Raw genomic sequence first — 111,154 nt, 5'->3', positions numbered from 1 at the left:
GAACCCAGGAGGCAGAGGTTGCAGTGAGCTGAGATCGCGCTACTGCACTCCAGCCTGGGGGACAAGAGCGAGACTTCATCTCAGAAACAAAAAGGAAACCTGTCAGGTACGTTCACTGCCCAAAGCTGTTCAGTGTCTCTCCAACAAAAGCCAAAGCACCTACAGGGATCCTGAGAGGCTGCAGCCTTCCACCCAGATTACCTCTCTGGCCTCCATCTCTTACGGTTTTGCTTTCTCTGGCCCCAGGACTTTTTGCCTAGCTGTTCACTATTCCTGCACTATCCCCCAGATACTGGCTTGACTAACTCCTGTGCCCCTCGAGTCTGCTCACACCTCATCTAGACCCACCTGTTTGCCCTCTCTCACATTTCCACCACTGCTAATCCCAGTGGGGGTCTACTTGCCTATATTTACCATATTCTAATACATCATTTACTTATGTAGTAGATTACAGAGTGTTTCCCCTACTAGTGTAAACTAAAAATCCTAAGCCCCTACCACTGGACAGCCCTCCCACTCCCCACCTCGGCCAAGGGAACCCAAAAAAATCTTAAAAACTTAGTTTCCAGCCATGACGGTATAAAAAGTAAAGTAGAGGTTCCTCTTCAAAGACTTTCCTCCCCATTTAATTAGGAATAAATAGTAACTTCTCTTAGAAACAAACTTTATTCAAAGACCTGTGCTAACATTCTTAAATATCTGCTAGCTATGATAAAGAAATCAATGTACTTCATGTTCTTAGCTCTCACAATTTAGCCTAAATACTTGCCCTGGCATGCTTATAGTGGTCCAAGCAAGCATTAGGTCATAGCCTGTTCCTCTTCCTTATTTGAAGGTGTTTTTACCTTTCTCAGCATTCCACAAGTTACTTCCTCCTTCCTTTGTTCTCCTTTACCTTTGCCTCTTTTAAAAACTTCTAAGTTGCTAGCCAATCGGGACAAATACAGAACGTGAGGCACCGTTCCAGCCAATGGAAACTAGACACAAGCAGTGGGTGGACGAGTCAGGTTATAAATGACCCTGTCTCCTTTGTTTGGTATACTCCCATGGCAAATCTGCTGGCGAGTGTACCCTTTCTGCAGGAAGTAAAAATGGCCTTGCTTAGTAAATTAATGTTCAAGCGCCTTTTTTTTTTTTTTTTTTTGAGACAGAATTTCACTCTTGTTGCCAGGCTGGAGTGCAGTGGCACAGTCTCGGCTCACTGCAACCTCTGCCTTCTGGGTTCAAGCGCTTCTCCTGCCTCAGCCTCCCGAGTAGCTGGGATTACAGGCGCCCAACCACCACGCCTGGGTAATTTTTCGATTTTTAGTAGAGACAGGGTCTCACCATGTTGGCCAGACTGGTCTCGAACTCCTGACCTCATGATCCACCCGCCTCGGCCTCCCAAAGTGCTAGGATTACAGGCAAGCCACTGCGCCCAGCCTTCGAGTGCTATTTCTTCTTCATTTTTTTTTTTTTTAAATGGACTCTCACTCTGTCGTGAGGCTGGAGTGCAGTGGCGCGATCTTGGCTCACTGCAACCTCTGGCTCCCAGGTTCAAGTGAGTCTCCTGCCTTAGCCTCCCAAGTAGCTGGGACTACAGGCATGTACCACCACGGCCAGCTAATTTTTGTATTTTTAGTAGAGACAGGGTTTCACCATGTTGGTTAGGATGGTCTCAATCTCTTGACCTCGAGATCCGCCCGCCTCAGCCTCCCCAGGTACTGGGATTACAGGCGTGAGCCACAGCGCCCGGCCTACAAGTGCTATTTCTTTATGGCACCAGGGAACAAGCATTTCAAATAATGGGACAGGAGATCAGATAGCCCTCATTGTACCCCCTTCCTTTTGGAGTTCATACACAACTGACCGGCATTAACATTAAAACAGAGATCATAAGACTAACGGAACAGACTCTGCGGCAGTAAGATACCCAATTATAAACAGGACCTAAGGCTGTGCAGGCAATGGTGAAGTCAGGCACACCTACACTTAAAGAATCAACTAAGCTCTAACTGCCACAGGGTTCTTCTTTTTCTCCAGCAGCTAAACGCTGGCCTTCAGATAAGCAACAGGAAAACACTTGCAGCTCCACCAGACAGTGACTAATTGAACCCCTGTTCCACCAGCCATAACTACAGCTTTGACTGGTCAAGAGACTGATTTCAGTAACTTTCTCCTGATAAGACCACCGACCGTGGACTGGTCTGGCCGGTTTACAGGGACTGTACACTCAAGGCGCCTTCCTGTCCTAAAAAGACCTTTTGACATATAGGGCGTAATTGTAATGCATTCACATGTTGAGTCTCTATCCCAAAGTGAATATGGGTCATATATTACATACATGTTTCTTCAATGTGTCAGGTCCGCCATCATAAATATTCGTAGCTCCTCTTGTAACCTGTTAAATATGTACGTTTAGCCAACCCAGTCAGCATAAAGCTCCTACCTCAAACGCCTTTTCCTTCAAAGTGCCCGTCTTTGGTCTAAGCTGGAAGCATGCTGTAACCCTTTAGAAGAAATAGTCTCTCCTCCCTTTCTAAATTGATAAATCATATTTTTTAAGTCAACACTAGAAATCTAAGCTCAATGACGACACACCTTTGTTTTGCTCACTAATGTCCCCTCAAGCATCTGGAATAGTGCCCAGCACATACTGGCTCAATGAATATTTATTGGGTGCTCAATGAGTATTTATTGAATTGAGCTGCGTGTAGGACACGATGGTGCCTAAACAATGCAAAGTTAGTTAACGTGCCCATTCTTTAAATCTCTCTTCCATTAAATCTGCTTCTCCTGTGGATAGCATTAACAGCCTCTCAGTTTTGTAATCACAAAATCCAGGTGTCATTGATAACGCCCTTTCTCTCCTTATATTCACTCCTTCAAAATCATTCATCAAGTCCTGTGGAGTCCAAGAAAACAAATATCTTTCATTTTAATCTCTCCTCCCTGCTCCATCTTGGTTTAAGCCACATCTTCTTTCCCAAACCATGTTGAAGTTGACTTCCCCTGTCCTTTCCCATATGGCAAGTAGAGTTATTCGTCTAAAACACACACTGGGCTGGGTGCAGTGGCTCACACCTGTAATCCCAGCACTTTGGAAGACCGATGCAGGGAGATCACTTGAGGTCAGGAGTTTGAGACCACCCTGGCCAACATGGTGAAACCCTGTCTCTACCAAAAATACAAAAATTAGCTGAGCATGGTGGTGGGTGCCTGTAATCCCAGTTACTCTGGAGGCTGAGGCTGGAGAATCGCTTGAACCCAGGAGCTGAGATCACGACACCACACTGCAGCCTGGGCAACAAAGTGAGACTCCGTCTCAAAAAAATAAAAAATAAAAACAAAAATAAAAACACACACTTGATTATAATCCTTCCATTTTAAATTCCTCCAATGAAATGTCTTTTTTTTTTTTTTTTTTTTTTTGAGACCGAGTCTCGCTCTGTTGCCCAGGCTGGAGTGCAGTGGCGCGATCTCAGCTCACTGCAAGCTCCGCCTTCCGGGTTCACGCCATTCTCCTGCCTCAGCCTCCCGAGTAGCTGGGACTACAGGCGCCCGCCACTGCGCCGAGCTAATTTTTTGTATTTTTAGTAGAGACGGGGTTTCACCGTGGTCTCGATCTCCTGACCTCGTGATCCGCCCGCCTCTGCCTCCCAACGTGCTGGGATTACAGGCGTGAGCCACCGCGCCCGGCCTTGAAATGTCTTCGAATCAATGGATTGATTTAAAGGAAATCAAGCTTTCTGGCATAGAATAAAAACGTCCTTGCCATTTGGCATCTACATCCTTTGTTGGGATTTCAGCCTCCTGTCCACCCATTCTTGTACTACTTTCACACCCTGATCCAGTCCTAGCAGCACTTATTGTCCCCCAAACAGGCTACAGTACTTCACATCCGGCCTTGGCCCAAGCAATTCACCTGCCTTCAATACCCTTCCTGCTCCTTGCCTAGCCACCTGCCACGCCTCCTTTACAGCTCAGGTGGAATCTGCTTCAGGAATCCTTTTCTGGTGTTTCCTGGCCTCTCCTTTATCTGTTCCCCTCCCCCACCGTTTTGTTTGTTTGTTTGTTTGTTTTTGAGTGTGTGTGAGAGACAGACAGGGTCTTATGTTGTCCAGGCTGGCTCAAACTCCTAGGATCAAGGATCTTCCCATCTCAGCTTCCCTAGTAGCTGTGATTTATCTGTTCTTTAAATGCAACAAACATTGGCTGAACATCTACAATGTGGCAGCAGACATGGGAAAAAACAAAGATGAGTAAGATAAGGTTCCACACCCAAAGAGCTTACAATGCAGAGGAAGAGACAGACATGTTATGTGATGGTCCTATTTGTTAGAGACACAGTTGAAGCCCCTAATCCAGCTCCCTCAGTCTGACTTAGGTGCCCACTTGGAAGCTGAACATACGAATGGATAACAACCAGACCCTATATAACAGAACTATGGCTTAAACAACCGCTGCTGCAAGCAGTCCAAGGAACTCAAAATGAGATAGGAGGCGAGATTCAACTCCAGAGGTGGGGTTCAGACAGCCGACCAAATTGAGGACTAGCTAAAACAGGGAGGGGCCGAAGCAGCCTTCCGTAAGACACGCGCACCAGTGTGCCGTATCAGTTTACCATTGCCGTGGCAACACCCAGGATTTACCACCCCTTTCCATGGCAATGACCCAACAACCCAGAAGTTACTACCCTTTTCCTACAAATATCTTCAGAAACTGTCCTTTAATCTGCGTGCAATTAAAAGTAGGTATAGATCTGACTGCAGAACTGCCCTGAGCTGCTTTCAGCACACTGCCTGCGGAGCAGCCCTACTCTGCAGGAAAAGTCACGGAGCTGTCACACTGCCTCTTTAACGAAGTTGTTTTCTTCCACCTTACCACTGGCTCACCCTTGAATTCTTTCCTGGGGAAAGCCAAGAACCCTCATAGGCCTTTAAGGCCCAATTTGGGGCTGCCTGTCCTACAAGAAAACCACAACCTCAGCAGCAATCAGCCCCAAATGGTCAGGACTCTTGCAACTCAGAATCAACCACAGAAAAACAAATACGCTCCTCAAACCAATCACTGAAGATACCTACCTCTATCAGCTGCTTCCAACTTCCCCAGGCCAGAAGCCTCCAGTCAGAGCACTGCTGTAGCCTTCCCCTTTTCCACCGTAAAGCTTCCCACTCCCCTGCCTGCCTCGGAGTGTCCACTAAGTACAAAACTCCCTTACTACAGCAAGCTCCGAATCAAGAGCCTCATTTGTTTGTGTTCATTGGGCTGATCTTTACTTTCACAGACCTCAGTACTTCTACCATGTTCAGTGGTTCCTCCCAACCTGAACTTTCTGTATTCTAATCATCTCTTGTCTGTTTCGCCACCTCACTGTGGCCCCCTCAAGCGCATGGGCTGGGCCTACACAGTATCTGGCCGAGTGTTTACAGCGTAATCAGATCTGTTCTAGAACGCTCAGAACACAAACAGTCCAGTCACTTAACCCCCATCCTCACACAGCACTTTTTCCATTAACAGAAACACTTTACATACTCCCGTTACAGTAAGATTTGGCTTTGTGTTTTGTTTAGCCTTGTATTCCCAAATCCTAGCATTTAGGAGGCATTTAAGAAATATTTATGAAATGTCTAAAGCCACTGTGAAAATCTACGTTAAATCCCCCGTTTTTCACAATGTCAGTTATCACAAAACCCCAACTCATGAACTAAACCAATCTTTCACCTTAGAGTCTGTCTAGTCCAAGTGTGTCCGGAATTGGTGGGTTCTTGGTCTCACTGACTTCAGGAATGAAGCCGCCCACCCTCGCGGTGAGTGTTACAGTTCTTAAAGGCGGCGTGTCCGGAGTCTGTTCCTTCTGATGTTCGGATGCGTTCGGAGTTTCTTCCTTTTGGTGGGTTCGTGGTCTCGCTGGCTCAGGAGTGAAGCTGCAGACCGTCACAGCGAGTATTATAGCTCTTAAGTCGGCGCGTCTGGAGTTGTTTGTTCCTCCTGGTGGGTTCGTTGTCTTACTGGCTTCAGGAGTGAAGCTGCAAACCTACCCGGTGTTACAGCTCATAAAGGCAGTGCAGACCGAAACAGAGAAGTATTAAAATTTATTGCAAACAACAAAGCTTCCCGGGCGTTGCAAAGGGACCCCAGCATGTTGCCACCGTTTTTTTTTTTGTTTTTTTTTTTTTTTTTAAAGGCAGCTCGCTTTTATTGTCTTATCTGGCCCCACCCACACCCTGCTGATTGGTCCATTTTACAGAAAGCCGATTGGTCTGTTTTACAGAGAGCTGATTTGTCCGTTTTGACAGGGTGCTGATTGGTGCGGTTACAATCCCTAAGCTAGACATAAAAGGTCTCCACCTCCCCACTAGATTAGCTAGATACAGAGTGTCCATTGGTGTATTTACAAACTCTGAGCTAGACACAGGGTGCTGATTGGTGTGTTTACAAACCTTGAGCTAGATACAGACTGCTGATTGGTGTATTTACAATCCCTTAGCTAGACATAAATAGTCTCCAAGTCCCCACCAGACTCAGTAGCCCAGCTGGCTTCACGCAGTGGATCCCGCGCAGGGCCGCAGGTGGAGCTGCCTGCCACTCCCGTGCCATCCGCCCGCACTCCTCAGCTCTTGGGCGGTCGATGGGACTGGGCGCCGTGGAACAGGGGGTGGCGCTCGTCGGGGAGGCTTGAGCCGCGCAGGAGCCCACGGCGGCGGCGGAGGGGAGGCTCAGGCATGGCGGGCTGCAGGTCCCGAGCCCTGCCCCGCAGGGAGGCAGCTAAGGCCTGTCGAGAAATCAAGCACAGCGGCTGCTGGCCCAGGTGCTAAGCCCCTCACTGCCCCGGCCGGCGGGGCCGGCCGCCCGCTCCAAGTGCGGGCCCGCCGAGCCCACGCCCACCCGGAACTTGCGCTGACCGGCAAGCGCCGCGCGCAGCCCCGGTTCCCGCCAGTGCCTCTCACTCCACACCTCCCCGCAAGCTGAGGGAGCCGGCTCCGGACTAGGCCAGCCCAGAGAAAGGCTCCCACGGTGCAGCGGTGGGCTGAAGGGCTCCTCAAGCGCGGCCAGAATGGGCGCCGAGGCCGAGGAGGCACCGAGAGCGAGCAAGGGCTGCAGGGCTGCCAGCATGCTGCCGCCTCTCACACGTATCCCGCCTCTCCTTACTATGATGGAAGCCTAGATTCACCCCCGACCCCCCATGTTTCCATGCCCTCCTTCACAGTCCTGTCAAGCAAAAACCTCTCCTCCTTCCAGGCAACAGGCACAGGCACAAAAGGCATAACTGCCACTGGTCACACTCCACCCTGCTGTCTCTGTACCATCTCATCTCTTTCAGTCCACTTACAACATATCGTGCCTACCTCCTTTTATGTATTTATTTAAAATTTTTATTTTTTTATTTTTGAGACAAGGTCTTACTCTGTCACCCAGACTGGAGTACAGTGACAGCATCTCGGCTCACTGCAGTCTTAACCTCCTGGGCTCAAGTGATCCTTCCACCTCAACCTCCCCAGTAGCTGGGACTACAGGTATGCATCACCATGCCTGGCTAATTTTTGTATTTTTTGTAGAGATGGGGTCTCGCTATGTTGCCCAGGCTGATCTCGAACTCCTGGGATCAAGCAATCCTCCTGCCTCAGCCTCCCAAAGTGCTGGGATTACAGGCGTGAGCCACTGCACCAGGCCCTACCTCCTTTTGGAGCCAACCTGAAACCCACCGAGAACCTACTGCCAGGGTGAATTAGATCTCACTCACTGGGAGAGAAGCATGGGAGTGTGGGTTGTTACCTGCCCGCATTCCCCCTTCCCCACCTCTTCCATGAGGAACATGTTCCATGGAGTTCCAACGGCACCAACCACAACACTTAGTCTCAACTGTTACGTACTAGTATTTTCCCAATTATTAGTTTTTTCCGTAAGTCACTGCAGTCAGAGACACTATTAGCAAAGCTGCTCCAGAGATCCTCCTAAGGCAAGGATGAAGGTCATTCTTTCATGTTTCACTCTATAAACTTTGTATTGTGTGACTCTTGACGTCTGTAATTAAAAAAAAAAAAATGTTTCTCCTTGTCCCTTTGGTCTCCCACCATCCTTACCCTGACAAACGTCCATGTCCATTGTGGGGTAATCCAACATCCAATGTCTCCATTTTTGATCCTAAGCCACTGGATGCTGTCAGGGAAAGTCAGGAAATGCACAGGTGTCCTGGGCTTGCCATGTGGCTCTACAGCCCTTCCCTCTAACCCGAAGTGATCACGTTTCCCTTACAGCCGTTACAAACCTACCCACTCTTCTGTACCCCAAAGGCCTCACTTTTAGCAAATTTTCTAGGGACCTGTTATTCTTTCTCTTCCCACCCTAGTCCAGTCATCTTTAAGCGACAGCTCTGGTGTGAGCTTTCTCTCTCTCTGTCCTGGTTTTCTCCCCTGAACTAACTATACATAAATTTTCACGTTATATTCATCCTTTGCTCTCCTCCCTAGCCTTCTTTTTTTTTTTCACATTTCTTACTTTTATTTCAACATTTAAAATATTCATAGATGGAGTATTATATTCAGACATCTCCAAGGAAGATGTATGAAAACAAAACATACAGGCATTTCACAATTACAGAATTGCATATTTGTGATTATGTGAGTGTTTACCCTAGAGTTGATCTGGAAAAACACCATTTAAAAAAAAAAACTTTTGCGTGATTCACTGGATTAATTTCCATAAAAAATGAACTGCAAATAATTTCAGGATACCTAAAGATTAGTACTTTTAAAAAATCTCAAACTTTTATAGTATTCTACTAACATATCTCCTACAAGGAACACTTAATACTTAGTTCTTTCTTTGTACCCTTAATAGCCAAGTCAGCATATACTTATTTCATTTTTCACCCAAGTCTTTGTTTCTAAACACATTATCTAGAATAGATTTGATCATCACAGCATCTTGAGTAGCTAATGAGGTAGGAGTATTGTTAAGTTCTTAGACATTAATAAAGCAAAGCAAAAGACAATCAAATTACGAAGTTTTTCTTTTTTAGTGGTTGTTCTTTAAGTAAAATGCTAAGAGCACTGGAAATTGGTCAAAAGCTGCTCACATTTTAAAAACAAAGAGGAAAAACCCATTAGAAAGCCCTGATACACATAGAGTCTGTTAAAGGGAAAAACCTGAGTACTGGAATTAAATTCATTTTGACATTATAAGGTAAGGAATCTATGCCTAAAAATGCCAAGCTTTCTGCCTTGGAAAAAAAGTCTTACCAAGGAGATAAAATTTAAACAGAAAACAAAATTAATCTATACTTTCTTTTCAGAACAAGTTAATTTGCTTCTTTTAACCCACTTCTCTTTTCCTATACACAAAAAAGATCAATAATTTCAGTATACTGCATATCCAGTAACACATTTAAATGAAGTTAGCAGTCAACTTACCAACTGTGCCAGAGAAACACTCCTTATATGGAGGCTTCATTAACATAATGCTAAAGAGCTAGAAAACATGTAGGCAATAGATTTCAGCACCATCTGTTAATAGCGTTTCAAAATGCATACACCCCCTAAATTCATATAAACCTAGGAAATTTACCCATCATTCTCTCCGTATCTACACCAAAAATCAAAGTTCTGTATTCTAACCATCCTGTGTGCCAAAAATAAGAAATACTTAAAAATCTATCCAATTAAGTTAATAGGACACAAACATGTTCCCCAAAAAAGGAGGGAAGTTACCAATCAAGCATGACGTGTCTAAAATACAAATTTTGGGAGTTTCTCTGAACCTACTCTGGTTCAAGGGGCTGCAAAAAAAAAAAAAAACATATTTTTAATACATTGGTACCTATTATTTGATGAAGGCTAAATTACAAGAAGAGATTTATTTTACTAATTTGCACCTCTTAAGGTTACTGTTAAATAGACTTTTAAAAGTCATCTAAAAAATGTTTAAAAAATACAACACAATAGCTGCTAGAAAGAAAATTGATAACTATGTGGCCTGGCAAATGATTTTCAAATTAAGTCCTTGACAATCAACTACAAAATGTTTTAGATGTACGAATCAAACTTGGTAGCAAAATAGTGCAAAACTCTGATATGGCAGCCCTTAATAGCAGGTAATCATTTGAGATTTGCTACCAAAAATAAATTGTCAACAAGAATCTTTTATATGTCTTTAAACCTTTCCTTTTTCTACTCTACCCAGAATTGTGTTCCACTGCTGTTATAAAAATCTCAAAATATCATATGTCTATCATTTAGATAGAAGATAATTATTTCCTCTTCACTGCCGCCTCCTTTAATTTCAGTTATAGTTCCCTTTATAAACATTCTTTTCCTAAGGAACACCATGCCCTATTTATTGCCACAAAGCCACTAAAATCTGTGCCTCAGTCTGTCTGCTTCATGGGTGTGGTTAAATACAAACCACTTGCTAGTGTCTGCTAAAACTTAGTAACATCAAGACTAGAATGTCATTGTCTATTCTACTGGGGCAAAGGCCGAAATACACAAGCATGTGCTCATATGCTCTTTTCCCTACAAACTAACCATATTACCTACTGACAGTAAGCCTTATTGACATCTCTGGCTACATATAATTCATACTCAATATTATAAAATAAAATGTTAGGCCAGTAAGCTTTCACAATTTTTATTAAATCCTAGTCTAGTTTAACAATATCTGACGTTACAGACATCATCCCATGGTGAACATGTTTAATAAGTGAAAGCAAGTCAGACATCTCATCTAGGTCATTATTTTCTGCAGACTAAGCAATAACTACACAGAACACTATGGGTAATGACAAACACCTGCTCGGTTTTCACACAAGCCATTTGTTTATCAAACTAGATCTGCTAATACTGAAGACAGTCGATTTGGTGATTGTAGTTCTCATATAATTATAAATATCTTATTGAGATAACATTTTGACAGTTTCACTGACTTTCCAAATAAACATTTGATTGGAAGAAAACAGATCAAATATGGATTTCACAAACCAAAACTTTATAAACTCAATGCAATACAAATCCTTTTTATTATAAAAGCTGAGTTGAAACTAAAAGATTTATAAAAACTATTACTTTTGGCCTTAAACAGTACCAACTCTTATGATCAAAAAAGGCCACAACAGTTAAGACTGTATTGCTCGATTTTATTTTACTCTAGGTGGTGGGCACAAAGCAATCCTCCTTAATAAAGTTGACAATTGCTTCACTCAACATTTTTAATAATGCACATTAAAAAAAAGTTCATCTTACAAATTATTCTGCAATCCAAACATACAATTGCTTGGAGAACAACATTTAGAAAACAAAAGCCAATGTAAAAAGACAGACTAAAACAACTAGAACAGTACAGGTTTTGTTTATGTCACTCGGATTTTACAGTTTTCTTACTGCATCATCAATGACAGAAATCTGTTCCTTCAGCGGGCTCCATTGTTCTGGATTTAAAGAAATACCTTTTCTTCCTGGTTTCATTTCACCTTCAGGATCCATCCAATATTCTCTAGTATCAATTAGCACTTTCCCTTTAAAATCTCCAACGCTAACGTACCTCATTTTCCCAACCTGAAACTTGTTATCATCTCTGCTGCTGCCGCTCTGTTTAGAAGATGACAGAGCTCTCGAAGTTTCACCTGTCTTTTGCTTCTTTACAGGTTTTTCTGGAGCAACTTGCTTTTTCCTCTTTAACTTTTTGTCAACCTCACTGTCAGAAGAGCTTGAAGAAACAAGTTCCTTTGATTTAGGCATCGCTTAGCTCGGCTCTAGCAGTCGAACACCCTCCTGCTTGTTCGCTCGCGACTCCTCCCTGCCCTTCATTTTCATCCCCTCCAAGGCCAAACTTCCTGCAGGGGAGACCACCCTCACATTCCACGTCCTCCCTCCCACCCGGTCCCTTCCCACTGCTGGCACTCTGCACACAGTGCTCTCCTGAAGGTCATCGTGACCTCGAATTTGATCACCTGCCAAGCCCAAGGGGCCACTGCTCCATCGTCCCGCCTTCATCTCTGCATGATTCACGATAGCGACAGCCCGCTTCTCCTTGGACGTTCCTTTCTCCACTTACATTTGACCCATCTCACTGACTGGTTGCTCCTTCCTGTCTTGCTCCTTAAACACAAGACTTTCTCTAGGATTCCCTGCACCTTTCCTCATGCTCCATGACACCCTGTGAGCCTCTCTAGCTCATCATGACTCCTACTAGGAAAGCTGTCCCATCGGTGCCTCTAAGGCCAGCCTGTCCCTGTGGCAGGGGGAGGCCAGGCCTGCTTCCCAATTACATTGTCTCCATCTCCACAGCACAGGTGGTCACAGGCTCGAGCTCAGCACGCCTCAGGGGGTGATACACAGTGCCCGCTCACCCACTCTGCCTTTCCCCATCTGCCAGGCGGTGGCCTCTGCCACTGCTCAGCTCAGTGCCGGCTGAGCCGCTCCAGTGTTTCCTCCTTGCCCCGGTGCCCACACTGTTGGTCAGCTGACACCAACAGAGCCCACTGCCGCCGTGGCCCGCGCCTCTCACCCTCTCCACTCCTACAGCTGCAGCCACCCCATTGCTTCCTTGTCAACAACTTCCTTTTCGGCGCCACAACTGCCTTTTCCTTTCTACCAATCCCAGTTGGAGCAGACCACACGCAGGCCATGGTATTCAGTCCCCACCACGTCTGGGGAGCCCCTGGACCCACTGTCCTATAGACACCCACTCATAGGAAATGGTCTCAGCCTCATTTGCAGCAGCTCATGCCTGGAGTCCTAGTCTTGTCCTAACCATATGGGTTAGAAAGGTGCATTTCAGTACACACACACACACACACACACTTTTTTTTTTGAGATAGAGTCTCACTCTGTGGCCCAGGCTGGACTGCAGTGGCGTGATCTGGGCTCACTGCAACCTCTTCCTCCCCGGTTATCTTGCCTCAGCCTCCCAAGTAACCGGGATTACAGGCGCCCACCACCATGCCAGGTTGAATTTTGTATTTTTAGTAGAGACAGGGTTTCACCATGTTGGCCAGGCTGGTCTCGAACTCCTGACCTCAGGTTATCCACCTGCCTTGCCTCCCAAAGTGCTGGGATTACAGGCATAAGCTACCACGCCTGGCCCACATTCTTTGATGTTACATATTTTATATATGTGCATATATACACACAAGTGCGTGAGTATGCTCTTCTACCCTTCTAAATACAAATAAATCCATTATTCAATATTTTCCCATCGTCTATTCTGGAATTGAGGTTTTATTCATTTTTTCTCAAATCCAGGCCTTCATGAAGGGAAAGTGAGGTTTTTATAAGCTATTGTATGTTTTTTCAAGAGTGGGAGGAGATGACCTTTGAGAAGTTGAGGATTTTCTCCCAAATTCCTTTGTAGCCTGTAACAGACTGAATTGTGTTCCCTTAAAATTCACATATAAAGCCCTAATGCCCAGTGTGATCTAGCAGAGGAACTGAGTCAGGCAGCCCTTGATCTTGGACTTCCCAGGCTCCAGAACTATGAGAAATAAGTCTGCTGTTTGAGTCACCTCCCCTAGGGCACATTTCGGCAGCCAGAGCTGACTCCGGTGTGGCTCTGGCCCTTGTTAACTGCGTGAGCTTAGGCGACGTCCTCAGCCTCTCTAGACTCTTTCGTTTTCTCATCTATAACTTAAGGACAACAAGGGTGAGGACCTATCTTCATGTGTTGTTTTGTAGATCATGTGCAAGAAGTAAGCGAAGTGCTGAGGACCGGGTGGGGGAGACACAGCCCTGGACACAGGGAGAGCACCCCGTGCGGGAGGAGCCTTCAGTACAAGAGACTTGGTCTGCCACCAAGTGGCTCTCCGCACTGTTGACAATTGTCAGTCATTTCAGACAGAGGAGGCCGGGCATGGTGACTCATGCCTGTTATCCCAGCACTTTGGGAGGCCGAAGCAAGTGGATCACTTCAGGCCTGCCGTTCGAGACCACCTGGGACAACATGGTGAGTCTCCCTCTATACAAAAATACAAAAATTAGCCAGGCATAGTGGTGCACACCTGTAGTCCCAGCTACTAGGGTGGCTGAGGTGGAAGGATCACCTGAGCCCGGGAGGTCAAGGCTGCAGTGAGCCATGGTCCCACCACTGTACTCCAGCCTGGGCAACAGAGTGAGACCCTGTCTCAAAAAAATAAAATAAAATAAAGAGAAGAATAAAGGAAAGCCAGAAATATCAGCCAGTGTTTTCAGCTTCACTCTCACAAATCTCTGTGCAGACATCGTGGTGACAGAGGTCAAGTCCATCTCTGTTCACCTGGGGCAGAGGAGCAGGTGTGCGCTCACCTCCTCTCACTGCTACTTTTATGTAGATTCCTCAGCTAACCCAGTAAGCCCTGGAGGCCATCTCCATGAATAGTTGGGTATTTAAAGACCTTTTACTACCAAATAAAGACGACAACAGTAAGTAACAGTGAGCTTTATTTTCATGTCACCGCTCTAGGTTCATTCACCTGTTGCCAACAACCTGAGGGAGTTTCTCCACAGCCCTTGATTCCTGAATTGTTCAACATATCAACAGTCACCAATACATTGACTTAAGGAGTAAACAAGCAGCTTTTCTCTACACGCCACCGGGCACCCCAGGAAGGCGCAGCTCCCTGCTCCACCCCCGCCTCTTGGTGCCTGTATCCAGCAGGAAGGACCCAGCAGGAGGCTGAATCCAAGCCCTGCTCTCAGGCCACTCTATCCTCATCCCTGGATCCTCCAGGGGAACAAGATAAAAAAAAAAAAAATCCTGTTTTCCTGCTTTCCAAAATGGAGGGCCTTAACATCAACCAAAGTTACAAAGCAAAAACAAAACACAGGAGCTACCTGGGCGCGGTGGCTCACACCCGTGGTCCCAACATTTTGGGAGGCCAAGGTGGGAGGAATGCTTGAGTTGTAGGAGTTCAAGACCAGCCTGGCCAATATGGCAAGACCCCATCGCTCTAAAAAGTAAACAAAAATCAGCTGGGCATCATATCACATGCCTGTAGTCCCAGCTACTCTGGAGGCTGAGATGAAGACTGCTTGAGCCTGGGAGGGCAAGGCTGCCGTGAGCCAAGATCACACCACTACACCCTAGCCTGGGAGACAGAGCAAGACTCTCTCTCAAAACAAAAACCAAAAAAAAAAGAACCCCACATCATCTGCAAAGCCATGTTGGGAGCACAGCCATTTCCCATAGGCTTTCTTTTTCCTTGCCCCATTGCCTTCCGGGAAGTTTTCCCCTTACCCATTATCACGATTTTTCCCATCTTTCACGACGGTGCAATGCAGTAGGATGAATTAGCTGAACTAGAAAAGGATAAAAAAAATCTAACCCTATGAAAACTCTGCCTTCAACATAACTCCAGGGAGATGAATATTATACTACTGGCACCTCTGGCCCACACTATCCTCTGTACCCCGTCCCTGCCCACATCCTTCTTTCTGGACACTTAGACGTCAGGTTCCCCAAGCGGCAAGGTTCCATGAGGAGCACCACCAGCTCCTTCGGAGAACTGGCACTGCTCTGGCTCCTCTGACAACTGGGGCTGGCACTGCGGGCACCACCAGGTGAGCCTCTGTAACCCATCTTCGGGCCCAAACGCCTCCTTCATGACCTGGTGGCCAGCAGGGCACTGTTCTTTCTGGTAGACCTGTGTGTGCTGCGGTCTGCCTTGGAACTTGCCCTGCAGCCAGGCTGTACTGAACTCCACCACGTGATCCACCAGGACCTCCCGACGCGAGGCACTCAGGACTGAGCCGAGAGAAAGGGGATGGATCCCAGCTCTGTACAAGGCTTCATTCTTAATGATGTTCCCTGAAATGAAGCGGGGGAAGGTAAGGGAAGGACAAAGGACACACGGCATGATGAAACCACCCACAGAGTTAACAAGGCAGAAATCAGCTCTTCCATGTCCTGTGGGACCCTGGACGGGTCTGCGATCTCTGACTCCACTTCGCTGTCTGTAAAATGGAGTTGACAATTCCTACCTTTAAGGTTGCTGTGAAGATGAAATGAAACTCATGCATGGCCCGTCATGGCAAACAGGCTATCAAAAACGGATCGGGCATCTGACTGCCTGCACGTGAATCGCGGCTCAAGCTGATCCTACCCACGTGACCCTGGCAAGCTCCTCAGCCTCAATTAGCTGCAGTTTCCTTATCTGTAAGGCAGGGATGGCTTACCTGGTTTTTGTGAGCAGTAAATGAGAATTCACCAAAAGATGCTGAGCACAGTGGCTGGTATGTAGAGTACTCAATAAGTATTAACTGTTGTTATTATTTAAAATGTTGGCCTGGCGCATTCCTGTAATCCCAGCATTTTAGGAGGCAGAGGCGGGTGAATCACTTGAGGCCAGGAGTTCAAGATCAGCCTGGACAACATGGTGAAACCCTATCTCTACCAAAAATACAAAAATTAGCCAGGCATGGTGGCACCTGCCTGTAATCGCAGCTACTCAGGTGGCTGAGGTAGGAGAATAGCTTAAACCTGGGAGGTGGGGCTTGCAGTAATCTGAGATTGTGCCACTGCACTACAGCCTGGGCAACATGGCAAGACCCTGTCTCAAAAATTTTTTTTTTAAATTAAAAACAAAATGTCAAGCATAGCTAGGCACAGTGGCTCACGCCTGTAATCCCAGCACTTTGGGAGGCAGAGGCAGGAGGATCATTTAAGCCCACAAGTTCAAGACCAGCCTGGGCAACATAGTGAAAGCTTGTCTCTACAAAAATTTTAAAAATTAGTGAGGCGTGACGTCATGCACCTGTAGTCTCAGCTACTCAGGAGGCTGAGGTGGGAGGATCGCTTGAGCCACAGAGGTTGAGGCTGCAGTGGGTTGTGATTGTGCCACTGCACTCCGGCCTGGGTGACAGAGAGAGACCCTGTGTCAAAAAATAAAATAAATGAAATACCAAGCATAATGCTTGTTATGTAGAAAGTGTTTGGGGAGCTGTTATCTTATTATTTTTCTACTCCTGCCTCATTCTCTGTGAAGCCAGCCTCGATCCCTCCTTCCAGAATCAGTAACTCTCTTGGGAATGTTCCAACCGTACTCTTTCAGCTCCACCAGGCATTCATTGCAATCTTTAGTAACCCACAGTGGACTGAGTCCATGCTTGCTGGGCCATTATACAATGATCTCCTTAAGGAGAGGTGGTGAGCGTGACAGAGCTCAAGTGAGTGTCTGTGTGTTTGGAGTGAGTGGGTGAAGGAAATTCCTGCTGTTTCCAAGAGCCTCATAGTCACACTCCTCATTACACACATCAGTCTCTCCAGAATTCATTGATAGAATACCTGGATTCACATCTCAGCTGCACCATTTACTAGCGATGTGTTCTCTGCTTCAGTTTCCTCATCTGAAGGAAGGGAAAAGCACTATAATCATCCTATAGGACAGCAGTAAGGACAAGAACGTGTGCCTGGCACATCAGAGCTGCTTGGAAAACACTGGCCGTTATTAATTACTACTGTTACTGTTAGCTCTTGCCATATATACCCAAAAAGCCACTTCCGACGGCTCTTCGCTCCTGAGTGCACAGGGACTCCCATGGTCCTAACATGAAAATGCAAGGCGAGTGCCTGCTGTACCACCTGGCCTCCTCCGACCCTCGTGAGGGGTGGTGAGCAGGCAGCAAGGCCACATGTTGGATATGGAGATGACTCTGTCACCACCAACCTGCCTGATTGCTTCAGCAACCAATTTTGGGCACAATTATTCCCCTACTGTGAGTAATAAGAACGCCACACTGTCATAGTCCCGCTAATTAGCTGTTATATGTATTTTTGAAATTGTTCAGCACTTCTCCCTATCCTGAAATGCTCACAGTTTCACTGCTCACACCACTGCAATAGAGAGAGAGAAAGAGCTTCTTCACTCGCGTCGCATAAGAACCCAGTGTAGACTGAGTCATCTCTGTGCCCTGGCCAGGGCAGGAAGCTCCATCCACCCAAGAGCAGCATCCCTTAGAACATGCACTCACTGCTCTGTTAGCAGCCTGCACGACTTCAGTCCCTACAGACACAGGTCAGGCACCTCCTACGTGCAGGCGCTGCACTGTGCAGTGGAGGGTACAGAGGTGCCAGAGACATGACCCCACCCTTTAGGAGGTGATGCTCCAACGCTGCTGGCAGAGGGCTCACAACAGATAACACAATTAGGGTGTGGATTCTGAAGCAGAGAGACAAGTTAAAAACTGCCTGATCTAATGCCCTCAGTCTAAAAACAAGGGAAGTAAAAGAAAGGAGATTAAGCAAGTGGCACCTCAAAACCAACAGCACTGGCACAACTAGGGTGGGTCTCAGGTCTTCTGACTCCCACAGGACCGAATTTTCCATGAAGCAACTCTGTGGACTCACCCCTTTCCCATGAGTCATACCTAGCCCTGAGAAGTATCTCTGGTCCAGCAGTGTATAGCAGACAGGCTGAGCCTGGCCTAGAGCTTCTAAGGCTTGTCCTCGATGGAACTTCTCAGACAGGATGTCACAGGTGGGTGTGACCACTGGGGAAGAGCTCCAAGACAACTGACAATTATAAAATGCCAGGAAGCCACCACCACTAAAGTGCAGGACCAACCTGGGAAGAAAGAACAGGTCATATGTACACATCGTTACCACAGTATAGTCAGAGCACACTCTGTGGCTGGGTCATACACACATACACACATCCCCACATCGTTACCACAGTATAGTCAGAGCACACTCTGTGGCTGGATCATACACACATACACACATCCCCACATCGTTACCACAACATAGAGCACACTCTGTGGCTGGATCATGCACACATACAGACATCCCCACATCGTTACCACAGTATAGTCAGAGCACACTCTGTGGCTGGATCATGCACACATACACACATCCCCACATCATTACCACAACATAGTCAGAGCACACTCTGTGGCTGGATCATACACACATACACACATCCCCACATCGTTACAATATAGTCCAAGCACACTCTGTGGCTGGATCATACACACATACACACATCCCCACATCGTTACCACAATATAGTCAGAGCACACTCTGTGGCTGGATCATACACACATACAGACATCCCTGACTTAACAATGGTTCACTTTTAATTTTTGATTTTATAATCGTACAAAATCAATGCACACTCAGTAAAAGCCATACTTTGAGTACGTATAAAACCTTCATTTTCAGTACAGCATTCAATAAATTACGTGAGATATTCAACATTTTATAAAACAAGCTTTGTGTTAGATGATTTTGCCCAACTGTAGGCTAATGTAATTGTTCTGAGCACATATAAGGTAGGTTAGGCTAAGCCCAGATGTTTGGTAGGCTAGGCATATTAAATGCTTTTTTGACTTATAATTTGTTTTTTTTTGAGATGGAGTTTCATTCTTGTCGCCCAAGCGGGAGTGCAGTGGCACTATCTTGGCTCACTGCAATCTCTTCCTCCCAGGTTCAAGCGATTCTCCTGCCTCAGCCTCCCGAGTAGCTGGGATTACAGGTGCATACCACCACACCTGGCTAATTTTTTGTACTTTTAGTAGAGATGGGGTTTCATCATGTTGGTCAGGCTGGTCTCGAACTCCTGATGTCAGGTGATCCACCTGCCTCGGCCTCGTAAAGTGCTGGGATTACAGGTGTGAGCCACCACACCCAACCTAATATTTTCAATACTCCATATACCCTTTCCATATAGAAAGGATATATAAAGCTAATTTTATTTATTTATTTATTTATTTATTTATTTATTTATGTATTTATTTGGAAATAGGGTCTTGCTCTGTTGCCCAGGCTGGAGTATAGTGGCACAATCACAGCTCACTGCAGTCTCAACCTCCCTGGCTCAAACTACCCTACCACTTCAGCCTCCCAAGTAACTGGGACTACAGGTATGCACCACCACACCCGGTTAATTTTATTTTATTTTTTTTTACAAACAGGGTCTTCACTATGTTGCCCAGGCTAGTCTCTTACTCCTGGGCTCAAGTGATCCTCCTGTCTCAGCCTCCCAAAGTGCTGGGATTACAGACAGGAGTCACTATACCTGGCAAGCTAATAGTATTTATTTCAAAGACCAACAAAGTAGATAAAACTCAGGCCAGCCTATTAAAGAAAATAGAGACAAAGCAAAATAAACATAAAACATGTACACGAGAAAAGAGACCTAACCAGGTAAAAAGAGATTTAAAAATAATGGCATGATACACATTCACTCTACGGCACTATATCTGAAAACCTAGGGGTGAGCCCCCTTCAGGGAGCACATTTTAGTGCCTCCAGCTGCTGACTAATCCAGGACTCAGCAAAGGGCAGGCTCCTGATGATGACAGGTTTGCTGGGGGTTCTAAGAAAAGTTTCCTCATCTGAACTTCTAAAAATGATCTTCTCTTCTTCTGGATTTTTTGGTGTGAATAAAATCCTGGAGCTGCAGTAGCCTCTTGCTGCTGGTCTAAGGACAAAACCAATGCGTGGAAAGTGCAAAGCCAGGAGAATCACAAAAACAGGAAGCAAGAACCTTGGAACGGCAGCCCCAAAGCCCACCCTCCTTCTGAACTTCCAGTCATGTGAGCCCAAAATCTCCAGACCACAGAAGCTACTCCGAGTTATTTTTACAGCCCATAGCATCCTATGGTACCTACGTCAGGCCACAAATAAAGACTACACTTCTAAACATTTTTACAAGTTATAAAACTTCAGAAAATAGAAGGCATGTGACTTTCTCTGGGGGCAGAAGGGGCCTTTTTTTAGCAAAAGGGGAAACCTACAAGCAACCAAGAAAAATACCCACCATTGATGATATAAAAATTTAAAATCCCAAATGCCAAGAGGCATCATAAGCACAATCAAAGGACAGAGGACAGACTTGAAACAATACTGGCAACACATGTCACAAAAACAAACAGACTTCCTGTGCAAAAGCTTCATTACATTGATAAGAAGTACACAAACGACCTAACATTCATGAGATTTCAGCTCAGCTAGCACTTTCCTAAGGCCAGAAAAATGTACAGCCCTAAGAATGTGCATTCCCTCTGACCAGCAATTACTCCTCTGGGAATTGACACTGAGGACATATCCTAAACCTAGATAGAGTCTTATGCACAAAATATTGATCTCAACATTCATAGATTACAAAAACTGGGGCCAAGCATGGTGGCTCACGCCTGTAATCCCAGCACTTTGGGAGGCGGAGGTAGGCGGATCGCTTGAGGCCAGGAGTTCCAGACCAGCCAGCCTGTCCAACATGGTGAAACCCTGTCTCTATTAAAAATACAAAAGTTAGCCGGTGTGGTGGCACGCACCTGTAGTCCCAGCTCCTCGGAGGCTGAGGCAGGAGAATTGCTTGAACCTGGGAGGCAGACGTTACAGTGAGGCGAGATCGTGCCACTGCACTCCAGCCTGGGCCAACAGAGCAAGACTCCGTCTCAAAACAGCAAAAAAACTCATCAAGCTGAATACTTAAGATCTGCATTCTATTGAATGTTAATTAAATCTCAATAAAAAATAAACACACAAACAATATACTTAAAATAAAACTGGGAAAATCTTGTCCCTAAATTCAAAGCACACTAGTCAGGAGTCAGACAATAAAATGTTCTTTAGGGACAGTCCCCCCTCAAGTGCCACATTTGCTGGGAAAATTCTCCCCTTCTCCCAGCCACCTCTTGGTGCACAACCCTCTCCTGCATGCAGACCACAGTCTACTTCCTATCACAGGTAGATACAGAGGTGGCCTCTCTCCCCAAGACAGCAGGGCCCTGGGGGGCAGACTGGACGTCCTCAGTGTGTCCCCACTGCTGCAGTCCCAAACCCCACCAAGCAGGGCCCTATGACTATCAGAGCCCATGAGAATCAGATGGCCACACCATTACCTCGGGGAAGGGTCCCTCCAGTCCCCCCTCTTGTTGGCTTTCTTGGCTCTGGAGAAATCGTTCACCCAAATGCTGCCAAACAAACCAAAGCTGACACGCAGCCACCTCCCAGCATCTCCTGCAGGAGCGTCTCTCTCCAAATACTCAGAATCATCCTCGCCCTGGGGGACGAGCTCTGCAGACTGTGAGGATCCATCAAGGGTCTTCTGCCCGCTGGGCTCCCCGACCTGCTTTGGGTCCGCAGCCCTTTCCTTCTGCACTTCTTTTTGTGGAGGCTCTGGTGTTGGGCTGCTGCCAGGGGGCCCCATTTCTTCATCTAGATCAAATCTAAGGAATAATTTCTTTCCATGGACCTAGAAAAAATGGACAGAGATCCAAGCCTTACAGACCCAGAGAGGGCAACTGGGGAATGCAGATATTTATCCTATTGCAAAGGTCTTCCTTCTCACCCCTCCTGGGGGGCCTTCCCAAATGAAGTCTTTGGGCTCTGCCTTTTGCTCTTTTGCTCCAGTGGTGTGAGCAGTTCGCATGTGGTTTTCAAAGTGACTGGGAGCAAGTAGACTTAGTTGGCAGTGAAACACACCCATGCTAGATGGCAAGGCCACCCTGGAATACCTGAAGGGAATCGCTCCCAATTTTTTCATGCAGTAGCTAAGAAATGAACATAAGTTGTCATTCCTTCATTCCATTCGTAATACATTTTCTATGCCAGAAATAAGCGGTGCGTGGGAATGCACACATACAGAGCAGCCAAAGACAACACCCTGTAAAACTGGGTACCCCTCGCTACCCCCTCCACCAGCATATTGGACTTGATAAGAAAACTGTAATCAATAAAAATTAGATACTGAAACAAAAATTGATCAGTGAATCAGATCACCACTGTAAAAAGTACAAGGCAAAGGACCCACCTCATCTCACTGAAAATGATTTCAGTAGAAGAAAATAAATATAGAAAATGTGTGTTAAAGGATGTTCTGCTGCCTTTTTTCTTTTTCAGATGGAGTCTCGCCTAGACTGGAGTGTAGTGGCACCATCTTGGCTCACTGCAGCCTCCATCTCCTGGGTTCAAGCGATTCTCTTGCCTCAGCTTCCCAAGTAGCTGGGACTATAGGTGCACACCACCACCCCCAGCTAATTTTTGTATATTTAGCAGAGACCAGGTCTCACCATGTTAGCAAGGCTGGTCTCGAACTCCTGACCTCAAGCGATCTGCCCGTCTTGGCCTCCCAAAGTGTTGGGATTCCAGCATGAGCCACCATGCCCGGGCCCTTGCTTTATTTTCATATTGCACCTCCTGATATGCAATATGTGGGCCTAGATTCCAGGATGAGTCAGTTCTTCACAGCCTGAAATTCAGGCAGTCTTTCAAGGAGTATAAACCAAAATATCTGGCATTAATACTGGAAATGCCTGTGTTACTTTTTTGACCACTACAGGTCCGTGCTTAAAAATCACTGTTCTGGTATGATCTTTAACTTGTTAATTAGTATACAAATTAATCTTGAAGTCCTCTACCCAAAAGAGCATTACCTTTCGAAATAATCCCAGAATAGCTTATCTGTAAATCTGAGCACAGATTGTTATCTGCCACATATTAGAAATGGTTTAACTGACCTACATAAAAAAAAAAAAAAAAAACTGAGCAAGGATTTAAGTGGGCATAATAGAATTTGCTGCAGAAAATATTTCTTGGTATAAACTCACCAATGTTGATATAATTCTGATGAAAATAATTGTCAAATGCCCATCATGAACAAAACATTTACTAGGTCAAAAATGTCTAGGTCAGGATGTCCTCATACCAACTATGGCAATTTCTGCTGTCCCTCTTTTGGGTTCCTGTGACACTGCGGCCAGTTCAATTCACTAATCATTAATTAAGCTTATTCAATGTGCCTGGCAGTGTGCTAGGCTCCAAGGGCAAACAGATGAATAAGGCTCTGCAATGGTTTGAATGTGTTCCTCAAAAAGTATGTGTTGGAAACTTAATCCCCAACGGAACAGTGGTAAGAGATGGCAACTTTGAGATTAGGCCATAGAGCTCTGGCCTCCTGAATGGAATAATGCCAATTGCAAATGACACGGCAAGATGCCAATGCCATGCCCTTGGACTTTCCAGGCTCCAGAACTGTGAGCTAAATAGACTTACATTACTTATAAATTATGCAGTCTCAAATATTCTGTAATAGCAGCAAAATTAGATTACAACAATCTCCAATCTTCCCTTATCTATAACATGGGTGAACTTTGAGGACTTTATACTAAGTGAAATAAGCCAGTCAAAAAAACTCCAAATACTGTATAATTCCACTGATATGAGGTATCTGGGGAAGTAAAATTCATTGAGACAGAAAGTAGAAAGGTGATTGCCAGGGGCTGCAGGGAGGGAGGAAAGGGGGAGTTAGCGTTCAACAGGTATGGAGTTTCAGCTTGGGGAGATAAAAAAGTTCAGGGAAACTGTTAGACAACGTGAATATACTTAACATGACTGAACTATATACTTTAAAATGGTTAAGACAGTAAATTTTGTTATGTGTTTTTCATCACAATTTTTAAAAATTTTAAAAGGCGGTGGGGGTGGGAGGGGGACAACTATGAAAACAGATACTACAAGAGCACAGAGAAAAGTGTGGGTAGGCCAGGCACAGTGGCTCATGCCTGTAATCCCTGCACTTTGGGAGGCTGAGACGAGAGGATTGCTTGAGCCCAGGAGATCGAGACCAGCCTGGGTAACAAAGTGAAACGCCCATCTGTACAAAAAAAAAAAGAAAAGAAAAGTGTGGGTAGAAGCAGAGGTAGCACACGGAAGAAGAGTCTACGTGATGAGGGGAAGCTGGCCGTTACCTGGGCTGGGCTTCACAAGAAGAGTGGAGGGCAGAGGAGACAGGGTGTCCCCAGCTGAGGGGACATACCTGAAGGCAGAGGTGGAAACCCCACACTGGGACAGGGGCTCCTGGTCAGACACAGCAGCTAGGGCGTGCGCTGTTAGCACTACTCCCAACAAACCTGCCATAGGAACCAAAGAGCTCTGAACTCTCAGAACCAAGAGGAGGAGCAGACAGGAGATACAAACTCCCCCCAGAAGATGAGGAACAGGCACAGGAACGGTAACTGATGAGGGACAGCAGAGACCCCTGCTGCAGCAGAGGGGCGCCCCAAGGAAGAGAGAACCCAGGGAACCTACCCATCGTGACCCCAGGTGACCTGGAGATGGGGAGGCCCCAGGTGCTGTGGCAAGAGGTTAAAAATGGAAGGATTGGTCCTCATACACTGCTGGTGGGATGATAAAATGGTGCAGCTGCCTTGGAAAACACTACAGAAGACACTAAAAAAGTTCAACATACTATATGGTCCAGCAATTCCACTCCTAGGAATAGTCTCAAGAGAAATGGAAACATACGTCTACACCAATACTTGCATATGAATGCCCACAGCAGCATTATCCATAGAAGTCAAAGAGTTGAAACAATCCAAATGTCCAACAACTGATGACTGGACATCACTGACCATAAAATGTGTGATATGGTTTGGCTGTGTCTCCACCCAAATCTCATCTTGAATTTTAGCTCCCATAATTCCCACGTGTTGTGGGGGGGAACCCGGTGGGAGATAACTGAATCATGGGGATGCGTTTTTTCCCATGCTGTTCCCACAACAGTAAGTCTCACAAGATCTGATGGTTTTATAAAGGGCAGTTCCCCTGCACATGCTCTTTCTTGCCTGCTGCCATGTAAGACATGCCTTTGCTTCTCCTTTGCCTTCCACCATGATTATGAGGACTCCCCAGACATGTGGAATTGTGAGTCCACTAAACCTCTTCCCTTTATAAATTACCAAGTCTTGGTTATGTCTTTATCAGCAGCATGAGAACAGACTACTACTGTAAACTGGTACTGGGAGGGGGGCATTGCTGTAAAGACATCTAAAAATGCGGAAGCAACTTTGGAACTGGGTAACAGGCAGAGGTTGAAACAGTCTGGAGGGCTCAGAAGAAGATAGGAAAATGTGGGAAAATTTGGAACTTCCTAGATACTTGTTGAATGGCTTTGATCAAAATGCTGATAGTGATATGGACAATAAGGTACAGGCTGAGGTGGTCTCAGATGGAGATGAGGAACTTGCTGGGAACTAGAGTAAAGGTGATTCTTGCTATGCTAAGAGACTGGCGGCATTTTGCCCCTGCCCTAGAGATCTATGGAAATTTGAACTTGAGAGACATGATTATGGTATCTGGTGAAAGAAATTTCTAAGTGGCAAAGCATTCAAGAGGAAGCAGAGCGCAAAAGTTTGAAAAATTTGCAGCCTGATGATGCAGTAGAAAAGAAAAACTCATTTTCTGGGGAGAAATTCAAGCTGGCTGCAGAAATTTGCATAAGTAACTAGGAGTCAAATGCTAACCACCAAGCCAATAAGGAAAATGTCTCCAGAGCATGTCAGAGACCTTCACAGCAGCCCCTCCTATCACAGGTCCAGACACCTAGAAGGAAAAAATGGTTTCCTGGGCCAGATCCAGGGCCCCCTCTGCTGTGTGCAGCCTAGGGACTTGGTGCCCTGTGTCCTAGCCCCTCCAGCCATGGCTAAAAAGCACCAATGTACAACCCAGGCTGCTGCTTCAGAGGGTACAAGCCCCAAGCCTTGGCGGTTCACATGTGGTGTTGAGCCTGCGGGTGCACAGAAGTTAAGAATGGAGGTTTGGAAACCTCCACCTAGATTTCTGAGGATGTATAGAAACAACGGGATGTCCAGGCAGAGGTGTGCTGCAGGGGCAGAGCCCTCATTGAGAACCTCTGCTAGGGCAGTGCAGAAGGAAAAGACGGGGTTAGAGCCCCAAGGCAGAGTTCCTACTGGGGCACTGCCTAGTAGAGCTGTGAGAAGAGGGCCACTGTCCTCCAGACCCCAGAATGGTAGATCCACTGACAGCTTGCACCCTGCCCTGGAAAACACACAGACACTCAATGCCAGCCTGTGAAAGCAGCCAGGATGACGGACTGTACCCTACCAAAGCCACAGAGGCAGAGCTGCCCAAGGCCGTGGGAGTCTACCTCTTGCATCAGCGTGCCCTGGATGAGAGACATGGAGTCAAAGATCATTTTGGAGCTTTAAGATTTGACTGCCTCACTGGATTTCAGACTTGCATGGGGCCTGTAGCCCCTTCGTTTTGGCCAATTTCTCCCATTTGAAATAGGTGTATTTACCCAATGCCTGTACCCCCATTGTATCTAGGAAGTAACTAACTTGCTTTTGATTTTACAGGCTCATAGGTGGAAGGAACCTGCCTTGTCTCAGATGAGACTTTGGACTGTGGCCTATTAAATTAATGCTGAAATGAATTAAGACTTTTGGGGACTGTTGGGAAGGCATGATTGGTTTTGAAATGTGAGGACTTGTGCTTTGGAAGGGCCTGGGGGTGGAATAATATAATAACTCCCATGATTCCCATGTGTTATGGGACGGACCCGGTGGGAGGTACCCAGTGGGAGGTAATTGAATCATGGGGGCTGTTCTCGTGATAGTAAATAAGTCTCAAGAGATCTGACAGGTTTTTTGTTGTTGTTGTTGCTGTTGTTGTTGTTTTTCAGATGGAGTCTCACTCTGTTGCTGAGGCTGGAGCGCAGGTGCGATCTCAGCTCACTGCAACCTCTGTCTCCTGGGTTCAAGCAATTCTCCTGCCTCAGCCTCCCAAGTAGCTGGGATTACAGGCGCCCACCACCATGCCCAGCTAATTTGTGCATCTTTAGTAGAGATGGGGTTTAACATGTTGGCCAGGCTGGTCTCAAACTCCTGACCTCAGGCGACCTGCCCACCTCTGCCTCCCAAAGTGCTGGGATTACAGGCATGAGCCACTGCACCTGGCCTGACGGTTTTATAAATGGTAATTTCCCTGCACAAGCTCTCTTGCCTTCCACCATGTAGGATGTGCCTTTGTTTCCCCTTCGCCTACTGCCATAATTGCGAGGCCTCCCCAGCCATGCAGAACTGTGAGTCCATTAAACCTCTTTCCTTCATAAAGTACCCAGTCTTGGAAGGGGAGAGTAGAAGGAGCTTGGTTTCCAATGTTGCTCCTATACCACCCTGGACTGTTCCATTACTGGAGGAGGAGAAAACCATGAGCTAGAGTAGGCATTTTTCTGAGTCTGTTATGAGTAATCCAACACAACTCCTACATAGAAAATGGAGAGCTGACAAGGAAAGGATGTGCCAGACAAACAGATGGCACAGAGTGCAGCCAAGCTCCCTCCTGCCTCATCAACTCACCCTGCTCACTCCACCTCCATCGGCCCGCCTGTAACTGCTTCTCAAGCCTGAAATGCCCTTTCCTCCCTCTTCAGTCCACTGAAATCCTCCAGCCTTCAAGGCCCAACTCAAGTCCTACCTCCTGCACATCTTCTCCAGGCCACCAGGACCTCTTCCTGTCAGGGTCATTACCTGGGCCTTTATGATGTGCTCTGCCCTCCCCATTTAGCATAGCTTAATATTGTGGACTGTGTCGATACAAGTCCTATGTTCTCAATTCAGTTCTAAGTTCCTAGGGTCAGGGACCCGCCGACAGGGAGAAGCAGGGAAGGGCGCTCACTTCAAAGCACTGCCAGGCAGCCCCGAAGGTTCCCTGCAACCTTAGGTTCCCTGCAACATGGTTTTCTGCTTGGTTTACTGGGAAAGCAGCTCCCAGTCCCGTCTACAGGTTCCTTCACTGCACATCCATCTGCCCACCCATCCACTTGGGAAATATTCTCTTACAGCCAGCTCTGTGGCAGACACCCTGGTAAGTGCTGGGGATCCAGAGACAAGAGACAATTCTGCCCCTGCAAACCTCGAAGGACAGTGTGTACAAAGAGGCCACAGTCCTGGAGGCCATGGGACCCCGTGCTCTCACCTGTTCCTTGCCAGCCACCTGAGCTTGGGCTAAGTACTCCCTTCTCCGAGGCTCAGTCTCCAAAGGAATCAACTATGGGTACAGGGCTACAGGATCTCTTCCAGTTCTAACTAACAACGGTTTTAAAACCTCTGTGTGTGTGTGTTGCGGGGGTGGGGGGTGAGGGCAAGATGGAAGAAAGGGAACTAGTACTTATGGAGTGCCCATTATGTGCCAGGCATAAAGTCTACTTAAAACAACAATTTTAAGAGGTCAATGGCTTATCTCCATTCTACAATAGAAGAAAGAGCTATGAGATGAACATGCTTAAGAGCACACAGCAAAGCAGCAGCAGAGCGCGTGAGCTCATCTGCAGGCACCACCCATGCTTCCTACGTGCCGGCACTCAGCTAAGTGCTGGGGGCACAATACTGGCGAGGAGCAGCCCCTGCCCTCTGCATCTGTCCTCTCCCCTCAACAAGCAGAACAACTCAGTAAAAAGGGAAGAACAGGAGGAAGTACATGATGTCCTGGAAGCACAGAGATGGAGTCTCCTTCCCACCTAAAGCAGACAGGGCAGGCTTCTCTGAGGATGCAATGGCCAAGTGAAAGCTGGAAGACCAGGAATTACCATTATAAACTGAGGGAACAGGGGCAGAGTTGGGAGAAAAAGGAAGAAGTGCTTGAGCAGGGGGCAGCAAGTGAAAACCACGGACAGAAACACTAAGAAGAGCCAAAGGCAGTTTCATCGATCAGAAGACAGGTTTGGGGCAGGATAAGAAGGCTAGAGAGGGAGGCAGTGGTGAGAAAACAGGGAGCTCCGTGAGCCCCTGGAAGAATGAGCTGGTTTGAACCTAGATCTGAAGGTTCTGCTCTTTTCTTTTCTTTTTTTTGAGACGGAGTCTCACTCTGTCACCCAGGCTGGAGTGCAGTAGCACAATCTCATCTCACTACAATCTCGGCCTCCCGGGTTCAAGCAATTCTCCTGCCTCAGCTTCCCAAGTAGCTGGGATTACAGGTGCCCACCACCACACCCAGCCAATTTTTGCATTTTTAGTAGAGACGGGGTTTCATCATGTTAGCCAGGCTGGTCTTGAACTCCTGACCTAGTGATCCACCCGCCTCGGCCTCCCAAAGTGCTGAGATTACAGGTGCGAGCCACCGTGCCCAGCCGGTTCTGCTCTGTCCTTAATTCTCCACTGGCTCAGGGGAATAGAACACAGTTCCCAGCCAAAGGTGCCCATCAGCTGCGGCCGGAGAGAATAGAAGCACTCCAGACCCTCTGAATCGGGGTCTCCAGCTCATCCACACGTGTTCTTTACAGTTCTACAGTCCACAGCGATATCTACTTCTGGCTGAGACACGTGAGACTGAAAGAGGGAGCTGCATGGAGCCCGAGCTTGGTGGTTCCGGACTCAGGGAAGCGACACCCTGAGACATATGGGGATAGATCCTAGGGGAGGCGCAGGATGTGCGACAGAGCCAGCCCTTCAGAGGAGTATTGCCTCACCTGGGTGTCCTGGAGCCACAGAGACTGCAGGCTGGCGGGCTGTAGCTTCTTACTGCTGCCCCCTGTCTTGACCACCTGCTGACCCACAAAGGGGGAGACCAAACGGTGAAATTTCCTCACCAACGGCCCTTCTGGCATCCCTGTGGGCAGAAATGGGCAAAAGAGGCCACCGACTTAGCTCATTTATCTCTAGCATCTTTAACAGGTGCCAAGCATCCTCCACGCCGCCATTTTTGCTACCAACTAACTTTAAGAGCAAGTATGGCCAAAAAGGGAGTGTGGCTGGGAGGCGGTCAGATCATAGAGAAGAGCAGCTGTGGCAGGGTGTGGGAAACGTAGCAGGAAAGGCAGCCCCTCTTACCTTTCTTCATGCAGCAAACACTTATTAAGCACCAACAGTGTGCTAGGCAGCACATCATGGGCACCATCCACTTTATTCCTGAGCGGCACCTGCCACACCAGGAGCTGGCCTTTGTTACTTTTTGCCTGGACTGTGAACCTCTAACACCTCCTGACTTTCTCTGTCCCCCTCCTCCCGCTCTCAAAAAACAGCCATTCTGACCCACTGCTGCCGACTTACTTCCCACTTTTGAAGGGACCAGATGCCGCCCTCCAGGACCGCCGACCACTAGCGTGGGGGAGGTGTGCATGAAACGACCAACACGCGGACAGAGCTCAGAATCATAAGTGAGACCCCCAGCCACGTAGGTACGCCCGGCTTAGCTACAGACAGTTATCTCTGATCCCCGAGAAACAGCTGTGGTTCTGTTCTAATCACCACGCAGGGCTCCCAGGGCCACCTCTACTCTCCCTGCCCCAAATCATCCCAGTCCACTGACAGCCGCCTACATGAGGCAGTCTGAGTGGTGTACACCCGGGCTGCTCGGGCAGAGGAGACTCCCAGCCTCACCCGGGGCAGCTGCCTAACCACCTGCTCCTGCACCAGCCTCTCTATAAGTTATGATGCAAATCGAAAAGAACTAAGTAGATATCGGGCAGGGGGTAGCTATTATATTTCAGTGATTCTAAAAAACATTTTAGAATACTTTTAAAATCTCAGAAAAGGGGACGGCTCACAATCTCGGCATTCTCATAGTTTTGGCAGCAGTACATTCAATAACGCGCATCTTACACTCGCCGGTGCCCATTCGCTGAGATGTACTATTTCCCCTCATCAGGCTTTCCAGACACTCCCCAGGGAATCCTGACAAAACCGCCAGGCTGGAAGGAGACGTGCCAAACGCTGCTGACCTTAACCAGTTGGATGCCTGATCCTCTTCTACGGGGAAGCTTCTGGAAAAGCCTTCATCTGAAATGCACCAAGTCCTGAAAATCTCCGGACACGTGGGCATGTTTCGTTTAGGGATTTTTATGGAGATGGACAGGTGGGAAGCAAGCTGCCTCTGCAACAGCCTTGAAAGATGAGACGCGGAAGGGACTTCGAAGAGTCGCTGAGGATGCCGCGCCCACCCTCGGGCCCTCCCTGCCCGGGGGCTACCGAGGAGCTCGAGGCTGGCGCTGCGCCAGCCAGGGAAGAGGAGGGGTTGTCTCCGCCGTTCTCTTCCGAGTGCCCGAGGTGGGGGGTCTAAGACCACTGCTTTCCCAACTCTGCCTCGGCGTGCGGGGAGAGGGGCGCAGACGCGGGTCTGAGGGTCACTGGGGGCCTCCAGGCGTGGGCAGCACCTCCGCAGGCGGCTGAGACGGAGGAGGGCCCGGGGCCCGCCCTCCCTTCCTGTCCCCTCCCGACTTCTCCGCCAGGCCGCGGATCTACCGGAGGGCGGGCGGCTGCACTCACCGGCTCCGTGTGGGTGGCACGTCGGCCCGACCCAGCACCGCTGCGCAGCCCGCACAGCCGCTACAGCTGGGGGCGGAGATTTCCCGGCTCGGCGGCCCATGCGGCCTACGTCCCCTTAGGGGACGCCCCTGTAGGTGGAGGCTGCGGGGCTCCTCCCCCAAGTGGGCGTGGACTCCGGCCTGGAGGGGGGTGGCGGGGTGCGCGCAGGCGCAGGGCTCATTCCCTGGAAAGTGGGTCTAGGTCGAGGCTGCTCTTTTGTGGGTGGGCGAGGGGTTCCATCCCGGGGGTCGCTGGAGGCAGGGCTGCATTAGAGGGTCGGGAGTGAAAGCAGGGATGGAAGAAGGGTGCAGGCTGGGACTAACATTGGAGAGACGCTCTTGGAAACTTTTTTTTTGGGGGGGGGAGACAGTCTCGCTGTGTCACCCAGGCTGGAGTGCAGTGGCGCGATCTCGGCTCACTGCAACCTCCGCCTCCTGGGCTTAAGCCATTCTCCTGCCTCAGCCTCCCGAGTAGCTGGGATTACTGGCGCCCGGCTAATTTTTGTATTTTTAGTAGAGACCGGGTTTCACCATGTTGGCCAGGCTGGTCTTGAACTCCTGATCTCAGGTGAGCCGCCCTCCTCGGCCTCCCAAAGTGGTGGGATTACAGGCGTGAGCCACCGCACCCGGCCCTTTTGGAACATTTCTTGTCTCAAGGAGACAGTTATAGGGAAAAGTCAATGGGTGTGTGAATGGGACAGCCTGGGTGTTCCCACAATGGCAAGCCTTTCTGTGGGTTCTGCTTGGCCTCCGAGCCTAATGAAGTCGGGTGCAAAGGAAACAGGTGGTCAAGACTCGTGAAATGTTGAACGGGTGGGATTTTTTTGCTTTCTATTATTTGAATTTTATTACTTGAATTTTTACTATAAGCAAATTTTGCTTAAACTATTTGTGTATTAAATTTTTTATTTCATAGAATAAAAGAGATAAAACAATAGGCTGTTTAAAGATACATATGTTTTCTTGTCTTTAGTTCTTGAAGGAGGATAGGGAGCCAGCGCTTTCCAGGAAGTTGGGAGGAAAGTCTGGGGAACTCCCCAGCAGGTGTTCAGGAAATAGGCTGGGGTGAAGTCACCATGGACCCTAGCTGAGGGGTCCCTGGGGAAGGACTTGGTCAGCACAGGGAAACAAGCCCAGCCCACCGTCAGAGACATGGTTGTGTCCTACTGATTGAGAGGGAGGGTACAAGTGGCCTTCCCACAGTGGTCACCTACTGAACAGGCTAGGGCAGGAGGGGAGGAGAGGGAGGGCTGGGGAGGCCTAGGGTATAGGGTCCTCATCTAGAAAGGCATCTGGAGGCAGAGGGCATGAGGTTGGAGGGCATGGGGTTTGCAGCAGGCATCCCTTGAAGAGCCTCTGGTCCCCCTCTTTCTATGTCTGATCTTTTCTCGAGAATAACGACCCCCCCCACCCCCAGGATGCCCCTGCTATAGGATCAGGCTCACCACAATGGTAGCTTCTGGGCCCCCTAGTTTCCCTTTCTGTAGAGTGGCTGAGCCGGGAGGGAAGCCATAGCCACAGTCCTCGCCTTACCTGGTGGAATGAATGCCTCGTGCCTAAAGGGGTTCTTCTGAGGCTAAGGGGCTACGCAATTGAAAATCTCATGGTTCACAGCTTGGCTCTGTCATTGGTTGTTATTGTTTATTGAGCACGTACTATGTGCAAAACACTGTTGTGAGCTCTTTGCATATATTGCTTCATTATTAGTTGTGGGGATACAAGCAAGTCACAGTATCTCTGACTTCATTCATTAAATGGGATATCTATTAAATGGTATTATAGAAATATTACAAAGCCACGTTTCCCAAACTTCAATGTACCTATGAATCCCCTGGGAACCTTGTTTAAATGCAGATTCTAAGGTCTATACCAGGGCCCAAGATGTTGCCTTTCCAGCAAGCTGCTGGGTGACGCTGATGCTGTTGGTCTCGGGGCCACATTTTTGTTTTGATTTGTTTTCCGTGACGGAGTTTCACTCTTGTTGCCCAGGCTGGAGTGCAACCCAGGCACGATCCCAGCTCACTGCAACCTCTGCCTCCTGGGTTCAAGGGATTCTCCCGCCTCAGCCTCCCAAGTAGCTGGGATTACAGGCACGCACAAGCATGCCCAGCTAATTTTTGTATTTTTAGTAGAGACAGGGTTTCTCCATGTTGGCCAGGCTGGTCTCGAACTCCTAACCTAGGTGATCCTCCCTCCTTGGCCTCCCAAAGTGCTGGGATTACAGGTTTGAGCCACCGCGCCCGGCCCTAGGGGCTACATTTTGAGCAACAGGAATTTAGAGCATCAGCGATTGGCAGTTGGTAGACACTCAACAAATTGAGTGAATGATTCAATTCATCCATGTTATGTGAATGATTAAATGAGATACTAGCTAAGAAACACACATAAACTGTAAGTATATGCAAGTGCTATGCAAGCATATGCAATCATCATTCTAAGACAAAAAGGCTGAATAATCTGCCTGGAAAAGGCCAGCCAAGAATAGTGACTCCACAGAGGAGTGGCTAGAAACCTGCTCCCATACCAGGCTGCCTGGGTCCACATCCCACCACTCAGCTGGGAGAGCCTGGGCAAGTAACTCACGCTTTCTGTATCTCAGTTTCTTCATCTGTAAATTATGACCTTACTGATTTATTTTCTTTCTTTCTTTCTCTTTCTCTTTCTTTCTTTCTCTCTCTCTTTCTCTCTCTTTCTTTCTCTTTCTTTCTTTCTTTCTTTCTTTCTTTCTTTCTTTCTTTCTTTCTTTCCTTCCTTCCTTCCTCCCTCCCTCCCTCCCTTCCTTCTTTCTTTTCTTCCTTCTCTCTCTTCTTTCTTTTCTTGTTTTTGACTGTCTCGCTCTGTCACCCAGGCCGGAGCACAGTGGTGCAATCTCGGCTTACTGCAACCTCCATCTCCTAGGTTCAAGTGATTCTCCTGCCTCTGCCTCCCGAGTAGCTGGGATTACAGGCGCCTACCACCACACCCTGCTAATTCTTGTATTTTTAGTAGAGACAGGGTTTCACCATGTTGGCCAGTCTGGTATCGAACTCCTGACCTCAGGTGATCTGCCCCCTCCTCGGGCTCCCAAAGTGCTGGGATTACAGGCCTGAGCCACTGCACCCGGCCTCTGTGGGATTTCTTGAAAGGATTCAGTTCCATCACTGCACTGGGTCTGGTGACTGCACTGGGTCTCCAGCACTGGATCTGGTGTATAGCATCGCTAAACGTTTTAGAAATTATTATTTGTATTATTATTATTAGTAGTAGTAGTAGTAATATTTGTCTGCCTCCTGGATTGGGGCAACCCCCAAGCCCACTGGAGTGGGCCTCAGCTCCGAAAGGATGGGCGCCCAGCTTTCTGGGAGGCGCAGAATCAATTGCTCCCCCTTCCTTTGTGCCCCTGTTTTTTTTCCAACAGAGCTACAGTTGTAATGCACATGAAAATAGATTAAAATACAGCCGCCCCAAAGAATGCGAGGAAGGGAGTGAAAGAGAAAAATACTAGGATCCTGTAATGGATTGAATTGCTGCTGAGAGTTTGGGGATTCTGAAGCACATGGTGAGGGTCCGTGGGCCTCTACGGGCACCTCAGGAGCAGGGGCTGAGTGAGGTTCCGCAGGCTCTTCCAGTTGCCCCTTTTTTGGGGTATGTGGCCATGAACAGTAAGCCCTATTCCCCAGTGTCTCTAGGTCTTTCTTTCATCACTTATAAGTTGGGAGAATTTGGAACCAAGGATTCTCCTCAACTTCTAGAAAGACACTGAAAGACTCTTCCTCTTGGACTGCCGTCTAAACCCAGACTGTGCAGGGCTTCCCATTTTGTAGATTTCCACTGTTTAGGAGACACAAGAGTGGGGTGTAAAAGCCCAGATTCTGGAGTGAAATAGATGTTGTTTCAACCCTGATTTCCACTTACTAGCTCTGTGACCTTCAACAAGTGACTAAAAATCCGTAGGCCATATCTTTTTTATGTGCAAAACGTGAGTGGGGGGATACGGAAGTGTTTCCTGCGGCTATAGAAAGCTGCTAGCAGCGTTTGACATGCAGTCATGTTCGATTAGCAGCAAGTGATTTTTGTTGGCAAACTTTCGGGGCTGCTTAGGGATAGACCGCTGGAAAACTCAGGCTGTAATGGAAGCTGAAAGGGAGAACACGTGCGCCCCCGCATGGTAGGCGCATTAACTGCAAGGGCAGTACCCTAGGTCGGTCCCAAGGCCCTCCTAGTGAGGGTGGGCGGTCAGTGAATGTTGCTCTTCCTCACACCAGCTCTGTGGCTTTGGGCAAGTTCCCTTGACTAAGAGACAAAAGGATTTCAACCAGACGGTCTGGAGACCCGACATGATTTGTAAATGAGTCAGGCATGGTACCTCAATCTGGGCTTCCTTTCCTTAGCAGGGTTCAGTTTTCTTTGTTCCATTCAGTCTCTCCGGCCAGCTGTTGGAAACTTAGGGGTGCTAACTTCCCAGTCATTAGCAGCTTGTCTCCTGGGAGAAATTCAGTTTCCAAGGCTACTTTGAGGAACAATGCTCTTTGGATGTATGATTCTGGAATCATTTTTTTAAACTTCATTAACTGGGTCACAATGAAGACACTGCTTTCTATTTGAGACTCGAGACATCAATTTTTTTTTTTTTTCTGAGACAGAGTCTCGCACTGTTGCCCAGGTTGGAGTGCAATGGCATGATCTTGGCTCACTGCAACCTCTGCCTCCTGGGTTCAAACAATTCTCCTGCCTCGGCCTCCCGAGTAGCTGGGATTACAGGCGCCTGTCACCACGCCCGGCTAATTTTTTGTATTTTTAGTAGAGATGGGGTTCCGCCATGTTGGCCATGGCTGGCCTCAAACTCCTGACCTCAGGTGATCCACCCACCTCAGCCTCCCGAAGTGCTGGGATTACAGGTGTGAGCCACCGCACTTGGCCAAGACATCAATCTTGAGTCTCCAGAAAGAGCATTTTCAAATCTTGGGGCCCTGAGGTGTCATCTGTACCAATGAGAGTGTGTGAGGCCCAGAGAGAGAGGTGAGTCATTTTCCTCCAATATGTGATTCCGTAGCTGCTGGTCCAGTCTTGGACACCTGAAGCTATCCAGACCATACCATTTTACAGATGAGAATGCTAAGGTCAGAGCAGTTGGGTGAATGGCCCAACAGCACACAGCCAGCCCATGACCAAACTTGTGCCGGAAGACAAGTCTCAGAATTCCCCGTTGTGGGCACTTCTGGTCCCCTCCTTTTTTTTAAGGAGGCAGAAGCGCAGGGGTCTATGGATACAGGATCCTTCCAGGTGTGTGTGTGCGGCAGTGGCCCCTCCTGGAGGCCCAAGGACCCAGAGGAACCCACAAGCCATTGAAAAACAGTCAGAAAACATCTAAGTAACCATCCATTTAGTATCTGTCACAAGGCCACAAAGTAAACTAAATGGAATGTCTTTGCCTTAGGCAGGAATCCAGCTTGGTGTATTGACTCTCTGGTACTTGTTAACAGAGATGAACAGTTATGATTTTTGTTTGTTTGTTTGTTTGTTTATTTTGAGATGGAGTTTCTTTCTGCCGCCCAGGCTGGAGTGCAGTGGCGGGATCTCGGCTCACTGCAGCCTGCATCTCCCAGGTTCAAAGGATTCTCCTGCCTCAGCCTCCCAAGTAGCTGGGATTACAGGCGCCTGCCACCACCCCCAGCTAATTTTTGTATTTTTAGTAGAGATGAGGTCTCACCACATTGGCCAGGCTTGTCTCAAACTCCTGACCTGAAATAATCCACCCGCCTCGGCCTCCTAAATTGCTGGGATTATGGGCGTGAGCCACCATGCCCAGCTTGTTCATTTTTAAATTGAGGTATAATTTTCATGCGTTTGTTTTTGATCTACGAAAAATCAGGAAAACCCCAAATGATTAGTTAAAACTACTTCAAAACATGGGACCTGTGCTGGGTGTGGTGGCTCACACCCCTAATCCCAGCACTTTGGGAGGCCGAGGTGGACAGATCACTTAAGCCCAGGAATTTGAGGCCAGCCTGGGCAACATAGTGAGACTCTGTCTCTACTAACAATACAAAAAAATTAGCCAAATGTGGTGGTGGCACACATCTGTAGTGCCCACTTGCTCAGGAGGCTGAGGTGGGAGGATCACTTTAGCCCGGGAGGTGGAGGCTGCACTGAGCTATGATTGCACCACTGCACTCCAGCCTGGAGGACAGAGCAAGACTCTGTCTCAAAAATAAAAACAAAAACAAAAATGGGGCCCATGGCAGGGGTGGGAGTGGGTAGAGGGGACTCTGCCAGTGGGAAGGTTGGAAGCCACTCTGAGGAATCCCCAAGGAAAGCTATACAATGGGCGACTGTGGAGGATATCACAGAGGATTCCAGCCCAGAGTCTCCAGCAGGGCCCGGGACCCTCGGAGGTTATAGCAGCTCCTTCCAATGGAAAAGCATGTTAGGGGCACTCTGGACCCATTGCTTTGCTCAGCAGGGCCCTGGCCCCCTTAAGGTTCTTGATTTCAGTGTTTACCGACCAGATCTATCCTCCATCCCAGCTTAACAGTTTGAGATCATCAAGAACCCAAGAAGTAATGGATATTTTCCATTTTTATTAAGTTCTCAAGGAAAAAGAGAGAGGAGGAATGATAAATCTCAGTTTATTATTATTATTATTATTTGAGACACAATTTCACTCTTGTTGCCCAGGCTGGAGTGCAATGGCATGATCTCGGGTCACTGCAACCTCCACCTCCCAGGTTCAAGAAATTCTTCGGCCTCAGCCTCCCAAGTAGCTGAGATTACAGGTGCCCACCATGATGCCTGGCTAATTTTTTGTATTTTTAGTAGAGATGGGGTTTCGCCATGTTAGCCAGGCTGGTCTCGAACTCCTAACCTCAGGTGATCCACCTGCCTCGCCTCCAAACGTGCTGGGATTACAGGAGTAAGCCATCGCGCGCAGCCAATGTTTTTTTTTAACATCTCTAATTACAACTCACTTTCAGCAAATTCGTCCTGAAGCGGCAGCACAAGAGACTACGGTATCTTTGTTGTACGAGCAGTATGCTAATACTGTCCACTAGTATTGTCCATAGTATTGAGCTGCTTCTGAATTAACTCCTCATATCAGCCATTCACTTATTAGGAAGCTGCGACTGGTTCATTTGACTTGAAACGTGATTAGAACTGGTGCATCCTGTTACAAACTGCTTATAGATCCAGCGGGCTGTGTGTGTGTGTGTGTGTCTGTGTGTGTGTGTGTGTGTTTCTGTGTCAGAGGGAGGGAGAGGGAAAGAAGTTTATCAGGCGAATAACAGCAGCTACAGCGGTAGGACGGAAGACAGTCATCCCAGAGGAAATGGAGCAAGTGTAAGTGCGAGTATGAGAAGTGACTCATTTATCACTCATCTTGGGACGGGAGCAGCCCCCTTTTTGTGTTCATCTGAAAACCCCCCGACCTGGAGCTTACGATCACGAACACCAGTATCTCACAGGCTTTTTCGATTCTTGTGTTCTGGTTAACTTGGAGCACAGCTGTGCCATCAGTACTTTCTGCAAAACTAACCCCCCCACACACACCCCCGCCGCCCCCGGGTTTTAGCCAGAGAAGTGAGCTGGCAGTGCACGGACCAGAAAAAAGAATGGACTTTGAAAAATGAGGGCTGTTTTACTATCATCTTCGCTTTGATGATTTTATTCTTATTTGTTCTCAAATAGCCTTTTTGCAAATGCCACTGCCACTGCTATCTGGAAGAGCAATGTAAAAGTCACAAAGGAGCCACAGCTCATAGGACAGCACCATGTCCCTGGAGGATAAGGGACAGGGCCTCAGTGACTGAAATGAGAGCAACAGCGAAACGTGGCAGACAGACCACAGAAGGAGATTCCTGGAGATTCCACTTCCCAAGCTAAGCCTCGCAGGCATGACGCATGCTTGTGTTGTTACAGGGTGACGGGACATTTGTGCTCCAGCTTCAAGCAAGCGAGGCAAGGATGCAAACTGAAGAATAGGCGCCAACATCACAAAATGATAAAACAAGCAAACCAAAACCAGAACACCCAGTCCCACTCCAAAAGAAAGAGCTTTCCGAATGGCTGTGTCCCATGCACTCGGTCCACGAGTGAGAGCTGGGGGGCTCTGCAGTGCGGGGCTTGTCCTAATACTCCCCACCCCTGGCTCCATTTGGTACATATTCAGAGGTTGTAAACTTATTATTGTTTTGAGATGCAGTTTCGCTCTTGTTGTCCAGGCTGGAGTGCAATGGCGAGATCTCGGCTCACCACAACCTCTGCCTTCTGGGTTCAAGCAATTGTCCTCCACTTCCCGAGTAGCTGGGATTACAGGCACGCGCCACCACACCCGGCTAATTTTGTATTTTTGGTAGAGACGGGGTTTCTCCATCTTGGTCAGGCTTGTCTCGAACCCCTGACCTCAGGTGATCCGCTTGCCTCAGCCTCCTAAAGTGCTGGGATTACAGGCATGAGCCACCGCACCCAGCCTAAACTTATTTTCATTACTGTTAAGCCAAACGTAATCACAGCATAATCCCAGCTAAAATTAACTTTGTTACTGCTCACTTATCTTAGAGGCATATAAGTCTAACTTTAAAGATAAATGCTCTCCTTAACTGTTAAAAGACTTCATGCGGGCTTCAAAAGGTTTTGTTTGTTGTTTGTTTCATTGTTTGAGACAGAGTCTCGCTCTGTTACCCAAGCTGAAGTGTAAGTGGCATGAGCTCAGCTCACTGCAGTCTTGACCTCCTGGGCTCAAGCGATCCTCCCACAACCTTTTAAGTAGCTGGGATCACAGGGGCACGCCACCATACCCAGCTAATTTTCTACTTTTTTGTAGAGAGAGAGTCCCCCTCTGTTGCCCAGGCTTGTCCTCACCTCCCAGGCTCAAGCAATCCTCCTGCCTTGGCCTCCCAAAATGCTGGGATTACAGGGGTGAGCCACCGTGCCCAGCCCCACTCCACATACTTTTAAGATGAAGTGGTTAAGCACCCCTGTGGCCAAAGGAGGTGAAGACAAATGGATAAAGGAGAGGAAGTGCCAGCCTTCTCTCTCATTCTTGTGGGACATAATTTGCCCCTTAGCCCATTTGGATCAAACTATAAAATGGCAAGAGCTCCTTGTCATGGAGGGACACACTTTTAAGTCAGACGGGGCTAGAGAGAACATTTTCTTCCAGGTAGATGGAGTGTCTTGCTCCAGACCCTGATGTCTGCAGGAGAGCTCTAAAAATGCCCTCAGATTGTTGGGAGCGGTGATCCATGCCTGTAATCCCAGCACTTTTGGAGGCCAAGGTGGGAGAATTGCTTGAGCCCAGGAGTTTAACACCAGCCTCAGCAACAAAGCAAGATCCCATCTCTACAAAATAAAAAATTAGCTGGGCATGGTGGTGTGCACCTGTGGTCCCAGCTACTCAAGAGACAAGCAGGTGGATCGCTTGAGCCAGGTAGGTCCATGATGGCACACAGCACTCCAGCCTGAGCAATAGAGCAAGACCCTGTCTCAATAAACCAATAAATACATTGAGCAACTTTTGTTGGACCACAAGGAACTTTGTTTATGGATAGGTACAACCCTCTCCCAGGAAATTAAAGCCCAGCGGTGACCCCCATCTAATGTCTCATGTTAGCAGGGCTGGGATGAGTGTGCTTTTCGGGACCCACTGCTACCTAAAGAGGGAGCATTGGCCAATGGCCAAAAATAAAGGAAGCAGCTGTGAGTGGGTCAGTGCCTCCACGGCCTCAAGATTCCCCGGGAGAGAACAGCAACGCTGAACCTCCCAGTGAAGACCACTAAGGGACAAGGGAAAGAGGAATACAGATAAATTTATTAGTTAAATACTGATTTTCCAGCCATTTCACCTTAAGACAATGTTAACAGGTTTGTGGGTTAGGGAGGGTATATGAGGGGGCCTTTGGAAGAAAACAATGTAAATGATGATTAAAACAGAATCTTGGTTCAAAGGTATTCTCTGCTACAGCCAGTAGGATTTTGGAGTGAGGGGTCTGGGCGTGTGGGGAGGCATAGTAATGCCACAGTCAGCTACAGCTCTGCTGAGAAAGAAGAGGGAGTCTCCATGAGCTCCAGCATCAGGGGCAGAAACAGCAATGTGCAGAGGAGAACGCGGCAGATCCCGGAGCAGCTCAGAGTCGGAGGCTCCCTCCAGGCCCCCCTGCCGTGTCTTAGCAGTCGTCTTCTTTCCAGGAATTTTGTTGTGTTGTGTTTGTTTGCTTCGAATTCGTGTTGCAGAATCTCTGGCTTTTTGCCTCCTGGACAAAAGACTTCTGCTGGGGCGAGGCTGCAGGTCCAGAGGGACTCTGGCTGCCATCTGACCAAGGGCCAGGAGGAGCAGACAGACAGCAGGTGGGCCAGCCCTTGGGCCACTCCTGCCCCCTGACCAGGACTCTGTCCACTTACACTCTCCCCAGAAGGACCTCAAGGCTGGGCTGAGTGCTTGCCAGACTGGCTTGAGCAGCAGAACGTTTTGTTCTTACTCAGAACCCCTCTATGTGTGACACGGTGAATGAAGGGTCTGCAGTGAACTCGAGGGGGTGCCGTTTGGCGAAACTACCCAGCTCTTGTTTTGCCAGGGGAGAGACATGTACAAGCTGCGGGCAGAGCTGAATCGCTCAGAGCGGGAAGAGGGATTTTTATTTTGAGAGATGTTGGAAGTGAAGGAGCAAAGGCCAGCAGCAGGGGGAAGGCACCTGGGGGAGAAGTTGCCAGCTGCATTTTGATGAGGCTGCGCTGTGGTGGGTGAAGTGCCCCTCTAGCTCCCCAGGAAGTGTTCAGTCACTTGTATGTCACACCCCACAGTTTTGGAGTCAGATTTGGTATTAGGGATGCAGGGCGGTGCCATGCCTCAAGCGGATGGATGGGGCAAGGGCCTGTCCCCAGGGGCCCGTCGCATCCAGGTACATGGCAAACAGATGCCGTTATTCGGGCTGGAGCAGGGGTCCCAGGGCCTGGCCCTCCGCTTGTTCTCAGATCCTCGGTGCTAGAAACACAATGCAAAACCCACGGTCTAGGCCACAGTGGTGAACACAGGGGACAAGGACATCTGGGGAAAGAAGTCTCCAACTCACAGGAGAGATGCAGTGTGCTCGTGCTGAAGGGTGGGCTCCCTCCAGTCCCACCAGCGTGTAACGGCATCTGAGAAAATCCAACACCCGCTTCCCCTAACCAGATTGTCGACTTCAAGTTTCTTCCCAGTTGTTGTTCTGGAGTCATTACCAGGCAGAGGAGGCCGGCCCCTGGGAGCCCAGGGCCTCCTTTGCTATCCTCCAAGTCCCAGGTCCGTGCAGGAATTTGAGGAGGGAAGAGGGAAGATTACGCAGTGATTATGTCCCCGTGACTGTCGGCCAAGACCAGGCTGTTCCAAGAGTCCTGCTTGGAGCTGGTCTGCGGAGACTGGCTGACAGGAGACGCATAGCCTTGTGGGGAGAGCTTCAGGGCCGAGAGGACCGGGTGGATGGAGGGCCCATGGCCAGACATCGCACTGACTGAGAACGTCTGAAAAGCAGAAAGCACACGATGAGGCCCATGGAGACGCTCCTGAGGGCTTGGGAGGTCTAGGCTGGGGAGGGTGCCCTGCTATGCAGATGTCCCCAGGATGGCTCCAGCTCTCAGGAAGGGACCAAGGAGCACTTCTCTCTGTTTCTCCTGATCCCGGTGATCTAGGCATGAAGGGTCTGGGTGATGCATCAGCTGCTTCTGAGCACAGTATACAACCAGGGCTATGACCCGGTGGCCCTGTGGATACTGTGGTTGCCCAGAAGGCTCTCATGGTTACAGGAGATACTTTCTACCATCCTATCACCACCACATCCACTTTCCAACAAAGAAGCCGTCCACCCGGCCCAGAAGGGGCTCCTGGTGCCCCTGGTTCTGTGGGATCAGGTTCTCCCAGACAATAAGAAGCTCACTAAGACACGGCCTCCTTCAGTTAAGAGCAGAGACGAGATAACAGCCAGGGCTGGTCAAAGGAGACCGTGATCAAGCTTGGTGCATCCTGGTCCCAAGAGAGGGAACTGCAGAGGGGAGGAGGCAGGGAGGCCGAGACGCCGCCATCCTCCGCCAGAGGGAGCATGGGCTGCCCCAGGGCGTCCCCTGACACACGTGCAGAGCTGGGCCTCATGAAAGTGGCATCCTGCCTGTGACCTCCCCACCAGCCTGCCCTCCCTGCCCTCTGCAGGATCCAGGCCTTTCCCCATGCCAGCTTCCTCCTCCTTCCCCACCTCCTCCTGTTGAAGTCTAACCTCCCTGCACGTAGGAGGCAGACTTGCCTAGAGAACCTCTGCTCGGCCTCCGAAGGCAGAACCACGCCTCCCCTCGCCCCAGCACGCAGTCTCATTCAGGTTGTACTTCTGTGTTGTTTTCCGCCCCTGCCACCCATGCTGTATGCCAGCCCTGGACTCCCCTCTCTTTGTTTCCAAAGATGACGGCATAGAGGAGCTGTTAAAAAATTGTGAGTCACAGTCATGTCCACATCACCATCTTGATAAGATGTCCTGAAATACAGCCCGATGCAGATGCCCCTAGCCTCGTGCGGCCCTGAGGGCACCACACAGCTCAATGACTGGGTCTTCCTAGCGCAGAGGGTAGCTCACTGCTTGCACCTGTGAGGCCTGGCTGCAAGTCCCACCCAATACTAGGCTGGCCTCTGGGACTCTGCAGTCGGCCTCCCCACAAACAGCCCTGGCGCCCCAGCCATGGCGCGTACCTGGGACACGGAGCTGCTGTGCCCGTAGTGAGATGACAGGCCAGGCTCTGTCTTGATGGGACGCATCTCCTCGCTGCTGCTGGTGGTGGCGTTGCTGGAGTTGCTGGAAGCACCGCTGGCGGGAGGAAGGCTCTCACTGCCTGAAGGAGCTGGAATGAAGCAGAGTCACCACACCCAAATCAGCGGCAGGGACAAACGAACAGCCGGCAGCCTGCGAGACAGCCGGGATGGGTGCAAGCTAATGGCTTTATCTACATTTGCCGGGGACAGCAGCAGGGGTCCTTATCAGCGGAGGGCTACAGTTCTCACAGGGATGGCTTCTTCCCCCTATCTCATCTCAAACCCTTGAGGCCTCATGTGTTTCAGGATTCAAAACTTTAAAAAAAGATTCTTCCTCATTCAACTTGAAGATTCAAATTTTTACAAATCCAAATACTGTGTATTATTACAGAATACTTCCAGCAGGGCCTGAGATAATACTCTGTAATGAAATACAATAATATCCCCACAGCAAAACATGTGAATATCATACTGAATGGAGTAAACAGAGACTATCAACAGCCTAGTGTCTGTTCAAAATAGGTTTTGCTGCTGAATCTAGCTTCCTGGATTTGGAATTTTGGACTGGGGATTGTGCGACTGAACCGTATGTCTTCTCTATCTGTGATTGCTACGTGAGAGGAAATAAGGTTACCCAGGGGACGTAGGGGACTCGTCAGCAGTAGGGAAGCAGGAGGAGAGGTGGAAGACCACAGGTGTGAGACACTGAAAATTCCAGTAGGAAATATGCCTGCCAGAAGGGGTATGCCATGGTTGAATGTACAAAAGCAGAACTTTGATCATGTTCTTGGTAGTGGAAAGGGCCCATTTATCTGACTCTGTCATGCCTTAGGTTAGAAGATAAATTTTTCGTCAGATCAGCCAACTCATTTTCTCTGTGACTGCAGCACCGACCAGTCAAATCTTTAACTGGGTAGCAGTACTGAGTGAGGAATGTTTTGGTAGGGAACATAAACGTATTAAAGAACAGCCCTTGTTCTGTCAGAAATTTATATATAATTTTATAAATAAATCTAATTTAAATTTAATAAATAGTTAATATATTAATAGTTAATATATTTATTAAAAATAAATTTAAAAAAGAACAGCCCTCGTTCTTTTTAAATGTATTTCTTTTTTTTTTTTAAAGACAGGGTCTTGCTCTGCTCTCCAGGCTGAAGTGCGGTGGCACGATCATAGATCACTGCAGCCTCAAACTTTTGAGCAGCCCTTATTCTTCATCTAGAAATTAAGAAGGCAGAGTGGTATATGGAAGAGAACATTGACCCAGAAGCAGAAAAACTTGGGTTTTAATTCTCTACCCATTAACAGCTATATGACCCTCGTTAAATCATTGTCCTCTATGAGCCTCAGTTTGCTTGTTAGTAAAATGGGGTCATAAACTGGTTCTCATGGAGTCTTACTTTCATGGAGATAATATTTCTGAAGGGGCTTTCTAAAGCACAAAGCACTGCATGATGTTAATTATACATTGGCTTAGAGATCAATCTGTTAGGGACATGATTAATTGGACCCTGCCCTCCTGGATCCCCGTTAGCCCAAAGAGAATTGAAAGGAACTGAGCTTCTGGGTGGCTGCAGCGCCAAAGATGAAAGGACCGAGTAAAGTTCGTCTTTCCTGCAGGACCTCGGCTGGTCCAGCCTGAGCACTGGGTCTTTGCAGTCGGCAATGATCAGGCCCCAGCTTGAGTTGAGCCTGCTTCAAAAGCTCCCAACACGTTCCATGGCAATTGTTACTTTTTTGCTGGGCTCTTCATCCTGTCCTGAAAGGCCAGGGATGTCCGATGCTGTCACCACCCCCTGGCGGCCCGGGCTGGCCTGCCTAACCCGGAAGATATGATTCTTATGCACTCTGAGGGCTCCTGATGTACTCATATAATCACTCACAGATCTTTTCCTCACCTGCTGGTGTCTTAGATTTATTCAGGTTCTTGGGCTTCCGTTTTCTGGTTTGGATCCCCTCTTTCCGCATTGCAAGAGGCCTGGGGACCTGGAGGGTCACAAGTAAATATATAGGGTTTTCCATTTCTGCGTAGTCTGCTACAGCATTGAAAGACACACACCTGCTGTTGAGAAGGCAACACCTAAGCAATCTCTCCACAAAGCCTGGGGCCCAGACGGGCTGCACAGGCCCCTGGAACTCAGCGAGAAAGAAATCAATTCCGTTTTTAAAAAACTTATCGAGCACCTGTGTGATGTGATGGGTACTTTACTAGAGCCTGGAGAATAGGGAACTAAAGACACACAGTTCCTACCCTCAGAAATTCACAGACAAGTAGAAATAACCAGACTCTGGTAGGTGATGTAAAAAGACAGAGAAACACTAAACTCTGTCCTGGGGTGAGGAGTGGGAAGGAGGGGCACGTGAGGATATCAAGGAAGGCTTCGGTGTGGAGGTGACACCTGAGTTTGTAAAAGGTTTTGAGTAGACAGAGGCAGGCATTTCAGGCAGCAGAGACAGACTGTTCAAAAGCCTTTATCATCCACACAAGGACCCTGAAAACAAAAAGTGGGTGCTAGGCCAGGCAGAGTGGCTCATGCCTGTAATCCCAGCACTTTGGGTGGCCGAGGTGGGAGGACTGCTTGAGCCCAGGAGTTCGAGACCATCCTTGGCAACATAGTGAGACCCCCATCTCTACAAAAAAGGTTTAAAATTAGCTGGGCACGGTGGTGCATGCCTGTAGTCCCAGCTACTCAGAAGGCTGAGATAGGAGGATCACTTGAACCCAGGAAGTCGGGGCTCCAGCAAGCCGTGATCGTGCCACTGCACTCCAGCCTGGGTGGTGGAGCAAGGCCCTATCTTAAAAAGGTGTGAGGGTGCAGGGGTGCTATCAATAATTGTGCTGGGAAAATTGGCCTCAACAGCAACAGTCCCAGTGAGTTGAGATGTAACATCACTCTACTTATTGCAGCTCTGTACTGCATTGGGTCTGCCTGGAGCCATTGGTGCTTCTATGAATGGTGGGTAGCAGTAAGAGACTATGCTAGAGACTGCCCTGTGACCAGGTTCTGAGATAAAATGTCCCTGGACAACACTTTGACCACAGTTCTGTTGGGAGGCAGGCCCCAGAGCCATTCACAGATGCCTAAGCCAGTCCTGGGGAGCAGGACTGCAGGGTGCCTTCCCCACATCTGGTTTCCCTTAGGCTGAGCCAAATCTTTTAGCCCCTTTTCTATGCTATGCTTGTCTACCATGTGCGATTGATAAAGGCCACACCTGCAAATACAGAAAGAAAAGCAATTACTGCTTCAGAGACATGAACACGCAATGGTTAAGCGAGAAATGCACCAGCATATGTGAACTTGAACTGGCCTCCTATTTAACTGTGGGTAGATGGGGCAGCACTTGCACCCCCCGACCCAACCATCTGCACATCTCTCTGTGACTCTACACCCAGACCCCTATTTCCCACCTTGTGGAAGGGTGTCCTCCCCCACCCCATCCCCCTAGCTATGCCTCAAATGTTCAAACCCTTTCTGGCCTCAGTAGAATCTTCCCCTCATGTTAATCTCCATTCACTTAGGTATGCTTTTTTTTTTTTTTGTCAGTTGCAGTAAAATAAAATACACGTAACTTAAAATTTACCATCTTAACCATTCTGAAGTATATTGTTCTGTAGTGTTAAGCGCATTCACACCATTCTGCAACCCTGACCACCATCCCCAGAACTCTTCTCATCTTGCAAAACTCAAACTCCATACTCATTAAACATCACTCCTCATTCCCCCTTTCCCCAGCCCCTGACAGCCTCCGTTCTACTTTCTGTCTCTATGGATTTGACATGTGGTGTCAGGGACCAGAATTCCCTTCCTTTTAAAGGCTGAGTAATATCCTACGTGTATGTATATCACACTTTGTTTATCCGTTCATTTCTCCATGGACACTTGGGTTGTTTACATCTTTCTGCAATTGTGAATCATGCTGCTATAAACAGTAGTGTACAAATAGCTCTTTGAGACCCTGCCTTTAATTCTTTTGGGTATATATCCAGAACTGGTACGCTGGATCATGTGGTAATTCTATTTTTTTATTTTCTGAGAATATAATCTTTTTAATACCTATATAATATTTCCCAATAAGTTTCTTGTACCATTCCCATATTGAAGAACAATAGTTTAACCATTTTCCTTCCAAAGGTTTTCTTTCCTCCATTTTTGCTATTACAAGTGATTAACAAACATCCTTGTATATATGCTTTGTAGAAATATTTTCTTATGAATGTTCATAACTTTAGCCATTTGCTTGTTCATTATAACAAGACATCATGAAAAGATACATGAGACTAAGTTAACAACAGCCCTCTCACTCTACTACCATCAATCCTATCCCAGTGAGGCAACTGGATTTAACAGCCTGTTATATATTCTTACATTAAAAAAAAATTCTCAAACATCTGTACACATATATATCTATTGACTTGGTTTGGCTGTGTCCCCACCAAAATCTCATCTTGAATTGTAGCTCCCATAATTCCCACGTGTTGTGGGACTGACCTGATGGGAGATAACTGAGTCACAGGGGCGGTTTCTCCCATACTGTTCTCACTATAGTGAGTAAGTCTCATGAGAGCTGATGGTTTTATAAGGGGAAACCCCTTTTGCTTGGCTCTCATTCTCTCTTGCCTGCTGCCATGTAAGACGTGCCTTTCACCTTCCGCCATGATTGTGAGGCCTCCCCAGCGATGTGGAACTGTGAGTCCATTAAGCCACTTTTTAATTTTGGGTATGTCTTTATCAGCAGTGTGAAAACAGGCTAATACACCTATACGTGTATATTTGTGTGTGTGTGTTCACCCATCCACTGGTCTGTCCACCCATCCATATGTATGTGTGTTTAATGCACCTTCAACACTCATAGTATGGGGTCATGCTACATATATTTCTTTGCAACGTGCTTTTTCATTTTCTAGATCAAGATACATGGCCCTAGATTATTATTTTTAAGTTTCTTCTCAATATTCCACATTTTGGGATATACGAGAATTTTTTCAACCATTCCTTTATGGGGTTTTAAGGTTGTTTCTAGTTTTTGCCACCACAAACAACGCAGCAATAAATGGTTCAAAGGTCATCATGTACTGGTTATTTTTTATAGGCTAGTTTCCCAACAGTAGACCTGCCAGATATAAAGGTGTTCATGGTTTTAACCTTAAAAAATACCACTAAGTTAATAGATGCAGTAATTCAAATACAGATCAATAATATATGAGAGTATCTAATTCCCCAAATCCATAGCAGCACACACTTTAATTTTTGCCAAATATATGGGCAAAGTAGGGACTTTCATGGTCATTTTCAGGTACACTTCCCTGATTTTTAGTGAGATTCAGCATATGTGCACATGTTTCATGGCTATCTGGGCAGCTTCTGTGAGATGTCAGTCCATATCTTTTGCCCATTTGGGGGAAGTGGGGAAAGATCAATTGTTCTTTTCTTATTAGGCTATAAGATCTATCTGTTTCTGGTTTGGTTTGGTTTTAATTTAACTTGTATTTGAACAATTAAGACTTGCATATGTCCCGTCTAAGGTGCCAAGGGGGTACACAGCAAAAAGAGTGTCCTTCCAATCCCTTCTCCCCAGGACCCCGGTTTTTCTCCTGGAGGCACCCCATGTACGTATATATGCATACATGTGACCATGTGACCAACCTCTACATATCCTACCAGAGGTGTTCTGTATATGTGGAAGCAACCACCTATAAATTATGTTCTTCCTCATGTTTATAAAAATAGTGTCATAGTAGGTAGTGTTGGGCACCTTGCCTTTTTGTTAATACTGTATAATGGAGAATGTTCCAATAAAAATTAAAGAGCTTTGAAGAAGCTCCTTGTAATTCTGGAAATATTAACCCTTTTTCTGATACTGTGTGTATTGGTCTTTACTTTCCCTAGGTATGATTTCCAGGCACAAATAGTAAATATTTACAAAATCAAATATATCTAACTATTCTTATATGGCTAAAAAGTTTTAAAACCTTATTTAAGAAGTTCTCCCATCCCCAAAGTTATATAAATACTTTCCCTTACATTTTCTTCCAGTGTTTTTATTGTCTGATTTTTTTTGTAGTATTTTATTGTCTAATATTTTTATTTTTTGGAAACAGGGTCTCACTTTGTCACTCAGGCTGGAGTGCAGTGGCACAATCAGAGCTCACTGCAGCCTCAAACTCCTGAGCTCAAGCCATCCTCCTACCTCAGACTCCTGAGTAGCTGGGACTAGAGGCATGCACCACCACGCCCAGCTAGATTTTTTTTTTTTTTTTTAGTAGAGACAAAGTTTCACCATGTTGTCCAGGTTGGTTTTGAACTCCTGAGCTCATGCAATCCTCCTGCCTCAGCCTCCCAAAGTGCTGGGATTACAGGCATGAGTCATGATGCCTGGCCTTACTTTTAGTTTATTTCAAAGATGTTTTACATTTAATATCTTTAATTCACCTAAGTTTATTTTTGTTTAAGGTAGGAGGTGGAGGTCATGCTTTCCTTCTGTTTTCCAAATGAACAGTCAATTTTGTCAATACAACTATCCTTAAGCTTCTTATCCACTGAATCGAAATGTCACCTTTGTTACACATCAAACTGCTATATATAAATGTAGCCTGCTCATCTGTAAAATGGAAAATTCACTTATACAATGTAAAGGACGGAAGAGGCCAGCAAAGTAGTTGAAAGTCCCTTCCAAATCTAAGTATCTTTGTTAAGAAGGAAAAATGAATGCTAGTTCAAAGGAAGAAGACAAGGGAGGACTGAGAGATGGGCATCAGAAGGCAAGGATGCCGCATGGGCGCGGGACCCACGTACCCCGTGGAGCTTCATGTAGAGGCCGCAGGCGTTGCACACAGGCTCGCCCTCCGCATTGCGGCGCCACAGCGTGGTGGTGGTGGTCTGGCAGTTGGCACAGGAGAGGCCCACTCGGCGGGAGGCGGACTGCAAGACAGGAAACAAATGCTTCATGTCCAAGTAGAAGGTGGGCACTGCCCTTCCACCTCGCGTGTGGCTGCGGAGCTGGGCCTCCCTAACGGGAGGCAGGGCTGGGCCCTAACGACCCTGCATGAGATCTCTGACCTGTGACGGCACCTAACTCTCCTGTCACCTGAGCCACTGCGAGGAATAAATCAGAACAAGGTTTCTGCTGCCCGAGGAGCACGAACGTGGGCATCGAGACCTGGTTTCCTGTCCTAACCATCATTCACCATCAGGCAAATAACCAGTGAGCGCCAGGCACTGCCGGCAGGAAAGCTTCTCCTGAGAGGACAACTGACCAGGGCTGCAGGTGCTGGGAGCAGGCAGAGAGTGAGGAATCACGGTGTCCAAATGGTACCAAAGTCTGAATGGCCCTGGGACCTCAAGAAAGGGAGGCACCAGGTTTATCCCCTCTGTTCTTCCCTCCTTAATATAGTGCAAGCTGGTTGGTGTTGACCAGAATCAAATTATATTAAAAAGGAGCAGGAAGCCAGGAGCCAAGCCCCAGGCCCAAACTCTTCCCTAGCCACGGGGCCCAACACAAGCTGCCTGCACTTCTGGGCTTTGGGATTTATCAACTGATCAACTGAGGTTAAGGTAGAGACCAGCCTCTGAGGTGACCTTCCTTGCAGGGTTGGTGTGGGTGGAGGAGACACTCCAGTCGACAATGAGCTGGGAACCAGGAAACCTGGATTCTGGTTCCAGAGTTCCAGATAGGAGACTCAGTACCTGAGCGGCTGTGGGCAAGGCCACTAGCTTTTCTGAGCCTCACTTTCAGTTTCTGTGTACCGAAGAGGTTGAACTAGACAGCCTGGATCATTCTGGTGGCTCCAGCTAACTCTAAAGTTGTGAGAATTATTATGGGGCTCTCACCCACGTAATCCCCGATCCACACCCTCAAGTTCCAAAATTCAAAACCAGAGGATGTCCCACCAAGGCGAGAGCTCTGCAGCCAGGTGCCCAGAGGAGGCTGCAAGGCACGTGCTTACCAGCCGGCGCTGGGGCTTGATGAGCGGCCGGTTGATGCCGTTCATCTTGTGGTAGAGGCCGCAGGCGTTGCACAGATAGTGACCCGTCCCATCTCGCCTCCAGAGCGGGGTGGACATAGCCCCACAGTTGACACACTCTCTGCCTTCTGAGAAGTCGTCAAACATATCTACTGAGTTGGGGGAAACAGACAAGAAAAGACACAGAGGATTAATTCTTTGTTTATGCCCAGCTCTCACATCTGAGAATCTAGAGCTAACAGAAACAATGCCCTTTCCTTGGAAGGAGAAGACCACCTCGGGCTGCTCTTGCTCTTCCTCACTCTGACTTCAGCCCCTGCTCCCTAATCCCAGACACTGAGAGTTCCCCTGAGCACGAGAAGAGGAAAAAGTTGCAGTGATCACCCACGTCCTGGGCTGGGAGGCGGGACACCTGGATTTCAGTCCAGATATCACATTCAGAGCCTCCAGCCCTAGGCCACTCACCTCACAGCGAGGTCCACGCAAACCTTCTTGCTCTCTCTTTTTCCCTTTCAAAGTTAGTAAGATTACTTTTCCCTTTGCATAAAAATATAATAAATATTTACCTTAGGAAAATTAGTGCCAAAATACATAAAGAAAATCCAGAATGTCACTAATGTTTTGAGCATTTGGTTCTATTGTATCCTTTGTAAGACTGTATTTATTTTATTCTTTTTATTAGAGACAGGGTCACTCTGTCACCCAGGCTGGAGTACAGTGGTGCAGTCATAACTCAGTCCAGCCTTGAACCCCTGGGCTCAAGCGATACTCCAGCCTCAGCCTCCCAAAGTGCTGAGACTACATGCATGAGCCACTGTGCCCAGCCCTTTGTGAGACTTTTCTTTTTTTGAGATGGAGTTTCACTCTTGTTGCCCAGGCTAGAGTGCAATGGTGCGATCTCAGCTCACTGCAACCTCAGCCTCCCAGGTTCACGCGATTCTCCTGCCTCAGCCTCCGAAGTAGCTAGGATTACAGGCATGCGCCACCACACACGGCTAATTTTGTGCTTTTAGTAGAGACGGGGTTTCATCAGGCTGGTCTCAAACTCCTGACCCCAAATGGTCCACCTGCCTCAGCCTCCCAAAGTACTGGGTCAGTACACCACATCCGGCCTTGTGAGACTTTCATATGTTGATATATATTTTTGCCAAGCTATATAATTCTGAGTCTGTGTGGGTCATTTGCTTAATACCAAAACATTTTCCCAATGACAAATTCTTTATAAACTCATTTTATAAAATTCTTTATACACTCATATACTATTATTCCATCATATAAATGTGCCATCATTTAACTAGTATCATTCAGCTATTAATCTTCATCCAGTTTTGGATTCTTGTTTCATAAACACTGCTCCTTACTTAAGTGTGTGCATTTCTAGTTATTCCTTACGATACTCTCTGAGAAGTAGAATTTCTGAGTCAAAGGCACTAAATTTCTTTGTCAGTTCTGGAATTTGCTAACTGTCCTGCAAAAAAAGCTTCATTCATTCATTTTTTCTGTTTTAATATACCTGTATGGGCTGCCATATCATAGTTGGACATTTTTCTTGCTTATTGGTATATAAAATAAAGGTGCATATTATAAGCAATGGCACTTTAGAGCTGCTCACATAAGCGTAGCATCTCCCCAGCTACCACAAGGCTGCCGGGGTCTGCCGCTCCCTTCACTTGCTCACCCCTCCCCGCCATCACCTTTATCATCCATGTCTACAGAATGTTACAATTGACAGATTCCACTTGTGTCCATTCTCCTCACCCTCGTGAGACAGGCTGGGCCAGTTTTCTTACTCCCCGTAGTCTATATAAAGCCTGGCTCACCATCTCCAGAAGTCTCTCTGACTTCATGTTATCCTAATTTGCTGTCCCAAAACACATCTACCTTGGTCTCCAGATTCTTCCTATCCTGCTGCCAGAGGCAACGGCAGATTTTTCTCTAGTGAAGAGGGGTGCTTTTATTGAGTTGGGAGGACAGGTGGTAAAGAGCTCTCTTTCCAACAGGACCCAGCTCGGGAGTGGGTTAAGGTTGCGCATTTTGCTAGTTATGTGGCCCAGCTACTTGCTCTAGGGGAATGTGGGCCAGAGAAGAGGATGGTGGGGGGCCCTCCCCACAACTCTGGGTACACAAACAGTCATTTGCACCTGCAAACAGGTAGCTGTGTGTCCACACCAAGTAAACAGTGTGCAGGTGTAAGGGGCTATTTGCTCAGGCCAGGGAGCGGAGCACCGGCGTCACAGCAGAGGCTATTTTTACACCTGGGTCACAGTGACAGCCTCCACCAAGGTCGCCTGCCCTCAGAGCCACCCATGAGATGCGGCCACTCCCGCCCATAGCTTGCTCCCAGCTGGACCACCACAATCAACACTACTGTTGCCACCTCTACAGTCCGTGCCTATGGGCTGTCAGCTCCGCTTCTTTCATCCAGGGCTGCCCATGAGGGGATTAAAGAGGCCAGGAATTTACAGAAGGACATTAGACCAAGCCCACTCCACAGCAAGAGCGGGGCGCGGGCAACGTCGTCGTTTTGTTGGGTGTTCGCAATAAACACTAGGTGGCGCTACCATCTCAAAATTGAACCAAGACACGCGGTCTAGCCTGAATCACACTTGGACATAGAGGCCTTGTAAGATCACCTTTCCATTCCAAACCTAGTGCAACCCTCTCATTCTGGTTTCCTTTTTTATTTTATTTTGCTCTTTAGAGACCGGGTTCACTCTCACCCAAGCTGGAGTGTAGTGGTGCAATCACAGCTCACTGCAGCCACCAACTCCTGGCCTCAAGAGATACTCCTGCCTCAGTCTATTTTTTTTTCTATCTTTTTTTTTTTCTTTTTTTTTGAGACAGAGTCTCATTCTGTCACCCAGGCTGGAGTGCAGTGGGCATTGCAACCTCTAGCTTCCTTAGAACCTGGGACCACAGGCACACGCTACCATCCCCAGCTAATTTTTGTAGAGACAAGGTTTCACTGTGTTGCCCAGGCTGGTCTCAAATTCCTGGGTTCAAGTGATCCTCCTGCCTCGGCCTCCCAAAATGCTGGGATTACAGGCATAAGCCACTGCACCCAGCCCTATTTTTCTTTATTATGAAAAAATTTAAACATATTCGGAAGGGGACAGAATATGAAAACGAACTCTTAACTATCATCCAGCTTCCAATCATTTGTGGTCAATCTTGTCTTACCTGTACCTCCATTCACTTTCCCCCACATTGTGTTACTGAAGAAAATCCCAGACTTCTATTATTTTATTCATAAATATCTCAGTATGTTCCTCTAACAGATAGAGTCACACTCCTAAAAATAAGCAAACTGGCTTCTCTCCTACATTCTGGTTCATTTAAGTGAAAAATATCTCATAATGTGTTCCTCTTGTTCGGAGGGGAGATTCTCTTTTCTCCTCACAATTATTGTTTTATATGCAGGAATGGAGTCTTTTTTTTCTTTTTCCCACACTACACTGATGCAAAGAAAAACTTTTTGTGAGACAGGGTCTCACTCTGTCCCCCAGGCTGGAGTACAGTGCTGCGATCTTGGCTCACTGCTGCCTCAACCTCCTAGGCTCAAGCAATCTTCCCACCTCAGCCTCCCAAGTATCTGGGACTACAGGTGCATGCTGCCATGCCTTGCTAATTTTTTTTTTTTTTTGGTAGAGACAAGCTCTCACTGTGTTGTACAGACTGGTCTTGAACTCCTAAGCTCAAGTGATCCTCCTACCTCAGCCTTCCAAAGTGCTGGGATTATGGGCGTGAGCCACCATGTCCACCCCAGAACTGTGCCCATCCCAGAATCTTATTAAAGGACGCAGGAATCCCTGGAGCGTGATATCAGCTGCCGACTCACCTCTGGCTGCCTTGAGAGCCCAACACACAGGTGTGCCTCAGCAGCTCCTGCAGGCTCACCTCAAAGTTGGGTTATGCATTCAAGCAATTATTTTACTGTCCAGGTAAAGTCACTGGAGGTTGCCAAGTATGTATTTGCCACCAACAAATATTTACTGAGCATCTGCTATTTAATCACTCCGATAGATGTCACAGGAGCTAGGAGGGACCCCAGGTCTCAGAATGCTAATGATCTATTTGGACAAATTGGATTTGAATATCAATAATGACTAATAATATTAGTTCATTTTTAGAACACACCCTCAGCAGAGTGGGGGACTCATGGCAGACCCTAATTGTCTAGGGCAGAAAGTGTGGAATTCCCACCAGCATAAAAGTCCCATTGCGATAGAAGGGTCAGGGGTTACCAAAACAGCCAAAGTAAAGCCAATAGTCAACCTGCTCCACCTCCAAATCTGCAGAAGTTTCCATATTTCCAACCACAAAATCCTGCCATCCAACCTGCTCCATGAAATGTTACACATATTTTTAAACAATTATTACCAAAACAAGGTAACCATAGAGGAAAACGTTGGCCCTACAATGTTAAATGACAAACACAGCACTAAGTCCCAAACTAGCACTGACATCTGGTATGAACCTCGGTAAGCACCACTTCTCATTCCTTCCTAGGAAAGGCACTGAGAGGAACTTCCCTGGGGGCAAGAGTGATTCTGAAGCCAGGGGGCACAGCTGTGGCCTCGGATGCAGCCCCTCCCACCCAGTGCTGGCATCCCGGGAACTCCTCCAGCCACTTGGAAGGCATCACCCACGTTTGGAGGAAAGACTTGTAATAATAGTTGTAAAGTACTTTGCAAATGAGAGGAAAAACTTACAACAATGGCTGTAAAGTGCTTTGCAAACATCAAATGAGATAACAATGATGGATTATTGTTAGGAGGCTGAAATTGGAGGGGTCAGGAGGGAGTGGGAAAGACCAGGACAAACTTTGGCGCTGGTTATTGGAGGAGGGGAGGACAGATAAAAGAGCTAGGAGACTGGGGAATCTGACCTTTCTGAAACCACTGGGGCTATGCTCAGAATTGTCTGTGCTCTCAGCGGTCAGGTTTGAGACTGCAAGCCAGGAACCAACTGACAGCAAGGCTGACCGTGTTCACTTATTCACTCTCCAAGTTGCTTCTCATGGGAAGTATTAATTAACGATTAGTTTAGCAATGAAAAGCACAAAATAAATTATGTCCTAACTCCAAGGATGGGGATCTCACTCTTCACTTCCTCCCATACCTTGCTAAAAAAAGTTTTTTTTAAAGAGGAAACAAAGTCTGATAGTCTGATTTCTCAGCGAGCCAGTGCAGTATGGATATTCCTATCAATTAAACAAGCTGCTCCCACCCTAGTGCCTGAAAGAAGAATGCAGGCCAGGAGGTTGAAACATCCCACCCCTGACTTCCCTACAAAGAACTGACGCAGCCAGAGGCAAAGACACCGACCTCTCCTCTCCTCTGACCTGCTCCATCCATCTTGGGGAACCCACCCACCCCAACAAGGGGAGGCCAGTCAGGGCGGGGAGAGGGAAGGCACGGGAGGAAGAAAGGGAGAGGAATCAGAGGCCAGGGTCACGGTTCCGCTCTCCACTCCCTCCCCTGGGCACTGCTGGCCGCTGGGGAGACAGCTCAGGCCACTGCTGCCGCCCCATCGGCGCCACAGAGCCTAGTCTGCTCTCCTGCAGATGCTCCCCTCAGACTTCCACCTGCTGGGGAGAGCTGGTGTTGGGCCCCAGCCTGTGTTGGAAGAACCTCACCGTCATGCCTGGAGGCACAGTTGATGGGTCTCAGCCCCTTCACAGCAATGCCTGAAACTCAAATATTTGCCATGCGTCTGTATACGCGCCCCTGTCCAAGTGCTAGACGTAACGAACATGTTGGCAAAATCCATGCTAACTCCTTGCCCAAAGTTGTTTTGGTCTAGCTGGGGATGCACAACTCAAAAATAATCACTACCTTTGAGATGACAAACTGCAGTGGGCCTGGGCCTCACACTGGTGCCCAGCCCACCACCTCCAGCTTCAGATCTGCAGCATCCTGGACGTTCAGGGAGAGACACGTCAACAGTTGAAAGGGCCCGTGCCCGGGGCAGCTGGGCAGTGCTACACAAGAGGGGCCAGAGGGGGCCAAGGAGATGCAACACAGAAGGCTTTCTTGGAAAACGCCAGACCCCAGCCCAGACTGGGCAGGAGGGAGGGACCTGCCCAGAAACCGTTCCCTGGAAACCAAAGGGGCTTCAGAGCAAAGTCTCAGCCCCACCCAAATGTCCCTTGCTGAACCCCAGGCCCATGTCCCATCCAGAGTTCACCAGAGATGGAGCCTGGATTTCCCGACAGGCCCGGATCTGTCCCTGCGGCTGGCGCCTGGGTGTGGGGCACGAGGCCCAAACAAAGCCTGAGGTTTTCCTGGCAGCTCTTGAGCCCTGGGTCTTCTGGGCTTCGTCAGGCTCGGCAGATGCCTGTGACAGGAGGCTGTCACGGGGAGGCCCACAGAGCTCCAGCGGCGCTCCGGCCGGGGATGAAATCACCTATTTTGGAAGCTCCTGCAGCTGCTGAACAGAGGCGGTTACCAGTTACCGCCCACCTTGCAGAGTCACCCCACAGAGTCCAAGGCCTCTGCTTCTGACCCTTATAAAGGACAAGAACCCAGGATGTCGGCTGGCTGGAGTGACAGAATGTGACTCAGTTTTGTTTTGTTTTGTTTTTCCTAAATCACAAACAGGCAAGGACATCGTGAAAGGGAAAGGAAAAAAAAAAACAAAAAACACCAAAAACAAGAATGGAGGGAGGGGGGAACGTAGAGAGATAGAGGAGGAAGAGGTTGAAGAACAAATGATAGGGGAAAATACACCCGCTCATATGCAAAGAGGTTTTACAAATGACAAAGAGAAAGATGAGCTTGAAGGCTGTAACAGGCAACCACACCTGTCACTGGAGGAAATGTGGAAAGACTCAAGCCCCTGACACCCTGGGACCCAGCGGCTCCTCCCTGGAGGTCTAAGAACTCCCAGCACCTCCGCACCTGCCTGGTCTGTGCTCATAGTAAGGTGAGTGTGGGAGGCTGGTCCAGGAGAGGATGGCAATGGAGGAAAGTTCAGGAGCTTTAGAGAAAAGATCCTGCCCAGGGCCACAGAGCTAATCAACAGCAAAGTGGGATCGAACCCAGGCTGGGCAGTCAGTCTCTTAACCGCAGGCCAGAGTCCCACCAGCGCTGCCCACAGATGCCTTGGCCATCCCTGACCCCTTCCCCAGCGGCAAAAGCTGGCAGCAGATAGAAAATCAGTCTCGATTTGGCCTGTGAGCAGCAAGAGCTGTAGTTCAGAGCGCAAGCATGCTGTTTTCCCATCTTGTCTGATCTCAGAAACTTCCCAGCATCTCTGTTTCAATGCTTCTCAGCTCACCCACTTGGGAAACGCTTCCTGGCCTTAATCATTGTCAAGATTAGATTTTGAGACCTTCGAGAACCCCTCCATGTGGGCCTATAATTACAGCATAAAGATTTCCCCATAAAATGCAGGATCAGTTGCTGGCTCCAGGAGAAATGTAGGATGCTTCTGAATTCAAATCTGAGCCTCTGCAATCACAATGCCATAGAGCTAAGTCCGCGAACTTGTGGACTGTTGCATTACTCTCACAGGGACTTTTTTTGTTTGTTTTTTTTTTCAATGGGGTCTTGCTCTGTCACCCAGGCTGGAGTCCAGCAGCTCAGTCATAGCTAATTGCAGCCTTGACTTCCCGGCCCCAAGCGATCCTCCTGCCTGAACCTCCTGAGTAGCTGGGACTACAGTTGCACACCACCACGCTCAGCTAATTTTTCTAGCATTTTGTAGAGATGGGGTCTCACTATGTTGCCCAGGCTGATCTTGAACTCCTGAGTTCAAGCAATCCTCCCGCCTCAGCCTCCCAAAGTATTGGTATTACAGGCATGAGCCACCACTTCTGGCCACAAGCACTTTCTTGAAACAAATGACACAAAAGTACTGTGGTGAATAAGACTTCATTTGCTGCATCTCGACACTAAACATGCAGACTCCCAGAAAATGGTCACCATGGCCCCTTCCCACCAGAGAATCGCAGGCTGGGATACCATTTTAAAAACAGGCAAAGGTTCAGGTGTGGTGGCTCATGCCTGTAATCGCAGCACTTTGGGAGGCCGAAGCGGGTAGAACACTTGAGGTCAGGAGTTCAAGGCCAGCCTGGCCAACATGGTGAAAGCCTGTCTCTACTAAAAATATAAAAAGTAGGTGGGCATGTTGGTGCACGCCTGTAATTCCAGCTACTCGGGAGGCTGAGGCAGGAGAATTGCTCGAACCCAGGAGGCAGAGGTTGCAGTGAGCCATGATCATGCCACTGTACTACAGTCTGGGCCACAGAGTGAGACCGTGTCTCCAAAAAAAAACGGAAAAGGAACAAAGAAAAGGAGGGAATACTGAAAGACTGCAGTGAGCTCTACATTTCTATTTGAAAACTCTCCCAAATGGCAGCATTTTGCCCCTATACCAATACATTTTTTACAAAGACTGTCTTGCCAGCTGTCACCCTCAGGTGAAAGAGCTATGGAGTTTTCATGGGGGCCTCCATGTGGGAAGCTACGATCAGTTCCAGAGTGGAGGGGCCTGGGCCTCCCAGCTGCTGTGTTTGCAGGGACCCTGCCCAGCAGTCCCCACCCCGAAACCTGGGACAAGATTCTCCTCTTGGTGCCGTCCGCCTCCCCGGATTAATTTGGGAGCCCTGTGACCCACCATACAAAATGGGACACTTCTGAGGGGAGGGGGCATATTACTAATTATTCTGAAAGCACAGTCTTCACACCAGGGTGTGTGGCCACCCTCTGCAGACCTCACTGTGAGACCTGCATCCGTGACATGCTGATCCCTCCTCTCTGTGTCTCCCTAGTGTCCCTGCTGACAGGTAATACGGCTGACTTGCCCCCTTCCAGAAAAGCCACACGCAGCATGCCAGGAAAGAGGCCAGGACAACGCATTGGGCACTGGGTCCTGCAGCTCCTGGGGCTTCCGGCTTCAGGCTCAGATACAGCCAGGGGAGCCCTGGCTGGGGATCAGCACTTGAAAATATTTGCTCCTTCCTGGCCTCTGGGGACTGCATGCGAAGGGTGCCCCCGCCGCTGCTTCCCTGTCCACTGCCTTGTTGAGTCGGCTCGCTCTGCACATCCCCAGTCCTTCTGTGGGAGAGGCTGCGAGGGTCCAGGAGCAAGGGGCAGGCGGCACAGTGGTACAATCTTAAAACCTGCAAGCTGGGTCTGGGCTATTTCGCGAATACCCATAAGAGAAAACCAAGGTGCAGAGCAGGCCAGGCAAGTGCCTCATCTGAGCTCCCAGTCCTCGCCTTCCGCACACGACAGAAACTCCGCACACGTCAGAAGCTCCGCACACGACAGAACCTCTGCACACAGAGCCATCGAGTTTCAACAAACCCAGTGCCTAGAGAGTCCCATGAGGCGGCCGAAATAACGATGGGACAGCGTCACTCCCAGGGCTCGGCTTCCGGCCAGCTGGGCCGCCCGGCCACTGAGATGCCATGTTCCTGGACACACAATATAATTCAGCTGTGAGAATTATCTATGCAGGGCCAGAAGTTTCCGTGTGTGTGTGTGTACACATACATGTGTGTATATAAAACCATATATGATGGATGTATATGGAAAATCACACCACGTTGCACTAAAAGCCAGCCCACTCTTGCTAGCAATAAAACTGCTCTAACAATTCACTGGAATAAACTTTTTTAAAGGGAAAATATCTATTTTTCAGATATTCCTGCCAAATACTGGAAACAACCAAAATGCCCAATGGTAGAGGAATGAGTACAAAAACAAAGTTTCAGTAAAACCATACGGAAATTGGAGTTGGTTTATTAAATGACAATTGGATAGACTATGTTCTTCAGATTTTCTCTTCCTGTAACATGGTTTAAATTAGTTAAATATGCAGTTAATTAAGCAAGCATCTCTGCCTAGGCACTGCAGGATTGGAGATGTTTATTTTCTTCAATTTCCTGGGATCCTCCTGGCCTGAAAGAAAAAATACAAAGTACTTTTTCCACCTTGGTCCCAGCTGCCTCCCACCACAGTGGCGGCCCCATCTGGGCTCAGGCATCGCTATGGCACCAACTGTTCCTCCCACCCTACAGAAAGAAAGGGAGAGGCCCTCCCTGCGGGGTACAGTCCCAGCCAGGGTAGAATATACATGAAGAGCTTGCCAGTCACGCTGTGGACAAAGTCTGGCACTGGTCCTGGATCCTCCAAGTCACTGTGTTGTGATGATGCCCCTCTCCAGGCTCCTCCCAGCTTGCCTCAGTCATTGTAGTGTGCCCTAGGGTTGGGGGATGTGGGAAAGCAGACACCCTGGGCATTGATGGGAAGTGTGACATGCTACAGCCCCGCAGCCAGTGGGGAAAGCAATTTGGCAATATCTTATCAAAAGTATAAATGCATGTGTCACTTGATCCAGAAACTCCACTTCCAGGAATTTATCCTCCAGATGTACTTCTGTGTAAAATGGTTTATATACAAGGATATTCACTATGGTATGCTCTTCCATAGCAGAGGACTGGAAAAACAACTCTTATGTTCATCAATACGGGACTGGTTAATTCAATTAAGGCATACTATGTAGCCATAAACAATGATCTTGATGTACTGATATGGAATTCTTGCAGTATATGCTATGAAATATTAGAAGGCATGGACATTACATTGATATTCTCTTACAAAAAGAAGGGGAGAAGAATCTATACATGGATTTGTTTATATATAGAATGAACATTTTTAGGAGGACAGACAAGAAACTGATCATACTGGTTGTTTCCAGGGAGGTGTCTTGGTGGCTCACGGAAGGACTTCTCATTGTTTGCTGTTGTGTACCTTTTAAACACTCAACTATGTTTATGTTCATGTATTTCTTATTTGTGATAGTGATTTTTTTTTTTTGAGACAGAGTCTTGCTCTGTCACCCAGGCTAGAGTGTAATGGCATGATCTTGGCTCACTGCAACCTCCACCTCCCAGGCTCAAGCAATTCTCCTGCCTCAGCCTCCCCAAAAGCTGGGATTACAGGTATATACCATCATGCCTGGCTAATTTTTGTATTTTTAGCAGAGACAGGGTTTCACCATGTTGGTCAGGGTGGTCTTGAACTCCTGAGCCTAGGTGATCCTCCAGGCTCGGGCTCCCAAAGCGCTGGGATTACAGGCGTGCGCCACCATACCTGTCCTATGATTATTTTGCATGTTAAATAAAATACATAAATATGTCAGGGGCTAGCATCATCACTCTTTCATGCAGTAACATTTTTAATTTAAAGCTGGGCAGGTTCCATTTTCAGATTTTTCCATAAAAGCATCTTTTCTCCCACCTTACTTTCCTACAAAAGCATCTTAATTCCCTAATGGGAAAATGGAACCCATTTCCCAAGTGGGTCCTCAGCTTTGCTGCACTCCTGAAGCTGTTGACCCGCTGTCATCTTTCACAGCACCCTAGCTCCTGTCCCAGCGAGCCCCAGCCTCAGCCCCGGGGAACCCTGGCCTGGCTTCTAATGCTGTGATATGGTCCTGGTTTCTTTTATTTATTAGGAATATTGCAATGGAGCTTTGGCCAGAGGAGACTTAAGCTGGGCTAGTCTGGGCCATTTGACTCTGCAACCCCAGTTAGGAGCTGGCAGGACGGAAAGGGAATATTGAATAAATTGCCAGGGCAGCTCCCTCAGGGACCGAGACAATGGGTCTGCAGGGAGAGGCTTTTCCTTCCAGGCCCATGGCCTGCCATCAGGAGGAAACAACTTCCCCTTCGCCTCTGGAATGGCAGCAGCAGCAGCCAGCTGGGAGATTTATGGACATATAATATGACCTCTTTATTGCCCTGAATGCTAGGGAGGCATTTCAGGGGAGATTTACGCCTTTCAGAAGAGGAGGCGAGCAAGGGTGTAGAAATTTATACGTGGGGACTGTTTTCCCCTCTCGGGGGTTTCTGGGGGATTACTTAATCAAACCAAGGTTAAGCTCCAATCGCCATCACTTTACATCTTCTTCTCCTGCTAATCCACCGAGTCACCCTGCTACCCTGAAAGCTTTTTGCATGAAATATGGAGTCTAAGCCAAGTTGCAAGGGATCTGTTTAGTTCTAAGTTCACTTAACACAAAACAAAACAAAAAATAAGAATGAAGACCACATTACCAGGGCCAGGAGACAATGCCCTGCAGCCGTGGACCTGGGCAGCACACATTTTGCCTATATAGGCCTCAGATCTTCTTTGTAAAAGGAAGGTGTTAGACCAGATGACTTAGGTGCTTCCTAGTGTGAAAATAATCTAGATAATATCAGATCAAATGCTAACGCTATACCTTACTCTGCACCAGTGATTTTTCTGTCACTTTTTTTTTTAAGCTGCAGAACTCTTTCTTCAAAGAAAATCTAATCTGAGGAAGCCCAACATTAAAGACAGAGGAATGCAGTTGACTGGGTGAAAGGGTGGCTCCGCCTTCTGCCCACCACTCCTCCAGGTCCACATCCACACCCCCCGGGGTCTTGACGAAGGTCCTCCAGCCTCTAGAGGGCGTCCTGGGCTGCAGAGTTCCTGCCAAGCGCTGCTCAGGGCTCTCCTGATGCAGTGAACGGGGTCCGCCCCTGGCTTCGCTATCAGAAGCCACGCAGACCAGACTTAAAGGCAGAGGCAGGGGCAATGCCAGACGCAAGTAGAGGTGGACGCCTTAGCCAACAGTCATTTCACCTCTCTTGGTCTGGTCTCCACAACTCAAAAGTGCAGTAGTTGGAAAAGATGATTTCTAGGCTCCTGCCTGTGAAAGCATTCAACGTGGCACTGCATTCTAACTCTCATTTATGTTTTTAGTCCCTGTCCCCTTCAATTTGTGTTTAAATTACGCAATTTTTAATTGCTACAAAAATTCAAACAGGCCAGGCATGGTGGCTCTGGCCTGTAATCCCAGCCCTTTGTGAGGTCGGAGTATGGCTTGAGCCCAGGAGTTCAATACCAGCCTGGGCAACATAGTAACACCACATCTCTTAAAAAAAATAATAATTAGCTGGGCTTGGTGGCCCTCGCCTGTAGTCTCAGCTACTCCAGAGGCTGAGGCAGGAGGATCACTTGAGCCTGGGACTTCAAGCCTGCAAGCGAGTTATGATCGCATCACCACACTCCAACCTGGGTGACAGAGCAAAACCCTATCTCAAAAAAAAATTTTTTTTTCAAACAGGCAAACGGTACAGAAGAATGTCACGTAGAAACAAAAGGTCTCAGCTAGGCGCGGTGGCTCACGCCTGTAATCCCAGCATTTTGGGAGGCCGAGGCGGGCGGATGACCTTAGGTCGGGAGTTCGAGACCAGCCTGACCAACACAAGAGAAACCCCATCTCTACTAAAAATACAAAATTAGCCAGCCTGGTGGCACATGCCTGTAATCCCAGCTACAGGGGAGGCTGAAGCAGAAGAATCGCTTGAACCCGGAAGGGGGAGGTTGCAGTGAGCCGAGATTGCACCATTGCACTCCAGCCTGGGCAATAAGAGCAAAACTCCGTCTCAAAAAAGAAAGAAAGAAAGAAAGAAACAAAAAGTCTCCACCATCACCATTATCCCATCTCCAGAGGCAGAGGTGGCTAACAATTTTCCTATTTTTCCAGATATCTTCCACTGCATTAATTAACATTTTTATTTTTAGAAATTTTAAAATTACATAAAAACACAAAGGATACTGTAACAATTCTGTTTATTCCTCCACCATCTACTATCCAATCACTATATTGAATTTAGTGTATATCCTTCCAATTAATCTATATACTTCTACACACAGAGATAAATGTTCCTCTGAAGAACATAAGCATTGCTTTGCAATTTTAAAGATTTACATGAATGCTTTCTTTAAAAAATATGAAATATTTCAGTCACTGAGAAAAAAAAATATAGCAAACACTCTTAAACCCACCACCAGCTTTTTCAAATCTTTGTTTTACCATATTTGCTTCAGATGTTTTTAAAGAAATACAACACTGCAGATACAGTAGATGCCTCTGTGTAACCCACAATTCCAGTCTCTTTTTTGCCTATTATGTTTCCCAGTTTTAATTATACATGTGGATCTGCTTTATTTGAGTTGATTTATAGTTTTCCATTATATTAATAAATCACATTTTACTTGTTCATTTCTTTATGGTTATGGACTAAATGTCTGTGAATAACCCAAATTTGGATCTTGCAATCCTAACCCACGTGTGATGGTATTTGGAGGTTGGGCATTTGGGAGGTGAACAGGCCACCGGACGGAGCCCTCATGAATGGGATTAGTACCCTTATAAGAAGAGACAGAGGCTGGGCATGGTGGCTCACTCTTGTAATCCCAGCACTTTCGGAGGCCAAGGCCGGGGGATCACCTGAGGTCAAGAGTTCGAGACCAGCCTGACCAACATGGTGAAACGCCCCCCCCATCTCTACTAAAGATACAAAAATTAGCCGAGCATGGTGGTGCATGCCTGTAATCCCAGCAACTCAGGAGGCTGAGGCAGGAGAATGGCCTGAACCCAGGAGGCGGAGGTTGCAGTGAGCCGAGGTTGCGCCATTGCATTCCAGCCTGGGCAACAAGAGCAAAACTCTGCCTCAAAAAAAAGAAAAGAAAAGAAAAGAAAAGACAGAACAGATATCTCCCTACACCCACCCCACGTGTGGATGCAGTGAGATGATGGTCTTCTGCAAAGCAGGCTCGGGACTCTCACCAGATGCCAATCTGCCAGTGCCGTGATCTTGGACTTCCTGGCTTCCAGAACTTTGAGAAATAAGCGTTGTCAAAGCCACACATTCTATGGTATTCTGTTACAGCAACCTAAACTGACTAAGACACTTACTGATATATATTCAGATTGTTTTCAGTTTTTTGCTGTAATAGCAATGCTTCATCAGACATCCTTGTACATGTCTGTTTATACACATGAGAAAAGTGTATCTAGGATATAGGAGATATATTTTAGCCATGTTCAAATGTATATGTATAAAACACTTATGCTTGGTTTGGTGCTGTTTAAGCTGTTATGCTGTAACAAACAAATAGTTATTTGTTTGCTGTTCACATTACATGTCAGCTGCAAGTTGGCCGAAATTCTATATGTATGCTTCAATTGGACATGCCGGCTGAAGGCAAAACCTCTATGTGGTTCATGCCAGCCTCGTGGCAGGGGGCAAAAAGTAATGACAGAACCACGTAATGGCTCTTAATGCCTGTGTGTGGAAGTTGCATAGTGACTTCGAGTCACATATTCTTGATCAAAGCAAGTCTCATAGCCAAGCCTGCGTCATCGGGGTGGTGGAAATAATCCTCACCAGAAATGGGCTCCCTCAGTACAGGAAAGAACAGAGCAGTGTGCTGAACACACGTGGGATCATACCATGGATACTCCTCTGCAGCTGTTTCTGCAAGGACGCATATCTGTTTAGACATTTTTCCATATCAGCACAGATCTACTTCTCTCTTCGAAGAGGATTTATTAGTTTTGCATTGTTAAGGCACATAACACTTACATTCTACTCCATAATTCTCACAGCTGTTTAGCTGTACATGATATTTGAAAGGATTCAATGCTAATGCCAATCTTTTTATGCCACAGCCTCCCCATTCCTAATACCTTGGCTGCATTTCAGCAAGTAATTTTTCACTGCTACACACAACAGGGCTGCAATGAACATCACTGCTTTAGCTTCCGTGCCAGCGCGTCTCTAGTTTGTTTTGATTTCTGATAAGGCAAGTTCCCCTTTCTTAAGTCTCCTTTTAAAAAATTATCTTGGCTATTCTTGTACAATAACTCTTTCATATAAATTTTATAATCAGCTGGACACGTTGTATTTAAGAAATCTTGCTGGGATGTTTCCTGAGACTGTGTTAAATTTATAGATTTGTTTGAGGGAGTTTGGAATAAAGAATGCTGCCAACTTTTCCAATCCAAGGATCTAGTATCTTTCTCCATTTATTCATGTCTTCTTTTATGCCCTTCAGTAAAGCTTTATAGCTCCCTCCATAGGGAATTTACATTTGTTTACTGAAGTTGACCAGTATTTTATCTGCAAATAATGAAAACATTGCCGCTTTCTTTCCTATCTCATTTATTTTATTAACAAGGAAATTTACTCCTGGCAACCCTAACCCACATGTGATGGTATTTGGAGGTTGGGCATTTGGGAGGCGAACAGGCAGGAGAGCTGAGAGGTATGGACCAGCTCTCGAAGTCTTTCCCTCAATGTGGTCTGGATTTATATTATATTCGGCAGTTTTCTATAGTTGGGGATATGAGTTATCTCTTAATTTCACTGCAGATAAAAGTTTTACTTGATTTGGGGGGTTCTTTTCACCTGCTATGCTGGTCTTCAGGGAGGAGAGGGAGAAAGCAAACCTTTATTCTGCCAGCCTTCGCAGGAAGTCTCCACCTCTTCTTCAGACCAAACATACAACCTCCTCAAATTCCGTCAGCTCCTCTTCCTCTAGCCTTCAGACTCGGGTTCACCTGACGTGTTCATGAATCTTTATGGCAATCAATCACATCTAACTTGAATTATCTATTTTATCCTTGTTTTGCAATAGCAGTTAGTTTTTTGGTGTTACTTCACTTTTTCTTCCCAACCTCTCTCTTTCTGTTTTGTTTTGTTGCCCTAGCCTCAGAATTCTTTAGCCAAGCAAATCAAACATTTACAAATCAAATATAAAGTAGATGAAATAGAGCTTCTCTGCAATAGGGGCCCCACAGACCCTGCTCTCAGCCTTCCTCCCATCCAAAGCACCTGCACTGAAATCAGTGCTCCTGGAGAATAGTTCAATGACAATACGTCTAGTAGTTCAATCTGCCTTTTTACAAATACATTTCACTTACTTGGTAGACATCTTAGGTAGAGCATGAAGCTGCTACAAAATCTACAGTCTTTTATTACACATCGTTAATAGTTTTAATCCAATCTGATTTGCATTCCAAAGAAATTTTAAAAGTGCATTCACTCCTATATTTTATGAATGTGACTTAAAATTTTAATGCAGATTATAAACATGATAGATTTGCAGATCAAAATTGGGTTGCTTGTGGTACAACATTTAAAAATCACCATTTTCCACCTCCTCACCAAGGATAACCTTCTCCTTAGTGATCAGCCCTGCTGTGATAGCAGGATAACACTGAGGCTTGGGCAAAGAGAAACACTGAAGAGCCAGAAAGGCAATCTTATAGAACAAATTCTGGATGGCTAGTTCTACGTAATCGTCCATCAATGCTACTTACACCTTTGGCCAAAGAAGCAAATAGAATGAAGTGTTAGGAAAAAGGTTTTCACAATTTACTTTCTACTTACTAAGCTTGTACACTGCCTCTCCATTTTTCTCTTCTTTAAATTGTGATAAAATACATATAAAATTAGCCATCTTAACCATTTTTAAGTGTACAGTTCAGTGATAGTAAATGTGTTCACACTGTTGTGAAACTAATCTCTACAACTGTTTTCATCTTGCAAAACTGAAACTCTGCACCCATTAAACTCTAACTCCCCATCCTCCCGCACCCCGATCCCGGCCCCACCACCTGGCAACCCCCATTCTGCTTTCTGTCGTCATGAATTTGACGGCTCTGGGGGCCCCACAGAAGTGGGATCATAGAGTGTTTGTCCTTTGGTGACTGGCTTGTTTCACTTAGCGTAATGTCTTCAGGATTCATCTGTTGTAGCAGTGCAAGACTTCCTTTTTAAGGCTGAGTAATACTCCACTGTGCACACAGACCACATTTGTTCATTCATTCATCCACGGATGGACACCTGGACTACTTCCACCTTTTGGATATTGTGTCTCTCTCTTTTAATCAATAATGCGCTCATTTTTACAAGAAAATAAACATTGGGAATAAATGTAACCTCAAAATACATCAATCAAATGTGGATCACTGTGGTTTTGCTGATCCAGCCAGGAAACTCCTCAAAACCGGGTCTTCATAAGACTCAGTCTTCCAGGAGGAAACTCAGAGGCAGTGGTAGCTGCAATATTATTCTCTTGCTGACCAAGAGTGAACAGATTACAGGTAAGGAAATGAAAAACCAGAAAAGTCAGGACCAAAGGAGAATCCTGCAGCAACAAATGGAGAGGGAAGGAAGACTGCCCGAGAAGCTCGCCCTGACAGAGCCGTCCAGGCACGCAGGCTGCACCTCAGTGGGCACTGGGCCACATGCCCTGAAATGTGAGCTCCCAAGGCAGATGACACGAGACAAACAGAGAGGGCACTGGCCGGGGAAGTCAGCCTGACCTAGGTCCCGCCAGCCTCGGGCCTTCTGTGGCCTTGGGCAGGTCCCTGTGACCTGGGTTTCTTCTCCTGCCCATGGACATTACAGTTCCTGCCCACAGGACAGTCGCTGGAATAAATAACAAAACAATGCCAGGGCAGCAGGAAACATCCTAAGCGCTCAGTTTTGGCTGGGCCTCAGTGCTACCACCAAATATCATCCCTTTTCCCACAGCTGCTCTGCTGACCAGGCTGGCCATGGCCTGAACACCCAGGAGCCATCCTCCTCTTTGCTGTCTGCACCTCTGCCTAGTTCTTGTCCTCAGGCCCCTACGTGGAGGCCAGACAAAGCTCCCAGCTCCTGACCAGAACAGTACAAATAATCACTCTTCAGATCCCCCTGTTTCACATTCTATTCCGATTTTTAGTAAAATCATTAAAACATCCCCGACAGTGACTGTTCACCTTCACTGAATCTCACAGATCATCAGAGGTAGAAGGGCCCATAGATCTAAGAGGTGTCTGGTTTCAGTTCACTCATCTTCACAAGAATCGAAAGCCTAGGCAAGCCCACTTGGCTCCTCTGAGATGGACACCACGTCCATGTCACTCCTGCAGCGAAGACAGCTGGATCCTTACTCCAGCCCACAAAACCACTCACTGAGGCCAGGCACGGTGGCTTATGCCTGTAATCCCAGCACATTGGGAGGCTGAGGCAGGAGTATCACTTGAGCTCATGAGTTCAAGACCAGCCTGGGCAACATGGCAAAACCCTATCTCCAAAAAATATAGAAGTTAGCTGGGCATGGTAGTAATTCCAGCTACTCAGGAGGCTGAGGTGTGAGGATTCCTTGAACCCTGGAGGTAAAGACTGCAGTGAGCCATGATCACGCCACTGCACTCTAGCCTGGGCAATGGAGCAAGACCTTGTCTCAAAAACAATAGAAACAACGACAACAAATAGTAAGTGGTAGGAATATCCAGGAATTATATATTGGGTTTAAAAACCAAAAATGTATAACAACTAACTAATAAGTAACTCCTCATTTTCCTTCCTTCTCCAAACTCACTCAGAATTGAGCAACCACCATGGGTTAGACGCATTTCCAGGCGGAAATTCACAAGGCAGCAGACTTAACCCCTGCTTTTCAGCGAACACAATTTTGCATCATGATAATTCAAGCTGGAATGATTCACTTATTTCCAGAGATTACTAGAGACCAACGCTAAGAGGGCTTTCTCAGAACACACACTACTGAACTACACAGTCCTTCTTCCTTTCTGTGTTCAACCTAAGGGCTGGAGTGCAGTGGCACAGCAACTTCTGTGTCCTGGGTTCAAATGATTCTCCTGCCTCAGCCTCCCAAGTAGCTGGGATTATAGGTGTATGCCACCACGCCTGGCTAATTTTTTGTATTTTTAATAGAGATGGGATTTCACTATGTTGGCCAGGCTAGTCTTGAACTCCTGACCTCGTGATCCGTTCACCTTGGCCTCCCAAAGTGCTGGGATTAGAGGCATGAGCCACCGCGCCCAGCTGCATTTTTTCTTTTTGTTCAAACATCACTGGAGAAAGTCATCTGGTCCCAACTCCCTCAGCTAGATCTTTTTTTTCTTGCTCTGTCACCCAGGCTGGAGTGTAGTGGCACGATCATGGCTCACTGCAACCAGGTTCAAGTGATTCTCCTGCTTCAGCCTCCTGAGTAGTTGGGATTATAGGCACCTGTCACCACACATGGCTAATTTTTCTATTTTTAGTAGAGAAGGGGTTTCACCATGTTGGCCCGGCTGGACTCGAATTCCTGACCTCAAGTGATCCTCCCACCTCGACCTCCCGAAGTACTGGGATTACAGGCGTGAGCCACCACGCCTGGCCCTCAGCTAGGTCTTTAAACTATTCTAAAGCTATGACTATAACCCCTATTCGTCTGTGCTTACCTAAATGTGCCCCCCTATGTAAGAGAAATTATACACAGTAAGTTGGATATGGGGTCTATGACCTAAATGTAGATTAATACTGAGAAGGAAGGCAAATTCTCACTAATATAAAACCCCACTTAATTCAACTTGGCAGCCTCCTGTGCAATCTAACCCTTTATGGTATTGAATCCAGTGCTGGGCACAGTGGCTCAAACCCATAATCTCACCATTTTTGGAGGCTGAGGAAGGAGGATTGCTTGAGCCCAAGAGTTGAAGGCTACAGTGAGCCATGACCATGCCACTGTACTCCAGCCTGGGCAACAGAGCAAGACCCTGCCCCTACAGAAAGTAAAATGATAATTAAAAAAAAAAAGCTGGGTATGGTGGTGCACACCTGTAGTCCCAGCTACTTAGAAGGCTGAGGAAGGCGGAGTGCTTGAGCCCAGAAGTTCAAGGCTGCAGTGAGCTATGATCACAGCACCGCACTCCAGCGTGAGCATCAGAGCAAAACCCTGTTTCAAAAATAAAACCAAAAATAAAACAAAAAAGATACTATTTTCAATATTTCCTTTAATGATAATAGCATTTATTAATGGTTGGCTTAATGACTAATATTTGGCTGGGTGCAGAGGCTCACGCCTGTAATCCCAGCACTTTGGGAGGTCAAGGGCGGTGGATCACCTGACATAAGGATTTTGAGACCAGCTTGACCAACATGATGAAACCCCATCTCTACTGAAAATACAAGATTAGCTGGTGTGGTGGTGGGCGCCTGTAATCCCAGCTGCTCGGGAGGCTGAAGCAGGAGAATCGCTTGAACCTGGGAGGCAGAGGTTGCAGTGAGCTGAGATTGCACCACTGCACTCCAGCCTGGGCAACAGGCGTGAAACTCCATCTCTAAATAAATAAATTAGTAAATGCAGACTAACATTTATAGATACTTACTACATGCCGAGTACTATGCTTTATGAATATTATTTCTTAGCCTCTATGGAGTAGTTTCCATTCCAATTTTATGGGCATGAAAACTGGGTGACATTATTCGGGGTAAAGCTGGATTTTTTTTACTTTTTTTTTTTTGAGACAGAGTCTCACTCTGTCACCCGGGCTAGATCATGGCTCACCGCAGTCTCCATCTCCCAGGCTCAAGTGATCGTCCCACCGCAGCCTCCCTAGCTGGGGCCACAGACAGACACTACCATACCGGGCGAATTTTTTGTATTTTTAGTAGAGACAGGGTTTCACCATGTTGCCCAGTCTGGTCTCGAACTCCTGAGCTCAAGCGATCTGCCTGCCTCAGCCTCCCAAAGTGCTGGGATTACAGGTGTGAGCCACAGCACCCAGGCTAGCAGGAATTTTAAATCAGGTGCCTGACTCCAGCTTCTTTAACCACTTACTAGACTCTAGTGCCTCTCCTTATCAACTGTCAAATAAAAAGTTGGCGGTCCCCATAAGGATTATAAGCAAAATCCCTGAAAACAAATGAAAAAAGGGTCTGGCTAATGGGCTCCCCCTTCACCAGGAACAGCTGCTTATATGGCCAGCTCTCCCCCCTTCCCAGCAGGCGGGTCCATTCTCCTCTTCCTTCTCCCCCCATCCTCTGCTTTGTCCTGGGGAAAGGGTCCCCATTATTAATGCCACTCCTGGAGACGTGTTTACACAGGGGAGGAAACTCAATATCAACATTCCCAGAAGGAAAGTGTCTTGTCACTTCTGTGAAGGTTTTCAGGCAGGGAGTCACTATCCTCCAAGACTGACAGGCACTTACCGCCTTAAAACGCCTTTAAACAGGGTCTGAAGGGAGCTTGTTTCCCTGTGACGTTTGTTATGATGAGGCTGAGAGGCATGGCTGGCACACACAGCTCTCCTGGTGCCTCAAGGGGCTCTCCAGGAAGGATCATGGAGAATCTACTCAAAGTGAGTTGGAGGGAAAAACAGTGGGCTGAGGCACCCAAGATGGGAAAGGACAAACTAGATGAGTGAAAACTCCAGAAGTCTCTGCAAGCTGGCAGGGAAAGATTGTGAGTCATCTGCTCCAGGTCCAGAACACTGATGGAATGTAAAGATGGCGGGGGGCCTTTGGAAGCCAGGAGGGCACCATCAGGGCCCAGCAGAGCATCAAGGGATCAAGTGAGGAGGCAAGGGGTGTCTATAGGCAAACACAGGGGCACACGCCTATCCACTTCCTCATCTCCCTTGCCTGGCTCTGGGCCTCCCAAGGCCTCCAACTGCATCAGAAGGCAGCTCTGCAGAGCTCCTCCTCCACCCCTCTGCACCGCCCCCACTCCCCTGGGGGCTCTCTCCTGCTCTCAAGGGTTCAAATGGAGGCTGGAGTATCCCACATGTGCACCAGCCCTTAGCCCTCAGAGTCCAGCCACTGCCACCTGTCCCCCTGTCCCTGGGACATCTCCACCTGCACCTTTCTCCCTGCCTCAGACCCAGGAGGTCCCCGGTGTTGGCCACACCTCACTGCCCTATTCCCGTGTTACTACCTTTGAGAACATAATGTTAGAACTTTCTGCGCTCTTCTCTCGCCTCCTGGCCTCCTAGGTTTTGGGCGCCTTTGCTGCCTCAATCTCCCTGGCGTCTCTCAGGGTCCTTCTCCCTGTAAAACTGGCCAGGGATCCACATGGGCTCATCCCTGGGCTTCTGTTTCTCAGGTTCCTTTTACAAGGATGGCTCCGCTCCCTCCGAAGATGTCTCAGCAGAGCCTTTCACGGAGGTCTGAATATGTGAGCCAAAGCTGCCAAATGCTTCAGGATGGATTCCGGACTGCATCTTTTCTGTGAAGGAATACGTGCATGTGTCCTGTATGTACCAGGTGATGGTATTCCGGACCCCAGAAGGAAATGTGGCATAATTCTTGCCCTGAAAATACTTCCAGGCTAGTGGAACTATAATCCAAATAAAAGGACAGCACCAGAAGGTAGAGTGAGAACAGAGGCCACAGGCTGACGCTCAGGAATTGTGGCTGGAGATGAGTCAAAAGCTGCAGGCAGAGACAAGCCACACAGAGATGCAGAGGCCAGAAGCCACCCCACCCCCGGGGCCCAGGCCCCTTTCCCGCCACTGGCTTTCATGCACTTGCAAGATGCACCTTCTGCTTCCCTCTTTGAGGCCATCAGTACCAGACGGATTGCCAAGGTGCCGAGTAATAATGGCTTAGGGTCAGCACTCGCTGTGAGCCAAGGCTGCTGGGTCCACGCTCTTCCCTGCCACGACAGGCAGGCAGCAGCAAGTCTGACCTCCAGAGTGAAGAGCGAGGGGCAGGAGTTTCACGAACCTTGGCCATCCCCACTAAGACCAAGACTCACCCCAGCCTGCGCAGTAAAACCCAAGCACTCTCCAGAAATACTGTAGAATTTGCTCTTCTCCCAACAGGAAACCAGGCAAAAAGAGGCCTTCGGTTCTGCAAGTTCCCTTCCCGGCAGTGGCATCCACTTCCCAGAGTGTGCCAGGAGCCGGAGGCTTCTGAAGGTGGAGGCCAGCGCGGGATCAGATTCCCCAGCCCTTGCGTGATGCACGGGGCTTCAACGGGACTGGGGGTGAGACAGTCTTTCCTAACTTTCACAACCTACTCAAAATGTACTCAACTCCCTATTCAAAAGTTCCTCCAGACTTTCTCAACCCAGCAAATGAAGCTATTGGGAAAACATGGATCTAAGTCTCTGATGGGGAGGGTGATGACATTGGCCTGGGCCACATGACCGGATCCCATTTACTACAGGGTATCCCTCCTCCCTCATCTCTACCCCAGCCCCACAGGGACTGCGTGGGCTGCGCACGAGGCTCCAAGGACAGAGCGTGACTCCTTCCATGACAACACAGAAGGACAGCAGAGAATGAAAGGCGGTGAAGCAAATGCGAAGGCCACCCCTGAGCGGGCAACGTCAGGATGACCCACCCCCAGCCCGTGTACACTGCGGGCATGAGGGGCACATGGAAGGTGTCTTACACGTACAGCTCTTCCCTTCACACTGTGGCTACAGGAGCTCAAGAGAAAGACGATGGCGACTGGCTCCGCCATGGCCTTCCTTCCCTATTTGGCCTGTGACTTTCCCTCCCTCCATGTCCTCTGTCATCACCCACTCACTCCCAAGGCTGGGTTAGGCCTCTGATAGCCTCCTCTCTCAAGACTCTGCCTTCAGCCTCCATGTGGGCAATGCATTTGATACACACACACACACTTCTGTGTGCATGTGTCCTTAAGGCACTTATTTATTCATGCCTGCCCATGTGCCACCAGCTCACGAAGGTGATGAGGAGCCCACAGCCAACAGCTAGAAACACTGGAGGTGAGTCCAATGTCAAAAGGCAAGACAAGGCAAGCAACACAGGGCGGGTTTCAGGACTCGCACTGCTGGTGAAGTGTTGCTATTGTTAATCAGAGATGTGGATGTTATGACATAAAGAAAATGAAGAATTATGTTGGAGATGTTGAGAATGGGATTTTTGGAAAGATTGACAGATGTAAAGATGCCATGAAGGATATAAAATGGTGCAATCTCTGGAAAACGGGATGATGGTCCCTAAAAACCACATAGCATTACCCTAGGATCCAGCAATGCCGCTTTTGGGCATATACCATAAGGAAGTAAAAGCAGGGAGGTGAATAGATATTTGTTCACCCATGTAAAAATGGCGGCATTATTCACAATGGTCAATGGGCAGACGCAACCCAATTGTCTGTGGAGGGATGAATGGATAAACAAAATACAGTATCGATCCATACAATGGAATATTATTCAGCCTTAAAAAAAAAAAGACATGCTGCATTCTGACATGCTACAAAATGGAGAAACCTTGAAGACACTATGCCAAAGGAAACGAGCCCGTCACAAGAGAATACTGTGTCCTTCCATGTAACTAAAGTAGTTACATTCAGAGAGACAGAAAGCACAATGGGGGCTGCCTGAGGCTGGAGGGAAGGGGATACGGAGACATTATTTAATGGGTACAGAGTTTCACTTGGGAAGATGCAAGAGTTCCGGAGACTGCTGGGGGTGATGGTTGTACAACACTGTGGATGTACTTAATGCCACCCAACTGTACACTTAATAATGGCTAAAATGGTACATTTTATCTTATGTGTAGTTTAAGATAATTTTTTAAAAAGATGAATGAAGCAAGTAAAAGCCTTTTAGCCCTAAATTTGAATTGAAAGCATCAGTATGAAGACATGCTGTATTTTATCTTATCTTTGGGGTAGGAGGGGTACGTATTTCCTGACTCTGCATGTTGAATGACTAACCCAATAGCAATAAGCCCAGCTGGCAGAGCTAGCTCTGAGATTGATCTCCAAACGCCATTCCTCACTAACAGGAGCCAGGTTTCTTGGGGCAAATGGCCAAATCCAGGCCTGGCAAGAGAAAACTCATAAAAAGAGATTAGGACATTTTATAGGATGGAAAGCAAGAAACTATTAAACTAAGATTTTGTCAAAAGAGCTCAGTTTAAGCAAGTTCCCTCTAGCAAAGATAGGACAATCTGAACATCAATCAGGGTATATGGATAGAAACACATCATGCTTGTTTAAACCCATGAGGTTTTTTTGTTTTTTTGTTTGTTTGTTTGTTTTTTAACACAGGGTCTTGCTGATTGCAGTGGTTGGACCATGAGTCACTGCAGCCTCGAACTCCCAGGTCAAGCAATCCTCCCACTTCAGCCTCCCAAGTATCTGGGACTACAGGCACATGCCACCACCCCTGCGTAATTTATTTATTTATTTATTTATTTTGTAGAGACAGGCTCTCACTATGTTGCTCATGCTGGCTTCAAACTCCTAGGTTCAAATGATCCTCCAGCCTCAGCCTCCCAAAGTGCTGGGATTACAAGCATGAGCCTCTATACTCAGCTGAAGTCCATGAGTTCTTAATCATGCTGAAAACAATTTCATTTCATTGGTAATTGTTGAAGGATGCTAGAGAACTAATTTGTTCTTTTGAACAATGAAAAGTAAAGCGACTGTAGCAGGCATGTATCCTGCCTTTCCTAGACAAACTGTACCTCCAAGTAACCAAATATTCAATAAGCTAAAAATGTGCTTGTTGCTATAGAAGAATTCCAGCTAACAAATGAAGAAGGAATGGTGGCATTAGAATATTACCATTAGCAATGCCTAACAAAGTAAAGGGTCTAGGCAATGAGCACCCAGGGCTGCTGCCATCACAAACTTGAATCTGAGCGTGCCCACCACAGACTTACATGAGCAACAGGGGACAGAGGAACATGTTCAATGTCATGAACAGAAGGCAGTCAACAAAATCCAGTCTGCAGAAGTCCTCTGGGAAAAGCCTCATTTCTTTAGCAAACAGAATGCAAGCAGAAGAAAAGGAGATGAAAGAGAAACCCATAGATTAAAAGAAACTTAACAGGCATAACACAGGCAATGCTTAGACCTCATTTAGATCCTGATTGGAACAAGGCATTAAAGACAATTAGACAAACTGGGAAATTGAACAGTGACTGGATATTGAATGATATTAAAGAGTGACAATTTGTTTCAGGGTGATAACATGGCACTGGGGCTGTATTTTTTAAAATAAGAGTCCTCGTACTTTTCAGACATATATACAAAAGTATTTGTGGGTAAAATGACATGCTGTTTGGAATATGCTTCAAAATAACACTGTGTGGGGGAAAGTGAGTAATGTATAGATTAAACAGCTGGTCATGAAATGATATTTCTCACAGCTGAGGGATGAATATTCTACTCTCTATTTTTATTATGTTTGAAATTTTTCACATTAAAAAACTTATTTAGGTGGGGTGTGGTGGTTCACACCAGTAATCCTAGCACTTTGGGAGGCTGAGCCAGAAGGATCGCTTAAGCCCAGGAGTTAGAGACCAGTGTGGGCAACAAAGTGAGAGTCTGTCTCAAAAAAATGTTTTTTAACTTATTTAAAAGGTAGAAACTGAACTTAAAATTAAAGGAAGGGTGATGGATCAAAGTGAGAGAGGTTCAAATGAGAAAGAAAGATCGGTTAATCTGAGCCCTTCCTCTTCCCCTCTACACCTCCTGGGAGGTAGGTGAATCCACCCTACAGGGTCTGGCAATCCATCCTTGCATCATAGTATTGTCCCCTGTAATTATCTATATTGTAATCCTATGTCATCCCACCACCTTTAGAGAAAGTACAAGAAGAGGGCAGAATAACAAGATGCTTGACCTCCTGGGTCAGACGAACACTCCTCTTCCTTCCCAGGGCAGGGATCCAGATTTGGGGACTAAAATTGGCTTGAGTTTTGTCCCCTCTTGGCCCTCAATTTGAACTCAAGCCACACAGCCGCCGTGCCCTACTGCCGAAGCACATCACATAAATCCTCCAAAACTGGCCTGTAGCGTGCGGCTTCATTTTAACCAGAGTTCCTTCTCCGATGGGAAATGGGGGACTCAGCGGGAGGCGCTCATCACCCTGCGTGGGTGCAAAACAAAACCAACAGCCAGGAGCTTGCGCCTTTTTATACCATAACCAAAGCGCTATATCTGAAGTGCTGCTCGAATCCTGCTCACCTTTCCAGCCTTCTAACATCCCTCAACGCCGTGCTTCTGCTTCCATTCCTGCCTCGCGCCCTCCACTCGGGACTGCAGAACAGCCTGATTCAAGCTAAGTCCTGGGCTCAGAATGGCCTTCCTATAGGCAGCAAACGCCTACTCATCCTTTAGGATGCCACAAGTCTGCCTTGCCCAGGAAGCCTGGCCTTGACTTCAGGCGCCCAGGCCAGTTTCGGTATCCTAAGGGCTCCGTAGAACCCACTTTCGCCCCCTTGCGCTTCATCCCCTGCCCCTAAGAGTGCACATCCACGTGTTCCCTCCCCTAGCAAGCTCTAAGCTGCTGGGATTCGGAGACACTTCTGTTCATTTTGTATCTTTACAGCCTGACCAGCGCCAGGCTCACAGGCAATGGGGAGAAGTATTTATTGGCTGGTGGATGGTTGAAGCAAATCACGCATGTGGAGCTGGGGTGTGAAGGGAGCTGAACTTCTATGAAATCTCCACCACTGCCTAGACCTGCAGACAACACTCAGTGGGTTTATTAACTGAAAAGCAAAGCCCAAGCGGCAGGAAACTCAGAGCACCTGAGGTCACTTTGCATAAGAAAAACAATGCAGCTGTAAAAAAAAAAAAAACCAGATCATGTCTCTTGAGGGAACATACATGGAGCTGGAGGCTATTATCCTTAGCAAACTAATGCAGGAAAGGAAACTAACCGCATGTTCTCACATATAAGTGGGAGCTGAATGATGAGAACTTATGAACACAAAGAAGGAAACAGCAGATGCTGGTATCTAATTGAGAGTGGAGGGTGGGAGGAGGGAGACGAGTAGAAAAGATAAGCATTGGGTACTGGGGCTTAATACCTGGGTGATGAAATAATCTGTACAACAAACCCCCGTGACACGAGTTTACCTATGTAACAAACCTTCACATGCACCCCCAAATCTAAAATAAAAGGTAAAAAGAAAAGATGAGTCCATCAAACCCAAGATTTCACAGAGTTGCTTAAAACGAGGCAGGCAGCCGTGGAAACCTACCTGACACAGGCAAGCATGAATTCGAGTTTGATGTCCACGCAGGCGCAGAAAGCCTTAATGTTAATGCGGCCTCTGTGGTACCGGGAAAGACAAAGTCAGCCTGAATGACTATCACGGGGCATGCCGGAAGACACTCGATTTTAAACATCTCCAAAGGGCGGTAGAGCAGTCCTTCTCACCATTGCTGTACCTGACCTGAATTCTTCACCTTACAAATGGCCACACAAGCAGAGAGAGGCACAGTGAGTCACACGGCAGGAAGAGAAGGGTCTGGGAGAGGAGCCCAGGGTTTCTCCGCGCCAGACCAATGTGCTTTCACCTCCCTGCGGCTGCTGGGATCTTGGGTCACCCCTTTTCAAATAGCAGATTTCAGCGCTGCAACTCCCATTCCCCAGTGAGGCCTAGTAAATCACACGTCCTGGGGGCACCTCGCTTCAAGGACCCTAATTTAAAACTTACAAATATGCTTTAGTTTTAAAGTGGCTATAAATTATATACCATAAGATTAAAAAATATGTTTTTACACCCAACTCTTCCATTCAGCTGTTATTGACAGTGCTGGTCAATTTCTCATTTCTGCTTTATTTAAAAATGGCATCAGTGTTTAAGGATCCAATCTGGGTCACTAATTTTACAGAAATTGCCATCAGTGCTGAAATGACTTTAAACAGTAACTTGCACGACTACTTAATAATGTAGTTATACACATACCTGTGTATGTATGATAACTGGAAGTCAAGGATTAATGCCTAACAGTGGTTATCTTTGGATGGTAAGATTACCAATTATTTTTACATTGGTTTATGTGAGTTTTCCATTTTTCTATAATAAATATACATTGAGTTTCATAAAATAAAGAAGTTTCCCTGATACTACTTGAAAAAAAAATTACTACGTGTTTCTCTGAAGCCATTTTTGCCTGGAAAGCATTTTCTTTTTTAAAATAAGCAGTATTTTCCTACATCTGTGCACTCCGTGGGAACTACATTCTTTATTTCAGGTCAAGTTAAGTTCTCCCCAAATGCTAGGGAAAGGTTTTATTTGTTGTTTGTTTTCCCCGCCTACTCAATTTTGAGGGGCAAACTGTATTATTGCCTGTCTTTACCTGGTTTGATTTATGATCTTGGAAGTCAGGTCATTCTTTTCTAGGTCAAAGAAGGAAAAAAAAAAAAAAGGACTCCCCCACCTAATACCTGATAAAATATCTGAAAAGGTCATTGCAGACCTTGACGGAGACACAATTTCAACCCAAGCTGATAAAACAACAACTAGAAAACTTTTATCAGAATAAAATGTAACTTTGCCATTTCCCAGCTCAATTGATGAACTCTTTTTTATCTAAAATGACAGACATCATAAGATAGGAAAACCTCTAGATAAGAAACCAAATTGAGTTGTTTGAATCAGATCTGATTGTCTGCCCCTGGTTCAAACTCCCACACCTGCTCGGAATGGGTCAATGAGCGCCTCCTGGCATGGTCCCGAGGGGTTTGGAAACATTGCAAAAGTGGTGAACTTTGAGACTTCAGCGTTTATTCTGCGATTATAATTAACCTGCTCACCAGTTGCTATCGATCAGTTCTAAATGGAGGCGATAAGGTTTGACTGGATTTCTAGAAGTAGAAATGGAGATTTCAACTGGGGAGTAGAAAGGAAGATTTAAAAAATAACTTAAGGACTGATTAGATTTTAATAAGCAAAACTGGATTTGCGATTAGGGGATCCCAAAACCCATGGCTTTGATCTGCCTGGAAGAATCGTGAGGAAGCTTGAGTACAAAGGAAAACTCCAAAATTCAAAATTCCCACCAAATTGTGGTAGTAACTTCTTGATTTTTTATCCTCCAAAATAAAATATATCTGTAACTATTCAATGTGGGTTACAGACAGCCTCAAATTTTACTTGCAGAGGCTCTTCAATGACTTTAAACACACAGAATGGCCCACCTGTCTGGATTTTACTCCTCCTTTGGAGGGAAAATATATTTAAAAACATCAGGTCAATTCTTGAGCTCCTGCAAAATGCAGAAGGCCAGAAAACCAAATTCCCATCATTCAGATAAGAAACTTGAATATCGTGGCTCAATTCTGATTACAGAGCAGTAATAGATAAAAGCACAGGCCACCTGCCAGAAACAAGAAAACTTCCACTGATGGGCTGCTACATTCAGTTCAGACCAATTCCACGGGGCTTTTCCTGCCCGGGGTTTTAGTCATTGTCTTGATCCATGCCCCATTCTTATCTTTACTAAAATCATCATTATTGTGCTTTTATTATGATTTTCTCCTCTTCTTTCTCTGCTTTTACCACAAATATATTTGAAATCTTCAGAGAAAAGGGAACACAGAGGGTCAGTTATAGATTTCTCTTAGGAAAGGGATTTTTGAGTGAGCCATATGGTTTTGCTCTTAAGCAGCCAACAGTTCCCCTAGAGTTAGGAGAATCCTCCCATTGGAAGGGTCTGAATCCTGGGAAGTCTCTTTAATTCTCTGCACACCAGAATCCAACGGCTAGAAAGGAAGTTTGTGCAACACTGGGATTCCTAACATTGCATTCCTGAACTGCAGAGCTTACAGTTGAGGAATGATACGGAAGGTTCCGTAGGACGACATTGCTCCTAGAGAGACAGTGATTGGTGGGAAGCAAACGGAAACTCAGACAAGAAGCTACCCTGGGGAGAGGAAGCGGATGGGAGCGACAAGTCATGGAAAATCCTAAGGTTTAATAGAGCCCTTCAATCACACATAGCTTCTGGTTCTGAAGAGCTAAGTGCCCTCATATCAGATTTGGCAAATACAAAGTGTGGGGAAAGGGGGAAAGTACAATCCTGCAGGTTGGACTTACCTGGGTTCCAAACCAGGGCTGTTTACTACCCACGGGGACCTGAGATTACAGGCTCTTTCTGGGTATCAGCTTCCTTTCCAGCAAAACAGAGATCAGCTTATCTACCTCTTGGAGAAAGACTTCAAAGTCCCTGGCATCAGATGATTTCTTCATTGACAGGGATCCACCTTACTGTTCAATGGAATGACATGCAAGATACAGGCTACTCTCGCTAAAAAGTTGTTAGCCAGTATCCAAACGTGAATGTGCCAAAACTTATAAATGTATTTTGTATAAATTAAAACAGATTCAAGATTATTCCTATTATAACCCCATTTATATTTTCTTCCCTGCCTTCTTTAGAAGGTAACAAAAGAGTAGCTCTAGAGATAGCCATTAAATTAGTCTTAGTAACCGGTTTATGTTGTATGGCATATGGGGCCATGTCATGGTCTAGAGAGGTCAATATAGCAGAGCGATACTCCTTCCCAACAGAGCCTTATCAGCTGGTTCTGCAGGCAGGCTAGGACAAATAAGTTCCCAAAAGACAAATAGTTTCAGATGTCAGAAAAGTTGCTTCAAGTTCTTAAAGCAGCAGCTCGCGTTGGCAAGAACTGCCCTCTTCTGGAACAAGGAAAGGAAAACTAGCATACTTCCTCTTTCTTATGCAGACACAAGCAGCTACATTTGCAACTGGCTTCAGCTCTAAATTCAGTACAACTAAATTGTCTTAAAATTTGTTTAAAAGAATCACCTTGCCCTGGAGGAAGGTAACTTGTTCTTCACACAATCCCACCGCTGCAGCCGGTTAGTGGTTTTCAGGCAGGTTCTAACTCCAATATAACCTGAGGGAAAACTGCCTACCTGGAGAGGTCACCATTGCCTAGTACGTGACTGTTTGTGCCCACAAGTGGGGAAGCCACAGTAGTGTGGGGCTGGGGTGTCTGCCCATTGCTGATTTACATCCACTACCAGCACTGAGACCAGGAGTAGAGATTTCCCCCTCTCAGTAAAGCAACCTCCTGTGAAATAAGCAAAATCAAAAGCCAAATACAGGATTGCCACTGAGGATGGTTTTGATCGGCCTTGAAGAATCTTGAGGAAGCTTGAGCATAAAGGAAAACCCCCAAAATTGTAAAAGAATAGGTAAAAGACAAATTTAATAAAAAACAACTTATGCCTTAAAGCAGTTTTCCTGTGCATCCATAAGCACTAAATTGAGAATCTTCTTTAAAAAAAAAAAAAAGATGCTGCTTTCAGGTTGATTCATGAATATCATGTATCTGTTTTTTAAAACTTAATTAGTTTAATATGTTTTTAAAATTAGGTAATATAGTCACATTCTCCAAATTCAAAAGGTTTCATTTGCATACCCATGTTCATAGCAGCTTTATTCACAATAGCCAAGACGGAGAAGCAACTCAGGTGTCCATCCATGGATCAATGGATAAACAAAACGTGGTCTACACATACAATGGAACATTATTCAGCTTTAAAAAGGAAGGAAATTCTGGCACATGCTACAACATGGATGAATCATGAAGACATTATGTTAAATGAAATTAGCCAGAAACAAAACGACAAACACTGTACGATTCTACTTGTATGAGGTCCCTAGAGTGGTCAAATTCATAAGAAAAAGAAAATAGAATGGGGGTTACCAGGGGCTGGTGTGGAGAGGAATGGGAGTGGTATTTTAATGGGCAGAGTTTAAGTTCTAAAGATCTGATACACAGCAATGCGAAGGTACTTAACACTACTGAACTGTATACTTAAAAGTGGCTAAGATGATTTGAGTTTTTTTTTTTTTTTTTTTGAGATGGAGTCTTGCTCTGTCGCCCAGGCTGGAATGCAGTGGTGTGATCTCGGCTCACTGCAACCTCCAACTCCCGGGTTCAAGCAATTTTCCTGCCTCAGCCTCCTGAATAGCTGGGATTACAGGCACGTGCCACCATGCCCAGCTAATTTTTGTATTTTTAGTAGAGACAGGGTTTCACCACATTGGCCAGGCTGGTCTCCTGATTTCACCATCCGCCCGCCTCAGCCTCCCAAAGTGCTAGGATTACAGGTGTGAGCCACTGCACCCAGCCGATGATTTGAAATTTTTACATTAAACTTAACTTTAACTTCCCTGTATGTTAAATGTATTTTCTTGTTATTAAATGGATTAATGAAGCAGAGAAATGAGTATAAAAATGATTAAGGTGGTTAAAAAATTCAAAAAGTTCGAAGGCATGCATAGTGAAAGTCCTTTTTCTACCATTATCCCTCACCTACCCGCTTTCCTCCCCACAGGCAAATCTGTGTTACAAATTTTTTGAGAGATTTTGTATTTTCAAGTGAATATAATCTTTTTCTTTCTTTTTTTTAACACAAAGAGTAAAGTGCTATAGACACTTCCTGCATTTATAAATGTCTTTGTGAGGATTCCATACATTAGATAATGAACTTCGTTATTTCTTGCCTACATAGCTTATGGTTTCTATGTGCCACGTGCATACAAACAGTCCCCTAAGGATGCACATTTAGATTATTTCCAATTTTGTTATTACGAGCAATGCTGAAATTACTATGTGCCGGTGTGTTTGTGGAACAAATCCCTAGGAGAGAAAATTCCGGAGTCCAGGCTGTCTACTTTGCAATTTTATGGCTACTACACCTGAGACTCTCCATAAAGGTCAGAGCGATTTACACTCCCACCCACAGGTATCAGAGTTCCTGTTTCCCCACACCTCAGTGTGTTTGTTTTCTTAGTGCATTTAAGTTAGAAAAGAAATGGGGAGGGATACAGAATAAAGCGTTATCTAGAACTGTCTCCCGGGCATCATTCCACCTGAGTGCTTAGAAAGTGCCTAGCAAATGTGGCCTGACCTTTTGATGGGACACAACTGGGCAAGTGACAGGGCTCACTAGAGGTAGTGACACACCCCTGGCCACCCCAACACACCTTTCTTATTTAATTCGTTCTCAGCTTAGCACCACAGGCCAACCCCAACTCTGACTGACCTGCTCAGGGTGGTAACCGGAAAGTTAAACAACTTTGGTTTTCCTGAAGATCGACAAATCATTCTCCAGTCTCACAAAGTTCCCTGCACAAATGAACCGGCTTTGAAAGCCACTAGCGTACTTGATAAGCAGGTCCCAAAAGATCCAGAAAACACTTCGGGGTTTTTCACTGACCTGCACCATAAACAAACTCTGAGAACACCTTGAATGCCCCCACTCCATCCCTAATGGGGCAAAACTTCTTTTAAATAAATTGTTTGAATAACACAGTGATATACTGTACATGTATTTCATTGTGTTGTTATTTTTATCGACTCTAAAAATGATTCAAACTTTTTGAAATCCTTGGAGAATATCATAATTGCTTATGTCTCCATTACACAAAATAATTGTTATTCCATAGTTAAATATATTTTCCTAGCCTTTCCAGTAACACCTACCACCATATATCCGTCAAGGCATATTTACAATCTATTTCCATTTCGGTCTCCTTTTCAGCCTTAAGTACTCACAAGCATTAACTGGTATAAAAATCAGCTTCACTGAGGTGTAATGTACATGCAATAAAAGACTCCCATTTTAAGAGCACAGCTCCACAATTTTGCCATATGGAGATACATGTGTAACCACCGTGACTGGGTTCTTTAAAAGGAAACAGCTACATTCTCCGGCTACGTCCGTTTCACAGGCACATGCAGCTCCTATCCTAGCCCTGCAAGGCAAGAACTATCCGCAGAGCTCCACCACAAGTGCTTCCAGCGCCCAGGAGTTTATGATGAAGACAAGCCATATTCTATACTGCATTTCCACACAACCACAATTGTCTAGGAGTGTTCTTCTCACATCTAATATCTGCTCACCTTCACTAACACAGAGTTAAAAGGTCATGGTCTTTTTTTTCTTTTTTTTTTTTTTGCTTTTCAGAAATTTGGACACAGTCATACTCCATCTTGCTTTCATCCACTCAGTGACTTCTCCAGCCTAAAAGCCCTGCTTTCCTCCAGTGGTTCCCTGAAGTTTCCAGAACCCTCTTCCATCCTGCCCACCATTCCCCTAGGGCTCTCCAGTTTGCTTCTTAAAGGACTCACGCAGCCATTCTGTGTGGTTGGACCCAGGCAGGGCAGAGTCCTGGGGCAATTACCACCAAGATCCCTACGCAAATATTTGCTAAGTGCCCAACATGTGCCAGGCACTTAAAAATGAGTAAGACTCTGTACCTGCCCTCAGTAAGGTCACATAATTCCATTCATGCAGCCTAATTAATGATTTTAACAGTTGTTTTAGGGTCGTAGCTCATACGGAACTTGGAGTGAATTAAAGTTCACATACATTGCAGTCAGGCCACACTTATTTCTTCCAACCTAAGTTCAGGGCTTTACAGAGGCCCCTGATAACTTTTATTATTTATTATTATTTTGATTTTTGCCCTATTCACATAACCAACATAAGAACTATGGCAAGATATTGTTAAAACTACAGCAGTTACATAGAAAAAAAAGTGTTCTCTTGTTTCTCCTCATTGAAATTAAAAACAGTTTCTGAGTTAAGGGTAAATTAATCTGTATAGTTTTACCTATTGTGACAAATATATTATTTAAACCAAAGGCCAGGTTGCATTGTATTATTTCATGGTACTACACAACATATTAGTAAAGTAGAGTATATCCTTTCTTTTTCTTTTTCTTTTTTTGAGACAGGGTCTTTGCTCTGTTCTCCAGGTAGGAGTACAGTGGTGCGATCACGGCTCACTGCAGCCTCAACCTCCCTGACTCAAGCGATCCTCCCACCTCAGCCTCCTGAGTTGCTGGAGTTATAGGCATGCATTACCATGCCCAGCTAATTTTTTTTTTTTTTATAGATGTGGTCTCACTATGTTGTCCAGGTTGGTCTCGAACTCCCGAGCTCAAGCAATCCTCCCACCTCAGCCTCCCAAAGGGTGGGATTACAGGTGTGAGCCACTGCCCCTGGCCTCTTTTTCTTTGTCTTTCTTTCTTTTCCTATAAAATGGTCAATATTTCTTTTTTAAAAAAATTGCTGGTTCTTTTCCTGACAGACTCCTACTCACCCTTCAAGACCAAATGCAGCTGGCAGCACTTAAGTGACTACTTCCAGAATCTCAGCAGAGGGAAGAATGATGCTGCTTCTCCTTTGCTCTCAGCTGCTTCTCCTCTGCTGTTTCTTCTTTGTTCTCAGCTCATTACCAAACCACAACGATGGGTAATGCACCCATTTTCACATTGAGTGTCCAACAATCTGCGTTCACTGGGGACTGTCCCAGGTTTACCATGAACAATCCCACATTCTGGGAAAACCCTCAGTCCTGGGCACACCCGCAAAATTGGTAACTCTACATGATAGTGAGTGGCTATTCAATAAAATAACCATCATTTATGAAGGGCCAAAGCCAAATTCTTCAAAAGTATTACCTTACTTTTCTAATTTAAGGCAACACTAAAAATTGTTATGATGATCCCATTTTACAGAAAAAGAGGTGAGACCGAGAGAGGTAAGTAACTTGCCCAAGATGAGATGAGGCTCCTGGAACTGAATCTAGGTTTGCCCAACTTTAAAACCCTGTGCTCCTCCCACCACACTGTCTGGCCATCTTAGGGCTCAGTGGCAACTCCTCAGAAAGCTGGGGTCAGTTCTCATCTTCCCTCCGTGACTCAGGGTCAGCTACTATGTGATGCTGGTCCTCACTAAAGCTGCCAGGCAGGTAGGAGAGCCCAAGTGATGGGAAGAACATATAAAAAGCACATTCACATGCACTGGGTTTTTTGTTTTTTTGTTTTTTTGGTTTTTTTTTTGAGAGAGGGTCTCACTCTGTCACCCAGGCTGGAGTGCAGTGGCCTCGGGCTCATGTGATCCTCCTACCTCAGCTTCCAAAGCTGGGACTACAGGCATGCCACCCCAAGCCTGGCTAATTTTTTAAAATGATTTGTAGGGATGGGGTCTCACTATGTTGCCCAGGCTGACCTCGAACTCCTGGCCTCAAATGATCCTCCTGCCTCAGCCTCCCAAAGTGCTGGGATTACAGGCATGAGCCTCTGCGCCTGGCCACATGCACTGCTTTTAATTTCAGTTGCTTTTATGTAAGTGCCACCTGCATAACATGCTGAAGCTATGAATGCCAACAAGTTCAACATGCCCTGTGTTCCCTCACAAAGAGCCGCACCTCTCCTAAAACACTTGGCTGGGTGCAGAATAGAAAAACCACCCTCTAGGCCAGATTCAAAGGCTGTGGACTTCATAAGCTATCCGGGAAGAGCCCAGAGAAGGCAGGTGGCAGTTCTTGGCAGAGAGACGCACAGGGAGGTCAGCTTGCCATTTGCTGACATGGGAATTTGGGAAACATCACTTCATCAGCAACCTCTACATGGCATGGCTGACATTTCAAAATCTGAATACTGTGTGCATTCACATGGTATTTCTGTTTTTTGTTTGTTTGTTTTGAGACATACTCCCTCTGTCGCCAGGCCTGGAGTGCAGTGGAGCAATCTCACTCAACCTCCGCCTCCCGGGTTCAACCGATTCTCCTGCCTCAGCCTCCCAAGTAACTGGGACTATAGGCACACACCACCAAACCCAGCTAATTTTTGTATTTTTAGTAGAGATGGGGTTTCACCATGTTGGCCAGGAACTCCTGACCTTGTGATCCGCCTGCCTCGGCCTCCCAAAGTGCTGGGATTACAGGCGTGAGACACCGCGCCCGGCGGGTATTTCGTTTTTACACTGCTGGATGTAACTCATGACTTTGAACTTCTCTCTTTTCCTTAACCAAACACCAAATTCCCTGCAGGATTGTCGGGGTTACAAAGCAAACTCTCCCTGGACCAGTCCTTTTTTTTTTTTTTTTTTTGAGACGTAGTCTTGTTCTGTTACCAGGCTGGAGTGCAGTGGCGCGATCTCGGCTCACTGCAACTTCTGCCTCCCGGGTTCAAGCGATTCTCCTGCCTCAGCTTCCCCAGTAGCTGAGACTACAGGCGCGCGCCACCACGACCGCTATTTTTTTTTTTTTTTTTTTGTATTTTAGTATCGGCGGGGTTTCAACAGGTTGGCCAGGATGGTCTCGATCTCCTGGCCCAGTCCTCCCTATTTTAAGTCAGAGGCCCCAGAGGGCCCTGGAGAGGACCCCGTAAGCGCGCAAGGCCAGGGCGCCGCGCCCCGCCCCGCACTCCCGCCTGCGGGCTCCATTGTGTGGCCATGTCGCCGCGCTATCTCGCAAAGGTCGCGGCGAGGCTCGGCCGGGCCCCTCCTCCCCTGGGGGTGGCCGTCTGGCTCCCCCAAGAGGGGTGAGGGGGAGGGGAACACCAAGAGCCACAGACCGGGCCTCGGCGCCACTTTCAGGGTTAATCAGTTTGCCGGCGATGTGTATTTGGCTGCACCCCCGGGAACCTTCCCTGGCCACCCAGGGCCAGAGGACAATTTAAAAGCGCTTCAAAGCCTAGGCCCTTCTCGGAGCCAGCCCAAGACTGGAAACCTGGCAGGGGTAGCCTTTACTCTTCAAAGTGAGAACAAATGCAGAAGGATTTAGCGCTTAGTAGGTGGTCAATAAACGCGAGCTTTGCTTCTCAAGCCTGGGCTTCCCCTCCCCCACAGGGTGGGCTCAATCCAAACTCACTCCTCCGTCTCTTCCCGAAATTCCAGAGGTCGTTTGCATTTTGAACTAGGGGTTGCCACTTCCCTTTCTCCCCCGGCCCGTGTACTCAGGCCCCTTCTCAGATCCCGCTGCGTTTATTTGTGAATCACTGGAGGTTGAGACAGGTTTGCCGTCCCTCCCCGTCTGACATCCGATGGAAACACTGCATGGAACCTACCACAACGGTTATTTCCAACCCTGGCCCACGCGAGAAGAGGAGGCTCCACGCGTGCAAGCGACTGCAAAGTCTCCATTTAACTCGGGTGTCATGAACAAGCCCGTTTGAGGTCCCTATGTTCTCGGACACTGACCGGGCGTGTCCGCCCCCCCCGCTGCCCGCATGATGCGCCCACGCCCTCGGCCGGGTGGCACCCGCACGGTGCCGGCTCCTGTTCCGCGCATCTCCCCTGCGTCTCCTTTGTCCATCCCTCCTTTGTTCTCGGTGTGAGACCCCCGACGGGAAAATCATCAGCTACCCCGAGGGATCCTCCAGCTGGGCCGCCAAATGGCCCAGAAGGTCTGCGGTCCAAACCATTGTAATCAGTTCCCTGCGGAGGCCCGAGGGCGGGCGGGGAGGAAAGGGGCGCAGAAACTCAGTAATCGCCAGCACCGTCCACGAGGAGACCCCAGGCCGCTGCCCCCGGCTCTCCAGGGAGCCCGCTGTCCTCCCGCGTCACCCACAGCGCAGCGCGGCCACGGTCTATGTCTGGGATGGCGGGGAGGCCGCACTCCGACCCTGACACCATCTCAGAAGAGGCCCCGGCGGGCAGGCCCGGCCCCTTCCACAGAAGCCGGTCTCCTGGGGCTGTGATGTCGCCAGCCCCGCACTGGCTTCTGCCTTCCCTAGAAACTCGAGGTAGTGAAGCACCATCCCCAGCCCAACGAAGGCGTTGGTGGAAAAACAAGAGGCCCTCGACAGGGCTCAAGACGGTCCCTGCCCCGGCCCTCACGGGCCCCAGCCCTCGCGCTCCTACTCACCGAGATTGGGGTGTCGGGCGGCCGGGTTGGCCCGGCCGGGCAGGCTGTGCAGGACCGGGCTGTCGAAGGGGCCGGCGGAGGCGGCGGCGGCTGCGGCCCAGGACGCGCCCACGTCGGCCATGTAAGCTGGGTAGGGGCTGGAGTAGGAACCCGCGAAGCCGGCGCGCCCGTACTGCTCGCGGCCCGCCAGGCCCGCACCCGCCGCTCCGCCGCCACTGCTGTAGGCCGCAGCTTCCCGGGCCGCGGCAGCGGCGGCGGCGGCCGCCAGGGACCCGGTGGTCCCCGGGAAGGAGAAGCGCGGCGACACCGGCGGCGGGGTGTAGGCGGCTCCGTCGGCTCCCGCCTGGCTCCATCCCGGGCTGCCCTGCTGGGTCCCGGGCCCCGCACCAGACGCGGCCCCACCGGAGCTGCCGCCCGAGGCGCCTCCGGACGCAGAGCCCGCGCCTCCGCCCTGGAGGTAGGACAGGCCCAGCACGGAGGAGGGCACCCGCGGTGTGGGCACGTAGACTGGCGAGGACGCGGCGCCCGCGCCGTGCATGAAGGCGCCGGGGCCGCCCGCCTCGTAGGCACCGGGGGGCGGCCCGTGGTTGGCGGCCATGGCCAAGCTTTGATACATGGTCCCTGCGAGCTCCCGGCTTCGGTGTCCTCTCTCTCCCTCGCAGGTCAAGGAGCCACGCGGGGAGAGAAAACGACGGCAACAACAATAATATGCGTGGGAGGAACTGTCGCGAAGATCAAAAATCAAAGGGGAAAAAACCAACTCGCTTAAAAATATATACGTATTAAATCCAGCATTGAGCAAAGGGCTCTAGGCTCTTGTTTACTCCGGAAAATCCCAATTTGAATTTTTGGTGGTTCCGGAAGCTGATGCAGGAGCAGCTGAATTCACCCCAGGGCCTGAAGGTCCGGAGCACCTACTGGGGGCAGAAGACGGAGGGCAGCGTCCAGGCCTGGAGGTGGCGCACGAGCCTTCGGGTCCCCCACTCGTCACACCGAGAGGCCTCCAGGACACCCGCGGCCACAGGCGCAGAAGCTGCTAGGCTGGCTCCTTCCTCCTCGCCGCAGCCGGGGTCCTAAAAGAGGAACGACAGAAAGAGAGAGGGTGGTTCATCCCAGAGCTTTCAGAACCCACTCTCCACTTGCGTGGTTGCTTCTTCCACGCTGCAAATGAAGTCGCCACGGGGATTTGGGGGTGCAGCTCCGGAGGCCGCGCGGTGCCGGGAAGCAGGGGCCTTTGTTTTGTCCAGGCGTTGGGTCAGGCGGCCCAGGCAAGCCTGGGGAGAGGCGCCCCAGGGACCAGGGGCTTCCCGGGTCTTTGGTGTGCAGTTATTGGTTGTGATCTTGGTCAATTATTTTTGTATTGCTTGTCAGGAAGGACTTTAATGTTACCTTATTCTGCAAGCATATTTTTGTAAGTCCAAAAGTTTGGGGTTAATGCAGAGTGCCTGGGACCCAAGAAATCTCTCATCTCCTCTGTTCCCCATCTCTCCCCAGGTATTACTGGCCTAGAAAGAACTTTAGATTGTCCTTGGGGGGACAAGGACAAACTTTATACAAAACAACAACCTAACAAAGTTTTGTTTGTAATTAAAAAAAAAACAAAACCAGAAGTAGAGTCCAAATGTTTATAAGTGAACAACGGTGTCTGCTAAGCCTCCTGAAGAGGGTTGTGAAACCCTCATCCATACACTAACCATGTGGACGTCAAATCGGACAAGTTACAGGTTTCTTGCAAATAGTTACAATTTAGACGTTTTGCAAATTGTATATCAGAACCAGAAAAGTGAGAAGAATGTACAGTGTCGCTCTACAGAATAACCCACTGGACCATTCTAATTCACTGAATGGGTTCTTCATATAGAATAATAAATCCACCCATAAGCAGAATCATAACACCAAGGTGGGTGCTTGGGGAAAGAGCAGTTTGTGGAACTTGACTATATACTTCCCAGCATCCTGCGTTTTGTTATTATCAGGCAATTTTTCTGATAAAATAAGAGCTCCACTTTTTGAATTACCTGCTGTCTGAATTACCTCCAGGTCCTTTTCTCTACAACTCTACTAAGTACAGGTGTCTCTCCTCATTTTACAAGAGGGAACTGGAGCACTGGAAAGTTTTGAAACTTGTCTAAGATCAAAGTACAATCAGAAGGGGTGGGGGAAGGGGATGGGATCAGTAGGGCTCCAGGGGCTTGAAGCTGTCCACCACACTCCATTTCTCTCTTTAAGAAGAGGCAACTACTCCCGACAAAGATTTCTTTTTTATTTCAATAGTGGATTTACATGAATATTAACTATATATGAATCTAGGCTCTGACACTTACGGAATAAACACCTTTGGACAAATTACTTAGCCTCTCTGTGCCTCAGTTTCCTCATCTGCAAAATGCAGATATTAAAGGTACTTATTTTGTAGAGTCATCGTGAAGCTTAGGAGTGAGGATTATAAATTAATATTTGTAAAACACTTATAACAGATTTTTATAAAACTGTCCTAACAGGCAAAAAGAAAGTTCTAAATAACACTTGACTATTACTACAGATTTCTAGTATAATACAAGAAAGTACCTCAAACGTATGTACTATAATAAATGATCATCTTTATTACTGTAAAAATCTGGAAATGGAATCTTTAATACACACTACATAATGCTTTTCACCATTTTTTGCAACATCACTAGTAATAATAATGGAATAGTACTGTATTGTATTATATAGTCACATGGCAACTCCTAAAAGCTTATTTGCTTTCAAAATATGCAATAAACTATTGGTTTGGCAAATAGTTCATTCCAGCAAGTTTGGTCAGAGAATAGATTTTTTAAAAAATTGACCTGAGGTCACCAACTTTTCCCTTTGAAAATAAAGTTAAAGAATTATGGGTTTACCTTAATAAAAGATCCAGTATTTGACTTTTAAAATCAAGTAGCTGACCTATTTCATTGCATTTTCTGGAATACTCAACTCCTGCAGTTCTTCAAGATAATGTAATTTTTTTTCTTTCATAACTTTGGAAAAGAAAGGAGATTTAGAATTTTATAATCCAACTTCCAGTCTACACACAGGTAGTAACTTGCAGACTTTAAAAGGTAAATGCAAAAAATGTCATCAATCTAATATTTGTATTTATCACATTCTCTGCCTTTTCAAATGGCTGATATAGTGCCTGAGTTGGATTACTAGAACAATAGAAGGTGGAGAAAATACTCCTCTATAACTTTCTGGAAAAACACGGAATTAGCTACTCTTGGAAAACGCCTCTGGCTGGTTGTTGAAATTGAGCCTGGATCCTGCAGTTGGCGGAGAAAGCCCAGCAGCTCCCGAGGCTGCCAGAATCGGGGAGTTTTTGCTCTCCTTCTGATCACTCGTCCCAGTTCACCCCAAATTCGCAGGCCAACAGGAAATGCGCTCCCCTTTCAAGAATCAACCGATAGCCCTCTTCCGATCTATTTTTCAGAATGGGAGAATTGCAAGCGCCCAAAAGTCCCCGTCCCTTTATAGGACACTCCTCGCTGGCCTGGCTTTACGCCTCCGCTCTCGGCCTGCAGCGAGGAGGACGGTCACACTCTAGCCGGCACAACCAAGCCGGCCGCAGCAGGGGAGGAGACACAGACGTGTGCGGAGCATCACCTCCACACCCCAGGCTTTCTTTAAAAGCCTGAAACCTGCTCTCGGTTGTCTTCCTTTTCTGGGAACACAGGAAACACTTCCCCGAGGCGCTTCCCCAACCTCCGCGGTGCGGGCCGCGCTGCCCCAGGGCTTCCATCGGCCGCGGGTCCCCCACCACGCTCTTTCCCCAACCAAAAGGCCCCTCCTTTCCTCAACCTGGTGGCAGTCCGCGACCCCGGCACCCCCCTCTGCCCACGGTGACCCCTGAGCCCAAAGCCAAGCGACATAACCCGGCGGATCCGGGCAGCGCCGTGGCCGGCGGAGGGAAGTCACGGCTCCGGTTCGGGCTCGGGCCCTTGGCCAGTTTCAGGTAGAAGCAGCGCGGGCAGGTGGGGTGGTGAGCTTCCAGAGGAGCATTCAGTCCCTGGACCCCAGCCCCGAGGGCGAGGAGGCCGGTCAGAAAGGGCATGAATAGTTCCGCCACTCAGCAGCCTCTCCGCACCTCAGAGCGGCTCCCGGGGGCCCCTGAGGCCCAGCGGCGCTGCCTGGCACCGCCACCCTGCGTCCCCGGAGTCGCTGGTGGGCGACAAGCCTCCGTCTACTTCCCTCCATATGCGAGCTGCCGTGCAGCCTGTCCCGGGTCCGTCAGTCCCGGTAACTTCACGCGGCCACCATCACCACCCAGGCCCCGGCCTGCGATATGCAAACAAGGGTTGGAGAATGTGCACACGGGGACAGGGATTGAAAGCGTTCAAGTTCACACGGAAAGAATCCAAAGGCGCTTCCAATATTTCTCTGTTTTGCCCCCAAGTCTTACTTTGACTTAAAGAAGTTGCTAAGGCAAAGTCAAAAGCAGAGCAGGGGTTGGGCAATTTCGGTGAAGTGAGTAGCGCACGTCTCTTTTCCTCCCACTAGCTACCTCTCTACTTCCAGACAAGCAAAGGCGGAGAAGCTCCGAGTTTGGGGGACCGCGGGAAGGAGCAAAGAAAGGGAAGAAAAAAGCCCTACCTGCTGGGCCTGGAGGTTCCGCGCACGCTCCCCTGGGAGCCCCCGGAGCTGCAGCGGCGACGAAGCCTCTCGCGGCCCCTGCGCCGGCCGCCTCCAAGTCCCCAGCTCGCGGCTCGGGTCCCCGGCCCAGCAACTCGGCCCTAGGGCGCTGACTGGCCTGTGGGAGTCACGTGCAAGGGCGGGGCGGGGGTGCGCGGCCCCGGCTACACCTCCGCTGGGCGCAGGCTGCGGGACTGTGCGGAAAGCTCCCCCAGCAGGCAAAGTCCAGGCTCTGGGGTCTCCGCGGAAAATGCCCAAGTGCTACCGCCAGGGAGCGGGGAATCACCCGCAACCCAGCCGGAGGTCGATTGGGTTCGCTGTGGTGCCCAGGGTCTGCTTTATTAATGAGTTCCCTTTCTCCCTCCCCGCCCCCCCTTCCTGTGGTCCTCATCCAGCCGCGGTGGGCGAGGGGCGGGGCCAGTAGAGAAGAAGGTGACCTCTTGGGCTCAACTCTCGATCTCGTGTGGGGCACTGGGTCACCCGGGGTGCCCGGCTGGATGCTAGTTCCTGGGCAGGGGTAGTGGGGATCCTCCCAGCCCCGGATTCCTTGGAGGTTCAGGTGACACCCAGACTGCCTCCTAAAATCAGAGCGTAGAGACCGAAGCCTCCCTTTTGCCTTCCCAAAAGCCCAGGGAGATGGTCGGGAGCCCAGGCCTCAGCCTCAATTTTATGTATTTATGCAATCTGCATCCCTTCCTGGCGACACTTCCCATCTCCTGTGGCCTCCTCTCTTCTAATCTTTCCCCTTTTTTTCTGCAGCCTGCGGCGGCTCTGCACCAATCCAAGGGACGTGGCAAGGGCTGGGGAGCCCGGCGGTCCAGGGGATTTTCTTCGTGGAGGGGGCTCTTCCAGGGTATGGGGGAGGGGAATGTGTCAGGCCTGAGTTGGGAGTCGGCGTCAGGGCCTGGAGGCCCCAGCGCAGCGGGGCTGCGAGCCGGAGAGTCCCTCAGACAGGTCTAAAGGTTAATAGAGCAATCACAGGGCCCTATTACCGCGTAAAAATAACCCATCGATTACCGCAGCCTTCAGCCCCAGATAACAGCCGGCGGGTGGCTCTCACGCTTTCGGTTAAACTTTTTTTTTTTTTTTTTTTTAAGGCCGCGTTTTTCTCTCCAGCACGGGCTTCTCAAACCAGATTAGAGGGATGGGGGAAGGGGTCGGGATAACACCCTGCACGAAACCCGTGCTGCTCCGAAAGCAGGCTGGGAACGCCACCCGCTTCCGCAGTAGGAAATCAATCGTGGATTCCCAGCCTGAGTGAAGGCAACCCAGGCGTTAAGGACGAGGCCAGGACGCGGGGCTGGGTAGAAGGAAACCCCCCATGGGATCGTGGCCAACTCCTGGGGATTCTCAGGAAAATCCCAGAGGAAGAAACGAGCGCGGCTGCGCGGGGAATTCTCCTCCCTGAATGAGAGGTGCGGAGGTTCACTGGGGCTCAAACAGAGGAAAGGAAACTGAGGCTGCGTGGGGCGCCGAGCGGCGAAAGGCCTGCGCACAGGCTGGACGCACGGCAGCCGCCCCTATAGACCCCGGCCGGCCTGCATCCCGGAAGCTGGGGGCGGCACACTTAGGGTTTCTTCTCCGACTTCCCCCAATTCCTAGCCTGCTACTTAGCAGAATTGGCGCCACGGACCCGAAACGTGGGAACTTAAGGCTGAAGGGGTGCTGGGGATCTCGGAGGCCGGCGCTGCGGAAAAGCGGTCTCCGGAGCACGCTCCAATCTGCGATCCTTCGGACGCAGCGGAGAAGGAAGCAGACTCCCTGCTCCCGGTTTGAAACCGGCAATCATCTTCGTGGGGGGGGAGCGAGAGAGGCGCGAAGCCAAGGCCTGCGGCAGGGACCTGCAAGGCCTTCCTGGAGAGTGGAAAATCTGGGCTTGGGCGAGCGGGAAGCTATCCCGGCCTTTCTTTTCTCCGAGGAAATCTGTGGCTCCAGCGCTACCCGGGGTCTCAGAGCTGCCTCCCACGCGCGACCCTTAAAGGGCGAAAAGGGCTGAGACTGGACCAGGCAGTGAATTTTCTTAGCAACAAGCCAGGGGCTTGGGGCTTAGTGTCTGGCGGGGTGCCATCTGAGCGTCCTCCCCACAGCCAAGGACACAGGCGGCGCTCCTACGCCGGCTTCTCCTAGTAGTGCGGGATGGGCTGCAGCGGGAGGTGCGGTGCCTTGCGGCGATCCTTCACCCTCGCCCTCCCCATCCTCCCTAAACTTCAACCCCCTGCTCTGTACACTGGTGGGGCTATAACAGGCTGTGCTGTGGATGGTGGGGCTATAACAGGCTGTACTGTGGATGGCCGCTGCCACACCGCTGGGTGGGAACGCCTGCTTTTGCTGGGTGCTTGCTTGCAAGGAACCCCAGATTACCTGAGCCGCCGCTTTCTGCCAACCCTGGGCCACCCCTACCACCTCCCACCACCCCACACCACCCCGGTCCTTTACCCACACCTTCCGCTGGCACTCCTAGTGGACTGAAACCTGGGATCCCCTGACCCAGGAATATTCGCTGTCTCTGGAAGTCGCCTGGGACAGAGAAAATTATGTTTCTTGTGGCTTTTTCCTCTAGGTCCAGCGCCCCAACTTTCTCCCCAAGGCCTCAGCTCAAGGACAAACCAGGGGTGGTTGGCAAACGGCCTGCTTTTTTGGGGGTGTTTCCTTTTTCCTCCTTTCCTCCTTCGCTCGCCGCTCGCCCCCTCCCTCCCTTGGGCCAAGCGGGAGCCTGCAGGTTGGCTGTGCGTTGCCAGGAGCGGGGAGCATTTCAAGGCCTCGCTGGGCCGCCGGCTGGAGGAGGTTTATCGGCGCCTCTCTAGGTTCCCAGGCTTCTCTCTCGCTCCAGAGGCCTCTGGAAAGGGGGGCAGCGGGTGGGTGCTCTGAGGTCCGGCCTCTTGGCTATTTTTAAGGAAGATATGCCTGGGCTGGCCTGGGTAGACAGGCCCAATCCCCATTCAAGTCCTCTCTCGGGTTTCCTTTCCTGTAGTCTAGGAGGAGAATTTATCACTGTGAACGTCTTTGACTTTTTTTTTTTTTCTAAGAACCTGGGTCTAATGACCCAGTGTCAGGTCGTCAGATTTTAGACAAATAAGAATTACTTAGGTGTACTGTACTCTTTTAAAAAATATCTCCAAGGCAAGAATAAATTGCTTTACCCTGTTCCATTAAGGCTCTTGGGACTTGAGCTGGTCCATACCCTAGAAGAGGCAAATTGTACGCTGCGTATTGTGTACAGAGGAATCTAAACACTGGTTCCCCCCAAAAATAAAAATAAACGGTGGATGCTGGAATTCACAGTGAAACCACTGATGGTTTTCCAGCGCCGAGTTTCTGCGAGTTTTTGGTGGGACCTGTCCAAGTTTGTTTTAAACCAAGTGCCACGCCTGGGTCCATGATCTTGGCCGCTACACCCGGAACAAAAGCAACGTCTGAAAAAATCTGGCGCCACCAAGGTCGCCAGAGTCTTATAATGGAAAACAAGAAACCCCAGAGAGAATCAAACCTCATTCTATGGAACGAATTCCTCCAAGATATGGACGCGCCTCTGCGGACCTGCCGCGAGGGATCCGGACAGACATTCAAGGTGACCCGCGCAGAACGAATGCCGAGTCCTGCAACACGGCCCTTGGATTCCGTCGCTGGGCCTGGGCGCCGGTCTGCGATACTCCTTCCCTGCGCGGCACTCGGTCCTCACCCGCACGGCCAGCCGTGCCCTGCACGAGCCTCCGCGGGCGCAGCGCCGAGAACCAGGGTGCGGAGCAGGATGCGTCCCTGCTGAAGGAAAAATGGAGAACGAATTCAGCTGCAAGGCCACGTCGACCTACCTTCGTTCACTTGCTATGGTCCGTCCTCGGACACTCTTTCTTGGGGATACGGAGTGGACGTAGAGCCTCCGCCCTGTTCGTCCGGAACCGTGCTCTGCAGCCGGTTACAGACGAGAGGAGAGGAAGGAGCAATTCTTGTTAATGGTCTTGCTTTCGAAATTACTACTCTGGGTTGCAAAGCGAATACATCTTCTCCCTCGGAGACCTCCGCAAATGCTTCCTGGTGCTTCCAGCCCTGAGGACCAGAGTTTCTGGCACACCCCCTCATATTTTATAGTCACTTCCAGATTACAGAACACTTTCAAATCTCATTTTTCTCTAGGGAACAACAATATCATTAGCAAGAGGAAGGGAAAGACGGTGTTATCGCCCTCACCTTAGAAACCAGCACATGGAGGCTCAGAGAGGTTAAGGTACTTGTCTGAGGCGGCAAAGCAAGGGCGAAACTGCAGGTCTAGAACCTGGATTCCTGAATCTTAGTTCTTTTTTTCCCATTCTATTTAATATCGACTTTCTACCATGAAAATGTATTTTTAAAAACTGTCTTTTAAAAATTTTTCTGAGTTTCCTTTAATGAGCATGTTTAACATTTAAAAAATAAAATCAATGTTTAAAAAAGTTTATATCTCATAATCTAAGAGCGCACAGGAAGAGGGAAAAAAGTGGAAAGGAATCTCTGAACATTTTTGCTGAGTTCAGGACGGACACCATAACCTTTTTGAATAGGGAGGGGCTCTTCAGGTCCAGCGTAGCTGAGGCTAGGACTGAAGCCTAGTCCAGTGCCTGCAAGTCCAGGCAGGGGCCCCAGCAGGTTGAGGAGCGCCAGCGCTGGAGGCGCAGTGGCCACGCAGGCGCCGCCATGTATGTTTCTTTTCCTGCTGCCAACCTGGCTCCCTCTCTCCCTCCCCATCCAAGGACCTGGAGACAACGGCAGCCTGAAAGAGCTGCTAACACCTACTGCCCAGGCCACCCACCACCCAGACCATAGGGGGTCTGGTTCCCAGACTGGAGGTTCTTTGAGTCTCTAAGGGGCCCTTTCTTCGGGGATTGCCTCCTCTGAGATCTCTCTTGGTGACACAGGCCCCAATTCTTTCACAATGGGGCTTTGCTACTCCCCAGTTAGAGACTTTTGAAGTCACAGTGTTGTTTGTGCTGAGCCCAGAGCAAGACCAGTGTTAACATCCCTGGACTAGTAAAATGATCTTGTGCTTTATTCACTTGTCCATGCCCCCTGAAGTTATAAAGTAATTTATATGGGGTTGGCTGTCCACACACATGCACCACTCACCTCCCTTCTACACCCCCAAAAGGTATGTTCTGTGAATGCAGTGATCAAAATCCTAGTCTGCCCAAAGCAAGGATTACAGTAGGTGCTCAATAAGTGTTGGGTGAATGATTAAAATTTTAAAAAGGGCTGTTAATAGCATCCATCAAAGTTGCTGGGAGATGGAGAATGAAACATTCCCCTCAAGGGACCTGGTGCACTGGTGGACAGGACTGCCATTTCTCAGAGTAGAATACTGGCCAGAAGTGGAGGGAGGGGCCCAGCCTGGGTGGCACAAATCTCCCTGGTGGCTTCATCTGCCTGTGGAGCTGCTATCGCCTACAAACCACCAGCTCAAATCTAGGCTGCTCCTAAGGACACCCTGGGGTCCCCAGGTCCTGGGGACTGCAGGAAGAAGGGACTTCCTGTGCACAGCCAGGATTTGGGAAGTTGAGCTGGGAACCTGGCTAGATGCTTAGGCTGTTGGACTGGCGAGGGAGTCCCCGGGCCTCTGGGGATGAAGGCTGACCAGAAGCCAGGTGCACCCTTTCTGAGGCATAGGGAGCCCAACCCATAAATCCTGGAAGGATGGAGGGACCAAGTCAGCCAGATAGAGGAAAAAATGCAGGGTGAGGAGTGGAGGAGGAGAAACAAGAGAAGGGAGAGAAAAGCGAGAGAGACAGAGGAGGACAGGCAGAGACCAGGGCACAGAGAAATGACTGGCCAGCAGCAGAGAGGGAGAGATGGGGTTCATTCACTCATGCATTCACTCACTCACCCACTCATTCATTTCCCATTGACTGAGCACCTACTCTGTGCCAGGAATACTACAGGCATGAGTACTCAGCATGGAACAAAGTAGAGAAGAATTCTATCCTAAGCAGCTTACATGCTATAAGAGAAAAACGGACAATAAGTAAGTCAAATACAGTGTTGAATGATGAAATATTATGGAAAAACCAAAGCAGGCAATGGACGGGCAGAGAGAGCAGAGACAGAGAAAGGAGAGAGACCACAGACCCTGGGAAGTAAGGCGAGCTGGGAGTCAAGAGACTTGGCGACGCAGAGAGAGGCCAGGACCTCCTGGGAGAGGACGGACGCCAGAAAGCGGCCGGGCCTGGGTGGGAGGAGAGAGAACCCGACCGGGACGAGGTCAACCCAGAGTCCAGGGCTCCTCTTGCCCAGCTCCCAGGGAGGACAGTGGTTATGGTGGGGACATCCGCGGCTGGAGCGCCGCCAGGCCCAAGACCTCAACGCGCACATCAGGGGACTGGTGGGTCCCCCAGAGATCTGGCATTCCCTGAGCCAGCTCGGCCCGTTTCCGCAAAGTCCGCTCCCTCCCCCGCCCCGTGGTGGCCGGAACGCCCCACCGGCCCGGCACCCTTGCCCTCGCCCCGAGGTGACCCGGAGTTGGAGAAGACGCCCAGGCAGGCGCCGCGACCTGGCGCGGCGAGCAGAGACAGGAAAGTGTCAAGGAAGCGCGAAGCCCAAGTGCGAAAACAGCCTCTGGTCCGCAGGCGCGAAGACCCGGGGTCTTCTGAAAGGGGGGCTGTGCTGGGGCCGGAGGCCCGGCCGTCCGGCCATCCTCGGTGCAGGCGAGGACCCCTTCAGACAGACCAGGCTTCCCTGGCGGTGGAGGGGAAAGTGGCCTCCACGACCACCCCTCCCACCCCAACTGCAGCAGGTGCCCACCGAGAGCGCTGCTCCCCTCCGAACACCGCTTCCCGAGCTGGGAGGTTCCTATTGTTAGAAATCATTGGTTTCTTGTAACAACAGTCTCAAGAAAGGGGAGGCACGGAGCTTAGAATAGCTAGATAGTCCTTCTTCTGTCAAAGGGTGTTCACTGTGTTCTGAACGGAATGGATTTTAAAGAAGAACCTCCCACTCCATTTCTTTGCGGCTGGTTTCCACTCATCCCCCTCGTTAGTCCTGTGCGTGTGTTTGACAGCAGGACAGGGGCTCTCCGGTTAAAGTGGGACTTCTGGTGCTGCCCCCTGTTCTGCAGCAGAGGTGCTAATGAACAGCAAGTTGCCAAAGGGCAAGGAAGTGAAGAGAGAAAATCCAAGGTGCAAAGGGGCGCAGTGAAATGGAGCCCTCCGCACCTAGGTGGAGGGCACTGGCAGGATGTCACTCAGGAAGGTGCAGAGCTATCCCGACCTCATCGCCTCCTCCCTCCCCTATTTCACACCATCTCCCCGGGGGGCCTCCGCCAGTGAGGGGCAAAGTCCACCCCTCCCCCAGGAAGTCTCTGCAGATGCCCAGTTCCAGGGGCCCACACCCTCCCTGAGCAGGTGGGTAGGCTCAGGGGCTGGTGGGCTCAGAACAGGTAGAGTAAATGAAAGACTTACTTGCCACCTCAGTTTCTCAATCACCCTGTGAGCACTCTGTCTTTGCTGCACCTCCGAAGCTCTGAATTCATATCTTTCTTTCCACACGTCCAATGCAGATGCACACACCCCTCCATACACCACTTTTTGTCAGGGATTGTGACGTCCTCACCCCAGTCTTTGAATATGCCCCAGCAGATATACTATTTGCAATGAGCTTCAGGACAAGAAGAGCTAAATATAAGTTGTGTTTTAAACTTTAAACTCTAAAGTAGTATTGTTGTTATTTTCAAAACCTACAGCTTTATTCATAATTGCCCCAAACGGGAAACCACTCAAATGATCCTTAAGCAGGGGAATAGGTAAACTGAGGTACATCCATACAATGGAATACTACTCAGTAACAAACAGGAATGAACAACAAACACCCAGCAACACTAATGAATCTCGAATGCATTCAGCTAAGTGAAAGAATATTCAAAAGATGATAGACAAATTCCATTTTCTATGACATTCTGAAGAAGACAGAACAACAGGGGCTGAAAACAGATCAGAGGTTGCCAGGGGCTGAGGAGGGGGAAGAGTTGACTGTAGAGGGGGAGGAAGAAATTTGGAGGGGCGCTGGGACTATTCTCATATCCTGTGATGGTGGTCACACAATTTGTGTGTTTGTCGAGACTCTGAAAACTGTACACTAAAAGGAGTGAATTTACTGTATATAAGTTGCACTTCAATAAATCTCGCTTTGAAAAAAGCAGAAGGAAAAAGAGCACAGGTGGAGCAGGATAAGACTCTTCAGCTCCCATTCTCTCCAGCCCCATCCTGTCTTTAGTGCGAGTCCACATCCCTGGTACACGTTTGACTCCCACCTAAAATATGTTAGAAAAGTGATTTATATACAAACGAAAGCCTGCATTTCTTTTTAAAGGATCCTTTTTCAAGGTTGGTCCTCCCTATTGCTCATCCTCAGTCCACAGGAATGGCCACAGTGGTCCATCCTGGGTACAGCTCCAGTGCCTATCTTGAGCATGTATGGCACAAACACACGAGCGCCGGGGCACTCATGTTCTTGGGCAGGCTGCAGGAAGGGTGACGTCAGAGTGAGGGTTATCCTCCTCTCACATCCTGAAGGTCTTGAAGCCAAACAGCAGAAGCTCAGGGATTGCTAAGTCCCTTTCAACAACCTGATGGCTGCCTGGGAGAGGGTGATGGGAAGCGGAGAGAACCAGTCACTCCTTGGAAACTGAGTTTGGTCCAGGTGTTCCCCTGAGGCAAGGGTAAGCCAAGGACTGGCCTTGAAAGAGAAACGCTTTGGCCCTTTGAGAGTAGGACTGTATTTCTGAATGGACTAAGGGAAAAGCAGTCAGTGAAACATGGCCTTTTCTGTACAAGATGATATCGTTCTGCAGAACCCATTACTCTGGCTCTTATTTATTTTATTTATTATTTTTTTTGAGATGGAGTTTCACTCTTGGTGCCCAGGCTGGAGTGCAATGGCGCGATCTTGGCTCACTGCAACCTCTGCCTCCCGGATTCAAGCGATTCTCCTGCCTCAGCCTCCCAAGTTGCTGGGATTACAGGCATGTGCCACCATGCCCGGCTAATTTTTGTATTTTTAATAGAGACGGGGTTTCTCCATGTTGGTCAGGCTGGTCTCGAACTCCCAGCCTCAGGTGATCCACCCGTCTCGGCCTCCCAAAGTGCTGGGATTACAGGAGTGAGCCACCGCGCCCCCGGCCTCTGGCTCTCGTTCTTAAGTCAATTTCCATTACGCTCAGTTGCAGGTCACGATGTTCACATGGATGGGCTACCATCAGGGCGCAAGGTAGCAGGATGAAAGTGCTCTGTGCCAGATAAAACCACACTCCGGAATTGTATATAAAGGTAGCAGGATGAAAGTGCTCTGTGCCAGATAAAACCACACTCCGGAATTGTATATACAGCAATTATAGTCTAGTGGACATCACACGAGAGCCCAAAGCCACTGACTGCCTGGGCCACAGGATGTCTTTGCTACCCTTGCTCTTCAATAAAAGTGAGGTGTGTGTGTGAGTGAGAGAGAGACAGAGAGAGAGAAAGAGAGAGATTGTTTCTACCTCTTCCCAGAGTTCTTGATAATATGATTGTTTCTAACTCCAGTCATACCTCTGTGATCATGGAAGAAAAATGGATGTTAAGATTAGCAGACACCCACTGGTCACTGATTTTAATTTCGTCATTTGAATTTGAATTTAAAATCCAACACCACCAACACTAAGAAAACAACACCATGAACAAAAACAAAACAATCCCCCACAAAATATTGTGTTTCCTCTTAGGAACAAAGCAGACAGTTTGGCTTCCATGATCTTCTCTGTCCCTCACCCTGGGAGAGCTTGCTAATTAAGCAGCAGAGGAACCAAAAGGTGGCAAGGGAAAGAAGTGATGAGGATGCAGTCCACGGCTCGGAGAGCTGGTGGCAGCGCAATGTTCTGGGGGAAGAAAAGAAAGGATCCCTGAGGGCCACGCCAGCTCTGACCTTACAGAGGCAGGCCTTGAGTGAACCACGCAACGGTTCAATGGGGCAATGCTGGGAGCCTCAGTCTCCCTCTTATGAAATGAGATTGGACACCTGATCTGTGAGTTCTTTCAGCCTACATGCCCTCTGATCCAGAATTATTCGAATTCCCTCATAAGAGCTACAATTCACAAAGCAAACATTTATTGAATGTTTACTATGTGCCAGGCATCATGCAAACTTGTAGATACAAGGATGAACACAAGTTTCTACCCGCAAACCGGAGAACAAAAGCGTCCTGCAGACAGGAGCAGGAGTGAGCGCTGGCAGACACGAGCAGGAAGGGGGACCCACGGCACCTCCTTGGGGAAAAGGGCAGGTGGGAGACGACCTAAATGAATTCAAGGAACACATTGCTTTTAATGTAGAGGTGTTTCTCCCTCTCTTTTACCTAGTACTCTTTCTGGACCTCAACACACTCACACATGCACACACATGCACACACACGCACACACAGGCTGTGGCCTGAGTTGGGAGACAGAATGCCTGCGGACTCTGTGCTGTTCATGCACTGACACCCACACCCATAACCTATGACTTGGCCCTTTTCACACATTCGATGCCAAACACTCATATCGATCCTGGACCTGCGGAGTGCCCATTTGGAGGGCACAAGGGCTGGGAGTGGGGGTAGGGCAAGAGATGCAGGCCCCAGTATAGTTTCCATCACCTCCACCTGGTGTGGCCTCAGGCACGCCAGCCGCCCACTCTGGCCCTCGGTCTCCTCATCTGTGAAATGCACCGGTTGTGCTGAATCAATTCTCTCTCTCTCTCTCTCTCTCTGTGTGTGTGTGTGTGTGTGTGTTTGTGCTGAATCAATCCTCTTTTTCTCTCTCTCTCTCTCTCTCTCTCTCTTCTTTCTCCCTTTCTCTCTTTCTCCACAGGGTCTCACTCTGTCACCAGGCTGGACTGCAGTGGTGCGATCTCAGCTCACTGCAGCCTCTACCTCCCCAGGCTCACATCTTCCCACCTCAGCCTCCCCAGCAGGACCACAGGCGCGCGCCACGACGCCTGGCTAATTTTATTTTTTCGTAGAGATGGAGTTTCGCCATGCTGCCCAGGCTGGTCCCTAACTGCTGGGCTCAAGCGATCCTGCCGCCTCTGCCTCACTAAGTGCTGGGATTACAAATATGCGCCACCGCGCCCAGTTTGCCGAATCATTTCTAAGCTTCCTTACAGCTCTTTAGGAACAAATGAACACCACATCGTTAACAGACACTGGGATTAAGAAGTGGAATACAGCCATGTATTTGTTGCCGGGTAGAAAAACGCTGCCGGCCCACTCCACGCAGAGGCCCCGCAGGCGCTGGCCGAAGCCTCGGTGCGCGGCCGGGGGTGCAGCCCGGGTGATGGATGGCCGCGGGGCCGGCGCCTGGCAGGCCTTATTGATGAGGTGCGCGCTGACGGCCGCCGCGGAACCCCAGGCGGCTGGAGGCGAGCGCGGGGCGGCGGGCGGCGCAGACTCGGCGGCGCTCGGGGTCAGCCCCCGGCCGGCCGCCCCCGCCTCTGCCCGGCCTGGCGCCCGCTGCGCCGGCCCCGCTTCCTCCCCTCGGCAGCCTCGCTTCCCGCCCCCCGTCCGTCCGCGCCCTCGCGTGGGTCCCGGCGCCTGCTCTCCCTCCCAGCCTCCCGACGGAGCAGCCCCGCACCCCTCACCCCCGCACCCCCGCACCCACCCGCGGTGGAGGTCGGCTGAGGCGCAGAGGCCGCGGGTCCCCAGAAGCCGGTTCCCGCCCCAGCGCGGGGGCCACGCCCTCCCAGGCGGAGCCGCCGCGGCCCGAAGGATCGGATTCAAACTAGATCCGCATGAGCATAGTTTCACGGGAATTACTCACGCTGTGCACGGGAGGAGAAAATTCAGGACACCGGTCAATATTCTATCAGGGTTCATTCGAATTATATAGTGATAGATAAGATGGGTAGAGAAATCAACGTAAATACACCTGCGTATAAAGACGGCAAGGTCTTGCGTGAAATTTTTTGCACGTTTCTAATGTTCTCATGGAGCAAGTGTTCTTTTATAACAGCACACACTGTCATTGCTGTGCTTGAAAAGGTGTGATGGAGCTTAGTTCATTCTCCACCCCTGCGCTCAGTTTCCCCCAGTTCCACCTTCCTCCCTCTGGTTGTTGCCTCGTTTTTCTTCTCTTGCCTTTGGGGAAGTAGGAGTGAGGCTGCTGGGCTGTTACCTGAGGCCATTAGGCTGGAGAACAGGTGGCCCGAGCTCCTGCCTGCCTCACCTGTCACCTTCCCTTTCTACGGAAAGCACCCACGGCCACCTCTGTTGGTGACACTAAGGTGAGGATCATGAACAGATCCCCTGCGAAGCAGTCTCCTTGAATGAGAATTAAAGGAGAAAGTCAACATTGTAAGCAACATGGAGCATTTATGGTCTGAAGTGGTTTTTGATTTTTTTTTTTTTCTTCCCTCTTTGAGAGCTAGCCCTGGACTGGGAAAGGTCCTAAATTCTTCCTTAGATGTGCCGTTAAGTACTGGGAAACAGGTAGTCTTTTGTTTGGGGCGCCATAGAAAGAGGAGGTGGGGACCCCAGGTTGCTGTGGCCTGAGTGTCAGTGTAGAGCGAAGCTTAGGCCTCGAGCATCTGGATCTAGTTGAGGCTGGAGGGAGCTCCTTGGTCTGGGAGTCAGGATTCCCGGATTCTAATCCCACGACTGCCACCAGAGGAGTGCCATGCCCACAGGCGAGTCACTTAACTTTCTAAGCCTTAGTTTTCTGTCCATAAAATGAAGAGACTACTAAACTGTCTCCCAGGTTCCTTCCTATCCCAACATTTTGTGACTTTAAGCTCTCGAAATCCAGCCTGGACAACATGGAGAAACCTCATCTTTAATAAGGAATAGAAAAACATAGTGGGGTGTGGTGGCACGTGCCTGTAGTCCCAGTTACCCGGGGGACTGACGTGGGAAGATCATTTGAACCTGGGAGGTTGAGGCTGCAGTGAGCAGTGATGGCACCACTGCACTCCAGCCTGGGCAACAGAGTGAGGCCTTATCTCTTAGGGTGGGAACACCAGGATCCTAAGTCTGAACTCAATCTTAGCCATTCATAATGAATATGTTCAGTGAGGAACTAAAAATGGGAGGCCCATCTGAATATGCAAAATAAAAGGCTTGGATTGCAGATGAAAACTGGGATCCATTTACTAGGCAAACATTTATTGAGTAACACTGGACATTGCTATATGCCAGGCACAGTGCCAAGTATGCTGCGTGGATTGATTATCCACACAGTCACTCTATTTCCTCCATTTTACAGATGAAGAAACCAAGGCACAAACTATTAAGTAACTTGCCCCGCTTATAAGGTGGTGGAGCCAAGACTTAAATTCAAGTAGGTTGACTGCAGAACTCAAAAACTGCTCCTCTGGGCAAGGCATTGGTATTGTGCAGGGTATCTTCTTACATAACCTTTTTTGTTTGAAGAGAGACAGACAGGGTGTTTCTCTTTCACCCAGGTTGGAGTGCAGTAGTGCAATCATAGTTCACTAGAGCCTCCAATTCCTGGGCTCAAGCGATCCTCCCACCTTGGCCTCCGGAGTAGTGAGGAGTACAGGTGCGCACCACCAGATCTGGCTATTTTGTTTGTTTGTTTGTAAAGACGTGGTCTCACTATGTTGACCAGGCTGGTCTGGAATTCCTGGCTGGAGTGACCCTCCCACTGCCCTCTTGCTTAGCCTCCTGAAGTGCTGGGATTACAGCCCTGAGCCAGAGCCACCACACCAGGCCAGCTTTTTTTTGTTTTTTTAATTTCCATCCTTATTCCAGAATCAGTCTCTTTCCCCTTCTGT

General features: G+C 48.2%; 3 protein-coding genes and 1 long non-coding RNA gene across 8 annotated transcripts; all 4 read right to left on the bottom strand.

Annotated features, from left to right (window-relative positions):
* Positions 1 to 10,592: 10,592 nt before the first annotated feature.
* On the bottom strand, positions 10,593 to 14,236 carry LOC106634401 (activated RNA polymerase II transcriptional coactivator p15-like). The gene has a single exon (XM_034965611.3). It carries the CDS (start codon positions 11,712 to 11,714, stop codon positions 11,343 to 11,345), a length of 372 nt encoding a protein of 123 aa, XP_034821502.1. The 5' UTR covers positions 11,715 to 14,236; the 3' UTR covers positions 10,593 to 11,342.
* Positions 14,237 to 14,373: 137 nt separating this feature from the next.
* NEIL2 (nei like DNA glycosylase 2) lies at positions 14,374 to 32,249 on the bottom strand. Of its 3 annotated transcripts, XM_008969833.5 has the most exons (6): positions 31,953 to 32,057; positions 31,409 to 31,570; positions 30,158 to 30,297; positions 21,792 to 22,144; positions 18,315 to 18,511; positions 14,374 to 15,756 (listed from the first exon to the last, which is right to left on the bottom strand). In XM_008969833.5, exons 3-6 carry the CDS (start codon positions 30,293 to 30,295, stop codon positions 15,392 to 15,394), a joined length of 1,053 nt encoding a protein of 350 aa, XP_008968081.4. In that variant the 5' UTR covers positions 30,296 to 30,297; positions 31,409 to 31,570; positions 31,953 to 32,057; the 3' UTR covers positions 14,374 to 15,391. The 3 variants fall into 3 exon arrangements, with proteins under 3 accessions (XP_008968081.4, XP_003805366.4, XP_024783215.4); XM_003805318.6 differs by lacking the exon at positions 31,409 to 31,570 and having other exon boundaries at positions 31,953 to 32,249; XM_024927447.4 differs by lacking the exon at positions 31,953 to 32,057 and having other exon boundaries at positions 31,409 to 31,946.
* Positions 32,250 to 39,647: 7,398 nt separating this feature from the next.
* LINC02905 (long intergenic non-protein coding RNA 2905) lies at positions 39,648 to 40,340 on the bottom strand. Its single transcript, XR_008626259.1, has one exon. It is a non-coding gene; the product is annotated as a long intergenic non-protein coding RNA 2905 (long non-coding RNA).
* A 1,415-nt stretch (positions 40,341 to 41,755) lies between these two features.
* On the bottom strand, positions 41,756 to 97,457 carry GATA4 (GATA binding protein 4). Of its 3 annotated transcripts, none has more exons than XM_057302967.2 (6): positions 97,355 to 97,457; positions 52,681 to 52,847; positions 51,530 to 51,655; positions 46,634 to 46,721; positions 44,673 to 44,821; positions 41,756 to 43,462 (listed from the first exon to the last, which is right to left on the bottom strand). In XM_057302967.2, exons 2-6 carry the CDS (start codon positions 52,843 to 52,845, stop codon positions 43,280 to 43,282), a joined length of 711 nt encoding a protein of 236 aa, XP_057158950.1. In that variant the 5' UTR covers positions 52,846 to 52,847; positions 97,355 to 97,457; the 3' UTR covers positions 41,756 to 43,279. The 3 variants fall into 3 exon arrangements, with proteins under 3 accessions (XP_057158950.1, XP_054972228.1, XP_054972229.1); XM_055116253.3 differs by lacking the exon at positions 97,355 to 97,457 and adding an exon at positions 92,738 to 93,810 and having other exon boundaries at positions 52,681 to 52,850; XM_055116254.3 differs by lacking the exon at positions 97,355 to 97,457 and adding an exon at positions 92,738 to 93,810.
* Between the last annotated feature and the right edge of the window lie 13,697 nt (positions 97,458 to 111,154).

This window comes from Pan paniscus, chromosome 7 (assembly GCF_029289425.2).
Source record: "Pan paniscus chromosome 7, NHGRI_mPanPan1-v2.0_pri, whole genome shotgun sequence".
Lineage (NCBI taxonomy): Eukaryota > Metazoa > Chordata > Mammalia > Primates > Hominidae > Pan > Pan paniscus.
The sequence above is the reverse complement of the archived record's forward strand: the minus strand, read 5'-3'. Positions and strand labels throughout refer to the sequence as shown.

Excerpts from the sequence above, each read along its gene's own strand:
- LOC106634401 (XM_034965611.3), bottom strand. The coding sequence starts at position 11,714 with ATGCCTAAATCAAAGGAACTTGTTTCTTCAAGCTCTTCTGACAGTGAG.
- NEIL2 (XM_003805318.6), bottom strand. The coding sequence starts at position 32,052 with ATGGGCCGCCGAGCCGGGAAATCTCCGCCCCCAGCTGTAGCGGCTGTG. Across the intron at positions 30,298-31,952 it reads GTGCCACCCACACGGAGCCG|GGATGCCAGAAGGGCCGTTG; the intron begins GTGAGTGCAGCC and ends TTCTGCCCACAG. Across the intron at positions 18,512-21,791 it reads TGGAGGGACCCTTCCCCGAG|GTTGGTCCTGCACTTTAGTG; the intron begins GTAATGGTGTGG and ends CTTTCTTCCCAG.
- GATA4 (XM_055116253.3), bottom strand. The coding sequence starts at position 93,353 with ATGTATCAAAGCTTGGCCATGGCCGCCAACCACGGGCCGCCCCCCGGT. Across the intron at positions 46,722-51,529 it reads TCTACATGAAGCTCCACGGG|GTCCCCAGGCCTCTTGCAAT; the intron begins GTACGTGGGTCC and ends GTGACCCTCCAG. Across the intron at positions 43,463-44,672 it reads ACAGCAGCTCCGTGTCCCAG|ACGTTCTCAGTCAGTGCGAT; the intron begins GTACGCGCCATG and ends TCTGCTTTTCAG.